We start from the raw sequence: 144,179 nt of genomic DNA on the forward strand, positions 1-144,179 counted from the left end.
CTGGAACGTGTGCCCTGATAGTTTCCTCATTATCGTCTAGATTCATCAAAAGGGCATCGAATAAAAGAAAACGAAACGTGTGCATGTGAGCATGACTTGTGCGCGAGCTTGCGTGTGTGTGTGTGTGTGTGTGTGTGTGCGTAGACGTGGACGACAGAAGTCTTTACAAAGCAATTAGCAGTGAAACAATTAAGGAAAACGAGGAGATGCTTGTTTTCCTTCTGATCTTTACTGTTTAAATCTCCAACTCTTCATCAGCTGCTGCTCAAAGAAGAACGAGCCGATTAGGAACAAACAGCGTTTCAGTCCGATGATGCCGTTTTGATTCATTTTTCTTTCCCTTCTCCTGTTTGTTTCCCTCCTTTATTCGTTCTCTCGCCATCCATCACCGCCTTGCTCTCCAGAAAGACGCCGGTAACGAGGAATTCTCTCGTCTCCTCGACAGCATGGCCAGTTTGCCGTCACGTGACTTAACCTTTCATTTGATCTAATTACATCTCTCTATCTCTTCTTTCCTCTCAGGTGACCTCTCACCTAGCCGTCTATCTCGCCAACAGGAGAGTGGGGGGGCGGGGCCAGACCTCGGTGAGACCGCCCACCTCATACACAAAAGGGAACGTTAGGGTCAACGCGCATGAACAACACCTGTTGCTAATTTATTTAGCTCCGCCTCCTCGCAGTTCCAAAAAGGTTTTCAGAAATAATGACTGACGTCTGAGAGCACAAACAAAGCCATGGAGTTGGAGTGTGTGTGTGTGTGTGTGTGTGATGTGACCGCCCTATAGGAGCCTCCAGGGCTAAGCAAAACCTACTGCCCTCGTTCTTCAAACACACACACACACACACCCCTCAGGGCAGGGCATGAGAGTCCATGTAGAAGGTCTGACAGCCCAACAGCTGCAGGTTAGACAGACACGTGCACACGCACATGCACACACACACACACACACAGAGGACAAACCTTTCTACATGTTTACAGGCAAAGAACTACACACCTGAAATGCAAAATCAAACTCACCCCACACACACAACAAATGTAAACCAAAGACAAAGGACGCGCACGCACACACACACGCACACACACACACACAGATCCAGGTGCAATTAAAGCAATCGTGGATGCAGCACATGATGAGCTCTGTGACCCGGACACGAGATGGGCTGCAGCAGAACACACAGGCGAGGGAGGGGGAGACAGAGGGGAGGGAGGGAGGGGGTCATGTTTGGAACGGTTCACCAAGAAGCAGAACAGAACCCGAGTGAATAGTGATGCACAGAGGAGGAAAAGAAGGAGAGAAATAAATGTACAGAACAGTTATCAAGCAAATGTATAAACCATTAAATATCACCAGACTTCTCCTTTAATGACACACTTCCATCTGTTAAAAAATTCCAGACCAACATTAAAGAAGTGATCAGTATTTTAAAACCCTCCCCCTCTCTCTTTATCCATCCATCCATCCAGAGACTTCCTGTCTTGGGCACAGGAACATCCAGAATCCAGCTTTAAGGGAACTCTTTCCATCTCTTCCCTGCCGAGCCTTCCCTCCGTGACTTCAACCTTCCGGATATTCCCAATCATCTGATTCACTCCGTGGTAAAAACAAATAGTTTGGACAGGATTGGGATCATCTGTAAAAACAAATTATCATGGATCTTTGAACAGACAAGAGGCGGACGTTATTGAGCAAAAGACGGAATGCCGTGGAGCTACGGCCGAAGCGATTGGTGGCAAAGCAAGACAACAAAACAATGGACAGGTCATTTCTAAAGCACGTAATGGCATTACGTTAAAGACGACTTCAACATCTGGTGAACGATGTCGTAAAGCTGGTTTCATGACCAGCGGCTAGCCGGGTTTCCCACGTTGTTGTCGTTGCTGTACAGAGACGCAAAAGGAAACGATGAAAACAACCATGTTGATGCACAGCAAAGAAAAAGGCATCGTTTTAACTAATGTTATCAAGCTTCTTTTAACGCCATTGGGTTCTCTGCATCCACGATGCTTCAACTTTCTACTGGTAGGTTACAAAACAGGTGTTTTTGTCAGTCGTCTAAGAGCAACTTCTCAACAGAATGTTCCGTTAGCGTTCTGCTAATCCAAATACAGCATAAAGACTAGTCGAGGTGCCCCGATGCCCCAGAGAAGAGCTTAGGTCTTGGTGAATCGTCTGTGGACCATCTTCTGGGAGGGAGGTCAAGCAATCTCAGTCCAAAGAGTTGATATTAACCAGGAAGTCATAGAATCAATGGAAATAGCTTCCAGACATCAGGTTTAGTCTATGTGATGGACATTTGGCCTCTGCAAACTGAGGGTTGCACCAAAAATCATCCAGAAGACAATAACTCTATGCAACACAACACCACTGCTGTACCATGGGTTGATACTGGGGTGTTGGGTTGGTGTTTGGACCGGTGTGTGTCGTCCAGAATGCAATTTGAGGTCTTTTTAAATGTAATTGTGTGCCTTGCTCTCCTCTTACTTCTTCTTTTGTTAACTTGAAATCACTACTTTCCCATTTAGGCGATAAAAGAAAATGCAAGAAAAAAAATCTAAATTGAAACGATTTCTTCTTGAATTTGTGTATATATAGGAAGGTGTAAAGTGCGGGGGGGGGGGGGGGGGGTTGCTGTTTGTGTTTATTTAACTGTACGTGATCTGTGATCTGTGAAATATCTTTATTCGTATTCCACATAAAGCGCTTGACTGCATGGTTTCTGTGAATTACAATGTAAACCCAACTGTTGACAAATAAACTCAATTTATTGGATTTTTTTTAAACATTATTAATGACCTCTGCATCAATACATGTGGGTCCAAAAACACGACACATGTTGCAGGTTAGAGAGTTAAATAATTCCACGTTAATCCCGATGGGTTCGATGTTCTTCCTGTTCTGTGGTTTTAATCTCTGCCAAGAACCTGGTGGCCAATTTAAATCCCATTTATGTACAAAAATAGATTGTGCGTCCTTCAGTGCGAATGCGCTGGTCCACTAGGGGGCAGTGAAGAGTCAAATATTTCTAGCGGTATTAAACCATTTACTCCATCTCCTCCATATCTGAAAGTGCTCTGAAAGTGCATTCAAATACAAACAAGATGGATTAATAAATAGGCCTTTAGCCGTAAACAGATCATTACAAAAAGGAAAAATCTTTAAACTGGATTTTCTGACCTCTTGGCAAACAAATGTAGAAGATGTGATCGTTCAAAATCAATACTCCAACACTCGGTATTAACTTGATTGTTTTTTTTCTTTTTCTTATGTCCGACAGGTTGTCAAGTATTAATTTATATTTTGAAGACAATCCGTCAAAGTGTGGACAAACAAACATCGGGAAATATTCTCCGAAACGTGTCAGGGCCCCAATCATCAGAAATCCATCGCTCACATTTTGTCGGTTCCTTTCTCGACCTTAATCAGACCCGTGCTTTCCTGCCTTCGCTCCGCGTGCACAGATGGACGTTTGTGACAAGGAGATAAATGCAATTTAAAGCAGAAAATAAGTGATTGGACCTGATGACAAACACACAATTTGTGGATATTACATTCGGTTAAATAACGTTTACTTTGTGGGAGCCAATGGGACGCAGGGAAGACGGCGACACGGAGCAGATGGCGGGATGATGGGGAGCGCAGGTAGAAAAACGGCTGTGATGTGGTTTTCACCTCTGTTGAATGCAAAGGCGTCGACTGAAGGTAGATTGGTGTCTTTTTGCAGAGACGGCATCTGACCCGTTGGAGCCGGACTGGTACTGATACTGCCGAGTGGGCGACAAGTGCCTCTCTTATAACGGGCTTAAAATGGTGTTGCCCTAAAAACAATCACAGAGTAAATCTAATGGCCTCCTAGAAAGAAATCATTACCATCTGAAGGGTTCATCACCGAGGAAACGTGGACGAGTTACAGAATTTGAATGCCGCTCTGCCCATATTTGTGTTTCCTTTGCACGTATGGAAAAACGTTTTGTGTCACAGGAAAGGTCAGCTGGTTCCCAACAGAAATAAGAATCTTCAGCTGGGAAGGAGGAATTGGTGTCTGCTTCGGATAGACAAAGGTGAGTTGAACCAGGAGAGACGACTGGTCGAAGTAAATACGATTATTTATTGTTTATTCAAATGATAAACGATCTGTCCGACAGTCATTGGTCCAACAGTGTTTGGCTTTTTGACCCAAATAAGGTCAAAGAACTTCTGTCCTGAGCAGCAGCAAGATGTTTATCCCCTTTGGTTCCAGACGTGGTGGTGGCGGCGGCTGATGAACCAGCTGAATCTGGTGAATCTCTAAAGACTGGCTGATGGAAAATAAGTTTCTCTTCCTGCCTGAACTTTTGCTGGAACTCAACTTTGATCAGTTTCCATGAAGTCTGAACTCGGACTGGTGGCGATGGGGACGAGGCTACGAGTTGGATCCAGAGAATGTCACGGCTGGCGCTCTGCACCGTGCGCCACCGTAACACCGTGATGCAACACTTCCTTCTGTCTTCCACCGAGCCCCAGAGGATTAACAAATAGCACTTAACTGCAACAAAACACACCCCACATTAAAGCAAATGGCTTCCTGCGATTGTTGATAGTTTCTCACTGTGGCGTCCCTCTCTGCTGGAGCCGTGATGTTGATTGTGGCTGAAGGGGCCTTCAGATGACTGATAAGCATTGATGAATGAAAATGGAAATGCTTTTCAGCATTTTGCCTTCAAAGCGGAATCAAATGGGGAGGAAGAGGAGGGGCGAGCATAGGAGGGGAGACTATTTGCCTTTTTGCAATTAACAAGATATGTTCTTTTTTTGGTCAGAAAAAAGGAAATGGCTTTTAAGGTCGTAAAGGTCGAGCGCATCGAAGCATGGTGGCTCCGCAATTACTCTTGAGGCAGCGGCCTGATGGGAAGAGGGTTGGGGATCCGTCCCTGTACTGAGGGTCAAATTAATGAGACGGCCGGCTCCCCGTTGAAAAGATCACATGTGATTAGCGTATATCAAACAGACAGAGCTCAAATGATCTCCTCTCTAACTGTGAAGTAGGAGAACGGGATGAGACGCAGATGGGCTGATTAGTTAAAGGCTTTAAATGACAAAGCTTCCACTGAGCACAGCTTGAATGAATGAATTTCAGCGGACAGGTGGGGGTCCTCTCGTTTACACCGCCCTCCACGGCGTAACAGAGGACATATTGGACAATGTTTAACTCGTCTGTAGAGTTTAGTTTTTGCTTCATTGTGTTCGTTAATCAACGTCAATATTAGCGTATCAGCTGGGCGTGGCCAGCGGAGGCAGCAGCGGTTCAAAGGCACGGGGAAGACAGCGCTTAGATCAACAAAGGCCTTCTCGAGCCTCACTCTCAAGTCACGGGGTCATTTAGCTATTTCTGTTCGGTCTGGAATCGGAGGTACAAAGCAGGAACGTCAGCATGAAACAGGAAGGATTATAAATTCATAGCGATGACTATTTTAGCGCCTTGGCGAGATCTATGGCCGTCTGGATCGTTCATGAAGCAGACGAGTTCCTCTCAGCTCAAGTCAGACAAAGTGGGATCATGCCGAGGATGAAAGGAGAGATCTCCTCATATATCTGCTCCGCCTCAGAAGACTATCGAAGGCCACCCAGAACCGCTTCCAACAACCAATCAATATATGGTAAAACAGCCGTGTCGGGCCGTGACACCGACGGATGCAGCGGTGAAGTAGTGCAAGGCATTCCCTGTCACCGCTGGGACATGCTGCGAACCGGATCCCTGCTGGTTTGAATTTTCCCCTGAGTATGAGTTCATCCGTCTTAAAAGGCCTGGTTCGTTCAACGCATCCGATTGGACAACAAGACTCAGCTCTGCCTTGAAAGCGGTCAAAACCCAAAGTGTTCAAAGGTTCAGATGCCCGTCGGGGACGAACACACCAACAATCTGGACTTCCTGTCTGGAGACGGGTGAGAAAAGCTGCAGCAGTCGGTGAAATGATGCTTCAGCACAGGACGCAATCAGCGACCGCTGCAAGGAACGAATCCAGCCGAGATGTTAAAGCATTTGTCTTATTAGAAAGCTGCAGGAGGGTAAGGTGTGTGTTCACACACACACACACACACACTCACACACACACCTTCTCAAGCCTCTTTCCACACCGTAATGATCTTATTGTAGCGCTCCAGAAAGCCTCTGCAATCCCTCCTTCATTTCCATCCTCTCTTCTCCTTGATGAGTAGAACATCCCTTCATCATCAGCTGCACCGTAATGTGCTTCGGTCTCGGGATGGGGGGAGAAAATGGAAGGATAGATTGAAAACAGATTCGCTTACAGGCGAATGTAGGGAATGTAGATAATACACCGGAGTCATCAGAGGCGTGTTTGTTCCAATCAAAGCGATCCATCGGTGATTTGACACGATGCAAATGAGCAGAATCTCCACACCTGCTGCAGGTTCGAGGTTCAGGGAGCTCTCAAATAAAATGGACAAAGTTTAGTTTTACTGCAGTTCAAACACAACACCATCATCCGGCATAAGATGGTGACCACAGACTTTGATGAACATAAAACATCCACGTTAAGCAGGAAGTACAAAGAGATATATTTCTGAACGTTTCTTGTTGTCATGAAATGGTGAAATGTTGTCGAAATACATTTTTAATTGCAGGAACTCGATGATTCATTACAATGTAAATGAGATGACAGAAATAAATACATCTACTTCACCCTAAAGTGTAATCAGTGTCGTGTTCAAGGGCCGCATCTGTTTCCTACGTTGTCTTAAAGGTTGATCACACTGGGTACTGGCCCTTTAAAAAAATGCGCACTGACGCTGACTCTGCCCTGTCGCCTGCTTCAATCAGTTTCACCTGGAATGTGAAGGTAAGGGGGCTGTGCACGCGCCTGACAGTGTCCGCACAACGTTGTGTTTGTGTTTGTTTAATCTCGTGTTTACGTTTAGCTTCAAGGAAAGCCTTGCCAGTTTGAGACGACTTTGGACGAGCTACCTGACGAGGAGCCACGCCCCGCCGGGCGGTTTGATATTCAGCATGAAGGGGCCGGCTGGGGTGCAGCAACGGACGTGAGCCGGTAAGGTTGATCATCCGCGGTCTTCAATCCTCCTTTCATCACCGCAAAACACAGGGAGGACATTTATTCTTGAATTTAACATTTAAAATCCAAAACAAAGACGTGGACTCCGGGGTCAAACATTCCGGCACGGTTTCCGGTTGCTGTTTCTTAAATCGCCCGTCATCCTCGTGCTTGTTTTTGTGTTTTCCTGAGCTTTGATGGCGGGACGGAAGATAAACGTGTGGCTCGCCGTGATTGCGTTTTGGCGTCGGTCGTCGAAAGGCATTTAAAAAACAATGTGATAGGAGATGTCAAGAAGCCACGAGCTTCTGCATGCAGCGAATAAATAAAAGCAACCATCATTAGCATATGTAAAGGTGTGTGTGTGTGTGCGTGGGGGGAAAAGGACATAACTATTGTCCATCATTTGCATACGGCGTGCGCGTGAGGAAGCTGCGCGTCAATGAGTGGAAACTTTCCGTCTTCAGAATCGCCCGTCTGTAATTCCTCCTAGCAGTTAATTCATCATCGGCGCCAAGGCGTCGGGCCTCCGCGGGCGTTTAGCACCAATATTTCAGCTCCCATTACGGCAGCGGAGCCGAGAAGCGAGGCTCCGGTCCGACCTTTGACCTCAACCGAGGGAATGGTGGCCCGACCCCATCCATCAACACGGGGAGAAGAGAGATATTAAGAGGGTAACACTAGTTTGGGGGGAGAGTCAGCTGTCATAATCAGCTGGACGGGAGGCCGGTTGTCACCACCTACCCATCTCTCTGATTGGCCGGTCGGGCCACCTGTCCGTCTCCCTGTCTGATGCCGACTTCATGACATCACGGGAAAGTCACGGCGGTGACGACGCGCAGAAGAACCCCGACGTTTACCCAGACGTCGGTCTGACCACTCTGAACGCGAGCGCCACTTTTAGTTTCCGTTTTTGTCCAGATTTTAAAGGAAACCTTCTGGATTGGTTTCCCGACACTACAAAAAATAAAGGAAGAAATGTAAATTCATCAGCCTTTTGGTGAGATTTTGAGTTCCTGAAAATTTCAAACGGATCCAGAATCCAGGATCTCTTTTGGAATCATCACCGAAATGTAAGCGACTGTTCCTGGAAACATTCCCAACATTTCCGGGAAACTTATTGAGTTACGTTGCTAACAGACAAACCAACGCTGGTGTTTTCATAACCTCCATCACAAACTCGGCAGTACCTGAACGCACCACGACAGAAGGTTCTGTATGGGTGTGGTGTCCTGAGGGACAACAGCAGGTTGACTGTCCTGATTCTGTCTCTTGTGCTTCACGTGGTCACACCTTAGTGATACAGTCAGCGTGCGCACACAGACACACACACACACACATGCATATTGAACACACACGTTATGAGTGGGCGATCACAGCAGGAACACACACCGTCTGAGTTTTCAGGGGGTCCAGCGTGTCTCCTTGAAACCTCCAGTCCAATTCATTTGGTTCCATTAGAGCCTCAGGTGACCCGTCCTGGCGGCGAGGCGGGCGGAGCCGCCGTGGCGTCGGTTTTCATTTGGAGCTGCTGCGATCCAATTTCGACTGCAGGCTGGAGCGGAGCGGTGCGTTTTTATTGGTGTTTAATCAGCTCAGTTGGGACGTTTTATTAGTGCCACGCTTTGTTTCGGAGGACTGTAGGTTATTAGGGGCTCCTAGTCCCAGCGGGGGTCCGGGAGGGGGGGTTCCAGTGGGCCCGGACCAGGATGAAATATTCACAATGTGTCCTGAGTGGCTTCATAAGGAGGAGGAGAGCAGTAAAACTGCCAGAGTTGAGGGTTCGATTCCCCACGCTGAAAATGTCAGGATGCAAATGAGAGTTTTCGTCATGCAGAAGTGTCTCCCGGTGCCGGAGCTCGGATCCCTCCTCGGGAAAACGAACACAAGTGTGTCGGCAATCTTTCAGCGTCCAGGAGGAAGTGATGCAAATCAGGGGAAACAGACATATTTTAGCTTAGCCAATTAGCTTAGCTTGCTAAAGGCTAGCGGGAATGATGCTGCTGTCGATCCTGGAAAACACATCTGTGTTCACACGGACTGAGACCGACCCGGATCTGGATCCAGTTCAAAGTGGGACATCGTCTGATCTGCAGATCCAGACCCAGTCGATCACATGACCTCCTCCAGATCATGTGATCCTCCTCCACAAACCTTCACCAGAAGACTCCTCCTCCTTCGCCGTGACCTCCAACAGGATCGGGGTCTTCATCAGCAGCTCTTCATCCTGCTTTGATATTCCAAGAAGCTTCTATCTGTGATTGTGGAACAGAAGAAGATCAAAAGGTTTTTGTTGCTGCTTCCAAGGTCAAGAGGAAACTATCAGGAAGGGGGTTGCCATTTAACCCCCCCCCCCCCCACACACACACACACAGAGGAAACCTCCTCTTATTTGTGCCCATAAAAAATGTATTTATCAATACAAATATTGATCAATCAGAGCATCAGAGAGGCTGACTTATTCCGGGAGCCTGAACACGGAGCTCACGCGCGCACGCACACACACACACACCTGCTGACGACGTGTTGCGCCTCTGCAACCAAAGCAGGAACATTCAAACTCCTGGAGCGGAATAAATCACGTGTCTCCTTCTTCTTCCGAGGAAGAGGAGGATGAAAGTGACGCTGTTTGTCTCCACGGGTGCATGAACAGAAACCCTCCCGGTTCTGGCTTCTCGCGCGCCGGTCGAAGTTAACGTTTCGGCCACGCGTAAAACGTCCAAACGGGCTCGGCGCTGCCTCAAAGTTTACAACGCAGCTGCGTAAAGAACCGAACAAACAGCGCTCTCTCTCTCTCTCTCTCTCTGATGCGGAGGACAACACACACACGCACACACACACGTTCACGCGCGCACAGACGCAGGCGCTCTCCGACATACCGACACACACTTTGGCGCTGCCGCCGTATCACACCGATGTCAATGCCGAGCCCGTGCTGCTGACCGACCGAGCTACCCCCCCACCACCCCCTCACCGGCAGACACCAGGCGGCCGGCAACCTGATGCCTTCCATGGATGGAGAGCCGGCGGCGGTGGCCGCGTGAGAGGAGAGTCCGAGGGTCCTGCACCGGGAGCGGACGACACAGACCCCCCCCCACCACCACCGGCTTCCATCGGTGAAACAATCACCTCATAGATCCATCGATTATCGGATCTCATTGACTCTTGAGTGGTAGAAAAAGGAGGAGGGAGTCTTTGCGCACCAGACACCGAGACCGTGATCCGGTCCCGCCCGGGGGTGCACGGAGGTTAACTCTGGAGGATCGAACCGGGAAGGGACAACTCACACCCGAATGAAGGCTTACGACCCGCCCGCTCGTGCAGTGCTCATTTACAAATCCATCTAATCGATCGATCCATTGATTTACGACTGTTTGTTTTACGCGCCGGAGACGCGGGGAACATGGACCGGATTTTCTAGAGTTCTTTCCCGCATGTTGTAGAAGAAAAGAAGATTGTTTCTATCGCCGAATCGATCCCTCTGTTGATCCCCATCGGTCCCGGTGATCGGTGACTGCGGTGGAGGAAGGGGAAGCGGGGCTTGTTGAACCAGAATCGTCGGACACGTCCGGGGACCATGATCAGGATTTTCCCGGATTTCAGCGTCCAGGTGACGGCTTCGGCAGGAGGTGGACCCGGCGCTGGAGGCGGTAACGGGATGGTGACCGGACCTCCGGTGGGTCGGGTGCCGGTGCCGGTACCCGGAGCCACGAACGGGACCCCGCAGAGCATACAGGGAATCCCCGCCTACCAGCAAAGGTATGTCGGGACCTGCAGCGCTGCAGGAGATTTCCGTTCAGCGCGTCTGAAGGCTTCGCTGTTAGATTTGTGTCTTTTTAACATTTATTTTATTATTATTCTTTTAGATTGTATCCCCTTTTTTAAAAAGCTCCGATCCTCTCCAGGGAGGAACTTTCCTCCACTAACAGTTGGGCATTTTTAACTCACAACACTTCTTGGTTTGATCTAAATAAAGATGTTTTAGCCATTTTAAATCAAACTTTCTGCCGGAACTGGACGCAGAAGGTTTTTATTTGTGAGGTCTGTTGTAAGTGTTGCAGAAACGGGACGCTGTGATGCCTCGGGAGGATTCCTAAAGCCTGCCGTTTGTTCCAAAAGCAGTTTCATAAAGTTCCTGTGAAAATATAAATATTGTGTGGATTCAGGAAAAGACGGAGCGGAACCTGAGGAATTGGGCTATTGAGTAAACCGGGGAGGGAAACCAGACGCCTGTTTCAATGCGTGGAAAATTCTCTGTGGCTGCAAAGTCTGGAACCTCCGTGGAGCAAGCGCGACATGAATGAGAGCCGTGACGCGGCAACAACCGGGAGGAGGAGAGGGTGTCATTGTTATTTAAAGCAGGGACCCCCCGGACCCCCCGGACCCCCCGGACCCCCGTGCGGGACACAACATCGAAGCGCTGATGCGATCATTTCTCCCGACATGCTTCAGGTCACTGGCCCGAGGCACGTGACCCCACAAATGAAGGTAAACTTCACCTGAACAACGTCTCTGTTCCAAACAGTCCGTTTCATCGGGACAGCTGGGAGCCAATGCGCTTCTCCACTACGCTCCATTATCCACGTCGCCTCCGATTGACTGCTCTCAGTAAGCAGAGCCGGAGGAGGAGGAGGAGGAGGAGGAGGAGGAGGAGCCACCTGGTCCGTCAAGAGGGAGCACCGGCTTCACTCCGGACAAGGTTCCAGATTAAAATCTGGCTCCACGGAAACCAAAACAATATCCCAGGAGAAAAGCCGGGGTTTGATGTCTGCGCGACATTAGCGCGGTTCAACTGGGGGTCAAACCCATGACCTTTCGCGTGTTCGCATTTGGACGCAGCGTCGGATAAATGAGCAAAATCTTGCCTGCCTGTTGGGATCTGTATTTATTCCCAGTGTTCCCAGTGACGTGACCCCCGGCGGACCCCCCGCGGACCCCCGGCGGGCTCACAACGACCGTCAGCCGCGGGTCACCTCCCCCACCGACGCTCCGCCTGTAACTCCGCGTCGGTGAGGAGAGCATGCCTTTGACCTTGACAGGTCATTGGTATAGAGAGGGAGGGGTGGGGGTTCGGTTTCCAGGGCAGCAGCCGGGGGTTGAGCACACAACACACCATCAGGCAGAAGTGAATTATACATTTAGAAAAAAAAGCTGAATTCTATCAACGTGGGGGGGGGGTTCTAGGATAATGATCCGTCCGTGCAGACATCAAAGCCTGCAGGGACGGATCCCATCCACACGGGAGGAAGCCGGCTTTTCCTGCAGAGCCTGAACGCAGCGGCTGGAAAAGTTGGTCTGGGAGACGTTCTGGGTTGATGTGTCTATTATGACACTGAATGTGTGCGTGTGTGCGTGCGTGTGTGTGTGCAGAGTGGATCTTACTGGGCAACAATCCAAATACCCCCACCCCCCCCCCCCCCCATCCCCGTGGGCTGGGTGTTTTATTCATTATTTATTTGGTTTATCTAAGAAAATTGGGCAACAGCCCTGCGGTGTACACAAACACACCTACGCACGCACACGCGCACGCACACACGCGCACACTCCAGCTGCAACTGAGCGGCGTTGCTGCGCCGGGGCTGGAGAAAATACCGGAGATGCGTGCGTGGTGTCCTTTCTTCTGTCAGCAGCCAGAGGAGGAGAGAATGCTGTGACCGGCCGGAGCCGCGCCGCCGCGGGGGGGTTAACGGCAAGCAGGCGCCGCAGCAGCGGCGAGAACGGAAAGATTTTACGCGCCAGTTTCCCACCGGAGGGGATGCAGGAAATTCTTCATTAGTGCCAAACTGAAGCCGTGCGTGCGTGCGTGCGCGGAGAGCGAAAGGGGCGAGAGACGGCGCCCCCCCCCCCGGCATGGCTCTGCTGCTGCAGCCCGGTCGTCACCGTCGCCGCCACTGCCCGTTATTTCCGTGCTCTTGAAGCGGCGACTGCGTTGGACGGAGACAAGCGCGAGACGCACGCACGCACTCACACTCACGCGTTGACACACGCAGACATGGCTTTGTCTTAACACGCCGACCATGACGCATTGCTGTCGGGGCGCAGCGCGCCGCGCCGCGTCCAAATGAATTCAACGAGAGAACAAGCGCGAAGAACAGAAAGTCGGAAACCCAATAATTGTTGCAGGAAGATGGCGCCGACCAAGCCGAGCATCCAGCAGGACCCGACGCGCAGAGAACGGTAACGCACGCACGCACGCACGCACGCCGCGTCGCTCGCTGCATGTTTACAGCCGCACACGCGGGGCCGTTCCGCGTTCCGCGCCGCTTTGCGTTTTATTCTGAGCCTGGAGGAACGCTGTTGCCCTTTCCAGAGGAGAGTCGAGGTGTGCGTGGCCGCTTGCGCGCGTGCGCACTGGTGTGCGTGTGTCGGAGAGGTTTGTTTCTGGGTAACAGGTCGGTTGTTCAGTGCTCAGGGGGAAGCGATCTTTGCTCTGCCTTGCGCGAGCTCGTGCTTCCTACCCGGCGCGTGCGCGTCTGTCATAAATATGAACGTACGCGCGTGCGCGGCGGGAATCCGCGCAATGTGCTGATGCTCCGCGCGAGTAAGGTGTGTGAACGTCGAGGAGAGGAGTGCATCCATCGATGACAAAAGTGTGTGCGTGTGCGTGTGCGTGTGGCCAGCGTTACACCTCAATGCGTGCAGTTTGTGCGTGTCAGAGGAATCAACAGAAAGTTGTGTTTTGGAGGGCGGAGCCGGATTCACCTCGGCCCACCTGTTCGACTTTACCGATTGGTAAAGTGGAATAAAGATTAAAGGTGGAATTCCTGGTTTGGAACGTAACCCGGTGGATTAGACTGGTTGATTTATTCCGGTTGTCCATACAGGACGCGGTAACTTATCACCTGTTGATTTAAAGACGACGTCGTCGTGGATTTCCTTCTTCTCAGTCATTTTTATTCTATTTATTTTAAACCCCTCAACATATTTATTCTCTCCTTTTCTTTGCGTGACTGTTCTCTTCCCCTCTACCTGTTTGAACGACATCACGTCTGCCTGTTTCATCTATTCTGGGTCACGTGACTGCTCTGCGGCGCTTTCAGGGCCATCTCGATCAGCTTCAGAGTGTTTACTGCTGGAAGCGGAGGGGGGCGTGGCTTCAGCATGAACAGGTGATGCTTTTATCTCGCAGCGTCCCGTTCTCTCAGAGAAACGCTTCCTTAAACTCCACATCAGTTCTGGGATTGAATGACGAAGCTTTGTCGTGTTCCTGCAGGACTCCATCCTAAAACGGTGTCCTTCAGGAAGCCCGCTGAGGCAGCCTGCTCCAAAGGATGTCCCATGATGCATTGCACACAGGTGACAGGTGACTGTCAGGAAGTCTGACCTGATGACGAGTGTGAGGCTCGTTATATCTGTTATCACCTCGGCCTTTGTGCTTAATGAAGAGTCGTAAAGTTTCCCAAAGGGAGTTTATTACAACCGGACACATTTGTGTCTCCGAGGGACATTCCTGATTCCTGACTCAGATGAGGCTTCACGTCGCGTCCGCGCAAAAAACAATTTACTTCTTGGCTTATCGAAAGACGAGAGGTCGGTTTCAAAGGAGAAATGGGAACTGAGGATCCACTCCGCTCCGTCGGGCATAAGGCGGGACTTCCTGCTTTTGTCCCGATCCGCTGCGTTTCAGACGATTTGCAAATCTCAGAGGTGTACTTGAATGCACCGTGCTTGTAACTCCATCACGCCCGACAGAACAAAGGTGATTTAATTTTTTATTGTGATTAATTAGGTGTTGCCGGCAGGTTTCTCGTCCCCGCGAGCCGCCGTCCGTAGAAACGAACGGAAAGCTGCGTCTGCCTGGAAGCGACGGAACCCGTCTGAAAAATGATGATTTGTTTAGGCAATAAAGTTTACCATTTATTTTTAGGTAATCCATCTATTAATTTCACTCCATCCATCTCCCAGTCCTCCCAACGCTCAGCTCTCCCACCATTTACTCCCCGCCTACACCCACCCATCCATCTCTCCACCTGCCCCCCCCCCTCCTCCACCCGGCGGTGTGTCTCGTCTCAGCCGCCGTTTGTGGATCTATTTCCGGGGGCATTTCAGAGAGACGATTGTCATCTGGAGTAGACCAAATTAATTTCCAGGTAGAGAGAAGAGGAGGAGGAGGGGGGGGGGGGGGTAGGAGGAAGGAGTGGGAGGAGAACAGACTTCACAGCTGAGTGCTCCTGCTATCAGTACACTACAGTGATGCTGGAGAGGAGGAGCACTGGACAGGAGGGCGAGACAAAGCGGCACGGGAGGAAGAAGGTGGAAATGAGGTGGACAGCGGGAAAAAGAGAGGGGGAGGAGGAATTTTATCCCAACGTTGGGGGTGGAGAGATAAGGAAGGGACAGTGTGTTTTTATTTATGGTGCATTCACAGGTCTGGGATATTTAGGAATAACTTCCTATGGATTTGTAATGAAAGCCGTGTCTTTATTGGTGGCTAAAACAACAACAACTCAAACACACACTTTAACATCCAATTTCAGCAAATGATTACGTTTCAGAAAGTCAGACTAAAATTTCCCACGTTCCTTAAAGGCAACAGTCTCGTAGTAATTTTGTCTCCGACACTGAGTGGAGGAAGCTGTTGGCATTAAAGCACGTTAGAGCATCAGTTCACTTTCATGGTTTGACCTTGAGTTTGCCACATCCTGAAGGTCAAATGTCGAGTTATGAATGTGATAATTTATTCAGCTAAATAATATAAAAAATCTATTTCACCTACATTTTTAACTTTGCAAAATTCTGTTTTTCTTCAAATAATTGGGTTTTTAAATTAAACAAATCATATTCGATCTTTTTCAATCATGACTTGATAATTTCTTTAACAATTTAGATTTTCTTTATTAAATTCTGAATGACTTGCACATAAAACCCGAAACCGCTCTGCTTCATCTGGTTTCAGGTGTCTGACGGTTCGACTGCAGACACCTGACAGGAGGTCAAAATGAGATGGGGGGGGGGAGGGGGGGCTGGCCGGCCAACTTTCAGAAGCAACAGGAAAACCACAAAGTTGGCTTTGTCCACACACACACCCCCCCCTCCTTCCATTCCGACCCCTTTTCCTCCCCAGGGGCAAAACGACACAATAAAGCGTCCCATTAGCCCATTCCGATGAGCGAGAGACAGAAGCGGAGGAGAGAGCTTTGGCAGCTGTTCGGCGGTCCGGTGGTTTTTCTGTGGAGCGTTTGAGCCGGGCCAGATCCCGACGCGTTGTTGGGGAAACGGCGTGAGGCGTTCAAACAGCCGGGATAAAAAGGGCTCCCCATTGTGTTTCTGGAGTTGCGTTTGGAAGTTGGAACGCAGGCCTCGCTGTCCTCTGTGATTTGACCAGATTGGTTTTTGGTCCCGACACAAATGTAAACACAGTTATCAGAGAGAAGGGGGAAAATGAGAAGCAAGAAACGCTCCGAGGAAGTGTATGTCGGACTGGAAATTGCTTTCCTTTGCAAACTGAATTTACATTTGTCTTTGGGAAGGAAATGCATAGAAAATGTCTCCAGCCAGCAATCGAGGCTCGGTGGCGGCGGCGACGGAGGCTCCAATGTTGTTATCAAATAACGATGTGTAAATTTCCTACAGGCCTTGACATGGACTCGGGTTTGATCCCTGATGGGAACGTAAACGGCGCTGCACAAACATGTGAGAGACGTTTTCTTCTAACAACGCCGTTCTTGGCCTCTTTGTGTGCCGGCGGCGTTCCGACATGTTACTCTATGGGAAAGCTTTTTCCCCGTTTTGATTGAAAGCTGTCTGCCGGATGAACGGGAATGCTGAATGATGATGACAGAAGCAGGAGGATGGTGTTGTTGAGGTCGTCTGACCGGAAGCGAATGCGAATCCCATGTTTGTTTGTTCTTTCTTTTTAATCTTTGACTTATTTTAAGAAGAAAGACCTTGCTGCTCCATATTGTAACAATTTGAACACATTTTCTCCTAAAATTTCTGTGTTTATTTGTTGGTTTCTTTCATGCAGTGCTCCTTCGCTCCTTTTCATCCCAGTATATCGCTCTGCTCCTCACATTGCTTCTTCTTCTCTCCCTCTTTCTGTCTCTCCTCCTGTGGATGGAGGAGGATGTAATCACCTCCGGCTTGCTGAATCAGCAGATTCCCACCTTGGGACCAATATCTACCTGTCCTTGAAAACACACACTTACACTACCCTGTTGGATTACAGACACACACACACACGCTGCATCCCTTCACTTCTTTCTCACCTGTAAATGTTCCATTCTCTTCAGGTGTTAAGGGCCAGGTAGGGATGGAGGATGTTGGACAGATGTTGGAGGGATGTTGGAGGGACGCCCGGGGGAATGATGGGAGTTAACAGGAGTTGATGGAAATATGTTCAACATTGGATCAGTGAAAGTCATTTGTGGAGCCTCACTTCAGCGACTGCTCACAAATTGCTTAGCTGATGGCTTCTGTTAGCTTGTTAGCTCAGTTAGCTGGACAGCTAGCCGCCCAGTAGCTAACCCAAGTCTTCCTGGAGCGTCAGGGTTGCTGTTGAGGACTCCGGGCATGATGGGGACCCAACAGGAGAACCATGAAAGCAGGAGGTGGTTAGCATGCGTCCATTACATCACAGAACAAATGTCCTTAAAATCAGAATCTTTATTGGATCTTGGTTCACCGGTGTTAAAATTTAACCTTCAAGCAGTTCTTCTGAAAAAGGATGGAGGAATCGGCTCTCTGGAATCAGCGGAGCCTTCTGATTGGTGGAGGACTTCAGCCTCCAGACGAGCAGCAATTAGCACCTTGTTCTCCTCTTTTGTTGGACATGAATAGCTTTTATTATCTGTCTTTCTGTTCCGTTGTGATTGGAGGAGAGTTGAGCCGGTAAATGTGTTTAGATAATATAAGAAAGGCCTTCACAAAGTGGGGGTCGCGACCCCTCCAGGGGTCAAAAGACCCCCACTCGGAAATTCAGACATAAAGTCCAGAAATAAAAATATACAAACAGCAGCTCCTCTTGGTGTGTGTGTGTGTGTGTGTGTGTGTCTAGCCGCCACGACAGGTGTTTTAACCTGATGATAAGCTCCTCCTTTCGCTGAAGATCACGTTTATTGTTTCGATTTTCTCTTTATATTTCCTTCTCCTCCTTCTCCTCCTCCTCTCTGTCATTACCTCCTCATCTCCTCCTTGCCCGCAGTGTGGTCACCTGTTTTTGCCCCTGTAGGCAAGAAGAAGACCTGCAGGTGAAATGACTATTGATTATTCTCTGTTGGACAGGAGGAGGAGGAGGAGCTTTGGAGAGAGGGAGAAGGAGAAATTATGCATTTGATAAAACACGCCATCCTGCCACCATAAATATTCAATGAAGGACAAAAATAAAAATTCAATCTTTCCACCTGTTGGTGGATTAAACCTACATTTACCGGCTGCTGCAGAAAATAAAACAATCTTCAAAAGGAAGACTTTCTGCATCTTCAGTTTGTAGCTGTGCGTTAAGAGAATAACGTTCCTTATGTTTGTTGTTGTTGATGTTTACAAAGTGTTTTGGTTAATTTTGTCCATTTTCATTCAAAAACGTCTGAAAATGTGTGAATTTCTGTTACCTTCTCTCCTTCCTCCATGCATCCGACTCTCATCCCTTCTGTTCTGCTGCGTCACAAATAGTGTGTGTAATATCAGGCAAGATGGCACGCACGCACACACACGCACACACACGCACACGACATTCCCTCACTGTGTGTGTCAACGGCGACACGCTGAGCGCTACATGGTGACATTTGGGAGAGGACTCGACCTCACGCTGAGAGATGGGCACTTTTCAAAGAGTTGTCTGACACACACACACACACACACAGGGATTACTCAGTGTGGTTGGGCTTGTAATGTCAGCTATTATTCATTTGCCTTTAAAACACATTCGATCAGGTTGAATAGTTTAGGCCTTTACATTTATTTAAATAAATGCCTTAAATAAATGCCTTTACATTTATTTAAATAAATGTAGAGGCGTAAACTATTCAACCTGATCGAATGTGTTTCTTTTAAAACATTTATTTAAATAAATGTACTAAAATGATTCTCAAATCAAAACAAGTTTAGGTTTGTCACATTTATTTAGATTTAAACATTTGCATGTTCCAGCGGGTTTCCACTAAAACCAGAAGGAAATCCTGTGACACCAGACCGACCCTCTGTCCCACGGCCTGTGTTGGGTCTCGAACCGACAACCTGTGTCACCTTCATCGCGGTTGTTGTTGTTGCTCCATCATGATGGATCTGCTGCATAATTGCATCCACACATTGATGCATGTGCTTATTCACCCACTTGACTCCTGCCCTCGACACAGACAAACACACACACATGCGAAGGCAGGCTGTGAATCCTTATTGTGTCTTAGTGACCTTATGTGAGACAACAGGATGCCTCCTCCATCGTCACACCATGAATTCCAATAAAGTTTAATTTTATTCAAACTCAGCGGCGTGGCGTCTTTCGCTTGATTTGTCGCTCCGTCGTGAGATTTGAACTCTGCTGGCTTTGAATAACAACAGAGGTCCTTAAACGAGAGGACGAGGAACAGCCCAGCATCAGGCTTTCGCTTTGTACATTTCACCGGCCTCAAAATAAGACGTAAAAGAATGTCTAGGAATAACATCCACGGTAAAGCTGTGTACGGAACGCACTCGAGGTTAGCTCGTGGCTAAGCTACTTGTCATTAGCTCGGAGAAAACATTTATTCCCTGTTTAGTTTTTAATAAAGAGATAAAAGCAAGACGACACTAAGGCTTTAAGGTCGGGGTAGATTTCTTTGATATGATGAACGCGTTTCTGATCTAGTCATAAAGACGGAGGTAAAGTTTGATCTGAACTCATGAATAAAATGTTTAGTGTTTTTGTTTTGTTCTTTTTAAACAACCCATAGTCCGCACTACTCCCTCCTATTGTGCCAATTGCCGCCATCTCCTCCTCAGAATGTTCTTCATTCCCTGTTTTATACGTGGTACAACCCCCCCCCCCCCCCCCCTGTTTACGCTTTTCTCTGCTTGTCCAAATTAAAGGGAGATTCCATTAATTTTTCAGCGCGGCTTCTCGTCCCGTTGAGGAGAATTTGCATTTCTATCTCGCAGCTTAGCGGACTGAAAACAGAAATGCTGAAATTGTCAATTGGCAAAACTTTTTTCTTCTCTCTGAAAATCAAAGTGCAGTCACACATTTTCATTTCGCCCTCTCACCCCCATCCTCACCCCATCCCGCAGGTACACTTACACGCCCACACGCACATGTTCATCCTTGTATATCTTCCACCTCCCCAGTGAGTGTGTGTGTGTGTGCGTGTGCCCCCTCCAGAGGCCCCGTAGGTGTGTGTGTTGTTGTTAATTGGAGTGTGGGGTCCATGACAGCTATCAGCGGCTCATTCACTGCATTAATGAGAATGATAGCAGCTTTAAAAAGGCTGTTCCACTCTCTGACCAAACTCATTAACACCGGCTCGCGTTTAAATACACCCAGCTCTTCATCTTCTTCTTCCTCTTCTTCCCCTCTCTTTCTCTCTTTCACTCGGTCCATCTCGCTGCTTCCCCTCGTTTTTCCTCGTCTTTATGTTATAACTGTTTTATTACCACCCTCTCCTTGAACCACGTCTCCATCTCTTTCCTGTCTCACCCGTCGCCCCGTCTTTGTTAGCTTTAGCATTTCTTCATTATCCTGTTCATTTATATCCTGTCTTCTGTCCTTGTTCAGTTTATCCCTTATTTTTTATTTTATTTTAATCCCCAGCGATCCTTCTCTAATCCTGTTTATGGCCGATTACTTGGTATTGATCGATTAGATGAGTCCCAGATTTATAGATGACAAAACGACAAGAAACAAGCCAATGAAAATGAAACGGATGGAGGAGGAAGAATAAAAAGATTATAAATAAATTAAACATGAATAACTTTGTTGAACTAATTTTAATTATTTAAAACAAAGGATGGGTAAGAGCTGATGAATTCTGGTCTTACTTTTGAAAAGCACTGAAAACAACCAATCAGAACTCTGCATTCGGAGCCTCGTACAGAAAACGCTGCAGCCCGTCTGTGCGTACAGGCGCGCACACACACACATTGAAAAGGAAACCAGTTTAAACAGAGTGACCTGAACGCCACTGATGGCTTGATGTTGCATTCGAGGATCAAACATGAAAACAGAAAAACGTTTCTAAATGGTCGTTCCTTTCATGTAAAGTTTTTCTTTTCTTTCTGCTCTGGAACTGAGCGGGGTTAAGTGTGTGTGTGTGTGTGTGTGTTTGTACATATGTACAGTTGTCAATATTTGGACAGCTACCATGCAGCTCACAGATGAGGCTAACATCTGCTGCTTGGCAAGACCCGGAGAGACTGACAGTGTTTGTGTGTGTGTGTTTACACCCTGTGTGTGTGTGTGTGTGTGTTATATCTTCTAAAAGACGGATGCAGTGATTCAGGTTTTTCAATTCTAAATTCTCTCTCTTTCATTGTTCTTTAAGGTCTCTCGCCCCTCTTCCGGGAATCTCCCTAAATGCGGAGCATTAGAAAAGTAGGCGCGGTTCTCCTTTCTCCTCCTCCTCTTGTATCGGCTCAGTATTAAATATTAGAATAAACCTCGAATCAAATCAAAGAACAAATGCTGAAGACGGATATCATCTCTGTAAATCTGCTCCTCACATTAATTTAAAGGGGTGCTGCTGCTGAGGAGGAGGAGGAGGAGGAGGAGGCTGGGATGGAAACAGAGATGAGTTTAAGTTGTGTCGCTCGTTTGGACGGGGCCAACCGAGGGGCTTAAGCTCACTTCCTCCTCCCGTCATCCTCCTCTGCACCTCCTCCTCATCTCATCTTCTCCCCAGAGCTGCCACAGATTACGGCGAGGCGTTGACCTCCTCTCCACTTTGCTCTTTGGCTCCATCATGTCCCCCCCCCCCCCCGTCCCAGCCGTGTCGTTGCTGTGGTAATGAACAGTGTCGGTGTCGCTGAGGATGGACTCACGGCACACACACTCCCTTTCGCTGCTCGTCCGGCTGTGATGGATGGTTGAGATTGGTGAAGAGATACTGACGGAGGAGAGAGCTCCTCCATTTCCTCCTCCTCTCCTTCCTTCACGTTTCTTCGGTTTAAGATGTGCGGTGCCAACCCGATCTCGAGCCTCAGTCTGTTCCTGAGGAACAAAAAGGAAAGAGAGGAGCGAAAGGAGGGAGGAGAGGGATGTAAGAACACGCAAGTGATCAGCTCCTTGTGTCCATTTTTCATTCTTAATAACGTGAACCGGCCTCTAGTTTGTCGGATCAATGCTCCTACACACTTCGCCGACTGACATCAAGTCCGTCTTGATTGTGATGGAAGCCCCGACCGCTCGGTACCGGCTCGGCCTGCGGATGAAGACGTTTTGAGGGATGAGCAAAGTGTAATCGTTAAAAAACCTCCATGATTGTTTTAACCACATTTGTTTGATAAAACACTTTTTTTTTTGTTTGCTTCATCCTTCAGACAAAGAAAGAAAGAAACTGGTCGGATGGCTTGAAACGTAAACATTAAGATTGTATTTCAGTATATTTGAAATGAATCCTTCATTCTAATTGGGTGCTTCGTGGTAAAGAGTCAGAGAAATACAACGAGATTTATGTAAAATGTCCTGCTGGGAATGAAATAATTCCAACAAGACAACAATTCCAGAAATCCACGGTTCGAATTGGAAGAAGAAACAGAATGTGGGATGAGAGAGGAGAGAGGGGGATAAATACGGGAGAACGATGAAGCTTTATTGTCTCAGAATTACAATTTAAGAGACGGTGTGTGTTCTGGCATCTGTCACATTGCTCTCTCTCTCTCTCTCCCCCCCTTCCTTCAGGGCTTCATATGGGTCAATGGAATACACACACACACACACACACACACACACACACTCACCCGCCCCCAGTGTGTGAAGGCAGCATGGTAAATTAAATGTAGAGCTATATGTTGCCACCAGATGACAAATGACGTGTGGTAATCGTCTTAGCTCTGATAGCAGCCGTAGCCCCCGGCAACAACGCACACGCGCATGCACACACGCACACGCACACACAGTTTGTTTTGTCTGACCGCACTTGTCCTCTATTGTACGAGCATCCATGAACCCACGTCTGTGTTACCCTTCGTGTGTGTGTTCATATTTGGGTGTTTCTGTGTACTTTGTGTTTCTCTTGTTCCTCGCAGGTCACCCCCCCCATCCCATGATGTTCTGTGTTTGTTTGCTTGAGTTCATGTTTGTGTGTGTGTGTGTGTGTGTGTGTGTGTGTATCATAGCCTGCAGACACAGCAGCAGCAGGAAAACACGCCTCCAGCAGCAGATAAGAGCTTTCTTCAACTTTCCTCCGATAAAGACGACTCCGATTTATTTACATTTAAATAACACTCGTCCTCCCTCACCCTTCTCTGTCTTCTGACGGATGCTGTCCTCTTTACTCATCCTCTGCTTCTCCTCCCTGTTCTCCTGCACCTTTACTTGCATGTGGCCAAAAGACGGAGAGAAATGAGAAACTGAATCACATGAACGGCGTCTAGTTGAGAAAAGAATGAGGTGGAAAGAGAGAGAGAGATGGACGAATGAAGGGAGAGAGGAGAGAAAGTGGATCAATAAATCGACTGAGAAATAAGGGGGGAAGAGAGATTACTCAAGGCGAGAGAGAGAGACGAGTGATAAAACGAGGCAGACGGACGGACAGAGAGAGTCTCTCCGGTGTCAAATGAAGAGATAAGAAACTAAACCTCCCTCCATCTGTCCATCCCTTCATCTCTCTGTTTCGCTTCACAGAGAAAATGGGTGGGAATTCCATTGGGAGACTTTAATCCATCCTTTCTCTCTCTCTGTTAGAGAGCGCCATGGTGATGTGATGTCATGTTCACTGGTTAAACTGGTGAAATGAACTCTACTGGTGAGCAGGACAGAAACGGGTTTGGTCGCCTGGACGATTTAATACCGATGAAAGTCTTCTGACGGGCCGGAATGGGTCATGGTCCTAGAGCAGGAGTTTGCCCTGTTAAAGTCATTCCAAACTGGAGACTGATTGTTGTTGTTGTTTATTACATCTTATGTGATAATTACCGGTAGTAAGACAGAGACCAAAGAGCGTCTCCTCAGCCAAGGCAAGATATATATTGCCATTTGGAGTCTAGACACGGGTGGTGGCGGTGGCGGATGAACCTGATGAATAAATGCCGGTGGTCGGGAGGCGCACAAAACAGGTGGCGATGTAAAAAGGTGTAACTAAACAGACGGCAGCAAGGCGATTGGCCACTGCCTTCGACACGCCCCCTCTCTCCACCTGCTCTCCCTTCTCGTCTCGGCGTCCACCGCTCATCCGGAGGCGTGCGTCAACTGCAGACGTGCTAAAAACAGAAACGCCAACGTGTGAGGGTGAATTGAAAGTGACCTGTTGAAATGGGCTCAGCGGTTTTACTGAAGTGGCAGCGAGACTTTCCATCTCTCAGTGCCTCTGGCATTTCCTCTGGAAGAGACCTGGCTCCGGAGTGTGTGTGTGTGTGTGTGTGTGTGTGTGTGTCGGAGCCGGACACACACCCCCATTCTGTCGTCCCGGTTATAAAGCGGCAGAGAACAGAATAAAGCAGTCTGTGTTATTAATGGTTAAAGTTACTTCTTGGTGTAAATGATGACTAATGGCTCCGGCTGGGGGTGGAGGCGGGGGCGTGGGGAACGCTGCTGAGTCGGCATGCTTTAAAGAGGAAATAACACTGAAATTAAAGTCTTATTTCAACATTGTTACCACGGCAACGTTTGGAGGTCTCACACAGTTCTTCACGCTTTGCTCCGGTCAGGGATCACAGGATATTAGCAAGCCGCCTAGCCTCGCTAGGAGAACCTAGCAAAGCTCGCTTACAAGATGGGACGGGGTGTCTCCGGACAGAATGTCCTCATAAATGTTCCCGTCTTTGGTAACGTGGCGGCGGGAGGGCAACTGAAGACTGTCACAGCACAGTCACCCAAGCTAACCTCCTCCTCTAGCCCCGCCCCCCCGCCGCTGTAGATTAAAAGAACAAAGTAGACGGTCTTCCGAGAGCCAGCCCCCCTCCCAGCGTCCCACACTGAGTGCTGACTCCTGAACGGAGAATTCCCATGCTGTCATGGGAAAAGCTGTCACCGGTCCTCTTTGTGTGTGTGTGTGATCCCCGGGGTGTGTTACTGTGTGTGTTGTGCTTGTCGCCTGGTGATACAGTAGGTGTGAGTGTGTGTTCTGGAGGACGCTCTCTTTGCAGCCTTGGCGGGTTTTTGTCCCAGAGTTCCCTCGTTCTCTGAGCAGAAGTCGTGTCCAATCGTCCGCTGTGATGGACGTTAGCGGCGCCGATGTTTCATTGCGTTTAGTTGGCTTTGGCTCAGGGGAGAACGTCGGGTGATGGCTTTTTTGAAACCCTCCTCTTAGACAGGATGTTTGACTTTATTTGTACTGTAATACATGCTACTGTGTGACTGTACTTGTACTCTAACATTCTATCTAATAAATATATTCATCATCATCATCACATGGAGCCGGACCTTTTCCACCTGTTTTCCGGTATTCTTGTGCCGTTTGGGACGAGGGCCTAATAGGAAAGTTGGCTCGGATGAACGTTGAAAGCAGCAGGTGCATCACGGGAATGATGAAACACTTCTGTTCTCCAGAACCTACGTCCGCCTGGTCCAAATCCTCAACAGCTTTTCAATGGGCTTGAATGTAGCCACGCCCTCTGAATGTTTAGTTAGCCCTTGTTTAGTTTAAATTAAGTCATCTAGCATTTAGACACCCCGGAAGCACATCTAGACAAGAGATCCATTAGAGACCCAACAGTTGACCCATGAGGGGTGAAGTTCTGCTGCGGGTTGTAACGGTTGTTGGGTTCGCAGCCCCGTCTGCCTGGTGTTTTTATCCGTCAGCTGTGTTTACGTCCTGTTTCAGGTTTTCTATCCATGGCAGAACAATATATTTCCTCACCTCAAGGAGAAACGAAATCAATGGACAATTAGGAGGTCCTGGGGAGAAATGAAATTTGTTCTGGCTGTTTAGAAAGCCGGGACAGATCCAGTAAAGGATGACGGTCATTACGGCGTTACTGATTACACGCTGCGGTCCTTGGGTTGTGGACGCGACATAAAACCGGACGTTTGTGAACATCCGACTCGCTGCTGATGTGTTTTACTTCTGTAAATCATCCGTTCAGGTTCTCCATTGGATAATAAGTACCTGATACCTGGTGCTGCTGTTAAGTCCCGCCTCCTCTGTCGTTCCTGAGCAGGTCCGAAAAGGTCATGTGAAATATTGCAAACTGCTGATTGGTCAGTGCGAATCATTACATCATCAGTGCCTGGTGTGAACAGAACATCTGGAGAGAGAGAGGCAGACTAGAGGTGTCACGTTGAAGGGTGTACCATGGCAGTTTCACACGCTGTCGCTATGACAACCAGCTACAATGAAGTGGTACTATCCTCCAGAGGACAACCTGATGCCAAAGATGAGTCGAGTAGGTCCAGTGCCACATAGTGGAAATGCAGTGTTGTGCAAGCATCCATCCACACACACACACACACATGTTGCTGTGATTAGCTTTGGCAGCACAAGGCCATTCAGCGCTCTCAGATATTACTGCTTCTCTTTGATAAACATGAGAGCTCAGACACACCGCTGTCGACACACACACGCACACGCACACACACACACCCAGGCCTTCGGTCAGCGTGCGCTATCTCAGAGTTTGTGAAGCCTAGAGAATATTTGATATGTAGATAAGTCTTAAAAAGGGTGAGATTTGCATATTGAGCTCCTGTTGCAAACGGCTCGCAGTCACATGTGGTCGGTACATTTTTAATCAGTGAGAAGAGAAAAAATTAATTTGTTTTCGGGGGGAGGAGGAGGAGAAGAGACGGCTCTGTACCAATAGCAGTGTTTTTTCAGAACAGCCGCTGACGGGCAGAGAATCAAACGCTCTTAGATTCAAGTTCATGTTCAGGGTTTTCAGTTATTTATTGAATTACATCTCAACTTAAGTTTTGTTACGTCTGAGATCATCAATATGTTCTTTCTTTACGTTTTGTAGCACGCAGTCATTCATCTGGGCCTTAAACCCCTTTACTTTATTGTGAGTGTCTAAACTGATCATTCTAATTCATATAAAACAATGTCTGGTCATTGAAGACAACAATATTTGACTCTAATCCATAATGTAATCAGTAACGTTTTCATTATGTAGCCTTATGATAATTGTATTGATTTAAACGGCTACTCAGAAATGTCTGCCTAGAGGACAAAATTGGAATAGTGTCAAGAAAAAGCTCGTTATCTTGTGATTGTGAGACTTTAACTCTCTTTATGAACACACACTTTTCATAGACTCACTAAAGGGATTTGAACTTCCTTTTTGAGAAGCGACAGATAGAGGGAGATCTTAAAGTGCCTCCGAGTGTTGGCTGTCTTCTCCGATGCCGTAAGGCGAACGCGCCACCTGATGAGTCTGCCCTCGTGTATTTCTGTCTGTGTGAACAAAAGAGCGTGAGCGGCGGTTGAAGCCTCTCTGGTGGTGCAGGATGTCCTAGATTTCGGGACGCCGTCTCTCATCCCGACGTCGAACATGCAACCAACACTTTAGGAAACATTTATTTTTCAGCTGTTTTGACATTTTCCAAGTTTCACAGTTTCGCTTCACCAAAAGTCCCCCGGTGGATCGATGCAGGGCGCAGGTTCTCCAGGGTCTGCCATCATCGCTACAGCCGCGGTTCCGTTCCACAGCTTGGACCACAATTCAAAATCAATGCTTGATGTGCATTTAAATGATGGTAACCATAGCGACAACGTCGGAGAGCTGTTAACCGACCAATCCTTGTCACGCATTTCTCATAGCGACGGACAGTCAGTCATTTTTAAGAGTTGGGCTCCAGTAATAACTGCAGTCAAGTCCCTCAGAAGTACGCACGCACACACACACACACACACACACTCTGCTTCTTCTGCTTGCAGCCGTGACAGAAACTGGGCAGCAGGTTAATAACTACTGCCCATCCTCACAGGGCCCAGGGCCACACACACACACACACACACACACACACACACACACTGAGTCCGAGCCACAGACAGCATGTCCAGGTATTACAAATGATTAAGTGTTCGGTCTCGGTATTGAGTCAGTGTGTGTCAAGGATGTCCAGCTCTGCTCTGTTTGCTGTTAGATGAAGAAACGGACACACAAAATGATTAAGTGTTCGGTCTCGGTATTGAGTCAGTGTGTGTCAAGGATGTCCAGCTCTGCTCTGTTTGCTGTTAGATGAAGAAACGGACACACACACACACACACACACACACTACAACTGACCAGCTAATTCATCTATTGAACACTTTTTAAAACATATGGTCTGAAGCACTGAAAACTTGACCGGATGGCATTTGGGTGGGCTTGGAGGAGGCAAACGCCTTGATTCATGGCTCCATGCAGCGGCTCGTAAAGAAGCGCGGCGCTTTGAGTGAACAGGTGGAATGCCGAGACGACACATCCTCCAGTCGGCGGCGTGCTGAGTTATGACGCACATTAGAAAGAAGGAGAGCGAATAAAGCCGCTACACAACTATACGAGTCAACAGATGCTCCACGCCAGTGCATCACGCAGACGCCGCGGAGGTGGATCAGCTGATTTAGCGACTTTCCAAACAGCTTTTACGTCAAAGGACCAATCAGAATGCGAGGCGTCTCTAACTTCCGGTCCAGCTCGAAGCCTGTGTGTGTGTGTGTGGCCAAAGATAAACGGTTCTTTTTTGATGGTGTAAGTCGTTGATTGAAACGACGAATAAAGGCCGGCTTTCATCCATTGGGCTGTCGGTGACACCGAGGAAAGGAGCCAAGCCCATTGGCCGACAGCCTGAGAACACTTCCTGGGCCAGTAGAGTGCACCCTCTGTCAACCCCTTCACCCCCCTCTCCCTATCTTTTGTTTATTGTGTCTCCATTAATTGCTCTTCCGCTATCACACTTTTTTACTGTCGTCTATCTCTCTCTGAGTTTTTGATTCCTCCTCCTGGACCTCCTGCTGTCTCCCCAATCTGAAGACATTTTGAGCTGATTTTCTTTGAGCTAACTATTGTGCTCCTCTCTCCTCTGCTGACTTCTCCACACTCCTTTCTCCCATCCTCCTACCCCCCCAGCTCCTCCCGCTTTCATCCTCCTTTATTTCTTTTTTCCCACTCCACCAGGAGTGAAAAGTGAAACATCATCTGGTCACGTGTGAGAAAAGCATTCTTCCCTGCAAACTGTTTAAGAGTGAGCCGGAGAACGACGGGAGGAAACGGAGAAGACTTTTAGAGAAGAAAGGAGAGAAGAGGAGAAAATCATTTTGCTATGAAGTAGAAAGAGAGAGGGGCCGTCGCTCGGCTGCCTCAGAGATCGATTGCTTTGCAGAGCTCCTGACAGGTGTAATTGTGAGGGCGTCATCTGTTCTTGTTTGCACAAAATACATTTTCCCTCTCTCTTTTCTTTCATGCTTTTTTTTCCCCTCGAGCAGCGGCTGCAGAGATGTGGTGCGTGGCATCGCCGTCACCGTCGCCTAATCTTCCCGCCATCATCCCATTCTTGCGCTTGCCACCGGACAAATCCCCTGTTATTTGAACAGATGGTCGGAAATCCATTCTGGTGATAAGTTGCCTCTAGTTAGCATTTAGATTACCTGCAAAAATGGAACAATTTACTACTCTGCCTCCCAGCGTAACGTCCTCCTCCTCCCCTCCTCCTTCGCCTCCCTCATTCTCTTCACCAACAACCTGCCACCTTTGGGTGCCCCCCCCCCTCCCCACCCGTCAACTCCCCGTCATCTTTTGTACCGGCTTTAAATCCTTCTGTAAGAAATTCTAACCAACTTTGATGAGTGTATTAAAGAGTAAGTAGAGGGAGGCGAGGTGAAACGGAGGGGTTGGGGAAGGACAGGAGGAGGTGATGGAGAGAGGAAAGGAAGTGAGGGAGGGATGGGGGAAGTGAAGAAGGTTGAAGCAAGGAAAGAGGAAGAGGGGAGGAAGTGGTTGTGGAAGGAAAAGAAAGCCAGAAGGAGGAGAAAAGACCATCAGGAGAACATCTCAGCTGTGAGATCCCCTCTCCTCCTTCACGAATGTTTCTCCTCTCTGCCTCAATCTCCACTACTTTACATGCACTTTCATGTCGACTTGCTCCTCCTCCTCCTCCTCTCTCATATGGATCATTTTGCGTTGATCGATTCGTCTTCAGCGGTGGATTTGAGACAGACTTGTGTAAACACACTCCCAGATCCAGGTGTTGGGCTGAGTATGACAAATGCACATCAGCAGACTTTTCTGTGTGTGTGTGTGTGGGAGGGGCGCATTCCCTCCTCGCTCCTCTTCTTCTCTGGTATAAATTACGTGTCACTCGTCTCCCTGAGCTGTGATGAGCGTCTGATTTGCATAATCCAGTTAGGAGGAGTCAAATGGCGCTGTCTGCTAGCAGATTTGGTATGCTAGCCCTGACACTAGATTCATTAGCATGGACCATTACAGCCTGACACACACACACACGCCCTGCGCGCACACATCTGGCCACATCTAGCCGGGCGTGTGTGTCTGTGTGTGTGTGTGTGTGTGTGTGTTGATTCGATCTTTGCACCCACATATTTATGTATTGATTGAAGTGAAAACGATTAAATTGGCTGAACATGTTTTTCTGTACGTTTCCCACAGAGGACTTGTTGGGATATGTGACTCTGTGTAAGTGTGTGTGTGTGCGTGTGTGTGTGTGTGTGTGTGTGCTAACAGCGTTAGCTTAGCATGAACACAATGTGAACAGCGATTGATCATTGATGAAATAAATCAATAAATTCAGGGCTTTATTTTTCACGATCGCAGCAATCCTCATTAGTCTTTTAGTTGAATCAATAAACAGTAATAAACAACCAATAACAAAGGTCATTGACACATCAACGTGCACTCCATCTAACCGACTAATCGTGCTCAGCTTGGTTGCCAGGGCAACATGACATGATGAACCGTGTGAAGCCCCGGTTGTCGGGATGATAAATAAGGTAAACGTGGCGTCCGGTGGCGAATCAGGATCCATCCCGGCGTCGGGAGTGCCTTTATGAAAAATGACAAGAAATAAAAAGCCATCACCTCTGATGTCACCGGACCGGACACACACTTCCACAGCACACACTCAAACACACACCCTCCAAATCCAAAGGCGGCCATGTGGCGGCTTTATCGTGTTTCCTGTTTCCCACAATCCTTCAGTCTCCCACAACAGGAAATTAAAGGAGCGTGTCGCGGCAGCCGAGCGCCTCCACTTTTTGATTTGTGCGAGCAGCTATCGCTAATGAAAATCAGCGCAGCGCTCCGGACAACGGGGGGGGGGGGGGGGGCTGATAGAGAAGCGACTTGTTCACCACACAACAGCCGGCGTCTCCTAACAAGTGAGCGCTGTAATCGCCCGGCGGCGAGGGAGGGTGGGGAGGGGAGGGGAGGGGAGACAGGCTGGGCGATTTACATCTGATGGATCCATGTTCCGTACAAACCATCAGGTGTAAACACAATCCAGGATGTCAAACAGGAACAGCTTCCTGTAATTTAATTATCCCTTCATTTCTGTTTTCCTGCACTCTTTCCTCCGTCTTCGTTCTCCCACATCGCATCACGACCGTCCTCTTCCGACTGTCCATCTGCTGTCATCGACGTCCTCGTCATTATCTTTCTTCACTCGTTCTTCCATGTTCATTTCTTTTTTCTTCACCCCTCTTTTTTCTTTCTTCACCTCCTTCAGATGCCATGACTGGCCTGATCTCTTTCTCTCCACACTTCTGTTTGTTCTTCATTTCTCCCCATGTCCCGATGTCTCCCCCCCCCCAGCTCCTCTTCCTCTCCTCCTCTTCCTCTCTCCCTCTCATTATTTCTGCCAGTATTTAATGTGCTGCCTTCAGACAAGGTCATGCAGCAATTTGTGTATCCGTCTGTGCGTGTGTGCTGCCTCGCATCCCGGCACTCAGCCAAGAGAGAACGTCTTGATCCTGCACTCAGGACGTGTGTGTGTATGTGTGTGTGTGTGTGTGTGTGTGTGTGAGGCATTTGTTTACTTGTACACAGCATAATATGTGTAATGCTCTAATGGCTGACAGAGGGAGAGGTACAGTGACTTTCACTGTTGTAAATCTTTATATCTGTCCCACTGAGAGGTTGTGTGTGTGTGTGTGTGTGTCAGACTTCATCTACAGCAGATATTCTTGAAGTCACTAGGTGGGTTTTGTTGTCATGGTAACTGCACTTGGACTTTAGCGGGATTTGCTGACGGGATGATGATCCATGTGATGCTGCATCCGAAACGTGGAAGTTAACGAAGTGGACGAGATTTGGAGACAAGTTTCGAACTTGTTGAACTGCTGCGTAGTTCATTCTCGCTCTTATGCTTAGCTAGGTTTTGTAGCTAATGCGTAGACACAGTTTTAAAGTAATCCTCACCCAGACCACTCTGAAACGTTCATAAATGTTCTGCTGTTCTTCAGAAAGTAGAACCAAAGAGGGTTCTACTTCCTGCCGCTCCGCTGGCTCTCTCTCTTTCTTTAATTTAACCAGGATATTTTGCTTTAATGCATTTTTTAAAATGAAGTTGGTGTTAATATTCAAAACTGCAGCTTATCAATGTTTCTCTCTTTGCAAAGAAGCCCATAAATATTAATGTCGATCAGCCACGCTTCCTCGAATCACCAGCGGATTGCCGTCTTCCTGCGTATACGTGTGTGTGTTGGTGTGCGTGTGCGTGTGTACCCGCACACGTGCATCAGTCTGGCTGTAATTTTCTAAGAGTGTGTGAGACGAGAGGCATTTTGTGTTTATAGCTCTATTTCAGGGTGTGTGTGTGAATGACACACACCAAATTCCCCTGCAATAATTCTTTTAAGGAAATAATATTTTGCATATTGTCTGAGGTGCACGCATGCACACACACTTCTAGAGCGCTAACCCCTGCGCCACCGTGCCGCCTTGCACCCTGCAACTATTGAATTAATAATTTATTTTAGCTTGTAGCTGAAGTAGCTATACTCGTTATCTTAAGAGCTCAAACATCTAAATAATCCTACTAATCCAGGAAGCAGGTATTTGACGGTGGAGCATCAGGATCCTAAGAGCTAACATTCCTGTTTGTTCTAACTTTATTAAACATGAAGTCAGATCTTGGCTGCTGTTCTATGTTCTTACCTCCCTCCCTCTGTTGTGTTTCCAACTCCTGCTCAGCTGGAAATGACCTTGACAGTCATCAGATTTTTCTTTACAACTGTATTAGTCCTTCATGTGTAATGAAATTCCCACACATGCTAAAGGTGTGATTAGCATATATATTGTATTGACACAGCAGCAATATGTTCCCTCTCTTTATTTATCTATCTGTCGCTCCCTCTCTACCTACTTTTTGCTTTCATTTTTTCTGGCTCCCTAACCCCTATCATGTCTCCCTCGTCTTCCTCCTTCTGTCGCTCTTTGAAGTTCCGTTGTGCCGTCCGCTGTAATTTTTATCAGCGGAACATTTAGCCGCCACATTGGTTTGATTATTTACAGTACGGGGCAGGAAACAGCTGATCCCGACACATTTTCATTTTGCATTTGTTATTTCTGTTTACTGATGAAGAGTAAACACTTCATCAGTAAACAGAAATCTCAACGATCAATCGATAAGTCAAGCTTTGGAATATATTTGTATTTCTTTTGAAACGCAACCAATTTTGTATTTTTTTCATCATCATACATCAGAATTCTGGAACAACAAAAAAAGAACTAATTTAGAGCTAATCAATAAATCTGCCTGGCAACCGATTAAGTCCGAAAACAAAAGTGATGCTGAGAAGAGAGCAAACTGAAGTTTTTGATGTTGATGAAGCTTCTTCAGGTTTCCTTTCAGGATGGAATCAAGTAAACAAGATTAAATATTTAAAGATAAAAGGTGACGTCCAGAGAAATAGATCTTAAACGTTTGAATTAAAACTCAGTTTATTCATTCACACTGTGTTCATTTTGAATGTTTAATTGCGTTTTATTTTGTTCAGAAGGCAGAACGAGTGTTTCTCTCTCTCTTCCCTTCCCTTCTTTTATTCACCGTGGCCATTAACACTCCTCTGTCTCCTGCCAGCCATTCACATTTCTCTTGGAGATAGAACACACACACGCTAAGTTTCCTTCGGTGACTGAATGCCGGTTTCATTGACTGTCTGTTACCGTGGATGTGAAAGGACGGCAGGATGATTAGAGGAGAGGAGGAGGAGGAGGGAGGGCAGGAGGTGATGAAAAGATGGACACGTGAGAAAGAACAGGTAAGAGGAAAAAAAGTCGCTGAAAAGATGAAGGGATCATTTGCGAAGAGGAGGAGACGAAATGAAAATAGCAAAATTGTGGGAAAGAAAGGAAAGAAAAAGAGAGAAGTTAAGGGGAATTTAAAAGAAATCACTGAGAGGAAAAATGAAAAACCGTGAAGACAAAAAGGAGTGAAATAAAGAAGGGATGGAAAGGAGGAGAGGATGGAAGAATGTAGCGAAGAAGGATGAGAAGAGCTTAACTATGGTAACTTCCCCTCTTTTCTTCCCTTTCTTCTCTTTGTTCACATGAATGGAAAGAGATATAAACATGAGAAGAAGGCAGGAATTCATTCCTTATATGGGCATAGGGTTTTCATCTTGTTATACCAGAATACAGCTTGTAATACTGAGATGCATTATAATGGAGCAATAATAATTTGCATCACTATTAAACTTTTCTTATCGCTTCCTGGAAGACATCTTTCTCTCTCTTCACCATTTCCTGTCATTAAACAGACGCTAAAGATCTAAAGTCATAAAAGTGTTCAGGACTTGAACTTTAATCCGGCTATTGCATCGGAAGAGTTGATTTCCACTGCGTTTCCATTCCATCTTTCCCTCCGCGTCGTGCGCCGCTCCTGTCATCTCTCTCCGCCTCCTCTTCTCCTCGTCGCAAATCAGATATGACAGGAAATATTGTCCTTGTAATGGAGACTCGGGCCGCTCAGCGTCTCGGAAACACCGAGGCACAGCTAAATACACAGATATACATCAACACAAAATGAGCTTGGAGACGGATTGTAGCCGTCGAGCTTCAAACCGGCTCGCGTTGAATCATTCTACTCTCCATCTCGTCCCGCCTGTCGTCTCCGTGACAACATTATATCAGCTAAAATGTCTCCTGTTGTTGTTGTTGTTGTTACCAGTTCGGTAAAACGGTCGCCGTCTCTCAGACGGGGGAGCACTTTAAATATCTAAGCTTAATTAATCAAATAAGAGAAAACAATATCGATGCTAAAAGTCTTTTAATGACATGAAGACGGTTAAACGAGCTTGTTTAAAGAATAAAGCATCTAAGATTGCAACATTCTAGTCCGCAGGCCCCTTTTGGGTTTTTGAATTCTATTTAGGGCTTTGCTTATTTTTAATATCCTGACCTTCTAAAGTCGTTGAAACTTTTGCTATTCACTTAGCAAGAAGACAAGGACATAAATTCAAACCATTTAAGTCAACACGTGGTTAAAATGCAATCAATCCATTTTTAAACTCTAAAACTAGCATTAAGATGTTTTACGTTGACTTGCTTGCCGATGATTGTTTCATATTATTTGACATCATCTGCTTCCTTCGGCTGCCGTCTGACAGTTCAGCATCGAACCAAAGGAGGCGCGCTTGTTTTGTGACATTTGTAGTCGAGGTAATTTCCATCTCGCTCCACGTCTCTGTGGATTTGTGTGCTTTCAAACTATCTCTATCCCGCCAACATCGTCGTTTCAAAAGTCGCTCCACAAAGGAAAGTCACCCCTGTCTCTTTTCTCCCAAAAATAGCAGACTCTGCGACTGCCTTTGTGTCTTTTAGCCACGTTTTGCTTTTGCCCTTCAACTCGCACTTCAATCCTGCAGTCAGATGTCGGCCTCCTCCGTGTTCGCCCGACAAACTTCAGTCCAACATTTATTCTCTCTTCAACAAGTTGACATCTGTGTGGAGACGAGGTTTTTCACTTCTCCTTGAAGGATCAGGAAATGGGGAGAAGGGGAATCGGGAAGAGATGAAAAGATGGGAAAACAGAGTTGGCAAGATTTTATTATTATGAAGTTCCTCGTCTTCGGAATCAGCGGGCGGGGATGGAAAAGAGAGACTGAGGGACAGGAAAGGTAAGAGGTTGAAACACAACAATAACTTATATTACATTTGCATAACGGCCGGGGTCTCGCCCAATCAGAGTGCTGGGCGACCGCCTCTGATTGGCTGGCATGTGAAGGGCACAGCGACCGCAGGCGACACCCCAATGAATTATTAACGAGGAGAATCACTCTATCTATCATTTTAAACACACACTCTCCCAGATAACTGTATTAACACAGATATGAAAGGAGACGGACAGAAAGAGGAAAGACAAATCTGTCCTCCTTTATCAGCGGCGCTTTAAATGAGCAGCACTGAACTGGGTGGTTTCACATTAAGCCCACGATTTTATCAGCCCGGAGTCTCTTTAGTGTATTTAAATGGGCTCTTAGCAAGGTTAAAGCAGCTGCTGTTTGTCGCCGTGGCAACACGCCGCATCCTACCCGGAAGAGATGCACGCTGAGACTTCAGGCCCGGATGAACTCCGGTCTGCAGCGAGATCACTGCAGTTCGAGCAGTATCATCAGCAGATTGGATAATGTTGTGTGTGCGTGTGTGCGTGTGTGTGTGTGTGTGTGTGCGCGTGTGTGTCTGCTGGTAAAAGCAGCTCTATTCTCCATCCTCTCTGTTTTCATCCTGACACTCTGTGAATGTCAAAGAGCTGCATGCAGCCAGGCCTGTCAGTCAAGGTGTGTGCATGTGCGTGTGTGTCTGTGTGTTGTGGTGTCGTGGGGGGTGTATTGTGAGTTTCCAGCGGATCTGTGTGAACAGTGATGTGTGACAGAGAGAGAGAGAGATTTGGGGCTCAGAGAGTCGGAGATAGACAGAAATAAGAGATGGAGGTTAGCAGACAGCGCTGTGATCTCTGTCTGACTGCTGGATCTACTGAGCTCTCCTGTCCATCTTTCTTTCCATCCTCATCTGCTTCTTCTTTTCCATCCAGTACGGCTAAAATCTAATAGCATTAGTCATGCTACAGCCTCGTGGAAGAGGCCACGTGTCGGCACGGCGTCCAATCATTTCTTTATTTTGTTGCATTGGGTGATTATTTGAAACTTGAATTTCATGAAATAAGAATGTAGCCTCAAAGCTAGCAGCGCTATCACAGCTTCCGTTCAACCCGCCCCCCCACCAAGAAACAAACAAACAAACAAAACATTTGTGCAGCCTGTACAGGCTAATGGAAGCTAATTTAAACTCCAGTCAACGCTTCCGACAGAAGGAGACGAGACGAACTGGAGGTTTTGTCCTGCTGTTGTTTGCTGCCATGCAGTGTGTGTGTGTGTGTGTGTGTGTGTGTGTGTGAGCGAGAGACTGTGCCACCAGCAGCAGGGATTCAAGCCAATCTCGTTTTACCTCTGAGTGTCTGCTTGAAACACACACACACACTTGTTTACTCCATCCTGCTGAGATGTCTAGCGATACAGAGGTGAGAGAAAATAGAGATTCTCTTGTTTTCTCTCACCTCCTGCCGCTCTCCCTCTCTCCTTCTGTCTTTCGCCACCTGTTTTCATTGAATAGAGGAAAAATCTTAAAGCAGGCTGATATGTAATTTTTTTCCAAACATGCATTCAAAAATTACGTCTTTGATCTGAGATGTAAAGAAAATTAAATGTGTTAAAGTACAAAGAAAATGAGTGAAAAATCACCTCCTCATACGGGTTTCATTTCTCCCTCTCCGCTCCTCTCCTCACCAGAATAACCTTTTGCCCACACACGAGGGGCGCTTGTTTCCGTTATCTCTCAGGTGACATGCCTCCTCGGGCTGTTGAAGCATCTGACGCGACCTCTTGAACATCAAACGCACCCCTTCTCTCACTGTAAAACCGATATGAAGCGACGAGGAGCTAAAACGTCTGAATATCTTTGCTGACGTCAAAGCTTTGACCCGATTGGACGTGGAGGAGGAGGCTCTGCCCCTTTCCTCCTTCTGCTGTAACGATGGAGTCAGGAGCTAAAGCGAACATCCCTCCTGACCGCTGCCCGTCCGGTCCGACGGGACAGACCAATAGAATCTGTCCTTTATTTCCAGATGTCCATGAAACACGAACACAATCGTACACTGCAGACGAGGTCAACAAGTAGAGAGCAGAGGGGTGGGGTGGAAGCTAAAAGGGACGCGGCCAAGAGAGGAAATGTGTTGTGTGTGTGTGTGTGTGTGATGCACTTCATGCATTCATGGTTAGATTTATTGTGCCAGAGTGTGTGCGCAAAAATTGGTGTGCATGTGTGTGTGTGTGTGCGTGTGTGTCTTACTGTATAGAGTGCTCCACCTGTAAATGTCAGGCAGCGTTCCTGACAGCCAGGAAATCAGCCCTAAATCAGGCTGCTAGCTTAGCTAAAGGGGTGATTAATAAACATGTCATCTGTGTGTGTGTGTGTGTGTGTCACAATCTGAAGATCTTATTTCCTTCACTACAAAAAGTCACGGATAGAGACGGCCACGGAGAAAGGTGTCAAAAGTGAGGATTTACAGGATGTAGCACCTTTACAAAATAAGAGCCCGATATCCGTGAGTTCTCAAACGTTGACCTTTTCACCTTTGTCCTCTACGTTCTCTCCGTCCTTGCGTTCACCGTGGGGCTCTTCTTCTTCTTCGTCCTCCTTCCGTCCTGGCTGCAGAAGATGCTGCTTTTTGTTGTTAAAATAAAGCGAAGCGCTGAAGCTTCGCCCTTCATCACACTTAGCGCCGCGACCGTGCCGCTCTCTAATGGAACTTCATCCATTTCCAATGACAGATCCCATTACTGCTGCATGCACCGCTCTGCAGTGCAAGTGTTGCATGCGCTGGATTTATTCTCATTTGGTGATAAAGTGTGCAAACTAAGCCGAGGCCACGTTTTCTCCTCGCGCCGGGCCTGATGATTAACTCCAGGAGGCGCAGTGCCGGAGGTTCAGGAGAGAATGTAAAAAACATCAACGCTTGGAGATCCTAGTCTTCTGGTTCCGGACTCACGCAGGACGTCCTGCAGCATCGCCCGTGCTCGTCAGCATTAATCAATTATTTCACACGCGGTCGTCTGCTTGTGAAGTTTATCGTCTAACTTTACCCATTAATTACGGCGAGCGGGTTTAAAACGTTGTTTGGGAGATAAATGAAGTAGTTTGGCTTGTAAAACATTTGATGAATGTTGTTTTGCTTTTTTAAAGATAAAACTCACTAATTGTTTGTTAAATTGATAATGCGTGTTTTTTTGTTTTGTTTGCAGATGGATGAGGTTCTTTCCTGAGTTGAGAAAGACTCTGATAAAAACATTAGAAATAGACGATTACTTTTGGAAACGCCGGCGTGCGTTCTCAGCCTCCGGGACCGTCTGGCATCTGAAAACACTCCGTCGCCTCGTTACGTCGGTTAATCCCAGAACATGAGATATCCACCTTTATTTAAAACCTCCGCATCCCAATAAAACGTATCCAAAATATCGGAGTCCTTCTATTCCGATCGGGTCGGCGCTGAGATCCGACAAACACACTGGAGGGATTTATTTCACCAGTAAAACCTTCTCTGGCTTTACTGGTGCACTGGAGCAAGAATAACGGACTGAACCAAAACACCCTGAACGACTGGGGCCAAGGTGTGTGTGTGTGTGTGTGTGTGTGTGTGTACCGGTACTCCAGGGTGTGGAATTGACCCTGGCCTGAAAGTGTTTGAACATTCTCATAACAATCGGAGGGGTTACAGCAGGTAAACAGGGGTGTGCGTGTGTGCGTGTGTGTGTGTGGTGTCCATTCTGCTCGCTAAACTGACGCATTTTCAATCACATAGTTTATTCTAGGGAAAAGGGCTGGGCTACGATGGGCCAAGCCAGGATTAGTTTTTCACTTTGTGAGTGTGTGTGTGTGTACAAGTGCGTGTGTGTGTGTGTTTGTGTGTATTGTAAGACAATGCCCTGGTTGCCAATTTGTAATATATAGTCGGGCTTGAAAAATGGCCCAGATCTCCCCTTCGCTGTGTGCAATTTACCTCTGCTGCCGCCCAGCAACACCACCGCCTCCCTCCACTGCCATTTTGTACTGATGGAGTGGTGGTTGTATGTGTGTGTGTGTGTGGGTGTGTGCGCGCTTGTTTACTTGCATCTCAGTGTTCATTTACCCATGAGTCTATATGTGTGTGTTTGTGTGCCGGCGTGTTCAAGCAGGCAACTATGTTTACACTCAGGTTATTGATGTTATTGTGCACGTGTGTGTGTGTGTGTGTGTTCTCTACATTTGTACCGCTCATCTAATAAGCGTTTCGTTGGTTTTTATTTGTGCGGCCACTTTCCTCAATGACGGCGGGACAGCTGAACGAATCAATGTGGAACCGATGGATGGAGAAAGAGAAAAGAGAGGGGTGGAACCAGGGATGAGGAAAACAAAGAGGGGAGAGGATGTAAAAAAAGGGGGGTGGTATGGTTTGTGAAGAGAGAGATGGACCAAGAATGGAAGGCAAAGATTCACACATTTAGATGTTTAGAGTGTTTTTTAAACTTCTATTCTTTTAAGATGAAGTAGTTTCTAAAGTAATTTCAGTAAAGTTAAGAAGTCAGATTAAACGTTTTCCATTCATGGATTATCTGCAGGCTCTAATTGGACTGGAGAAGTATTTATAAGTCTGTCCAGTAAACTCTCTGGGTGTAATTTAAACCCCCCCGGTGAGTTTGTTTTATTGACTCGGCCCAAACACATTTCAAACTCATAAATATGTTGAACGCTTTACTTTTTGAAGTATTTCAGTAGCAATGTTTTAAACTGTGTAGTTTTGTTTGCGTCATCGGCCGCGTTGCTTCGAGGCGTGTGATGTCACCTGTTGTAAAGCACTTCCAGTGACCCCCGTGGGGCGATAGAGCACACTCACCGTTCACACTAAATATCCCATTAATATGATAAAAGCCATTAATTCATGATTTAAGTCACGACAACTTCCTGTTTCAAGGCGAGATGACGAATCTGTCTGGTGTGTGTAAAAAGACTTTGCCTGACAGCAAGCAAGAGAACATGTAGCTGAGAGAGGCTAGTGTGTTAGCTACATGTATGTTGCAGCTTTTAAACACGTCGGACTAAAGACGTCTGGACGCAGCTTAAAAGTCCTTGACAGCTGCTTTCCCTGCAGAACCTGGAGGAGTGAACACTTAAACTCTGATAATGTCCCGCCTTTCTTGCGCAGACTGAAAGCTGCTGTGATCATTTCCGTGTTGAGCCAGCCCCCCCCCCCCCCCCGTCTTTGGAACCTGCTTAAACCTCATTATGTAATCAGTCAAATCCACAGACCTCGCCGAGCACAAGCCCGCCTTTCTTCTCGCAGATGGCTGCTTTCTTCTCATTCTGTCAGCCTCCTCCGTCGGCATCGCCGTGGCGCCGAGTCATGCATCAGGAGATCAAATCTAAAAGTAATGCAATCTGTGGACTTGCGCCGACGTGGTTTAATTTGAAAACCAACCTGTCTGCCTTCGTCTGCGGCTTTAAAACTAAAATAAGTTATGCCGGCGGCGCCCTCGCTTCACCCTCTGACAAGAACAATAGCTGCCGGCTTGCCTCAGAAATCTGTGTTTTACAATAATACTCGTCCGCAAAGCAAGACCGACAATGTCAACGGTTTTATGGAGCGCCGCACAGTGCAGCTAATGTTCAAGCCGGCATCGCTTCGCTGCCTCTCCCTCGCTCTCCGCTACCCGCCTCTACCTCTCATCCTTTTTCTGCTTCCTATTTCCCCCCCTCCTTGCGTCTTTTATTCCACGCCGCTCTGCCCTTCTCCATATGAAAAATCCATTCCGGCATGGGCTTTGACAGCCTGTCTTTGGTGGGTGTGTAAAATTCCAATTATTCACTTTGCACGGCCCGTCACTTTGGACCTGCTTTGGATTTTGGATTTGACTCTGTGTCGTGTCCGAGTCCAAGTCGGGGGCATTCTGATAGCGTCTCTGCAGAGCGTTAAACTTAATTCTACATTATATCATATGGGAGGTTAAGAGGTCACATATTGAGGTCCTGTCAGAGATCTGATTGGTCGATGGCCTCAGAGTAGAAAAAAAAATAAACTTCTGTTCAGACCAAAGACTTTAAAACGGCGTAAACATATTTATGTCTGCACACAGTCATAGCCAGTGTCTTTGGAAGTTTTAGGAACTGGAATATAAAGTTAAAGGGTTGTTGTTGGGGAGCGTTCCAGTCCAGGATGGAGGCTCCTGATTTAGGTTTCATACTTTCATACAATTTTACCTCATTCATAAATTCTTATTTCTTGGTCCACTGACTTAAAGATGCCCAACTGTTCTTCATTTCCTGCGTGACGGTGTTAACAACAAATTGTTTTTTTGCTTTTAACTTCCTCTGCTTTTCTTCCTTTTATCCATCCATCCATAATTTTTCTCTTCCACTGCTTCCTCCTTTCTTCTTCTCCTGCTCGATGTCCTGTCGCTGCTGTTAAAGAACCTCTTCACGTTTTTTTGTGTGTTTCACAGTGACCCCTACTGGGAGCGGCCAGCTAATGCAGGTAGCTGCTCCACATCCCGGCCCAAGACCCTTCACCTGGCCGGCCAGCAGCATACCTCGTCACCATGGTAACGTTTGTCTGTGCTCCTGGTAGCACTAGCAGTAGAACGTAGTCGTAGCGGTGTGTGTCCTTGTGTGTGTTGTGATGATTATGAGTTGTGCGATTGGTTCGCTAACCCGTTTCTATTGGTGACTGTTGGAGGTGTTGGTGGGACCGATCCTGTTCTGGTCCGGAGTCAGACCTTTGCTTCTACTTGTGGAGACAAGATGACTGTTATTGATCGGAAGGATGGCTGAGATTAGTTACATAATAATGAACTAATAGTTAACTAATAATTGTCATCAGATATTCTCCAAACAAAGACAAAACCTTGTTTTAAATATTTAGGTTTGAGGTTTATGAACATTTTCAACTGAGAGCGTTGTAATTGGTCAATAATAAATTAATCCACAAAAATTAAACTTGCCTAATAGTTATGCTGTGTGTGTGTGTGTGTCTAAAAGTTGAAATTGAGATAAATGGTGGGCTGATCACAGAGGTCCCTGATATACACTCCACCTGTCTACTTTGCTTACAGGTGTGTGTGTGTGTGAAATAGAGAGAGCGAGAACCTGTAAAGGCTTGTGTGTCTAATCACGATGTGCAGGTGTGTATTTACAAGCACATCTCTGCCAGAGCAGAATTACCTGTGATCCTTTTTTGTGTGTTTGCTGCTGCGTGCGTGTGTGTGTGTGTAAGCAGAGTGGTTGTGAACTAAAAGAGACAGATGTACCATGGAGAGCTCGCCCACTGCAGCCCGCTAACTTTCCCTATCACTACCACACACACACACACACACACACCAGGGAGCTGCTGTTATTCAAATAGCATCTGAGCTGCTGAAGCAGTCGGTGTGTGTGTGTGTGTGTGTGTGTGTGTGTTAGCGTCAGCAGTGTGTTATTCGTCACTTTGGAGGTTATCCGACCCCGGATCCCGAGGTAGACCCAGACACACCCCAGTGGGATTGCATCCCATGTGGTTTGGAATGCCTCCCAGCAGGATGAGCTGGAAAGTGTTGCTGATGAAATCTGGAATATCTGATCCTCAAAGATAACGGATGGACGGATGGATTCATCGATGGATGGCCTTGGGATTGGAAATGAAAATGATGCAAGCGAGAGCCGCCTCCTCCGTGGGTTGCCAGGACGATGGATGGATGGATGATGGATGGATGGATGGATGGATGGCACTAATACAAAGACCCGTTGCTACACCACCTTTGTTAAAACAAGTGATATTGTTCATACGTGTCGGAACTTTCACCTGACTCTGCCCGCCCCCGACAGCTACCCAGGTTGCCACGGCAACCCCCCGGCAGAGGAGGGATGGTTTGGCGCACCGGTAGACAGAGAGTAAAGAGAGGTAAACATGATCCATGTGAGAATTTATGATGGAGGCAGATAGACGCTCCTTCAGAGGCGACACCTCCTCGAACACATAAATCCTTCTCCACCTTCTCAAGGTTCTCTTCCCTGTCCATCGCTCCTCTTCCTCCTTTATGATTTACCCTCATTCCTTCTCCTCTCTGTCTTTTCCATCCCTTCCCCTTGGCTCATTCTTCTTTTCTTTCTCCCTCCTTGCCTCCCATCCCTCCTCTTTTCCTCAGCCCTCCTTTGTTCATCCTTTCCTCAATGAAAACTAGATTCTTGTCATCCCCAGCTTCTCTCCATCTTTTGTTTCGGGGAGAAGCGCCGATCTCTCCGTCAGATGGATGGATGCTCCTTCGTGGTAAACTGGTAATATTTATATATATATATATCTTTCCAGTCTGAAACGTTCCATCTCTTCCCACTGTGTTGCCATCCTCTTCGACTGCTCCTACAAACTTCTGTCAGACGTCACATTTTGTCCCCGCTGGGCTTCCGTAGTGCCAGGAGAAAGAGACTCCAGCACATCCAGACGGACGTTTAAACTTTGCCTGGCCTTTATTTGGATGACAACAAACGGCGAAGCATGCCAGCGAACGCCACTCCATCACTTCTCCCTGCAAATCCCTCGCGTCCTGTCACGTGATCTGGGCGATGACATGTGACGAACCTGACGACGACGACGTGTGACGTGGCGCGGCTCCTGAACAGCTCTGGGGGAAACCGTTGAAGACGCCATCCTTTCCAGTTTTTGACAGGCGCTAGCTCCTTCCTCCTCTGTCTCGCTGATAACAACTCCCACCTGTCCTTATCTATTTGTCCTTGTAACTGCAAATCCCTCACCTCATTGGACGCCTACCCACCTGTGGCGCCCGCAAGGAATCGCTCACATCTAGAGCAGACGAACAAACACACATCCTGATGCTTATTTTAGCCGATTCTCTGGGATTTGTTTACCCTGAGCTTTGACTTTCACCACGTCTTCGCCTGCGCCACCGCTCGCGGTTGCCAGCGGCGCTTTTTCGGCATCACCCAGTCGGCTGCTGCAAGCAGATTCCCCCCCGGAGGAGGAACGCTGGAGAGACGCCGGGAACATGAAGCAGGGCTGCTCTTTTGCTGCGTTTTGATGCCTGTCGACGTGTTTAGGCTGTTCTAACGGGAGAGCGTGGAGCTTCCTGTGTTCTCTGCAACACACTGTTGGTTTTACGCTCATAAAAGTGAGATGGGATGAAACCTCGCAGGACGCTCACGTCCTCGGCTTTTAGGCGAATTCTGCAGCAGGAGATCTGCTTGAAATCATCTCGACTTGTTGAACGTGATTCTCCGGCTTGAAGCTATTTACCAAAACAAATTTCAGCCGCACAAAAGCTAAAAGTCTGCATCGTCTGGAACGTGCATGGATTTATTTCTCTACATTATTGCTCTTTATTTCTTCAGAGGCTTTGCTGTCATTAAAAGTACCCTGAACTCCACCACCACCCGTCCAATCAGCAGGGGATCGGTTATGTTCTGGTTCTGGGCTCAGACGTTTCTACAACAGGCGTGAGTGTGTGTGTGTGTGTGTGCGTGTGTGTGTGTGTTGATCCTGCTGGACTTTGTAGAGGTTTGATTGACGGCCGGCGGCCGTTATTCATGAGCGTCTTTGCTTCACATTTCAGACATAATTGATAAACACACACGCCTGTAAGGATAGTGTGAAATATTCATATCTATCACTGACACACACACACACACACACACACACGTGGTAGTAAAAACCACAGATGATAGATGAAACATAGATCGAGAGAAGGAGAAGTGATTAAGTCGGATTAATATATACTGTAGCTGTTACGAAAATATTTTTCATCTGCTCAATTAACAGCTTCATCTAAAAAGTTTAAACAAGCGCCGAATCGTCTCGTTTAATCTAAACTGTACCAGAAATTCATTTATATTAGATAGACTAAAGTTGTAGCTCAAAAGATCACACACACGTGTGTGCGCTGCATGAATAAACATGACTTCCTGTTCTCATCCGCTCCTGCTATGGTCTATTATGGGATGTATGAGGACAGCACCTGGCAGGTTTGGGACGCGGCCTGGAGCTTAAGAGTTGACACAAAGGTTACTTGGGAACACCTGAGGTCAGAAGTGAACTCCTAAAAACGGGACTGTGTGCTCCGGTCCATCTGTTTGGTGACATGCACAAACACACTCCATTAACGAACCCTGGCGATTAGCTCGGTAACCTTGTGTTAGCGCCGCCTTTGATTTCCATTCCAGCCGCCCTTGATTCACAAATCGTTCCCGATTTGAAGCCGAACTCTAACTTTTAATTGGATTCTGATTCCGTCGGCTTGGCACAGTCGGCTGTCAGAGACTTCTGGGAGCTGAGTCGGCTGCAGCGCTGCCTGGACTTCTGCTCTCATTAATCATGCACTTGGTGTATTTATTTACTGATTTACTTCTATTTATTTTTGTTTGGGGGGGTGTAATGTAGGCGGGTCCTCTCTTACTCTGATGTTTCTTTTGATAAGTGAGAAGCAGCTGACAATCGCTAACCACAGGTCAGGAGTGAACTTTCACGCTGATCACTCGGCATTAAGCTTAAGTGGAAACACATCCGTAATTGTCTACGTTAAAACTTATCCGACGATCTTCCATTAGCCTTTTGTGCTCCATCCCGGCGTAACCCCCGGCAACCCATTTCAGTCCGGTGTTGGAGCTCCTCCGTTTGCCGTTATTCCCCCTCACTCCGGCGTATCAGGGCTCGCAGCGCTCTCCGCTCAGACGCCCCCATGCAGCCATTGTGAGTGAAAAGCTAAAAGCTTGAAGCTAATTACAACAACAAAAGCAGAAGAAGTGTTTATGCTAATCCTCCTCAAGTTCAACGTCTCCGCCTTCCTCATTCAAGTCTTTCTTTTTTCAGACCTCCCTCTGTTTGCCTTCCGTTTATCATTTTTAGTTGCCCCCCCCACACACTTAATTCTTAATTCTTCTTGTAGATGCCCACTTCCCTTCTTTACCCTCCTTCTATAGGCACCCCATGTTCTTCTGAATACCCTTTCCTTCCTTCTTTCTTGGCTTCCTTCCTTCCTTCCTTTCCTGCATCCTTCCTTATGTCCTTGCGTCCTTCCTTCCTTCCTTCTGTAACATCAAAAACAGGAGGCGGAGGCAGAACGGCTGCAGAGGAGACGAGGGGGTGCAGCAAGCTGCATTATCATCAATTATTCATTTCCTGTTTCTTTGTACAAAAACATCACCTGGCGGAGAAGACAGAAAAAGGAGAGACGACACACTGGGACGAGTCCTGCTTGCAGTAACGGAGCACCTGTACACACTGGCCATGAAGACACACACACACAATCAGTTTAAAAGTAAACAAATTATTCCAAAGCCTGCCGAAAAGTTAACGTCACTGTGGCAACAGTTTATGAAAGTTTGTTTTTGTTTTCATGCAGAATGGTGTGTGTGCATTTATGTAGCAGGTGTAGGAAAGAGGTCTGTGATTGTGTGTGTGTGGGGGAGGGGGGGGGGGGGGTCTTGTAGGCCAAAGGTGTGTTGTTCTGACTCTGTTGAATCTTGAATCTTGAATCTTGAATTAGCGCTGCAGAGCTCGGCGGCCTGTGGAGAGGTTACACTGCGAGTTGTTTCCTGCCAAAACACCTCTTGCTTCTCATTCACACACACACACACACACACCTCCAGACCATAAACACCTGAGGCACGCACACACACGCAGACACACACTCTGAGGCATCACTCCGTCAGGTCCTGACACCGGACCGGCCCACCATGCTGCAGTCTTGTTAGCGAGCCGCGGGTCTGCTCCTCTCGGTGTGCGTTTGTGTTTCTGTTAGCGTCGCTCCGCAGAGGAGGTGCTGTTTGTCCGTCAGTGGAAAAGTTATCGATGGATTCGGCTCAAATGTACCAGAGAGGTAGAGGATGGTCTAAGGATCCTTCCATCGGTTTCTGGTGCCGATCCAGATTGTCGTCTGGTTGGACAAATGTAACATGTTGACATCACCGAAGGTTCTGGAACACACCAGAGTTTGATATTCTGGATCAGAAACTCGCTGTTGTGAGACACATTTCCATGACGACTGTTTTAGCTGTACTTATTATTGGCTAAAAGAGCAGTGTGATTGTAAAAGCGGTTGGATTTTTTTTACATATCAGGAGAATGAAATAAAAGAGGGACGAAAGTAAGAAGGTGAAGAAAGAAAAATGGACCAATGGAGGGAAGAAAAGAGGGGAGGACAAATATAAACAGAACGCAGGGTCATGAGAGGAGAGATGGACAGACAGGAAGAGAAGAGTTAGAAAAGAAAGGGAGGAGAGGAAGACAGCAAAACAATTTAGAAAGGGGGGATTAGGAATGGAGAAGGGAAGAGAGGAGAGGGAGGGATGGGGAGGATGATGCGGGTTGTCAGGGGAGGAAGACTCATTCACTGTCTGCTGGCTGTGAGCCAGGGAGGAGGAGGAGGAGAGGAAGACTTGTGTCTTTGTTTGAAGGTTATTGGAGGACAGGGAGGGAAAGAACACAGTGAGGGAGGAGGTGGTGTGAAAAAAAGATAGAGATGGGAGGTGAGAAAGAGGAGAAGGAGGAAGGATATTAGAGAAATAAAGAGTGTCAAGTAATTTTGTGTCTCCAACGTGGAAGCAGCTTTTAAACTGCTGTGTGTGTGTGTAGGTGTGTGTGTGCTCCTGCCAACTCTTTAATGAGGGACCGCTGCTAATTTCAGAGCTAATACTGAACTGTTCCACTCCACTGAACCCAGAGAGGAGGAGGAGGTGGGGAATGGAGAGAAAAGGAGAGGGAGTAAGGCCAAAGGAGGAGATGGAGAGTGTGCTGGAGGGAGGCGAGGGGAGAATGCAACAGAGAGAAGGAGTGATGAGAAGAGGATATGAAGTTTACACACATAGGAGCAGGAAAGGAGAAGGGGGAGAAACGGGAGACAGGCGGGAAAGAGAGAGAGAGAGAGAGAGAGAGAGAAAGAGAGAGAGAGAGGAAAAGACCAAAATTAACTTTGCAGTGCGTTTGTCTCCTTCTTTTCTTGCATCCCTCTTTCATCATCCCTCCTCCCCCCCAGCAATATCTGCTCCTCCATCTTCATCTTTATATTTAGTTAAATTATTTTCAACCAACCTCCAAGAGTCAGATGACATCACAGCAGTGACATCATCAGCGTTTCCTCCCTGAACCGTTTTTCTCTTTAAACTGGATGATAAAGTCTCAGCTTTAACGTCTGACACGATTTATCATTTTTAAACATGTTTAGATTTCAATGTGCTTTTCTGTGTTTATTAACCATCTACAGCCAGTCCATTGCCATGGCGCCCTGTGATTCGTTACCCTCCGTCAGGTCTCCGTGTCACTAACTGATGTTATAATTCTCCTTTAATAATTAATGCTCTTTACTGGTATCCATTCAAGTCACATAATTACAGCATAACGTCGGCGATTACATTCGTCTCTTTAATTGTTCTCGTTTCCTTCTGAAGGAGACGACGGCTGTTGATTTAAAAATATCTCAAACCCAAAAGAATGTCATTATGTATTTAAAATCAGTAAACATAAACACTTATTAATAAATTAATAAAACTGAATTACGTTTTAAAAGCCAGCGCTGAAAAAAAAAACTGGACCGGTTCTGAAACTCTTCACCTCTAATCCCCCCAAAGCCAGAACCAGATCGCTGCACCCGGGCTTTAGTAAACACATACAGACTTCTATCGTCCTGCTAGCACAAAGCGATAGTCTCTCTCTCTCACTCTCTCTCTCATAATTCCTGGGATTTATTTCATCAAATGACCGGGTTATTTCTTCCTTTACGATCAATACGAGACTGGAGATTAAATCATTAACACTCGTTTTTTCCCTCCCTCCCTCTATTTTCTCTCTGCCCCGATAACTTGACCTCTGTTCCCATTATTTTTTTGTCTCATTTCACTCCATCTCCTCCGTCACTCCTCTTTCTTTTCACGTCTTTCTTTCAGGTCAGCTCCTTCTTATCCTCTGCTCTATTCTCTCTATTCTCCTCTCCTCCTTTTCACTCACTCCTCCTCTCCGCCACTATTATTTCAACCCTCCAGCTCTTTCTTTCTTTTATTCCTCCTATTCTTTCTCTCCATAGGCAGATTGGTTTTGGCATTCAGTCCTCTGATCAGTGAACGCACACTCGTAGTAAACCGCGGTGTCATCGCCATAGCGATGTCAGGAGGCGGGGCTTAATCCAAAGTGACACTTGTTCTCTGCCTTCCTTTTGCATCGCCATGAAAGCAATTACCCTCCTCCTGAAGGGCCTTGTGTGTGTGTGTGTATGTTGATGGGGTGGGACCTCTGCTGCGGGTCACCTGATTGGCTGAATAGAGATTTGGGATAGAGTGAGAATAGGTAGAACATCTGAAGTGACAGTGCTTCTTTATTCTCCTCTCTACCTCGTCCTGTTCATCATTGTGAAAGGCTCTTTCATATATTTATATACTGCAACCTTTCATATCTCTCTTTTCCGTCTCAATAACTAACCAGATTCCCGTTTGCGCAGCGTTTTGGTTTAATTTGTATGTTGTCACTCGTTCCCACGTCAAACTCCACGGATTGTAACATTTCCGTGGCCGATGGCTATCGCCGGTCGGGACGTCGCACCTCCCCAGATCCCGCTGTCGGCCACCGTGCAGCGTTTTATCTCCCGCCTTCATATTGCTCGCTGAGTGTCTCTCTTTCGCAGCTCCTCTTGTATTCATTGGACGGGACAGATTCACGTGTTCCAGGAATTGGCTCCTATGGCGGATGGAGAACGGAGGCGGAGCCAGCAGAAGCTGCTAAAGCGTCGCAGTTGGTGCTCTGAGCGGACGCCAAGTACATCAGTTGTGATGACGGCAGCCAAAATGGATGAAAACCTGTTTCCAATACAAAGCCAGCGGCCCCAAATTGGATAAAATGAAGGCCCAATCAGAAGTCTGCTCCATCTTTAGCCCCACCCCTTATCTTCCAGTGCCTCAGGACACCGAGCATCAGCTGCTTCCAATCTGATCTCAGACTAAATCCTGGACCATCACATGACCGATGGTCAGTTTGACCTCCGCTTGACCTGGAAGTTGAACCGTGACCTTCCCCACATGGCCCCGCCCACATGCCCTAAAGACGTTGGTCACAAAGAGAAACACGCATATATTTTCCTTTAAGCTGACAAGCTCTTTAAAAAGCCATCGACCCACCTCGCTGAACTTTATGACATCACACACACACACACACACACACACACACACACACACACACACACACACGCCTTCCCTGCTGTGACAAGCTCTTTAAAACACCATCAAATCAGCGAGCAGAACTTTACAACACGGTTAAATTTCATGTTTATAAGACTCAAGCACTGACACACACACACACACACACACCGATCACGAGTGTTGCATTTACCTACTCAGGCGGTACATGATAAATATGTCTGTTTGAGTCAAGGTCAAACACTCCTCACACGCACACACACACACACACACACACACACACACACAGACAGACATATTTGTTGTCCATGAGCTTGATGCTTTCTGAATTTGCGGAACAAATAAATTCTGTCTGCTTCTCATCACACTGTCATATGAGTAAACGTCTTTATTTGTAAATGAGGCAACGTCATGTTTACCACAAAATACTTTTTTGTTTTGTTTTTATAAATGCTAAAAGTTGACTAGCGATGAAGGCTGGCATCCCAACCTTCCTCATTTCCGATTGGAGAGGTCACTCGGGAAGATGCTTGGAATTCCGACTCAGTATGCAGCATAAAGAACAGACAGTGAACGCATCTCGGACTGAAGAAGTTCTGGTTCAGGTGCTGTCTAAATAAACTATTGGATCGATCCTGAATGAGCGGATGATTCCTGTTCATTCCGGATTCATCCTGGACAGTTTATTTCATCCTTCTCATCTGTGTGTGTGTGTGGTTGCAGAAAATCACCTCATAGACCTGTCAGACGACGCGCAGGTGAAAGTCACCGGTAATAGCGCGAGGGCAGCCGGGTGAGATTTATAATCATCAAATATAAAACCATAAGGGCGGCCAGCGGAGCGTGTTCCTCCTTCAAGGCCCAACACTCCCATTTAATTAGATAAAGTAACCAAATTCAAAGTCCCATCATAGCTGGAAATAACAGTGAAAAAGCCTGATCTGGAAATGTAAAAAAAACAAAACATTCCCAACCCCTCGTCCTCTTTGGATCCGCTCCAAAGACGGATGTGAGGGTCTTATTCTGCAGTATTACCAGCTGCAGCGGAGCGGAGAGGAGGACCGTCCCACAGGAGGGAGGAACCTTCCACGCTCTGGCGCCGGCTCAGCGTTGTGGAACCCGAGGCTGAGTTCTTCCGGGGTGGATTTCATTGGACGGGATCTGATTGGCATGCGGAGTCGCTTCCCACCTCTCAATCACGGACTGATCCGGCATCAGAGCCGCTTCATGAGGAGGAGAGCCCGTCTCTGATGCGGTTCCTGAAGACCTTTGATGGACCTGCTCCTCGGGGAGAACCGGCTCTCAGCTCTGTGGTGATGTTGAGGGGGTCTTCATCTTCTACAGACTTAGGAGGTGATTTGTGGTCCTCCTCATCGCCGCTGCAGGCGGAGTCAGGCGGCGACAAGCCAATCAGGTGGCCTCCATGGTCATCACTGTCCAAGGAGCAGGAAGGAGCAAACAGGACTCAGAGAACATCAGAGCTATCAGAATACTCCTCAGAGTAGGAGACTGGCTTGTCCATGAGTCGAGGGGACTGATGGGGAGGTCCTCTCCTCTCCTCTCCTCTCTTCTTCTCTCCTCTCCTCTCCTCTCCTCTCCTCTCCTCTCCACTTAATGTTTGCTCTTCCGGTTAAATAAATGATAAACTGTATGAAAATGATATTCTTCACCAGACGACAGCCATTTTTCATGTCTAGCACTAAACAACAGCAGCTCCTCCTCCTCCTCCTCCTCCTCCAAAGTGTTTGCTATCTTTCCATCTCATCACACTCCTTTTCTTTACACCTCCTCTCCTCCTTTATCCCTCAAACACTTTTTCTCTCTTACGTTTTTTTCTCCTGCAAAAATTAATCACCTGTCTTAATGCGTGCGTGTGTGTGTGTGCGTGTGCCTGTGACCGGCAGGAAGCCCTCCGAGGTTTTTAGCAGCTGATTTATTGCCGAGTTAATTCATAACGGCGTCCGATGATGATGAGAGGCCGAGGGAAAGTATGGTCGTCAATGTTGTTGAAGGGTGAAAGAGAGAGAGAATAAACAGAGCAGCTCTTTGATATAAAGTAATGAGATGAAAGTGATGGAGAAGATGGAGGGGGAGAGGAGGGGCAGACGGATTGGTCAGGACTTGAGGTAATATGGCGATGGAGTGGGGAACGGTTGACGTTAAGGAAGCTGTCGCTAACACGATCATGTGACGTCCAAAGGTGGACTAAAGTTATTGTGTGAATATATATATCAGCTCTAGCCAGCACCCCGGCCAGAACCTCTGGACTGGACCTGCTCCAGACCGGACAGAGGGATGTGGAGCACAGATTAAAACAGGTGTCATAATAAATCAGCATCATGTTCTAAAAGTAGAAGGGCATTCAGCCGGGTTCGGACCTCCCCCAGGGCCCGACGGCCCCTTTTAGTTAAATTAAACCCCGATCCAGACCCAGCTCAATAATTCTTGGGCCCAGTCTAAGGTCTGACGGGTCCGTCTCGGTGCGGCAGCACACGAAACTGATTTAAAAAAAGTCCACTCGAGCCTTACATTGTGTGTTTCTTTGCCCTGTGTTCAGGCTGCAGGCTCTGAGGAAGGAGAAGTCGCGGGACGCGGCCCGATCGCGGCGGGGAAAAGAGAACTTTGAGTTTTACGAGCTGGCCAAGATGCTGCCGCTGCCAGGCGCCATAACCAGCCAGCTGGACAAGGCCTCCATCATCCGACTCACCATCAGCTACCTGAAGATGAGGGACTTCGCCAACCAGGGGGACCCGCCGTGGAACCTGCGGATGGAGGGACCTCCGCCCAACACCTCCGTCAAAGGTAGGACACACACGGACGGGGCTGGAGGTCAGGGGTCAGACAGGAACCATCTAACCAATCCTAAAGCATCTCGTTAGATCACGCGTCAACCTCTTCCCGGTTTTATTTGTTGCTCTGTTTCATAAAAATGTAACAAAACTTTAACCAAACAAACGTAACAAAATTTGGTCCGACTGCCAGTGAAGGCATCGTTTCTTCTTTGTATTGTGTCATTGCTACCAAGTTGAACAAACTTTAACAACTTCTCTGAATTCTTCTTCTTCTTCCAATGCACCCCACCCCATTCACCTGGGCATGGGTTAGACGCCCTTGTTTGTCCCCCCCGTGTGGAGGTTAATTATTCTGACTGATCCTGGTATTAATAATGACTTTACAGCTTTAGCTTTAGCCTTGTAGCTTCAACCGGACCTTTTGAATCAGGACAAATAGCCGTGTGTTTGGATGAACGGCGCTGCATTGACTGTCTGGTCCTTTTGTTTAAACGACTATCAAACAACATGTAAACACAGACACACACACACACACGCACGCAAACACACACACACACACACACACACACACACACACACACACACAGATGACTAGCTTCTGCGCTAAGTGATTTCCTGTGAAAGGAACATTAAGCTTTGATGAATTTCTGCCTGGAGTACCGGAGTGTACACAGCACTTGTGAATCTAAGTGAATTTGCCTTTGAAATAGGCCCTTTGTGCGACGCACTTAGCGGAGGAGAGGAGCGCTCGCTTTTAAAAAGGCCGTTTTGGCTTGTAGGAATGACCCCAAGATGAAAGCAAATTGGTGGGAATTTGTATCGGCGTGTGATGAAGTGTTGGCGTGTCTGCAGAACCGCGGCGTGCACGAGAGCAGGAGCACCGTTCAGTAGGTGCGGATGTGTGTGTGTGCGTGCGCCCACCTGACTGCAGATGGCATCATTGCCGGCGGTGCTTTGAAGAGTAGCCTGCATTTTAATGAACACAACTGTAATGTACATATGTGCGTGTGATCTCGCGTCAGCGTGGAGCTGGCGCCGTTAGTTTAGCGTTTAGCATCTGGTGCAGACCAAACACGGAGCTCAAAGGGGGCCGGCCATCGTTGCCATGACAGCCTTAGTTATAAGGTGATAATACGTTTACAGCTTGTTCCCAGGATCTCAAAGGAGCCGATAAATCGATTGCTGCTGCTTTAAGCATCACACAGAATGAGGTCACATGATTTGGTCCGAAACCGAGGGATCCGACAGAAGGAATGTTCTGTAAACAAACAAAAATAAACAGGCTTGTTCAGCTGGGATGGAGGCTAAAAACACACTCCGGTGTGTGTGTGCGTGTGTGTGTGTGTGTGTGGCTGCTCTGCATCGGTCAGTGAGTGAAGACGGTTTGTGTGTGGGGTTCTCTTTTTGTTATTCATTGTTCTAAAATCTAAATTTTTGTTACAATTCTTAAGGAAATCAAAATAACAAAGAAATCAGATAATTTTTTTAATTGTTCTCATTGTTGTCACATAACTGATGAATAATAGCTCATAATCTAAAAAATGACATCATAACCTATATGAAAACCATAAAGGTGATGGTGTCATAGTTCTATGATAAAATAACAGCAGGGAGGGGAAGCGCTCCTCTCTCAGAGGAGCTTTCTGAGACGAACCTTTTTGACCTTCCTCCTCTTTCTCCCTCCTTACCTTGGCCCATTTAGTGTTAGTTATCCCTTCCCTTCATCTTCCTCCCTCGTCTTCATACGCCGCTCCTTTCATTCCTCCATGTTCACCTCTTTTTCCTCCTCTGCCTTTCTTCTCTTCCTCCTCACTGGCTCTCCTTCCTCCCGCATCTTTCCTTTTGTCTCCTCTCTTTTCACCTCCTGGTCATGCTCCCCATATCTTCTTTGCCTCCTTTCCCTCTATCTCTCTATCTATTCTTTCACCTCTCTTTGTTTCCCTCTTCCACCCATCCCCTCTGCTCCTCCTCCTCCTCCTCCATTGACCTTTGCAGTAATTGACCCATCAGTTGCTCTTCTACAGTTTAGTGTTGCAGGTTTTGACTTCCTGTCAGAGAGTCTCCACATCTGCTGCCGAACGCCACACAAACAACCATGACCTTTGGAGCAACCTGACACCATGTGTGTGTGTGTGTTTGTGTGTGTGTGTGTGTGTGTGTGCGCGTTAGAGGACTGACCGCTCACTATTGCAGAGTGAAACTGAAACTTGTTTGTGTTTATGTGTGAATTTACGGCAGGCTGTTGCTTGTGTGTGTGTTCACAAGTGTGTGTACAACAGAGTTACAGCCTGTGTGTGTCAGTCTGACAGTCTGGTGTGTGTGTGTGTGTGTGTGTGTGAGACCTCCTCCGACACCTGGCCATTCATTATGCATGCAGAGAGCAGCAGACACCAAAATGTCACACTTCATGAGCTGGTCTACAATCAACACACAAACACACACACACACACACACACACCATTCATATTTTGCTGCTTTACATTCTGTATAAATTTCTCCTCTCTCTGTTATTAAAATATAAATTATGGCATCTTTTTATAAGATGCACCAAAACTATTTATGACCCATATAGGAGCTCATAAACCAGGATGTGTGTGTGCATATGTGTGTGTGGAGGGGGGGTTACTGTGTGGGCGCTGGCGTGGATGCTCTTCATCTTCTTGTATGATTTCTTTAAAAATAAATTCAGCTTTTCAGATATTTGACAACAGAAAGCATCATCCATGCATCTGATGCTATGTTAACTTCCTGGTTGATTTTGATTGGACGGCACTGTACTTGTTGTTTTTAGCAGCGGAAGCTTCTGTCTTCGTTACTGAGCGTGCATTTCTTTGATCAGCCAATGGGTTAGCAAGTTGCTATCTTGATGCTAAGATCTAAGATTTCAGGAAGAAATTGGCATTCAAATACAAGAATACACTTTTTTAAACCGAGCAGTTACTTACATCCATCCATCGTACCGTAGCATCAGCCGACTGCTCTCGCGCTAACAAGTGTGTGTTCCCACCCGTTTAGCATTACACACAGCTCGACTGCTCCTTTACACAAAATCAACCTCCTGCGTAGCGAGATGTAAGTGCTGAGAGAGGAGGCAACGGGAGAGAGGAGTGGAAAAATGAGACAGATAATTAGAGAGACAGAGGGAGAGGGAGATGGGGGAGAGCGGTGGGAATCTGGTCTCGTTATGATCCATCTCGTCTCTTTGTACCAGCTGACGTTTTTATGATGCGGCCTGCTGGCTGGGCTAATGGCTTCCTCCATTATACTGAGGGAACACAGTGACCCCGACACCCGGATAAACACTAAGCTCACATCAAGCCCCTCCCGGACCCGGCCCGCAGCCTGGCTGTGATTCAGTGCCGCCGCCGCAACTGACCGAGCAGGACTTGTTTTCAAAGGCTGATTGAGAGGAGGTGAAGAGAGGAGCGGAGGTCCAAAACCCACGGCGGACATTTTTACTGCAGGCTGGTGAATCTTTTTCGTCCATGTTGACACGTGTTTAAATTTCTGCCTACGAGAGTCCAACGAAATCAAAACAATGGAAGAAAACCTTTATGAATGCAAGGCAGCACCGCGGGATCATGGGAGTCGTTGTGTTTGCTGCTGAACACCCGGCGCCAAATCTGACGTTCAGGGAGGAGATATCGCTTGGAATTTTCTCTATGGTTGCACAGTCATAAATCTGAGGAGAGCGGGTCGGACAAAAGATCAGCCAGAGAGACCGGGAGGTAGAGGCGCACAAATGAAACGCATAATTTGTGGAACAAAATCCAGATTTCTCTGGTTTTATTCCATTTAGGATAATAATGGTTCACTCGTTTTCCGTACTTGAAGGTGTGCTGATCCGTTTCTGTTGAGGGATGGAAGCTAACACCCATCAGGTGTTACCCATCAGCACGTCGTCCCCGTCTGACAGCAACAACCACAAGCCTCAGCCCCGTCTACCACGTGGCTGATGTCATGCACACATTAGCATTTCCTTCCCAAAACCCATCCATCCATCTCCCGCCACAGATCCCGTCTTAAAGCTAACGGAGTCGGGCGGGGGGAAGACGTATTAATGAACTTGTCAAACGCCGCTTTGTCTACCTCGTTGTAGGACCCCCGCTGCGCTACTGTCGGCCTCCGGCTAGGCCCCGCTCGGCTGCGCCGTCCGCCAGCTAGCGGCGCTCGCGGTGCGATGCTCACGCTTAATAAACGGAGAGCAATTTGGCCAGCTGTGAGAGTGAGATGTTTTGATTCCCCCGTCAGAGTGTAAAGAAAAATGGAATGACAGAGGGAGAGGGAAACAGCAGTAATTATAAAACTAATTACCAAATGCTGATGATGCCCCATAGGCTTTGCATAACTAAATTCAGACGAGGAAATTGCTTTCGGGCTGCAGACGGGGCTGCCGGGCATTTTGTGCATCCTCCCTCTCCACATGTTGTCACACACCGGTACACTAAAGAGGAAAAAATAATCACCATGGAGACACTCAAACACCTTTTCTTCCTCATTTTTGTTCTGTGTTTTTCTGGCAAACGCTGAACACCTCCGGGATTTGTTGCTGCGACGGAAAATATAGTTGCTTGTCTGTGTTTACCCCTGAAAGACACGACAATTAACCAGAACAAGAGAGCCCGAGCCCGCGACGCTCTCCCAGGATTCGCTTATGAAATTACTTGTTTTTGTCTCGCTGAGTGTCGACACGGATTCGTACAAGTTCCGATTTTCCTGGAGGACAGTTAATAGATGCGGCTCCTCGGCGGTCGAGGAGGTTTGCACATCCTTCCTGTTTCGGATCATTAAAGAAATGCAGGTGACGTTACCCCCAACCAAGGGGAAACGTCACCCTGAGGAAGGCTTGTTTGTGCCGTACTCTTCCTCCTCGGCTGCATGTCGTGCGGTGGGCCAGTGAGCTAGACTTTTAATGAAGAGAGGGAGCGAGGTTTCCAACAATGGCGCTTTAAAAAGTTCTTTAGGGATCGTTTCATGGAGGTTATGTCCAACGCACCTCACCTCCGGACATCCCTACAGGAAGGCGGATGGAAAAGTAGCCTTGGCAAAGAAGCAAATTCTGAGATGTGTTCAAGTTTACAAGATTTAAACAGAGTTTTACGGCTCTTTAAAGCACCTCTGGGTTTTTTCAAAAGTACTTTGTGGATGTTTTGGGGAGTCTCAGGATCCTTTTATGGGTTTCTAAGGCAACATCTATGACTAAAGCCTGTCATTCCGTTTCCAGGAACCCCCTCACCCGTTGTATCTCTCCGTATTAATCACAGCGGGACTTCTGTGAAGGACACTTACCCATTAGAGCCGATGTCCTTACTAACCCAGTTATGCATCTAATGTCCTTTTCTAATCTGTTTATCCAGCCCCCCCCCCCCTCCCTTCCAGACCAACGGGACGTTATTGGCTTTGCTACTGTACACGCCGCGGCCCTCAGCAGTCCATCGTGCATTCTTATATTCAGAAAGGCAATCTTTGACACTGAATTAAAACTGACATGGAAAGTGTGTGTTGAACAAAGTCAAGTATTTCCAATCAGGTGTAATTGGCTTGTCCCAGCCGGCGGTGATGGATGCTGGTAATTAGTTAAGCTGCCTCAGTTTGTCTCAGAGACTCGGTTTTTTTACCTGCTGACCGTGAATCAAAATGTCCAGGCAAACGGGAATAGGGATATTTTCAAGGCGCTACAACAGCGAATGCCCATGTACAAGATGCCTTATATATTCAGGGATTTAATTCTAGAACACATCGAAGGGACGTTTTAGTTCCTTAAAAGACTGGAAAAGTCACATGTAAGGCAAAGAGAAAATAACGTGGAATCTTAATGTGTGCCCGGATATCGGACTGATGGATTGTCCTGAATCGTGCAGAGGAATATTAAGGAAATGAACTGCAAACAATCTGTCTGAATGTTTCATTCATTCGGGAGTCGACCGGCGCCGCAAAACAGATTCCTGGTTGCCAGATGAATTTAATCGGCCAACTGAGCGACTCTATTTGGGACTTCAGCTTTTTATGTATGAACGCAATTAATATTCAGCCGAAAGGATGGAGCCGGGAGAGGAGGAGGAGGCCGCCAGCGGAGTCAACGCTTGGAGACCATGTTGAGTACGGGGAAGACTGGGCGGCGCTGCGTTGCCATACCCAACGATAGTCCAATCAGAGCTCCTGATGGCGGCGAATCATTGAAGGGTCCTGCTCAGCACCATTATTACCTTGTTTACTAACACGCACCACACACACACACACCAATTTAGAATGTAACGGGGGAGAATTGGAGGACACTCAGAAAGAGCGAGAGATGAATGAATCAGAAAGACGGCTCGAGAGAGATGGCGAATCCCATCAGCTGGAGACGAGGCGCGAGGGAGGCGGGGCTTGTGTTTGCTGGGCCGTGAAGCATTCAGCTGCGCCACCATTTGAACGCTCCGTTAGCAGCTGAGCTATTTTTTCAATAACACCCATAACTGCTCCCTGAATCCCCCTTCCCCATCCTGCCATCCGTCTCTATCTCCGTCCCTCTTATCTCCACCCTTCATCTCCGTCTCCATTGCCACGCTTCTGCTCCTCTATCCCTCGTTTCTGCTCGTCCGTCACTATTTTCCATCGTTCCGCTTCCGTCTGTCCCTCGCCGCGAGGATCTTAATGAGACTAAACAGGATTCTTTTTGTCCGTGTCTTTGGGTGTTGTCGGATAAACTGTTTTAGTTTTTCACATTTCGTAGGCTAATCTCACTCAGGTAGATTCCAATCTGCACACCTGGAACAGTCACAGGTGACGTAAGACGTTACCTTTTCTGATTTGCCCCTCCCTCTCTACTACCCATACCTTTTTTTTTTACTTCTTCACCTGTAATTTCCTTTCTCTTCGCCCTTGTCGTCTCCCATCCCTCCTCCTCACCCATTTCCCCTTCCTGACTTCCTCGGCTCGTCTCTCCTGCTTCCCTTTGTAGTCCAACCAAAGACAATCTGCTGTTCGTCTAATTGCAGCAGCGACGCTGAAACATCTCGTTTTACAAAGCAAAGATAAAAAGAAACTGGTTGCTTTGAGGGTAAAAACAGAGAGAGTTCATTTTGAAGCCATCTGTCCCTCAGGACGCTGATTAATGTGTCGCCGGCTGCCCGCCAATCAGACCGTTTGATCTGCACACAAATTGTTTTCATGTTTTTAAGTTGGGGACAAAAACACGAAATAAATGGGCTTTGATGGTCCCGTCGATCAGAATAACTTTTTTTTGTAATCGTGTGTTTAGACTTTAGAAATATTTCTACACTGGATTGTGGAGGGGCGGGGCTTCATGCTTCACACTCTAGCGCCCCCTCTAGAAGACCCCTGAGCATTAGAGTCCAGTCAAACTGTAAGTGGAGATGAAATAGATCATTTCTGTGTTTTGTCTCGGTGTTGCATCAGTCAGAATCATCACAACTGACACACGCACACACATACACACACACACACACATTCATTAATAGCCTCTTTCATTTTTTTCCTTCCACTCAAATAAGCTCATTCAAAGTGATCGCATTAGCAATGACAGCTTTACGCGTGTGTGTGTGTGTGTGCTTGCAGGATGTGATGTTATTAAATTATATCAACATCAAGGCTGTTTGAAGTTTAACTTCCCTTTTTGTTCTCTCTCATCCACACACACGCACAGTGATTGTGAGTTTGTGTGTGTGTGTGACTTTATTGCCGAGTTATCGAACCTCGACATCAGTGTGTGTGTTTCCTATCAGCGCTGCGTCTCGGTTTGGGGATGAGAACCATACATCATAGTTCTACTGTACCGATAGCTTATCTCACACGCACACACACACACACACACACAGGTAATATTCTTATTGTGAATTACTTTTATTTCTGTTAACACCAGACCAGGTTTGCGCACACTAAACATGCATACACGCTACATTTATGTTATGTTGTGTTGCTTTGCAGACAGGAGGTATCGACCTTATATGGATGTAGTAATGAAGCGCAGACCTGTGGTCTCAGCCAATAGGAATCCACGGCCAAAACAAAGTAACATTCCCCACTTCCTTGATTTCCCGGTAACCACTAGCCGTGAGTGCGCACGTGAGTGGATAAACGTGTTAGTTCCTGGTTAGCATTAGGGTTTGAAAACACTGCTGACTGCTTTTCCCATAATGCATCTCTGCTTTTTATACTGAGATGATGAAAAAAATTATCATCTAATTCCATTTAATATTTTAATAAAAACAGACACATTCCTTAAATTTCATTTCCTACATGCCTCCTGCTGCTCAGCAGAATTCATCACGGCTACTTGCCCACGGTGCCGGTATCACAAAGCTAAATGCTAATGCGGAAAAACGCGGCCTCTCCAGGAATCTGGCAGCAGATTGTAGGAAAGCCGGAATCGAAGTTCACCTGTGATGTCTGGATCACAACCTGCGTTTGGAGCGGCGGCACTTTCATCTTCATCGTCTTCGTGTCTCTGAGCCAAAATGAGGAAGAAAGAAGGTGGGAGGATCTTTTTAGATTGTGTGGATCTGAAGTGGAAAGGTTACCTGTCCACTTAAGGTGGGGGTGGGGGTCGGAGAGGTGATCGTGCGATTGATCTTTGCATCTAAACTTTCAAAATAAGAGTTACTACCTAGTTACTTCACTGAGCTGGACTCAAACCAGGCAGGAACAGCCTGACCTCCTCAGACTCTTTCCTCCTGAAGGAGAATCACACGATGACGATGATGATGATGATGATGGTGGAGGTGGAGGTGGAGGTTTCACCTCCGAGGTAGAACCGAACATCTTCATCATTTCTTTTATCCGTCCGATTGTGATTTTGACCTTCTCTCTTTTCCTTCTTCCCGGGAAAGAAGCCAACTCTAAAACGACTCCTCGTCCCTCCTCTTCCTCTCTCCAATACCTCCGTCGCTCCAGATTTCTCTGTTTCTTATCTTATACATCTCTGCACCTTTTTATTCTCTAAATCTATTCATCTTTTCCTCAGCCGCTCCTTCCAGCTCTCCTTTTTTCCCTTCCGTCTCATCCTGTTTTAATCTCTCTAATTTCTTTCCTTCAGTCTTGTAATCCTCTCATCACTGGCTTCTTACGTCGTTATCTTTCTCACGTCCTCTCTTCCTCTTTTCATCCCTCCTTCCTCATCTTCTAACAGTCCTTCATTTTCTTCCTCTCCCTCATATATCCATCTTTCTGTCCTCCTCTCATTTCTCCACCATTCTTTGTCATTTCATCCTACCCCTTCAATCTCCCTTCCTTCCTCCCCATCTCTTTCCTTCCTTATATTTGTCTTTGTTGCTCCACGCCTCCCTCAGCTCTCCTTTTTGTCTTCCCCCTTTTCCTTTTATTCCCTTCTTTCTTTTTCCCTCCACAGTTGACCCCAGTTTCCCCATCCTTCCTTTCTGGTCTTCATTCTCCTGCTCCTCTTCCATTTCTGCCCTTTCTACATTCTCTCCTACCTGCACCTCCTTCGCTGTGTCCCTCCTCCCTCCTCCCTCCTCCCTCCCCCATCCCTCCTCTTCCTCAGACCGGAGCAGTAAAAGCCGCTCTGGCAGTCAATCCGATTCCCTATAAATGTTGTGACATTGAGACGTCTGGAACTATTTTCAGCTTCGGTTTATACTTCCTGGAACCGGATGAAATCATCGGACGCCGGCAGCCAAAACTTCCCGTGTCCTGCCAGAAATATTTATATCTTTGATTTCATCCGACGGATGTACAGCAGTTTGGAAAAGTGCAGTAAATAATATTCCACTGCTACTGTGAAGGGTTTCCTTGGTGACAGGCGTTGCCTTCATGCCGTATGAGTCGTGTTACTAACATTACCGTGACGATAGCCAACAACGGCGCGTTAGCTGTGCAGGAAGTAGCCTAACCGTGTGACCGTAGTAGTGACCGTGGGTTCCTGGAGAACCCCCCAGAGAATGTCCTGATGGGACAGCGTCGGACTCAAAGTGTCTGGACACACCTCGGCCTCTAAATCAGTGCTGAAGGTTGAATCGGACCCCCGGCGTCTTTGCTGTTGCTCCAAGTCCACATTTAAAAGGAGACGTCTCCGATTCGGACGGCTCGTAATGAATTAATATCCCCTTCCTCCTCTTCTTCGCTCTGTGTTCTTTTTTTTTCGTGTTCCTGATTTTCTTGCTCTTCCTTTAGCTTTTCTTCTTCCATCCCTCTCTCCTCTTATCACTGGTGGCATTCAGACATTTCCCAACCGGCAAGTAACGTTCATCTCTTCAACTTAATTACCATAAATGGGAATCAGCTGAGGACATAAAGATGGGACGAGGGACGGGGGGAGGATATGAAATCAGAAGGATGGGGGAGAATATCAAATCAGAGTTTGATCCTTCTGAGGATGAAAATATCTTGTAGAAAGTCACGGAATATGATTTTTCTTTCCTCACACATGCCAGTTCCCCTGTGCTCATCCCTCTCCCTCCTTCCTCTTCCTCTCTTTTCTTACTTCATCAATCCTTTCCCTTGCATCACCCATCTCTCTCTTGTCAGACAGTCGGTCAGACTTCATTAATTTTTACTGCCGAGGTAGTTTCCTCTGTGGACAGAGATCCGGGATGGCTTCCGACAGTTGCCAGCTTGTAATAAGAGGTGAAACCAGGTGAGGAGATTACTGCCGTTCTCTTGAGAAGTGGCGCAATTTCACTTCAATTACACGCAGATTTGCAATCAAATGTTGTGTCAGGAACGCATCAGGAGTCGGAGCGATTGCTCTCAAACGTTTGTGACTCATTGGGAAATTTGTTCCGGTCCACGTCAATATTGTAGAAGGAGAAAGACTAGATAGGGGGAAGTGGTCGAAAGGACTGCGATGAGGCAACGTGAGCAACGGAGCTGGAGTGGGTGTCAGGATGGCTGATGGGCGTGTACGACCTTTGACTTTCACATTGTGCTAATTAGAACACATTTAGTAAACAACAAAGTACCGACAACACAAAATAATCAAACCAATCGTGCCGATCCAGCGCAAATACTAATCCAGAAATGTTCTGTCCTCGACATATTTCACCATTTCATAAAAAAAAAAAAAAATCATTGTAAACAAACAAACAGGAAACAGGAAATGATCCAACGCAGCCGACGCTGTCGACAGTATTCAAGACATTACATTAAAAGGGACGCTGAAATAATATCTCCTGTCCCTCACACACACTCAGCCACACACACACACACACACACACACCCTCTGAGCCCTGTTATTATGTGTGGTGACAGTGTGACAGAGAATAATGGAGACACGTGGCCTCGTTCACCTCAGTGTCGGTTAAATTAATGACGAGCAGCTTCACACTAAAGTCCTACCGCCGACGCTGAGCATGTTACGGCCCAGACAAATTAACGGAGGATTAAGACCGGGGCGAGCGCTGGGCCGGCCGCGCCCGTCTCCCGCCGGCGCTCCATACTGTATCCGATTGAAACGCATTTAGCGTTTCAGCTAATGCTCTGTATTGAAACCTGTGAAACTCCATCCATCCATCCTTCATCCATCCATCCTTCCATCCTTCCGTCCTTCCATCCATCCTTCATCCTTCCTTCCATCCTTCCATCCACCCATCCTTCCACCCAGCCACCTCCAGGAGAAGTGTGATGAACATTAAAGGATATTTTCAGGTTAGGTCCGATGTCAATTCGTTTCTACCGGGTGGGTTTAGAAAGAAAGGATGTGAAGGATGATGAGAAGGAGTGTGTGTGTGTGTGTGTGTCTGCCACGTTCCCACATATTATACTGGTCAGCTGTTCCCAGTGCGAGTATTCAGGGGCTTGTTCAGTTCACCACTGAGCTTCAGGGCCCCCACCTAATTACTGTGTGTGTGTGTGTGTGTGTGGTACAGTAGGCTGGATCCTAATTACTGTCTGCTCCTTGTATTCCCTCAGCTCCAATATCTTCCTGCCTCACTGAACCCCGTTCAGTGTGTGTGTGTGTGTGTGGACACACCGCCATCCTTTTATTTTGTGTCCTTTGACTTCCTGGCGACTCGTGTTGAGTTTGAATCCAATGATGCAACAACTGCAGCGCGTGAGACCAGGTATCTGAATGACCGTTTCCCATAGCAACCGGTGGCGCTGCAATCAAAGGTCCTCCTCCACGTTGTTTGTTTGTTTATGATGAACGGCGTCATCCCGTTGTCCCGTCAGTGAGTCGTCAATCTTGTTTTATAGACAACTAAAAAGATGATCGATAAATCTGTGATGACAATAGAAGAGACGACCAATAGGAAACCTGCCGACCGGCGGTTTCCTTCATTCCTCACTGTCCGGATTGGAGCTGCAGGTATTTGTCCTCCGGTGAGGTCGCTGTCGCCGCCATCGATTTCTAAATGGAGAGACGGAACGGATTTAGAGGAACCATGAAACCGTGAAAAACAGGTGACAGACCTTCTTGTCCAGTTAGAGGAACCGCCGTGAACTCGTTCCCTCCGTGACGTTCCCACGGACGGATCCGATTCTGATCAGGAGGCGTCACTGCAGGTCTGGAGGATTTAGACTCGTGCTGTTTTGTTGTGTTTGTGAGTAAACAGCAAACACGTTGACGCCACAGTACCGACAACACAAAAGTTAAAGTGGCACTGGAATGAACCGGCGACATGACCCCACCTCCTACCTGAAGTCAGCTGAGATAGGCTCCGCCCTCTCCATCCTCTTTGATTACTTCAAACACAAAAACAGCACTCATACGAACATACAAACAAATACACAAACGGAGCGATGAGCATTCCTGGTTTAACGCTACAAAGACTTTCGCTGCGTCTTCTTCTGTGTTCAAACGACCGTTTCCTGTTTCCTGTCTCTGGCTTCAGGCCGCGGCGCCGTAAAAGTTGAGGCCTTGCTGAAGGAGGTCAAACAGTGGAATAAAGCAGGATCAGCGGAGCGACTCTGCCGGAGTTAATTGGCCCAAGAAATCTCATTTGGGACGGAAGGAGTCTCCTTTACGGCGACCGTCTCTCATTTACGTAACACGCTGTAAACTTTGTTAGGTGTAACAGAGAGAGCTGCAGCGCCGCTTCCCTCGCCATTCCGTTTAATACCGGGACCACCGTTCATCGCTAGATGCCAGCGATGCCTTCAGACACAAGGAAGGATGCTAATAAGGCTAATAAAAGAGCACAGAATCAGAATCAGAATACTTTAACTCATTCAGTACCAGCCGTTGGCGCTGTCAGACGCTGAGTACCGATGTACCAAAAGATAAAAATAATGCGATGATAGTGAGAGACGAAGGGAAGCAAAATAAATAAGGTGGTGGGGCATCTTTGCCCTCAGACTTGCCTGCCAGGTTTAACACTTCCTTTCATCTCTGTATGTTGCTTGGTTTCAGAGACGTGTGTTTGTTTATTGGTACGGTGGACAGATGATCAATATACTAATGACTTTCATTTCCACCATGTAAAATTAAGAGATATTTCTCTTACTTTTTATGACAATGATGCCGATTGACAGAGAATTTCCTTTTTAAAGGTTTTAGAAATATTCATTTTTATTTTCTACATTATCTTTTTGCTGTAAAGACTCAACCATTTTCTGACTGTTCATGTTTCTAACTTTATAAAATATGTTAGATTTTATTACTTCTGCTAATAACATTGAAATATTCTGCTCATCATTTTTAAAATGTCACCGTCTTATATAACATTGTCATTTGTGATGTGGCTGAAATTCTTAAATATAACAAAGATGTCTGTAGTTTTTCCATAACATGACCTTTTAATAAATTAGTGCTAATCTGTGTTAGCATTATTCTATGCTATGCTAACTTGTCGCTCTGTTCTGTAGAGCTGACCTCACTGCTTCCTCTTGTCTTGTGCCATGTGTGTTCGTCACGCTAGGCTGTATAAACGTGTGTGTGTGTGTATGTGTGTGTGTGTGATGAATGATAGCTTTGCTTGTATCAATGTGTCTGAGTCTCACTGGTCTTTTTCTGTCCTGTCCTGTGCTTTCTCCCTCCTTGTGTGTGTGTGTGTGTGTGTGTGTGTGTTTAGCTATTGGGGCCCAACGAAGGAGGAGTCCCAACGCCATCGCCTCAGATATCTTCGAGCCTCATCTGGGCAGCCACATATTACAGGTAGGAACGCCACACACACAGTCACACACATTCTACCTGAGCTTGAAAATGTCCTACAATGGCCACCATACAGGAGACATTTCTCTTTACCTCAGTTCCAACCTTCTCTTTCCTACAAACCTCAGCAAAAATCTCTCATTTGTTCTCAGAATGAGGATTTTACTCCTTTGTGTTCCCTGCATTATCCCCTAAAAAGCTTTTTTTAAGACTGAATAATTGCTCCTAATGTACCTTTACATTATTACAGTGATGATTCCTCATCGTTCATCCTCAGAATTCTCACCACAGCAGCTTCAATTATTCCTCAACATCCAGCTGCTGCTGCAGCGAGGCTAAATTATTAAATGGAATTACGAAAGTATGATAATGACTGGGTTATCGCTGCTCGCTCCCCTGGGTGTGTGTGCGTGTGCGTGTGTCTTGTACTGTTAATCCCTAACATGCTCCACTCCTTATCTGTTTAACATACAGCCAAAGGCTGAGCTTTTAACATCACAACCCGGCTGACGAGATACCACATCTGATAACGGCCGTTAATCTGTGTGTGTTTGCACTTTTTTTAAAGTGGTGCATTCATTGTCATTTTTAGTTTTTGCTTCTTTTACACCAGATTATTATGTCGAGGCTTGATTTGGTCAAAATCTGCACTTTTGTAATCTGGGTCTGCGTAATCCTTTCATCATTTTCATTGGATCCTCAGAGAAAATTTTCTCACAGAGAGGATGCTAATGCTAACGGTGACGTTGACCACCTGCAGCTTTAAATAAGATTTTTAAAAATCCTGATTTCTTTACACTTTAAATTAGCTAATCCCACCCGTGTCGCAGCTCGGAGGCTAATCCTCATGCTAGGTGTATTGAATGTTGTACTAACAGGTGTCTCATGGTGGTGCAGCTGTGTCTCACAGGAGTTTAGCCTGTTTCACCAGGACGAACGAATGACAAGCTGAGCTGCGCTGACATCATGATGACGCCTAGAGGGCGCCGTTCCCGACCCACCCTTGTTTGTCTTTTATTCGTCCTGCTTTAATCCTGCAGACAGTCGAAGCAGACAGCGAGCGTGTCGCCGTGACGACCGACTCTGCTCTTCTGTTGCCTTGCACATCATGTTGTCATGTGTGAGTGTTAACATGAGATTGGAACAAGCAGGAGCAGCCGAGCATCGCCACCGCGCCGGGCCGGTGTGTGTGTGTGTTAGCGCAGTGTCCTGATCCTGCAGTCCGACATCCCATAATACCTTGTTATCATCCCTGGAGAGTCGCTATGACAACTATATGAGGCAGATCTGACAGGCTGTTAGATTGGAAGTGACAAAAACAATGCAGGCCTCCACTCACCTGGATGTCAGGTGTGTGTGTGTGTGTGTGTGTGTGTGCGAGCGTGCATGTGTGTGTGAATAGTTGTGACAACTGAAGTAAAAATGTAAATATTACCTTAATAAACTAAATCTGTTTTTACTGACAAGCGCCGTAGTAAACACAATGCATTGATGATGATATTTCAAAATAAAAGCCTGCTGTTAGTTTTCCTATAAAAAGTATGAAATGTAAGCAGGAATTTAACTCGCGATCCACTGGAAGAGAAATTAACAGGCTGCTTGAAATCTTTACTTTTTTACATCTTAATCAAGGTGGCAGTTTTTGAGAGAAGAATCACGTCTAATACTCTAATAATAGTGGAACTAAAATGTCATTTCTGTGCTCAGACAATCAAACAGTTTGAATTTGTTTTTCTGTACCTGTCATTTCCGTGCGTGCGTCACTCGGAGTGTGTTTTCACGCCGTTGTGTGTTTGTTTGTGTCTCTGCAGCCTTTTCATTGGAGCAGGAAGGCCGACGTGTTGGTGGCAAATTGGCCTCATTAATCTCCCGCTTAATTGATTGTGAGAAGTTTGAGGATGACATTTTAAGAAAGCGTGGCAGACGGGGCGCAGCTTGATTGATTTGGCTAAACCGCCGCGCTAATGAATGCCAGCCAGTCACTTAGGTGGGGGAGACCAGACACTAATTTCAGACAGATTAGGCCAGAGAGGTTGATAACGTTTAATGAAGAGAGAGAGAGAGAGGGAGTCGTTAAACGGATGTAGAGCTTCATGTGTGCGCTGCTGTCAGTTCGTGTGTTTGTGTGTTAGTGAGAGTAAATGAGTCATGTTTGTGTATTTATTCATTTATTACACGTCAGAGGAAATACTTGTGGGATGAGCCTTGCATTGCATGCTAATGCACTAAAATGACACAAATAAATCACTAATTGATCCTCTGTCTCTTTAGGGTTAGCTAAAAAATGCTAATTCAGCTTAAAGCTAGATTCTTACCTTCAGGAAGTTTGACCAAACAGTCGAGTCGTTTCTGCTCAAGCCTATGAAACCGACCAATCACGGCCTCCCCCCAGGGGACGGCCATGCGGCTGTCAGCCACCAACCTGCCCGTGTTACGCTGATGCTTGTAAATGATCCCATTTTCTTTAATTCATCCATTAAAGTGATTAATAGGTGGACCTCCGGCTCAATCGTAGCATGCATAGCGTGTTAACACAACAGCTGCAGTAAATCAGCCACAGAGCGGATGCACGTTCCTAGGTACGTCGCTGCAATGCTAACGGTTTAGTCTGCCGGTCGGAAGTTTCGTCCCGCATGAGAACAGATCAATCGACTTTATCAATCGAGGTTTAGCAAAGCAGGAAGTGAAGCTCGGTAGTCGCTGATTAAGTGAAAGCGTTGCGCTGCTTTTGGACTTTGTGGGGCAGATTGGTGTCGGGCGAGACCATGTGGTGTTTGAAGACACCGCGGACAGACGGACACTAATTAAACAAAGACAGGGGGGTGTAATGAAGCACACCGTGTGTGAGTGTGTGTGCGTGTGTGCGTGTGTGTTCAAACTGAGGGAACGGTTAGAGAGTGATTGATAGGGAGACACACACCATTTGTTTTATCCAAGTCAGGAAGTCAACCTTTGAAAAGACACAAAGAAGAAGAAAGCGTATGTGTGTGTGTGTGTGTGTGTGTGTGTGTGTGACTAACAGGAGAACAGAACAGGTTGTGACTGGATTAAAATGTTCACATTTATTATCATATGTTGTATTATGGAGATGATTTAATCTAATAACTAATTTATGCAAATTTAACTTTGATTAAATCATCTTATTTTAGTTTTAGTTCTGAGACAAAAGACACGAAACATCCTGTTGGAGTGGGCGACACGATAAACGATAACGAGAGTTAGAAGGAACACGGTCATCCCGTCGGAGTCCTTCACCTGCCGCCGTGAACCGGGCGTGTCACTAAAGCAGATATGAGTCACTGTGGCGAGGGGAAATTAAAGACGACAGTGATGCTGCGTGCAAATGACACCACTTCCTGTCAGCCCGTCAATCAAGCTGTCAACCAGGTAAAGGCGTGGACGTGGAGACACAACGGGATGAAAGGATGACAGGAAGGATCTGCTGCTGCTACCTTGAGTACCTTCTGAAGCAGGAAGTGCCGATTTAGCGACCAATCAGATAATCTGCCGTGTTTTAATTTCTATTTCCGTCAGTAGCACAAAAGTTTTTGTCGTTATTGTGTATTTAAACTTGAATTTAATCATCTAAACATAAAGGTTAAATGAATATCTTCTCCTATTGGTCGAGCCGCCTATTGGCCATTAGGCCCGCCCCAACGGCGCGTGCAGGGTGCGACCAGAGTGTCAACCGGAGTGACACGGATGAAGGGAAACAGACAAGGTTGTTGCGGTGTATTGTTAAGACCTGCTTATTGAAACGCGAACACGCTAACCCATACGCTTACGCCGAGCCGGTCTCGCCAGCCTGCATGCAGCGATGACTCCAGAGGCTCGGCGTGACCCAGACTAAAGGTCACAGCGGTGAGCGGCGAGCCCCGCATCCTGATCAGACTTCCTGTGAGGTCCTGCAGGTTCATTAGCCGGGTGAGAGAGAGAAGGACGCACGAGGTCCGTACCGAAAAACAAAGCGCCTCCAGTGCGAAGGAGGGAAAAACAAGGGATGGAAGAAAAAGACGAGCATCTGATTATTTATGCAGTCAAAGGCCGAGGCTTGTCTGCTTCTGTAATTGTTTGATTTTAGAGGAGGGACAGGCTCTTTAAACAAACACGCTCTTATGCTAATGGCGGCGCCACGGCGCCCCCACTGACAGCATCTGTTGGGAGGGTGGAATGGAGGATTATGGGAGTTATTTTTTGGGCGGGGTGGGGGTTGGCTGAAGTTGAATATCATTTGGATAATTAAAAATGACAGGAAATGGTCTACACTCTCACACACACACACACACACACACACACAAAATCGCTTTGTCTTGAGAGGGGGGGGGGGGGGGCAAGAGTGGGGGTTAGTCCTGATTGCTGTCAATCAAGTGGTCCGGTGGGAGGACAGCGGAGGCAGGAGCATCGCCATGAACTCTGACCCCTCCCTGTCTGCCATGATGCTGGTATGTGTGTCTGCGCGCGCGTGTCTGTGTGTGTGTGTGTGTGTGTGTGTGTGTGTGTGTGTGTGTGCGTTAACAACCTTGAGGGACAGACAGAATTTCAACATGTTCAGAGTGAGAGAGAGAAAATGGGAGGATGGATGTGTGCATGTGTGTGTGTGTGTGTGTGTGTGTGTGTTACTAACGCTGAGCTTAACAGAGAGGGGTGAGATGTAAAACCTTCTCTACTCTCCAGACACAGGATAGAAAGAATCCTCACCCCCTGCACACATTAATCAGCACACACACACACACACACACACTGGAATAATTTCATTAGAAGGATGTGAGCACGTGGATTAATGGTTTCGCTGTCACGGAGACAACGGCTTATTTTCTCTTTTTGTCTCTCCCTGAGATGCTTTTATTTTGTTGTCTTCTCTCCAGATCCTTTCTCCTCCTCTTTCTGCTCCTTTCTCCTCCTCTTTCTGTTCCTTTCTCCTCCTCTGCTTCACCACTTTCAACAACAACCATTTGTTTGCAGCCAATCAGAGGAGAATGTTAAAGGAACGTGCATGTTTATGATGAGCTGCTACATTTTCTGTGTTTTGTTTACGTTTCGGAAGAGCCCTAAATACGTCCACAGCGCCCCCCCAACCACTTCTGGTGGTACTGCTTCAATTGGTTCATCTAGTTTCCTTTCCTAAAAACATTCCAAAATATGTGCAAAGCAAACGCAGGGGACGAAGGCTCCGCCTATGTCCGTGCACGTTAATGTATCTTTCATGCTTTTTATGAATGTGTTTTTCAGATGTTTTTGAAGCAGTACTTCCTTGATGGAAACATGCTAGTGATGCTAGCTGTGGCATGACTTGAAGCTAAAGTTCATTGACTAAAACAGCTGACAAACCTCAAAATCAGGTCATTGATCAGTTCTTTGTTGCAGCATTTCATCTTTTGTGTGTTTTATCTACGGTGTCTTTTTGTTTCCGTGTTTTTTGTGTGTGTTTTGATACACGGTGTCTTTTTGTCTCCGTTTCGCGTCTCATTATGCCGTGTTGTGTGGAGACATAAAACCTCAAGTCCACAGAGAACGCCGGTCTGATGTCAAACACGTGTGTTAGTTTCACATTAACAAGTCGGCTGAGGTGTGTTTGTGGCAAACACATTTATTAGTGTGTATGTGTGTGTGTTTTGCTGGCATGTCTCCGTCACCCTGCATAATCACTACAATCCAACAGAGAAATCTGCTCTAATCAAAGGGGAAACGCCTCCATGATTTCGGCTGGAATTTGCCCCCCTCCCTGTATTCTCTCATCCTATCATTCTCTCTCATTTTGCCTCTCTAATTTTTGTGTGTGCGTGCATGTGTGTGTGTGTGTGTTTGTATGACTCAGTCAGGGTGGCAGCAGCAGCTGGCAAGGACAGTCCCCAGAGGGATTGTGGGTAAGGAGGGGAAGGTTATGGCATTCCTCCCATCACCAATCTGTTGCCTGCAAGTGTGTGTGTGTGTGTGTGTTTGGTGCCCGTGATTTGGTTTAGTTTGTCGGGGGAGCCAATAAAACCCCCTAACGTTATTCAAAGCGACGCCTCCTTGTCTGATAGGCTGAGGAGAAAAGATGGAGGCTTTAGAGGATCAGTCGCTTCCCGTTGGTGGATCCCTCCGTGCAGAAACAAACCGGGAAGTAAAATAAAATTAGGCAACAGGGGGGCCTCGGAAAATCAGCGGCAAAGCTAACAATGTTGTTGTGGCTGCTTTTGTTGTGTTCTGTGTCCAAATATCAATTATCTGAAGAAAATACTTTAATTTGTTGAAATATAGGAATAAATGTGCCAAATAAATATTTCTAAATAGGGTATCACTAAATAAATAAAGCCAGCTTTATCTTCATCATATATTTATGTAGTATATATTCAAGTATATTGACATGGTGTCACATAATGAAATATTAGTAATTAATGAATTAGAACTTTGTCTGTGATAAAAACACTGCAGAGTGAATGTCTTTATATTTTGACGTTGAGCCTCGGCGGCATCTTAAACGTCTGCGGCTGCTGGGCCGGCTGCTGGAGGCGTTCGTTTTCCACTCCAGTACGTGCCTCAGCACCAAATCAGCCGGTTAGAAAGCGCAGCGACACGCAGCCTGTGTGCGACCGTCTTATTTTGATGTCACGCCTTCTCGTATTCCGGCCCTGCTGTGTTGTGTCTTTGTGCGTTGGAACACGCTGGCGTCCGTGACCTTTCTGCTGCAGCAAACTCTGTTTTCAGTCGAAGAAATGAACCAAAGCAAATAAAAGTAACATCCAAACAGCGGGACGAAAATACATTTGGACAAGAGATGGAGATTTATTTGATTGGATTGGAGAAGAGAGAGAGAGAGGAAACCTAAAGGGATGAAGACGGGGAACAAGAGGTAAAGAATCATCTTAATGAGATTTAGAAAAAGGAAATCGTTCTCAGCCTGGGAGCCCTTTATCTTCAGCAAAATATACAGAGGAGTCATTAATGTGGAGGAAACAGCCAGAGCCGCTGTTTCCACTGCTGCTTTATGGATTCATTCTGGAGCAAACAGGGAGAAAAACACCAAAATGTCAATATGAGTTCATTTCTTCAACGGGAAATGAGATCCAGATAGAGGAGAGGGAGACAGAGGGTGAGGAACGCTGACTAAATGTTTCTCGGAGGAGGCTGATTGGTTGGAACGTCGTTACTTTAATTTAAAGAACTGTGGATTCTCCATGGGGCGGGGCGGCGAGGAGGTAGAGAGGGGGTTTCCCCCCCTAGAGACCGGGATGCTGGCATGGATATCAGTCTTGGTTGAGGACGTAGTTAGCTTAGTGTAGCATCAAACTATCAGCAGGATAGAAGCTAGCACCCCTGAAGCTGGACACAAACATGAAGGCGACTGTTTGTCTCCCCGTTGGAACGTCTGCTTCTCTGTCCTGTGTTTAATTTCATTTCCTGAAACGTTGCAGAGCAGACGCCGCCGAGGTCAGGTCACGTCACGGGTCGGTCCGTTTGTCCGTTGACCGTCTCCCGGAAACAAATATTGCGCCTCCAACATTCAGAGTGTGTCTGATTGTCGTTGCTGAAAAGCCGAAGCTCTCCTTTGTCCGCCCGTCACTCCCCATTGTCGTTTCTCTCTTTCCCGCCGACCTGCTCTCCTCTTTCCATGGCTCCTCCCTCCATCCGACAGCGGTTGATAGCGACACACGAAGGCGTTCGCTCTAAATGAAGATAAATGCCATCCATCACTTTGGAATCATTATCCCGCTCTCTCTCTCCCGCTCGCTCTCGCCCCGGCTCTTGCCCTCCACCCTCTGTTCTCTCCATCCTCATCTCTTTGTTCAGATGGAGAGTGGGATGAATCCTCGTGGGCCTGGAAATCCGATCCGATACTTTTAACTTCAGCATTTTGACCTAATCTGTATTTCCTCTCCACCCTTTGGTGTCGAGCATCGTCACATCGGGATTCCAAATTATTCAGGATCAAAACAGTAACATGAATAAGGTTAATATCAAACTGCTAAATTAGACTAATAAAACCACGACAAAAAGCTTCTTAAGTTGATGAAGTTCACTCCAGATCCATCAGTCGCTGATCACCTGAGCTGCTTGTTGCTTTTTCTCATGGATTATTTGAAGTTTCAAATTCTACATCAAATGTTTCTCTTTTGATGCTTCTTGTCTGCAATTGAATTAAAGTTAAGCATCAACAAAATAGTATTTTAAAGTATTTTAAAGAATTAAACCCCCCCCCCCCCCCCAACATGGAGAATACAAAGAGGGTGACATTAGACCACACTAAAACCGATCAGCACCAGAATCAGGATCACAAATCACATCACGGAACCGTGAAGCCCTCGTGATTATTTACTTGCGTATTGCGAATGATGAATCGTGATTGCATCGGCTTCATCGCCGCTCCCTCCGCATGCGCCGCCGCCGCAAAAACATTTCCACCAGCACAAATGAACAAATCCGCGGCTGAATGTTAATGTTCGCACAAGAACTGCAGGGATAATTGATTAAATGAACATTGTAATTATATTTTCTCTTCCTAATATTGAAGATGCTATCCCAGTATATTTTATCATTAAGTTAATCAGGAACTAAGTCGACATTAAAGGGAATGAGGAAGCGGGTGTGTGTGTGTGTGTGTGTGTGTGTATAATATATATATATGCATGAGGTTTCAGGGATGTGTGTCTGGCCTGTAATAATGATGCAGTTCTGCTGGCCAATGAGGATCAAACAGCGAGAAGAGGACGATGCTTTCCCACCTGCTGCTTTCGGAAGTATTTCCCAACTTCTAAAATCACCCCAAAAGAATCCCTCCTGATATTTGTGAACGCTTTATATACAGGGAAAAGACGTTTATGTGAAATACAGCTCAAGAATTATACGAAAGATAGATTGAGAGTTCAGATTTATTGTCAATAGGACAGCACGGACTCATGATTTTAATGATAATTATAAAATAAATGGCTATAACACGATGAAACGTTTTATAACACAGTAAGGATCATACAGCAGCGACCCAGCAGTCTCTGTGGCAGATCAATAGGACGTTCAGAACTTCCCTGGAACTAATCAGCCAAGTAAAGCCGGAAAACATTCCGTCACAGCCACAGTTTGCGTCGAATGTTCAAATCATGCATCGGAAAACTGCAGCAGCGACAATCTGATAGGAATATTCTCTATCTGTGGGGAACAGCTGTTCCTCTATGACACACACACACACCTTCAGAGAATTAAAGTGATATTGTGCTCTGAGCAGTAACTGGAAGAGTGGAATTATCACTTCAGAGATGTGTGTGTGTGTGTGTGTGTGTGTGTGTGTGGGTGGGTCACCTGTTCGCTCGTCGATTGTTGCTTTTGATTAAAAACAAGGAGCATCGACATCATGGCGTCTTTAATATCCCTCTGATGCTGTTCTCTCTCTCTCTCTCTCTCTCTCTTGCTCTCAAACTGACTATTTAATCCCAGATAAGAACCTGTGTCAGTCCCTCTGGGATCTCCGTTCCCGTTGCCGTTGTGCGTCTTTTAAAGTGGGAGGGACCGTGTCACTGTTGGTGCAGGTGGCCGATGAACCTGACGATCCTGCTGAACCAGAAAGTTGGTAAACCTTTGCAGCAACAAGATGATTGGCTGACGATCGAAGCTTGTTGCTGTGCTATTGGATAGGCCTGATCGGATTACATAAGAAGGCCCCGCCTCTAAATCTGATCTTTAATTATCTAACTGATCAAAAACGAGGGATGTGTTAATGCAGCGTGAAGCAGAGGGTGCATCCCTCGCTCCCTCTCCTCTCATCCGCTGCCCCCCCCCGCTCTCTCCAGTATTGACATACGTTGACCTTTGTGAACCCTCCTCATCCTCCTTTCTCCCCGTCACACTCGTCAGCTCTGCTCTCTCTCTCCCTCCTTCCCTCCTCTTCCCTTCTTCCTTTATTGACATGTCGACCTCTCTGGACCTTCCTCATCCTCCCACCTCCATCGCTCTCCTCTTTTCTACATCGATGTGCTGGCATCTCAGATTGCTCTTCCTCCTGTGGCCACTTCCCTACTCCTCCTCCTCCTGACTATTGATTGGATCATCGGGATAGTTCTATCACCAATCAGCATGAGCTTGACCTTTTGGACTTGGCAATGATAGCAAGATGTAGAGTGTGTGTGTGTGTGTGTGTGTGTTGACCTTTGTGGGCAGAATGTCAGCCTGGCTCTTGATGCTGCTTGTCAGCGCATTCATTCGACAGGAAGTAGTCAGCTCTCCAACAGGAAGTTCAAAATCTACTTTCAAACAGTAATCACATTAACCCGTGATACAAACAGACACCTTCTTAAAGGAACAGTACTCCTATAAATGATGTCACAGCCATGACAAAACAAGGAGATACGCCGTGTAACATAAACAAGAGGGATTTATTCAAATCAACATCCGAGAATCTGCAGCTCCAGTCGTTCCAGTTGTTGTTAATGTGTGAACTGGGAGCAGACTGGAAAATAATGCATTTTCCATTGATTCCTTTTTAATCTGTTTCTCTTCTCCCATCTCTCTTTGCTATGATTTTCTTATCAGCCCCCCCCAAAATATTTTTTTATCTATTTTGTACCATACACTTACTCCCCCCCCCCCCCACACACACTATGTGTTTTTCCATTTGTCATTAAGAGGCAGCCTGCTAGACAGTAACATTTAAACCGGCTGCGCCAAATGGTTAAAAGATGTCTGTGTGTGTGTGTGTGTTTGTGTGAGGGCCGATCGATGCAGTAATCTACAGGAGGTGGGAAGCAGATAGGGAGCGAGCCATTCAGCAGCTCTCACTAATCAATTGCAATTCTTTCTTTGACTGTATGAACGCCTAGATTGAGACATCTGTGGGTGTGTAGGTGTGTGTGTGTGTGTGTGTGTGTGTGCCTGCTGCAGACAGAGAAACGCCATTTATGTATTTTTATTCTTTCTACGTTCCATTAAGCGTACACTCAGGTTTGTTTGTCCTGCGTGAACCGTTTCTCCTGCAGGGGGCGCTGCAGGAAAGGTCGCCGCTTAGCATCCGTCGCTTCGGTTTCAGCAGCTTTCAGTTATGATGTAGTTAATAGAACAAAACATTTTGTTATGACACACACACACACACACACAGAACACATCAAGACAATCTGTTCATACACACACAAAATAAAATAAATAAATGTCCAATCAAAATTGCAATTACCTGCAGAATTTGTGAAGGGTAAACAAATCTGTGGCTTGCTCTCCCCCCCACCTCCACACACAGAGCGACACAGAGAGCTGTGTTAGCATTCTAGTTAGCATGCTGAAATGAATACAGTTAGATCCAAAGCAATTTCCTTTTATTTATCTTAGCAGCCGCGCATAAATAAAGGCAAGGGCATCTCGGCAATTAGCATAATTACTATGAGGCGGTCAGACCCTCTGTGATTTCATAAAGACACACACACACACACACACCACCGCAGGCTCTGTGTTTGTATATCTGTCGTTGTGTTTTAGAGAAGAGAGGAGAAAGACAATGACTCTGTGTGTGTGGTTTGAGTGCTGCCCTTGGTCTGTCTGCCTCTCGCTCACACACACACACACACACACACACAGTGGAAGAGACCACGGTGTCTCTTTGGCCATTAATATGCAAATACGGTGAAAAACAACAAGGAGGATGGAATACAATATCCCACCTGGCGGGCGGAGGTCAGCCTGTACTGGATCTACTGGGACTGGTTTCCTGCCTCCGTCCGTTTCGACCCGTGTGCTGTGTTTGCCTACGCTGAGAATGGACCAATCAGAGACAGACGTTTAACTTGTCTTTCTTCCCAACATCAGTTAGCTTTAGCTTCAAGCTAAGATGGCCTTAAGCTTATCGGTGTTTCTGTTATTCCTGCAGGAAATGCCATTTAACAAGTCGAGACAATAGTTTTCATTGCGTTACACTGACTTTTGAGCATCACACAACCTTTGACCTTTGGAGACCTCGCTGACCTTGAACAGAATTCCCGCTGTAAACCGACAGGAAGCGTGCAGCAGAAACGGCGCGTTACGACCCCAGCCGTTAGCGTTTGTCTGTGAGCATGTGTGAATTATGTTGTACCGTGTTGTCGTGTTTTTCGGAGCGAGTCAGCGCTCTGTTTCCAGCACCACCTTGGCCCGGTGACAGTCTCTGCCTCCTGACGGACAGCTGGTCCTCCCGCAGCCGCCTTGCATCAGCTGAGGAGCGTCAACGCCTCTGCACTCGCCAGTGATTTTGCTTGATATGAGACTGTGATTGTGTTGAGAAAGCTTGTGTGAGTGTTAGTATTGAGTGTGTGACACGTATCGCCGTATTGGAGCGGCGACGGGAACAATCGGAGGCCTGTTTAACCTCCGGGAGGCAACGAGGGATTTCACAAAGTAGTCAGCAAGGTTATGTTTGTTTACAGCACATCAGTGTGTGTGTTTACATCAGTGTCAGCATGTTCACACACACACACACACACACACACACCAGTTTCCACCTTTCAACTCGCATTCCGATTCTAATTAATCCATTTTAATCCTTTTGAAACGAACGGATTTGCATTCCGTCACCTGGACCTCAATCAGACGAGATGATAAAACTGTAAAAACTAAAATACACCCCGAGTCTATCGCCGCATCTCGCCATTGTTCACGGTCGTGTTGTTGCTGCGAAAGGCCGAGAAGTTGAACCACGACATTTAGCGGGTTCGTTCGGCACCTGCATCCAGTGAGGGTCTGGAGAAACATCCAGAAAATAAGAATGTTAATAAAGGTTAAGATTCAAATGTTCCCAGATGTGTAGGATACCACTGGGCGGCAACCGCAATCTGATTGGTCGGCTCAAGCAACGCAGCATTTTAGTAAATTCTTTCAAAAGAAGGAAAACATTTTTATTAATGAGACACATGCCATTCTCTGAGGTATTTCAAGGTGATTCAAGGGGCGCTGCTCAAATAAAATAAAACAGGCATTCATGTTAAAGACAGAGGTGAACATTCCGGTTCTGTATGGCGTGTCGGCTACGCTATCCGCCCAACGCGACGACTCACCCCCGCTGATATTTACTCCGTTGCCAACTGTTACCAGGTCTGCATTTATCGCCATGGGATACAGACCCCGCCCACCTTGTTTTGATGGTTCAGACAGGTTTTAAAATACAAGGACAGATTTATACACAGACTTATCAATGTCAATTACAGCATAGATCAAATGATTTAAGTGTCATCTGAGGATGTCCAATGAGAAGGGGGGCACACACGCACACACACACACACGCACACACACACACACACACACACACACACACACACAGGATGAGGATCTGTGCTAATTAGTTACCTAGCATGGACAGACTTTGATGAGGCTCACTAACCATTAACATCTCATTAGCATCTTGTTATTAGAAGGATAGACTTAACGGATATGGACACACACACACACATCAGGATCGAGGTTAAAGGTCAAACGTAACAAACATTTTGCATTTCTTATCCTGACACACAAACACAGTACATTGTGTTATTTATCACATTAACAACAAACACATGTTATTTGACTGATAGGAGAGCGTTTCACTCACTGCTCCTTCTATTCTTGATGGATACAGCCCGCACGCACACACACATGCACACACACACACACGCACACACACACACACACACACGCACACACAGCCTCAAACAGAGAGAGATCTAGTAGTATATCGGCAGCAACAGTAGGGAACCACATTTAATTAACCCTCCTGACCTCAAAAGTATTAAGGCCTTTGTGTGTGTGTCCGTATGTGCATGTGCATGGGCATGTGTGGGTGTGTACGTGTGTGAGAGAGAGGATAAGAGTCACATAAAGACAACATTAGACACATTCAGACCGGTATGTGTGTGTGTGTGTGTGTGTGTGGAGTTTCAGAGCGCCCCCTTCTTTACTGTTTGATGATGTAATCAATAAACTCTGATCTGTCCCTGAACCTTATACTTTCTCTTAAGTTTCTCTGTGGTGAAAATAAAATGATTTTCTTCTTCTTCTGTTTTTCAGTCTCTGGACGGGTTTGTATTTGCACTAAACAAGGAGGGACGCTTCCTCTACATCTCTGAGACCGTCTCCATCTACCTGGGCCTGTCACAGGTAGGATATACACCTGTCTGTCTCTCTGTCTGTCTGTCTGTCATGTCATCATGCAAAAAATACAAAGGAAGCTTCTCACAGTTTCGTTGCAGCATTTTGGCTTCCATCTTTACTTTTATTTCTCTCTCTCTCTCTCTCGCTCTCTCTCTATCCCGTCATTACCAAAGACAATTCCCAACAAATTAAGGCTCATTTCAAATCTCATCAGCTCGTCAGACGGTTGTTGATTTGTGCACAAAGCGTCAATGCATATTTTATTGCTGTGTGTGTGTGTGCGTGTGTGTGTGCGTGTGTGTCAGGGACACTTCATTGTACTCTGTTAGCTCAGTAACAAGTTCTGCCTCTCAATTGGTTCTCTCTCCACCAGGAGACAGACGTCCATCCTGAAGGTCGTCGCATCGACCTTGGAGGCGCTAATAAGTCCCTATTGACAAGTTGTGTGTGTGTGCGCGCGTGACGCTGAATTAAAAGGGACTGACACGTTTCCTTGTTTACCTCAGCAGCATGCCAACCAGCTCAGATTGATATGTTAAAGAATCCCACCGAACCTGAATGCACCACATCAGAGCAGCTAGCCTGTTACTGATGACATCATTTGTGTTCTTCATAAACCAGCACAACGGAAAAAAAAGACTTCATTTTCAGAGTCTCTTCTGGAAATGCTACCGTGTCAGTGTCTCGATGGATCCATAGAAGTCGCCCCCCCCCCCCCCCTCTCTCTCTCTCTCCCTCGCTCCATCACTTTAACGCTAACTCTTCTCAGCATACAGGAAGCGCTTAGATACGGGCGCGAGGGAACGAGGCTGGCCCATCCCACATTCCTCACAGATCCCCCTCTTTCTCTCACTTTTCCTCTGTCCCTGCATCACTCTATCTCACTTTCCCCCACTTACCCCCTTCTGTTGAGTAATTCCCCCCACCTAGATTGATTGATGATTTCTATCAAATAATTGATTAATTGTCAAATTGGGTCCCCTAAGCTTTTCCGACAGCGTCGCCGAGCTGGTTATCTTGTTCTCACGGCTTTTATCAGCTGTTGAAGAAGTAGCATGCCGATTAGGAAAAAAGAGAGTGAAAGAGAGGGAGAGGGAGAGAGAGGGAGAGAGGGAGCTTGTCTTTGCCTTCCACGATTCCAGCCCGGTAATCCTACGTGTGTCCACACAGTTTGTCAACCTTCATCCTCTTAATTGCTCTTCTTCCTCCTCTTCTCCTTTAATCGCTGGCATTCCTTCACTTTGCCATATTTGTTTTTATAGAAGGAAAATATATCGCTAATTATTTTTTTCATTGAATGACATCGCAGGAACAATGTCTGAGCAGCGGGGAGGTGTGTGGGGGGGGGGGGGTTGACGAGGTTCTGAGTCTGCTCGCACGCTGGGACAGTCTTCAGGCAGCAGATTTATGAGTAAAGACGATTTGTCGATTGAACTCCTGTCAGAGGGAAGATGGACGCGGCCGGCCAATCAAAAAGGCCATTAGTCGAGGCATTAACAAAGAGTTAAGCACGGCTGATGACTAAAGTCCAACTCGCCTTCCGGTTCTTTTTCATCTTAATTCTCAGCCCTAAAAAGTTGACGAAGTGCAGCTGAGACCTTCGTCGTAACCTTACCGGCACGACGTTGGATAAAATGCTTCACGGATATCAAGGCGTGTTTCTGCTCACCAGGCGGGGTTCACCCCGGACAGGTCGCCAGGTCGTCAAAGTAGTGTGTGTGTGTGTGTGTTTAGGCTACATTTGAATGTTTTTTGTGTATGTTTATGAGATCAAGCATCGTTTGCAGCTGCCTTCTTCGTGATCTAATTGAGATGTGTGTGTGTGTGTGTGTGTGTGCGTGCGTGCATGCGTGCGAGTGGCAGATGGCTTTGTGTCCTCTGCCTGATGGTCCAGAGGAAAATAATAACTGTGTCCGTCCCGGCCAGGCCCAAATTAGTCTGCTGGATTCTCGCCCGTTACGCCCAAATATAGTCGTCAGCCAGCTCCACTTCATGCCAAACCAGCATATGCAATGGAATGCGACAACACGCACACACACACACATGCGGCTTCTTATAATCGATCCAAAATAATTCTATGATTTTAATTGATTGTGTGTCCTGTTAAAAACAAGATGAAGGGATGAGGGACAGAAGGGTAGAAAGAATGAAAGGGGAAATGAGGAGATGGAGAAAAGAGGACTCCTTCAGAGGATGAGGAGGAAAGGAGCAGGGAAACATGAAGAAAGAGGGATGGAGAACATTTCAAAGGAAGAATTTAAACATGGTTTAAGCAGAATGAGCAAAGAGGCGTTTGGAAGGTTGCTGTTGTTGTCAAAGATGTAGCGATGGACGGATGATGGAGGACGAGTGAATAAGGGATTGAGAAACTAAACAAAAGAAAGGCAAAGTACGAATGTGATGGAGAGATAGGAAAGAAAGAGAATGAGGAGACGGATGGAATGAGACACATGAAGGTGTGGATGGAGGGAAGAAGTCACCATGTTTCTCATTTTTAATCGTTCCACTTTTGTTTTTCATCTCAACAAAAGATGTGTGTGTGTGTGTGTGTGTGAGCGTGTGTGTGTGTGTGCGTGTGCGTGCTCACTCCTTCTCGTATTCCTGTCGACCGGTGTGAAAGGAGGCGTATTAGCATGCTGACAGGAAGCTGCAGGAGGTTATCTGGACCTCAGAGAGCTTCCTTTGCCTTTTGTTCTGACTGATCACCGCGGCGACGCACCGGAGGCTGATGGGACGTGGCGCCGGGCTCCGGGTCAGCCTCACAGGGGAAACGCACAATAGATATGGACGCTAAGACATGAAACTCCCTCAAATAGGAAACACAAGTCCAGTGTTTCTGATTCCGGAAGCTCTTGGACTTCCTGAATTTGTCCTCGTGACTCTGCTGCTTTGATTTTGTTTCCGTTTTTGGACATTAGAAGCCAAAGATCAGGGGCGGAGTCTCCCGGCTGTTTTAAATATTTGTTTATTACTGTTACACATCAGAGCCAATCGTTGCGTGAAAGACTTCTTCCTCTGTCTGTCTTGTTGGCGCGTGCATCCATCCATATGCATGCGTCGGCGTGTGCGTCCGTGTGCGCGGTGTCTACACGCGGGCCTCGTGGACGGCGGCCATTGAAATGGATGAAGCCGCTCGGTGAGCAGCAGCGGAGTCAGAGGTGAAGCATGGCGAGGATTTAAAGTCAGATGAGACGCTTCATGCATTACAGACAGACAGCAGGAGGTGAAGTAGGCCCTGTTGAAGGACACACACTCACACACACACACACTCAGCTGGTTATTTAGCTTCGGCTCATCCTTCTTTTCATGCATAAGAGGCGTGACCGCTGTCGGAAGGTGAAGCAAGGTTTCGACCCGCCCGCTGCTCATCCCGTTCAACCCGGCGCCATTAAAAACACTCCAACGTGTTGAGATTCAGGTGGCCGCTTCGCGTTCTTGTGCATTTCAGAGGGACCGAAGGTGCGGCGGGTAACGACGACCTTCACAAGGACGCCCCACCTGAAGCCCTTTCAACACTCCTCTCAAAGAACAAATGAAAACAGTGTCGAACTAAACGATCAGAGGCCGTTTTAAATCCAACAAATATGCTTCCTGTTTCCTGTCCTGATGCCCAAACACACCGACACACACCTGCAGTAATCAGTGATGCTCGGGACTACTTTCAGTGGCGTATTAATCTGTGCATCTGTGCCCTTTGTGGAGCGAGATTGTGTTGATCAATGGAGGAAGATAAATCAGGAATTAACTCACAAATAATACTGTTTTCACTCTGCTCTCCTCTCCTCTCCTCTCCTCTGCGCTCCTCTCCTCTCCTCTCCTCTCCGCTCCTCTCCTCTCCTCTCCTCTCCTCTCCTCTCCTCTCCTCTCCTCTCCTCTCCTCTCCTCTCCTCTCCTCTCCTCTCCTCTCCTCTCCGCTCCTCTCCTCTCCTCTCCTCTCCTCTCCTCTCCTCTCCTCTCCTCTCCTCTCCTCTCCTCTCCTCTCCTCTCCTCTCCGCTCCTCTCCTCTCCTCTCCTCTCCTCTCCTCCTCCTCCTCCTCGGGTTTAGATTTACAGCTGGCCATTACTTGGATGCGGTGGAAGCTGTAAAGAGATCAGCGGCACAGTCGGAAAACAAAATTGATGCTTGTTTTATTGAGTGAGAGTACAGTCTGTGTGTGTGTGTGTGTGTGTGTGTGTGTGGAGACGTGTCTTTATTCCAGCTGGGATCAGAGGAGTCGTTTTTTTAATGGAGGGGTCTTTGTTGATGCTAATGCGCCCCCTCCCCCCCATCATGAATACACAATACAAGGATGTTACGACTTTTTTCCAACTGATCGGAATGTAATCAAGCAATGATTGGCTGATTAGATCAATAAGAGATTACAGAGGTCGGTTCAAAAGTAAAGGGTTAGGAGTGAAAAAGAGAATTTATTTATAATTTCTGTTATAATAATAATAATAATTCTTTAATTTAAAATGACAGGACATAAAAAGATGTCAAAAGAGTCGATGCAAACCTGAGCAGGCAGGAGGTGTGGAAAGGAGGCGAGGTAATGCATCCTAAGAATGAAAATTAAGATCGTTACATGCAAATAAACACATCCATGATCAATCATCTTTATTGACAAGCCCCAAATTGATTGACACTTGCCTTTCGGGCGGCGCCGGCCGATCGATGTGTTTTCCCATCGATCAGCCGGCGAGAGTCACCGATGACACGCGGAGTGAAACTGACCTTCCGACGGCCGGCGCTCCTTTCCTCACCTGACATCTGAATAAATCTGTGAAGTTAAATCCGTTACCGAAGTTTGTGGAAATTCCAGAGTGTCCTTGAAGACATTATTCTGAGAGTCTTTGAGGATGTTTGATCTGAGTGATTCTCACTCTCTTTGTGTATACTGTATATATATTGTTTCTTAAGAGAGAGAATTTAGTTTTTGTTTCTGATTTTGATTATGTTATGATGTGTGCCTTAAGCCGTGGGCCTTCACACGATTTTATTATGTTTGCATAATGCAGTGGCGGGCGGTCAGGGCCTGCAAGGCCTTCTCTGCTTGCCTAACATAACCAGAAATCAAGAATACATGATCATATTTATGATAAAATCAATTTAATTTTATGTATATATATATATATTCTTCACATTCATGTCATATTATATTCCAGTGATGTATTTTTAGGTGAGAGTTTTTATCCAATCAGCTAGCTTGTGTTGCCAGGCGGATTTCAATGCACCAGTGGCAAATACTATCCTTCCAAGACCTTCAGAATCAGCGCTGCTTGCCGTCTGTGTTGTGTAAGTGAACGGGCTCGTAGAGTTGAGTTGATAGACAGTTGCGATAGCCAAACAGATCACGAGTTGGTGAAACAGGTCCTTCCTGCTTGTCTCAGGTTACAAGTCAATAACGCGTCCTGTGATTGGCTCTTAGAGTTGATAGACAGTTGCAATCAGATCACGAGTTGGTGAAAGTAAGGCCTTCCTGCCTGTGATTGGATACTCCGTGTGAGAGGGCAGCGCTATGCATATTGCGTCATCAGCTAATGCACACCGGTACAGACGGACCTTTACAGAGAAGCTAGCTCTCGTGAGCCGACGTCGTTCAACTCCGGAGCTAGCTAACCTGTCCCAGGTGGGGAAAGGATTGGTACGCCACTTCCAGGCTTCAAACTTTTGGCTTACAGCTTCCGAGAGTCGCTGCAAATTGTTCTGCTGGGAATGCCTTTTGTTTGCAAGGGATTGATTTAATGTTTGGAGCAACACTGGATTTAGGAACATTAAGAAAGGAGAATGGATTTTGTTTTCAAATAACTGTTTTGGGGGACAGCCGTCTTGGTGAGTACCAACATTTTATTTATTTAACATGATAACGAAATAAAATCACAGATATACTGTAAATGCAATGTGTGTAAATAATGTGGCGCGCCGGTGCAGCTGTGTGATTGTAGTGGAAGTACACAACGAGACAAATGTGGCCGTTTTGTTGCGGTCTTTCTTATATTAAACTGCAAGTTTGCAATTTAAAGCTTGCCTATATTCTTGGTGGACTTTTGGACAAATAATGTTAAATTCCCTTTTATTTATAACTTTGATAGTACCACGTATAGTGATAAGTTTTAATTGCTGATGCAGTTTATTGATTTTTAAATGCTCCAGAAAAAATATCCCGTGTTGTACACGATTGAGGTGATGCAACACCCAGTAGTGCGTAAGTGTGTGTTTGTACATTATTTCTAAAGCCGTGGTGTCATAAATGATGGTATTATGAGGGGTATTTATTCAAGTCGGACTAAGTAGGACTTCACTGAAGGCCTAGGTGTAAAATGCACCGCCCGCCACTGGCATAATGATAATAAAGTATCTTGAATCTTGAATCTTGAATCTTTTCCCAGGCGTTATTGGAGTGTGAATGAGTGTGGGAGGTTTTCAGAGGGCTTGATCCATCACCATGGGGACGGCGTAGATCCAGTTAGGAGGGGAACGAGCTGCTTGGAGGAGGTCTGTGCTCTCCATGTCTTTCTCTAGTATTATTTTTACACGACATTGCGTTATTGGAAATTCTTTCTCTAATTTATCTTTAAACAAGCTTCGATGCACACATCAAATCTGAGACCTTTAACACCACACATTCCATATTCTCACTCGCTAATGACACAGGCGCTAATTTCCTAACGCCTCCTGTCATTCCCAACACAAGCACACACACACACACACACACACATACACACATACACACACACCTACACACACACACGCGCACACTCACAGAATGATTAATTCACATCTTCTATCTCTCTCATACAAATACACTCAGTTTCTCTGTTTCACAACAAACTTTCCTAAATTATACACACACACCTCCACTCTAATGACGCATGGGATAATTTCCTAATGCCCCCTCTGTCACACACACACACAGACACACACTTGCATAGTTTATGTTTAGAGTGAGTGATATCCCGGCTATTATGGACCCTTTATTTACACTGGCTTTACAAATGAGCCCTAATTACTGGGTCTTAATGATGCGGTCGGGCGAGGGACGGGCGAGGAAGCGCTGCAGAGATATAACAGGGGAGCGGGGGGGGGGTTGCTTGGAGGGTTTTTTGTAAATGTCAAGAGCAGAGAGTTGATGGCCTCATCAATCCTTTATCCCCGCAAAACACCTGGAGGAGGAGAGACGGGGGAGAGAAGGGGCGAAATTAGTCAGGTAGGGGAGGATGAGGGTGAAAGTAAGCAAAGGGGGATCAGCCAAAGAATGGAGGGAGGCACGATGAGGGGGAGGAGAAGGTTTTGGACCTTGAAGCGTCCGGAGGAGACGCTATAAAGAACACAGCTGAGTCCCACAGAGGGTGGAGGCGACAGGGCCGTTCACGCTCTGCATTCAAGGTGGATGTTGGCGGAGTCTTCTGACCCAATGAGATGGACACAAATCTGGTGGAAGACGACAGGAAAAGGAGAGGTGATGCTCTTCAGTGTTTTGACCCCTCCCAACCCCATCCACCGCCCCTCCTCTGTTTCTTCCTCTCTTCCATCTCTCTCTCTCATTACTTTTCCATTTCCCTCCCCTTTCCTCTCACCATTTCTGCCACTGTCTCCCTCTCTTCCTTGTTTCTTGGCGTCCCTCCCCCCGTCCCTCCCCCGTCAGTGTAATATGGGATAAAGACATTGGGATCGCGCGTGGCCGACTGGTAATGGTGGCATCCCACTTAAATCCACTCATTTAAGTGCAAATCGGTGTCATTCCGGAGCTGGAGAGCAGATGCTAGGCCATGTCAGCATAACTCCATGTCACCACTGGCTAGTGTGTGTGTGTGTGTGTGTGTGTGCGTGTGTGCGTGTGTGTGTGTGTGTGTGTTCACTGAATGCATCAGACACAGTTTAAAATATAAAAAGAAGGGATGGACGGATCAAGGTGAGCGATCGAGGCAATTTAGCGGGGCTTTACGTAAAACATTAAAAACATGAAAAAGGGAGTTTTGAAATTTGATTAAAATGTTCAAATGCAACGAGAAAAGAGATGCAGGAGTCCAATAAAGGTGTAAATGCACAGCTTTTAATTTAAAGTGTGACCTTCTTCCATTTTCTGGAGGTCTTTAATCCGGCGTCGAGAAAATAAATAAAAGAACAAACAGGAATCTGATTTGTTTCTCCTCAATAAAAACCACAACTTTTCAAACGGGCCCTGAACGCATCACCGGGATGTGTGCAGCATTGTACTGTCGATGATTCCTGATAAACACTGGTGTGTCTGTACGCTTAATATCTTTATACATTCCCACCCGTCATTCCGTCTCTCAACGCTCTGTCTGCCGTCGGAACTGACACGGCACACGCCTCTGGTTGAGCGTCCTTTTTTGTTCCCTGTCAGCACCCGTAGAGCTGTACTTTAACAGTAATGGGACGGTGGGGACAATGAGCAGATGGGGCATAAAACAAATGCAGTGCAGATCGGGGACCCCAGTGTAGGTTTGTGTCTGTCTGTCATTTGATATCTCGGGGGTAAATTATGGGATGTCATGGTGGAGAGGCTATTATGTATGTTTCCCAGAACTTATAGAAACAGATGCAGTGTCTCTGTTTGTGCCTTCACTCATCTGGTGTCAGTAAAACGATGTCTGGGCAAGCCTGTAGTGAGACGGGGCGTCCCCCAAGGTTCAATCCTTGATCCCCTTTAGTTTAACCATGCATCAGTTAAATTAGACACTTAATTAAAATCCTATAAAATGAAAACAGGTTGTTGTATTTATTACAGAAGTGAGCTGAAGATGAGGAAGAGGAGAAGCGTTTCCAAAGTAAGGAGTGGAGATTCAGGCGACTTTAACACTCAGATCTGAGCCTGGATGACATTCTGGCAAAAAATTATGGCGTTATAGCCGCTTGAACACTTAGTGGGGGGGGCAAAGAAAGGATTTACATTGGGAGGGGGGCGGCGGGGGGTTTGCTCACCTCCACACCAGTCAGAATCTGACTCCCACAATTAAACTCTTCACCGAGATGCGAGACTCTGTCACTTTAATGTTGTTTGAGTGTATTTATGCTGATTTACAGGACTCCAAAGATGCTGCAGACACACACGCACACACACACACACACACACACACACACACACTCTGCAGGCTCATCTGTATCAGTAATAACCTCTTCGCCGCCCGATCCAGAGGAAATCAGCTGGAATGAGAAATTGAAAACAAACAGTGGTTTCAGATAGTGAAGCTTCTCCATCGGCGGCGTCTCCCTCTGTTTGAAGCCCACAGATTGTTCCCAGATCGTATCCAGATACACAATACAGCTCGTGTTCCCTAAGTCCCTGTCTAATAGACAACTCATACATAATCAGGCGCTGCCAAACGGCGGCGGTGAAGGCGAAGGCGACCGCTCCCAGTTGTTTTGCAGATATTGAGACGGCGCTATCGCCATGTTGAGACTGCATCATGCAAAAACTTTTCTCACTGTGCGGCATCGTAAATATGTCAAGTACGAACTCATACAAAGGCCTCGGAGCTTGCAGATGGGCTGCAGGAGGCCAAGGTCTTTGGGCTTAAGGGCTGGAGGCGGCGTCTACCTGGGCGTGAATGAAAGCAGTATCTGCAGATCTGCGTCTCGGGCCGGCAGCGTTCCTCTCTGATTTCAAAGGTGGCTTTGATTGACGGCTGGAGGCCGCAAGGGGACCCCGCCCCCTACCGTGCATGAAAGGATGACCATGTTCCAAAGTCAGATCTGTTGGATACAAGTCATTTCATGTTTGTTGTGCAGAGTGAATGTTCTCCACACGTCTGCGTGGGTTCTCTCCGGGTTCTCCAGGCTCCTCCCACCACCAGAAACACGCAGTAGAGGTGAAGCGGGCGTGAACCTGAGTGTGATTTGTTGTGTCTCTATATGTAGTCCTGTAATTAACTGTCGGGGGTGAGCCCCGCCTCTCGTCCAAATCCAGCTGGGATAGGCTCCACCCCTCCCGTGACCCTGAAGAGGACAGGCATGCCGTTCCAGAACGTTAATGAAAGATCACATGTGTGTCACATGTTAATTACATACACTAATATGTAGATGAAGAACTGGCACAGGAAGTGAAGTCCATTCTACTTCCTGTGAATTCCATGTGTTCACATGTGAAAAGAAAGAACAAAGAAACATATCCAGATGGAATTTAGGATTAGTAAAAGAAAAGACGGAGGTAGAGAAAAGGATGCAAGGAAAAGAGAGGAAGCAGAAACATTGTTTTTCTTGTCAAGGTCACGGCGGCTGAACGAGGAGATCCTCTGGGAACACCGCTGTGTGTGTGTGCGTGTCCTTTGTCTCTGGGAGTGTTTGCATTTTAAGCCTTGTAGCGGCTCACAACGGGCCACCGCAACGCATTTCAATTGCTGCTCCATTAATTGCCCCGTAGACACACACACACACACGCACACACACACACACACACACACAAGCTGCTGTCCGCTGAGAACTGTATCAACACGTGAGCAGCAGACAAACACGCACACGCTCCCGTTTATAGAAACTTAGACAAAAAATAAAAGGCTGAGCTGTAGACACACACACACGCGCACACACACACACACACACAGTCTGCTGCAGTTTGAAAGTTGTCAGTTTTGTGTTTTTTAATCAGCGTGTCTGATGTTGAATTAATATTGATTGCTCTGCAGTCCATTACCACAACTCGTTCTTCCCTACGGCCTTCTTCTGTCTTCTTCTTCTTCTACTCCTCCATCTGTGCATCCTTGTCTGCACACTCCTTTCTTCTTCTTTGATTTCACCCAACAGATATCACAGTAGATTCACTGGAAACATTCAGTCTTGTGCCCGGATGACATCCACCGAGGATCGAATCAAAAGCGCCTCACAAACGTCGGAGTGTCCCTGAACACAACACAAAATGACCGAAAAGTTGAGTGAATTTTTGAGAATTAGGTGAGAATGAATTTGGTTTTGTTAATCCGTTATTCCGGGCTGATGTCATTCCCCTTTCCAGCAGATATACTGGGAATCATTACGTTCTCTGTATTAAAATGGCTGCAGGGAAAAAAGAATGGTGGATATTTATAATAAATATACTTTTATTATGGCTGCAGGCTTGTATATTAGTGTTTCGTGGCGAGGATCCCACACTCCTCTTTTCCACTCTTCGCCCTTCAAAGCCTCCCATACAAAAACCTAACGGGAAAAGACGGCTGATGTTTCCCGCCGGGCGAGCCGCGACACAAAATGCCCGTGAGGCTGCAATGTGATTGATCACAAAAAGCACTGAGTGATAATTTTTTAACTTCCCGTTTTATCGCAGGCTATTCTCATGTTAATTACTCCTACACTGGAGGCTAGCCCAGTGTGTCTGCGCTGCATCCGCCTCATTATTGGGACAACAACGGGATACTGGATTAAAGTCAGGCATCACACGCCATCCAGAGTCCACCATCGCCCACTCGCCTACTTGATCTGCATGCCCTGCATTTGAAACCAGATCAAGATTGGAAAACATCCATCCGTCCATTTTTATCCCTGCAGTGCCAGCAGGACTCGGGCATTCAAAAGGTTTCCCAGCTCCTCCTGAGTGATCCCGGGGCATTCCCAGGCCAGATGAGATATTGAAAGCTTCGAGTCCCGCCACGCATTAGCATTAGCATTAGCATTAGCATTAGCATTAGCAAACAGTCTTAGATGTCATTACAATTGTCAGAAAACAGATGAACGTATACGATGTGTGTGTGTGTGTGTGTTGCTTAAGTAATTTTCTCTGCTTGATAGGCTAGACGGGATTTAGCCCTGAGCAGTTACACACACACTCACACTCACACACACACACACACACACACCACCTGAAGCGCTGCATGATTTATTAACACCCTAAACAAATTAAATCTCCTTAATAAAAAGAATAAGCGGCGGTGGACGTATTAGCACGAGGAACACGATAAAGACGCTCCTCCATTGTGTTCTTATCACGCTCCCATAATGCACTGGGAGGAGGGGTATTGGCGCCGGCATTTGGACATTCCGACACCGGGCTTATCGGCGTCTGGGGTCCTTGCTCTAAACATTCAAAGGCCGCCATTGTTGCGAGGCTGGAGGAGAACAGTGGAGAGATTTGTAGGTTCTTAGAGGACTCAGTGGATTTTGTGAATTAGAGAGCGAGATGGAAAATAAACGGCTGAAAGAGAAAGAAAAGGAGGAAGAGGACGGGGAACAGATAAAGACAGAAAGAGAGTGTGAGTGTGTGTTTTCCTGTCGCCATTGAAGACGCATCATCCAATCAATGGAAAGGTAGTATCACCTTTAAACCAATCAGGAGGCAGAGCAGATTACTGAACAATCTTGATTGACACTGTGTGATTATAAATTGCAGCGCTACTTGTTGATACACAAACACACACACTCGAGGTGCATTCAGGTGCACTGATGCAAGTAGGACATCTGATTGTTTTGACCTGTCAGAAGGAAATGGTTGCCAGCGTGCCGGCCGCCCTCTCCTGGGTGTCGTAACGACACGTCTAAACACGGACGATGAATTCAAGCGTTCAAAACAAACCAAATTAACGATGCAGGTGATGCATTAGTTCATCTCTCATATCGGCTCGCCTCTCGCTGCGCGTCGCTCACACACGATGGGAATGCTTTCAGTGCTCTGTTTTGTTTTGCCTAATAAATCACCATCTATCAGGCCTGGCTGACACACACACACACACACACACAGTATGGAAACACTTCATAATAGACTGTTCATTTTTCATCCTCTGAGCTGTTGACAAGGAAAGTGTTCAGTGTGTGTGTGTGTGTGTGTGTTTACTGGCATAAGTGATTCGTCCCTATTCATCTGACTGATAACACACTGGTGCTGTCAGCTGGAGTCCACCTCAACACACACACACGCACACACGCACACACTAGCTACTCATGTGAGACACTGCTGTATTAACAACCTGCTCTTTGGTGTAGCTGTTTTAACAGGAAGTTGTTGGTTCTGATTCTGAATTCAAACATTTGTCCATTTCAAACGATGCGTTCACGGACGGACGCGTGCATCCAAGCATTTATACATTTATAGCGACGTCATAATCAAGAAGCCAGCGAAGACTCATAATATTTCAGGGAGACAGTTCACCATTCAGAGAGGAAATGAAGTGCTGAATTCTGTCGTTTCTCCTTCCTCCTTTTCAGGGAGTTCAGAGAACCATGAATAATTAACAGAGGAGCCATTATGCACTATCAAACTTAGAATATTACCCCACTTAGCTCATGTTTAATACTGTAATTAATTCTGAACCTTGTGAGCCAACATCAATTTATTTGATTAGTGCTTTGCAAAGTCACATGTTTTTCATTTTATTCATTGTTTTAAGATGCATGTGTGTTTATGTGTGTTTGTCTGCGTGGATTTTTAATGTTTCCACGTTAATTAAAATGTGATCCATTGAGTGAAAAGCGGATTAATGGGAATTCAATGCTTCATGTCTTTTATTTTCACGTGTGCACAAAGTTAATTTAACATTAGAGCAGAAAAATGGAGGCTTGTTAGCTTCCTTTGTGACCTGGAACAGTCTGGATGAAAATGGGCAAACAAACATTTAACCAAACTGAAATATGCAGAAGACAGTTATAAGAGCAGCTATATGAACAAACTCAGTGTGTGTGTGTGTGTGTGTGTGTGCGTGTGTGTGTGTTGACATGGTTATCACCGTCATTCTTATTGTCTTTTGTCTCTTGATGTCCTTGCCTCGGAGGACGAGTGGCGCGATACATTCTCCGTTTTTGTTGTGTTTAATAAGTTTTATCTGAAAACACAAAACTCATCCTGAAGCTGATGAGAGTGAGTTGAGTTTCTACGCGAAGGTCATTTCTGGTGTCGTTAGCGCGTTCTTCAAAGGCACAATGACTTTGACTCCTTTAGGAATCATATCAGGTTTTTGATATTTTTTGTTAAAGACATTTCACATCCTTTCCCTTTGTCCTGGAAGTCGTCTCATTCCGGCGTCTGCCGTCTGCAGAAGACAAAAGATTTCAAAACATTATAATTCTATTAAACGACTTGGCCAACCTCCCTGCGGATGACTGGAAGGATAACGTGATGTATCACAGTCGTGGTTGCCAAGTTCTCTGTGCTGATTAAAAACCTCTGGTTATTGTTTCCATGGAAAGCCGTGTTCCGACAGAGGAACGTCATTCTTCATTGAATCAGTGTTGATTTCCTGTCCAATCAGATATCAGGTGTTCTCATCAGATGGTCACATCCACCCCAACACTTTTGTTAGCATATCTTGAAGCTGTAGCTGTAGCATCTTGAAGCTTTATTCACTCTGCTGTAAGTCTTCCCTCCAGCATGATCAGTCTCAGCCGGGTCATCAGCCGCCGCCACCACCGAAGCACCAAGATCAGCTTTTATCTATAAGCCATAAACACACGTAAACAACCATCATTTCTTACCGCTGACTCAATCTTCTAGGGCGTGGAATGTGCGTCTTTAGTCTCACAGAAAGTTTTGTCTTAATTAGACTGTATATCGGAGCGGTATATTCGACAACGGTAATGAGTTATTTCTCCATATTACTTTGAAACTGTTGTTGTGGTAAATGTCTAAAGGTTTAATTCCATCTCTGTGTAATTAGCTCCAACAGTGACTTTATGTAAAATAGTTGCACCAAGTTTTAATTGATTAGAAGGCAGCGTGTTATTTTAAGGAAGAATAATGTAGATCCAATTAGCACTGTAACATGTAAACATAAACTCCCATGGTGCGTGTGTGTGTGTGTGTGTGTGTGTGTGTGTTTGATTCAGTGCTCATTCTCATTTCTTAATCATCACTTTCTGCTTCAGATGAGACTTTATGAGGGGACTAAATTGCCTTAAAGGGATTTCTTATTAAACGGATTACACCCATGTAATCCCCTTAGTCCCAGTGGACCCCCAAAAACTTGAACACACACACACACACACACACACACACAAAGTCATAGAGTACATAACCAGATTAGCATGTGGAAATAAATGTGTGCAATGTTTCTGACACGCTACAAATGAAAACACGCAGGATAATGACTGAGAACATCTGTCACATGACTCCGTTGAAAATATGTGTGTGTGTATGACACAAAAAGTGTTGGGTGCGCGTTTATAACCTTGAATCCGTGTGCGCGTGTGTGTGCAGTGTGTATGTGCGTGAATGTAGCGTAACGCCAAGGGTTTGGCGGTGTTCCCTCGCCTCATCCCCAATTAACAAAAACAAATCCGCCTCTATCTCCACTAATGAGAGTCTTTAAGGTGAAGGGACTCCGTATTTATTTAAAAAGAAGAAGAATATTTATGCCATTTCCATAAGAAAGGAACACCGCAGCTGATTCGCTGAGGGATGGATTAGGAGGAGTGGGAAGAGAATAAGATGGATTGTGGAAGACAAGAAGGAAAGAAAGGGGGAATAATGTAAAGAGAAGCGAGGCGGAAAGTGAAGGGAAGAAGGAAAAGGAGGATAGATAAATGGGCAGAGGATGAAGTGAATTTAGAGGAGGCGGAAGAATATTACTTAAAAGATGAAGTAAAAGAAAAGAGGATGAGAAAGTAGTAAAAGAGACAGAGGACAATGATGAAAGGCTTCCTGAGAAAAGAAAAAGAAAGGTTGAGAGATAAAGAAGGCAAAGAAATAGAGAGGAGATTAAAAGAGGAAACTACAGACGAGTTCAGATTTAAATGACATCCAACCACTGGTTGGAGAGAACCGATGAAGAGGAGGAGGATTAGAGAAATGAAAGGTGCATCTTCCTTTCTGCAGGTGGAGGTGACCGGCAGCAGTGCGTTTGATTACATCCACCCTGGCGACCATGTGGAGACGGCAGAACAGCTCGGCATGAAGCTTCCGCCGGGACGAGGGATGTCTCTGTCCCAGGGAGCCATCAACGAAGACGGGGCGTCCTCAGCTTCATCGTCTTCACACTCCGAGACACCCGAACCAGGTAGGAAATGAGGGAAGGGGGACGGACGACTGTTTTGTTTGTTTCCTCACAAAGCAGCCGACATTTAGCTTAGCATGAAGGCTGGAAATATTACGAACTTTAGCGTTTCTCTTTGTTCCAGTCTTCATGCTAAGCTAAGCTAAGCTATCGCATGCACAGAGAGTTCTATCTGTGCAGGAACACTTCTGGAATAAGCTGCACCGAGCTCAAAAACGAGCAGAACCACAGGTAGAACTACCGGTCCTTCCTGTCGCACCCTCTCGGTCTTCCCGCCCTTGTTTCCAAATATCCCAGCATTCCCTGCTGCAACTTCTAATCAGTATTGCATCATGCATCATCGCCGTTCACCGGGAAAGGACACATTCCTCATTTGGATTCTTTGCATTGCATTCTTCTATCCTTTCATCCCTCCATCCGCTGCACCACATGTTCAAGATTTTTCCTGCCATTGTTTTTACCATACTCGCTCTCTCTCTCTCTCGCTCATGTGTGATGATAATTTAAGTATTAGGAGAAAATCCATTTATAAATTAAACAAAATGACTTGATAACCATCAAGTCCCTTAGTTCATCAGCCTGTTCAAACAAGGAGGGGAAGATTGGCTTTGCAGCGACCGGGGTCTTCGGAGACGGAACGGTAATTAGATCTGCTGCAGATTTATTCTGGGCTGATTGGTGCTGGTGACGGTTGAAGGAGGAGGGCTTTATATTAATTGGACTTCCACGTTTGACGTTGTTGTTCCTTTTCCCCCCTCCGCTTTCTGCAAACCCTTTGCGCCAAAATGGAAGCGACGTGAGGATGTGCTGCGTATCGCGGTCGTCAATGCCAGTTTGTCTGGAGTGGGAGGTGGAAAACAGAGAAGATCTAGAAGGATGGGTGTCTCCTGATCATGATGATGTCTCCCAAAGATATAAACACACGGAGGAGAAAGATTGTAACAGGGGTTTATTTGAGATTAACCAGAGAGGAGAGGGCGAGGACAAAGGTGTTTGCGTCCCCCATCTTAATTTGTCTAGAGAGGGAGATTGAAAGAAGAAGAAAGACAGGCGGGGGATGTAGGGACGTGTTTCAATGTGCATGAGTGCTTAGCAATGTTAATTTGTCAGAAGGAAAAAGGAGAGACAAGGGACGCAGGAAGCAGTGGTTTCAGATGAACATGTATGAATGTGAATGGCCGATCCCCGGAGAGAGAGGGAGAACGGAGGAGTGCGATTCATGGATGTGCTTTTTAATGCTAATTTGGGTGGTAGAGCGTTGGAATGAAAAGGAGATGGAAGAAAGGATGAGCGGGAGGAATTTCATATGAGTGTTTCCCAGGAGGATCTGGGGCATTTGTCTGGTGTAACAGGCAAGTTCATCTCCCCCCACAGATATGTTGAACTATTTTAATTGGATGATCAGGATAAAGGGATACTGGAGGAGCAGCAGGGATTGTTTTCTGAGACTAACACCTTTAATCCTTAAGTTTTCTCTTCCTGTTTGCCCATAAAGACCAGAAAATCTATAAAAAACATACAGATGCGTGAAGTGAGGGAAAACCTCTCCATAATTACGTCCGCCGAGGCGGGGGTTGTGTGTACTTTTCTAGTTAATAAGTTGTATCTGTTATCGTTGAGGCGGAGGGCAGGTACCACAGCTGGCCACGATGGGGTGCTGTGATATTTCGGATTCACTTTTATGAAGCTGTCGTGTTGTCTCTTTTACGTCTGGGAAAGTTGTTTGGAATTCTGTTTAGTTAACTGCTATCTCTGTGGTCTCACCACCGAACACAACAAAAATAAAGATTGTCGTAATTGTTTTTTATCTATACTTGCTTTCTTTACATTGAATTCTCTCCTCCGGACAGGAAGTAATTCATCTCAGCGGTCTACATCATTAATTCTCACTGCAGTCGATACCCGGCTAACGCTACGCCTGCTAATGCCAAGCGAGCCTTTCCATTTTTATACATTGTCGTTTCCTACTCTTATTTTTCATTCTCCTCCACTTGCTCATTGAGGTGTCTTTGTTTCATTTGTCCTTCGCCTGCATTGCTCCATTCATCACCTCCCTCCTCCTCCTCCTCCTCCATTCACTAGGGAGGCGCCGATCGATCGACTTTGTTTCCCTGAGAAGTTTTGTACTCCGGATGCCAGTTTGCTATTTATGCTAATGTTTAATTTTATAGCTGCTTTGTTTATTTTATTTTTTAGAGAACCCTATTTGGACCCCAAAAATGATCTGCCTTTTCACTCCAAAAATGTTATTGTTTTGAAGTGACCTCCATCCTTTGGATGAAGCTGCTGCTGCAGGTAGCATGCTAACAATCATAGCTGTTAAGTTGCTTCTACTTAGTCATCCAGCATCAATAGAATGTCCTCTTCGACCCCGCCCATCAGGGACATCACACAGGCTAAAGCAAGCACCCAGTTGCTCCTTTTCTGCCTGGCTTTCATCAGATTGAGCCGGGCCTTCCTCCGGTTAGCAGCCGGGGCTTACATCACATGCGCTGTCGTATTATATCAGACAACGGACCCGGTCCCTTTTAATTAAAGTCACGCCCGTGAAGCATTAAAGCTGGAGTTAAAAAACGGGATGACCTTGGAAAGAGAGCGATCGCCCTTTGAAGCGCCGCTGCTTTCAACACTAAAAGAGAGTCATCTTTACAAGCACTTGACGCAATTTGACTAATATGAGTCCGACTGAGACCGGGACGGTCCGTCAGTGAGCTGATGACGAGAGGCCATCATCAATCGTGCTTATTGAATCTGAACTTCAGCATCGCAATTCAGGACGGCCATTACCGTATTTGCCTTTGAGTAACATGCCGGCTGATTCCGCACCAAACCACAAAAGTTTGCGGCTTATTGAGAATTTATTTTCATTTTCTCTCATCACAGTTACATCCGGAATGTGGAAGTCTTGTTGGAAGTAGCAGAAATTCTTCCCTCCTGCTGGAAAACACCCTAAGTTCTCTGCTATTAGCCTTTAGCAGTCTAATCGTCCCCTTATTTCAACATCATAACTCTTTGATTATTGTTGCTAATTATGCGATTAGCACAATGGAGCTGAATAATTCGTCATAATCGCTCACATTTATCATAATTACCCAAGTTTACCGTCACCTACGATTAATGTCACACCAGGCAGCCGCTGGCGGAGGCTGCTGCCCAAGGACGAATCGCGTGTGTGTGTGTGTGTGTGTGTGAAACGTGTTTGTATTTGCATAAGAAATGTCACTTGGACTCTAGGACAGAAGGCAAAGGTCAAATTTTACAGGGCACACACATCTTTGGTTCTTGACCCTCCAGGCTTCTTTTTTCTCTTTGATCATCCATTCATCATGTTATTGATCGCCTCCATCGGTTTCTTCACAGCTTCACGGTTCTGTCTGAAGACCGGTTTCCTCGTCGTTAGCTGACAAACTTCTCACTTGGCGGTTCTTCACAACTTGTCGCTATGTGAGCGGCTGGCATTCCTTCTCCGTGATGCCTTCAGGAACAGTATAGGAAGGTCCAGCTGAGTGTTTTCTGGAACATAAAGCAGTTCAGTCCTTTTATTTTCCAGAAGTACAAAATGATTTAAGTCTAGTAAATCCTCAAAACTCTGAACTCGCAGGGAGAATTAGTCACAATAAATTTAGCAAAAGTGCTCAAATTAATTAAATCAGTGTCATACTATTTTTTTATCTTCTTTTAAGAAAAGCAATAAAACCACTTAAGGCAAACAAAGACTTTTCAAAGGCGTAGGATTACTGCCGAACCAGAATTATCCGTTTGGTTAAGTTTTATTAAACTGCCGCCCGCCCTCTGCTGCTCTAAATGGAAGCCTCACATTCCGTAATAGCCAATCAAACGCTCTTATTTTTAGCGTTTTCTAATTAGGCTCCTTAACGAGAACGGGCCTGTTTACAATGGAGCCAGGGCTGCTCAGATAACAGCAACCAGAGGACTGGGCGGCTCCGGACAGCGAATAAAGCGCTCCTCTGTGCTATCTCTCCGTCACAGCGATGATAAAACGGAAACTTCTCAAGGTCCAAGACTTAACTTTAAATTTGTGTAGTGTGTGTCTGTGTGTGTGTGTGCACGTGCATGCGTGTTTGTACTCAATTAAACAAAGTTTAAAGAGAAGGACAGTGTGTTCAATGCAAAGAAAAGGTGAGTGTGTCTTTGAGGTGTAAAATGACAAATTGTAAGCGGCAGGAAGTCTGGAACAAAGAAAGAAGGGATGACAAAGACGAAAGGAGGAAGAAAGGCATTTCATGTCTTTTATAAAAGGAGGAGGAGATAAGGAGGTGGAGTGATTTAAACAATGAGACAAAGGAAGCAACGTGAAATAGAGTAAATTGAGAGTCACACATTTAGCAAAGTATGAAGTACTTTATTTTGAAGGGCGCCTATTTCCTTCTCTTGAAGGTGTGATGATGATGATGAATATATTTATTAGATAGAATGTTAGGGTACAAGTACAGTCACACAGTAGCATGTATTACAGTACAAGTACAGTCACACAGTAGCATGTATTACAGTACAAGTACAGTCACACGGTAGCATGTATTACAGTATAAATACAGTCAAACATCCTGTCTAAGAGGAGCATTTCAAAAAAGCCATTGCGGTCTTGTTTCCGTTGAAAGTCCTTAGTACATAAATCATCGACATTTAACAATACAAATAAATATAAAACCAATATTAAATTACTCAATTGATGCAAAATACCAAAAAAAAGAAAAAATATTTACACCACACATGCAAAATAACAATAAATTTAAAATAAATTACATCACAGATGCAAGATAAATGTGCATCTCAGAATTGGTTTCTTAATTTTCCTAATTTCAATTTCATTATTTTTTGCATTCTACGGTGTCATGCAAGAAGAAAATAAAATGTTTGATAGAAGACGATCAGACGATCTTCTCCTCCTCCTCCTTCTTCTTCTTCTACTACTACTCCCTTTCATTCTTCCTTCCTCTATCACTTCCTCTGTCCCCGTCTCGGGGGGGGGGGGGTAATTTACCTTTCTTACTTTTTACACTCTCTCTCTCTCTCCCTCACACACACACACACACACATTTTCCTCTGTACTCTGAAACTTGTCAAACTACATAAATGTTACTGTAAATTTCTCCTTGTCTTCTGTTTCCTCTTCATCTCCATCGTCTTCCTCATACTTCCTGTTCTATCCTTCCACCCGCCACTTCGTTCTGTTCCTCCACTTCTCTTCTTCTTCACGTCCTCTATCTTCCCACTTTTCCCCTTCCTCTTCTTTTCACCTACCCTCCTCTTCCTCACCACCCTATCCGACAGATCTTTTCTTATCCTCCTTTTCTCCTCTTTTTTCTTTCCCACATCCTCCAAATCATCACTTTGTCATTCCTCTCCTCTTCCCACTCACCCCTTTCTCCCTCCTCTTCCAGTCCCAAACTTCTCCCGCACCTCTTTGTCCTCCTCCGCTTTCATCCTTCTAATCTTCCTTTATCCTTCTCCTCCTCTCCTGCTGTGTCTCCTTTACTCTTCTCCTTCCAGTCTCCCTCCCCCCTCCCCCCACTGCCCACCTGTCCCTCCTCTTCCTCCTCCAGCTTCAGTAAACTGAAAAATTATCACTTGGGCTTTACTCCATGACACAATTTGTCAAATGCTGTCTGATAGGAAACACTTTCTTTTCATAAGGGAAGTCTCGCCTCCTCTTCCATCTCCTCCCCCTCACTCCCCCCTTCCTCCTCCCCCCACCTCCTGTACGGTAGCAATTCAATTATAGCTGTGGAGGCGATAGTGAGCCGAGGAGGCAGGAATATGACAGGACAGTTACAGAGTGTTTACACAATTAAACCTTCATTGACAATAAACTCTGTTTTTGATGAATACGTGTGTGTGTGTGCAAGCCTCAGCACATTCGTCATGCTTGCCTCTCTCCTTCCTCCTCTCTGATATCCCGCAGCTCCTTCTGCTGTTGCTCCCTGCATAAGAGGAGGAGGCAGGAGGAAGAGGAGGAAAAGCCAAAGCGAAGGAGGGAGATTAGATTGGAAAAACCAGTGGAGAGAGGAGAGAAACGGAGAAACGATGTGTAGCTGGAAGTCACGGTGCAGGTTTAGTGTGTGTTTAGCTTAGCTTAGCATAAAAACAGGAAGCAGCTAGCTTGACTCGGTCTGTTGTTTTAAGTTTTAGGAGTTACACACTTCTTGCCACAGTGCAGTTGACAGGTTTGATCCCATCAAGTCTTTTCAGAGCAAACTTGGCAACCTGCGGGGAAGATTCTGGATGCTTCGTTAGTTCAACAGGAAGTAGCTTGAAAACATCACCTGTCAGATCAATCTGCCTGCATTCATGACCTGGAAATGGCTCTGAGAAGTTTGACGATTGTCAATGAGATGGATTTTTCTATTAGCCCCGCCCATCGAGTCAAACATGGCTTCCGGAGGTCGTGACGACCTTGCCATCACTCGCCTCGTCTCAAGCTTCATGTTATCAGTCGGACTCTCTGAACCAGGCGACGCTATTAGACTCTCTGACAATAATGGGCCGTCCCGCCGAGAATTTACATGCACACACACACACACACACACACACACACACACACAGAGCATTCTGGGTATTGTCCAAAGATCACATGTCTAGGTGAGTTGTTCTTTTTAATTAATAATTTGTCCTTCAAACGGGGGGAAGTTTCGGTGCCGTAGATAATTGGGTCCCAGAGCCGGCCCGGCGCCGGCAGCCACCTGCTACCTTTGTAGTGCTAATCTTTGTCTTGTAGGAGCGCCATCCCCAAAGACGCGGCGGCGATGAAGGCTGAACGAGCTGAATGAGAAAACACCTCTGAATCCCCACATCAGCCTCCTCCTCCCCCACCCCACCTCCTCCTCCTCCACCCCACCTCCTCCTCCTCCATCTTCCTCTTCTCTACTTCTTTGGTCGTGTCCAAGTTCTTTGCTGTCCTCCTCCCTCCTTCTTTCATATCCTCCGGTTTTTCTCCCCATCCCACTGATCTTCTACTCCTCCACTTGCTCCTAAAGCTCATCTTCCGCTCATTGCTCGTCATCTTCTCTTCTTTTGTAAACTTTTGTTGATGATGTTTATTTCCTGATTCTCTTCCTCTCACTTGTCTTTTTCTCCGCCCTTCTTCTTCCTCCCATTTATTCTCTCTCAAACTACAGCATCCACCGGAGATGTGTGTGTGTGTGTGTGCGCGTGCCGATGAGTCCCAGCTAACCTCCAACAACAAAAACAAGATTTATTCAAATGTCTAAAACAACATTTTAAAATTTCATTAACAAACATGAACCAAAAATATGAAAGTTAATTCAATTCCGTCCCTATGAATGTAATTCTTTCGTGGTTTATATCAGCTCCTTCCTGTCCTTTTGGAACACTGGGATGAGCGGGCCGCTGTGTGTTTCTGTGCTTCCCAGTGGAGTCCAGCAGTCCCAGTCTCCTGTCGCCTGACAACACTCTGGAACGATCCTTCTTCATCAGGATGAAGTCGACACTCACAAAAAGAGGCGTCCACATCAAGTCCTCAGGATACAAGGTGAGACCACCGGACAGTCCAGCAGCCGTCGTTGTCACGGCAATGGTTTCAAACCTTAAAGGTTTGCTGCTTCTGCATTTAACAAACGCCACTAGTCAGAAGATAAAATGGTTGTCACGGAAACGGTGTCATTTATCCGGTTGTTGTGTCCACATTGAAACAATTGTCACTCCAGATGTTTCACATTAAAATAGGAAGTGGAGAAATTAAAAGCCCCAAGAAGGAATAAAAGTGATCCATAAAACTTGCCTTGATGAAACAATATTCCTGATACCATCAGTTCTTAGTGGATTGAACGACGGACGCTGATGAATTAGTGCTGTTTTTATTCAACTGAAATGGGAAGGAATGTTACATTTTTAATTGGGCCCGGATAAAGGACCAGATTCCCAGTTACGGCGATGGAAAACCGTCTCCAGCGGAAACCTCTTCAAATGAAAACGGAATGTTTCTCACCTTCACGTTAAATCTGTAACAGGAAATACTTTAAACATTCAATTATTTACATCTAAACATCTGTGTGTGCGTGCGTGTGCGTGTGTGTGTGTGATCATGTTCCACCTGGCAGACTAAGATCAGATGCAAATCACAGCAGAGACGGAGACACACATAAATATTCATTCACACGTATGCATATATTACTAAATACATTTACACACACATCAGTGTGACACACACCCACACACACACAGACACACATCAAACAGTCAGTCGTTTTAAGGCCTTTGTGCTGCAGGTGGAGGAAAGCTGATTCACCCTCCAGACATCTCTCCTCCTCCTCCTCCTCACCATGTTCTTACGACTCCAGGAGGCGATGAAGCAAAGCTCAGCATGTCGTAATAAAACGGTTTCTGGACCCAAGAGTAAATCTGTGTCCTGATGACGTAGAAATCTGCTTCAGATAATGATCATGACAACAGACGCTGACCCTGAGCCACTGTCTTTCCTTCTGTTGGCCCCTCCCCCGCCGTCTGTCTGTTCGACCTGGTCAGGTGATCCACATCACGGGGTGTCTCCGCCTCCGGATGGCTTTGACGCACAGCCGCTCGGTGCCCAATCAGATCATGGGGATGGTGGTGGCGGCCCACGCCCTGCCGCCGCCCACCATCAACGAGGTTCGCATTGACTGCCAGATGTTCGTCACCCGAGTCAACATGGACCTGAAGATCATCTACTGCGAGAACAGGTAGAGCACGTGGACCGGACCGCGGGATTCTGAGCCCAGGATGTTTGCAGGTGTGGAACAGAAAACCGCTTCCTGCTTCCTACCTGCCGGTGAGGGAAGCCACCTCCCTTTCGTCATGGCGCCCTACTCAGAAAGTCCGGCCCAATCCCTCCCGGTTTAACAGTGAAATATGTTTCTGATGGATCCGGCTGCTCCTTTCTGTCCAGATAAAGCTGATAGCATCGGGATCTCTCTCTGAAGCCAACTGGAGAGATTCCTATCAGGCCAAGGGGAGGGAACGGAAAAAAGAAACCTCCATGTTTTATTATAAAAAGTAATAGCAGACAGATTGCTTTTTTTGAGGGTGCAAAAAGGACACAATGCGAGGCAGATGATGATATTCAACGCGGAGTGACAGAACGCGAACAGACAAGCGTCACTCCCATTACAGCCCCATTTTCAGGATGAGTTTTTTTCCGGGGAACAGAGTGTGCCGTTATCTGCCTGCCAGACATTAGTCTCCCCCCCACCCGTCCTCCGTCACAATGATACCTTGGAAATTGTTCTGTCTATCCTGTGGCGAATTTGCTCAAATTAAACCTCTTAAAGGCAATGTGTGTTACTTGTACAATAGACAGATTGGCTCCGCTCGCTGTCGTCGGGTTATTAGTTTTTCTTCTTCTTCACAGAATCGGTCTTTTTAATCGTCGAGTACTGGAATGGAGAAGATGGGTTTATGTGTTTTAAAGTTTCCCAATTTTCCACTTCCAGGCAGTTCGGTGTCACGCAAATACGAACACGGGAACACGTGCGCGTCGTCGGGACGATGAGCCGTCGATGCTTGGAGGCGTCTGTTGGAACCTTTGCTTTTTATTTGGGAAAAAAAGGCAGGAGGGAAATTGCTTTTGTTTTTTTAAGTAAGAAAACATAAATATATATATTTATGTACCATTTTTTCCTGACAATCTCAAGAAATTAGCTAAAATGTTGGACAAAAGCCCCAAATATCATCCCTTACAACTTTATTTTGGGATTGTTTTGGGTTTGCGGGTTGCACAAATAAATTGCACAAAACCCATCAAAATTATTAAAGTTTTCGTGAAAATTTTAATTAAATTGTACTTTAAAGTGGATCCAGATGAAGAAGCTCTTTCGTGTCTTCTACGTCCAGGTAAAACAGGTGCATCTGCAAAGGTGCCGACAGATTTGAATGAAAAGGTTTCCCTTTGGGATCAGGTGATTTTATTTTGAAAAGCCAGTGGAACAGGAAACGCCAGCTGTTCTGGAGCAGCTGTCTGAGATTGGCCAGCTTTGGCTCGCTGTCTTTCACCTGTTGGTCTTACTTCTATTCGTGTCTTTCAGAATCAGCGACTACATGGACCTGACCCCGGTGGACCTCGTGGGGAAGAGGTGCTACCAGTTCATCCACGCCGAAGACGTGGAAGGAATCAGGCAGTGCCACCTGGACCGTGAGTACTGCCCGACCTCGACTCCCACCGTCTTGGGAACAGGCCAATAAGACGATTGCGTCAACGAGCTTGTTCTTTTTCGCTATTAAGTGTTGGGATTCAAACATCCATTCATTTTTTGGACCGCGGGTGTTGCTGGGGAGGCGGGGAACACCCTGGACAAGCCGCCAGCTCATCACAGGCCCGCCCACAGACAGACAAACACCTACAGACAATATAGCATAGCCACTTCACCTAAGTCTGCTTCAGGACAGCGATAATTAAGAGACCGCTGACAGTCATTCTGATGAAATGATTATTCCGTTGCTTCTCCTCGGTGGTCTTTGTATCCTCGTGAGGAAGTGTGATGCGCTCTTCATCACCGGGGAGGCGTTCAGAGCCGTACAGCCGGTGGCGGTGGCGTGTCGGCGGTAGGGAAGGCGTTCAGGCTGAACGCCAAATAATAACAGCCACACGGCGAGGATGGCGTCTGGTGGGGGTGTGACCTCGGACCGGCGTGGAGCACCGTCTGCTGCATTAAGATACAGCAGGTTGACTTCTGTCTGTCTTGAGGTGTCGCTCCGACCTCTTTCAACAAAATAAAATCACACAATATAATTACGAAAATGTGGAATGATCCCAAACAGACCTGAGACCGATTTGATAAGATAAAGGATGAATGTCCTTCTCTTAACGTCAGCTTTTTGGTTGGCTGACTGGCGACGTGTCGCCAGCAGATCTGGACCCAGCAATCATCATCAAAGGTCGCTAACGATGTGCTGAATGTTCCAACGTGCTGATCTCGTTGTGCAACAACCGAAACATGTCACGCGCCTCATCGGGGACGAGTCAAAGCGAGAACCGCCCGGAAACTTTTTCAATTACCTTCTCGGAAACTTCCCCGAGCTGAGTGGCAATCAGGAAGTGACTCTACGTCGGCCCGGTGGGGTCAGACGGAACAAGGATGGGGGGGGGGGGGAGGTTAAAATGTGTAAAACACAAAAAAGGAAGTGAAATATGGAGCGAGATTATTCCTCTCCGTCTGCTGCGAGGAGGGAAGGTCAGGGAGGCGAGCCGGCAGCCGGCGGTTTAAATGACTTGGTTTTAGTCGAGCAGAGTCTAATACGGCACCTTCTATCACCTCGGCTGCTCGTTTTATTCTTCCCCTTTCAAAATTAATTTCCCCTCTGAAAGAGGGGTTTTCATCAATGAATGGCTACGGGGTGAAGCCGGCGCTCCGTGTCTGTTCTCTCGCCGCGCTCCCCGTCAAATGGACCGCAGTTAGATTGTTCTGAAACCCGCCTTTCTTCGGGGCGGTTTAATTTGCTGGCTTTATGAACCTGCCACTGATTGCGGAGACGCTGATTTCAGAGTGGACGTCTGATGGCTCCCACTGTCTCAGTGTGCGCGGGGGGACCTGTCTGACCGTGCGGTTTGGACACATTAGCTGATTCAATTCAGTTCATCTTTATTTCTACAACAGCAGATCTTAACAGGAAGTTATCCCAATACACTTTGGAGGTGTAGCAGGGAAAGACAGAACCCAAGCTGATCCACAACAGCAAGCACTTTGGAGACAGAGACTTTAACAGGCTGAAACCTTGAACAGAACCTAAGACTCATAGTGGACAACAATCGTGCACAGCAACAAAGCTTTCTAGATCAGTCCTCACTTCCCCACGTTTCAGTCCTTTGTCCGTCCTCCAGATGAGGCAGGAAGAATAAGTCCTGGGAGAATCGCTAACTTTTATAGAATGATTGCACCAATCTAAGAACACTAAGCGATGGACAGCAACGGCTTCAGAGTTTGCATCATGATAGATTGTGTCCAGGGTGTTGAGACTTGAGACAGTGCATGCCTGGACAGGACAGCCTCACCGGCCAGCAGAGATGTAAAGCTGGTCCTAACAAGTCTTTTTCTGGTCTTGAAGCAAAGGAAAGGCTTGATGTCATCTTTATTTTTCAGCTGCTACTAAATGTGAGGCATGAAAGAAAAATAATAATCAAGTCTAATATCTAATTGTATCTCTGGACGGTGAAAGATGCCCCCAAAAACAAACCTGGACTTTTCAGTTCCCAGTTCCGCGCTCTTTGCAGAACAGCAGCCGCTCGTCCTCATTTCTTTCGCTCTTTTTTTTTTGTGGGATTTATTTCCTCGTCTGCTCTCAGTTCTCCGGCTGCTTCAGGACTCGGATAGTTCGGGGATCGATCAAGGTGCATTTTAGAGAGATAGCCTGTTCTCTCAACAGGGATCTAAATTTTAAAAGGCTTCTTTTTAAATGGAGGACGAGGCGTGATCCCTCCCTGTGAAAAGGCGTCACTCCCTAAGTCTCCATCATTACCTGCTGACAGCCGGTCTTAACTCGGGTCAGATCTCAAAGTCAATCTGTCCTCATTTCCACTCTGAGCAGAGAAAAAAGGGAGGGAGAAAGAGAGGATGAACCCTTTTCACAAAGAAAGGGGATGTGGCAAAGTGATTTGTAGGCAGGGAAAGAAGGAGAAAACGGAAATAGTTGGCACAAAGGCTGAAGAGAGGGAGATTCTTTTCTCAAAGAAAGGAAGATGAATAGGAACGAGTGGTTTGCAGACTGAGAAAAGAAACGACGAAGGACAAAATGCTAATATTCTCAAGGAGGGCTGGGGGGGGGGGGGGGGGAAGATTGTTCATGTGTTTCATAGGAAATAAAAGAAAGAAGCACAAAGGATGAGAAAAAGTAAAAATGAACGTACCTGTGTTTTCACAAAAAAGAGATGGATATTTAGAGATGGAGAGAAAAGAGGAAGGCATTGTTTCACAGAAGGGAAGAAGGCAATCGTATGTCTCCGGAGGACAGACAGGATGGAGAAGAGAGATGTGGGCTCTTTACTCTAAGAAAGAAAGGGAGACGTCCTGTAGGAGAATGGAGAGACAACGGGAAAGAGGGCAGGATAGAATCGATGGAGGGACGACAAAATGCTACCCGGCAAACCGAGGAGACGGGGTTACAGTTACATACTGACGGGTGACAGAACAAACCGCTGCTGGTTAGCATCACAACATTAAAATAATGACGCAGGCGTTAATCATTGACGCAACAGTTACTGTGGCAACAAGAACCTGGTTACAGCAGAATCTACTGTAACCAGGTTCTTGTTGCCACAGTAGATGGAAGAAAACTGCCTTGGAACAGGCAGAAACCTCCAGCAGATCCCGACCCAATCTTGGATCCACAATCATGCGTTCTTATATCGTCATTATTTCTTATCACACACCAGATCTAGAATAACCCAAACCCACTGCTCAATAAAGTTTAATTAAAGTCTGTTTTTGAGCCAGGCAAACAAACAAACAAACAAACTCACGCTGGCAACAAAATAACCTCCTCAAAAAAGGAGAGGAGACATTCACAAACACAGGCAAAAGAGACATCAAGAGAAAGTAAAGCGACCCACAGAAAAGAGGAAAAAGAGGAATGTATTAGAGAGAGAGAGAGAGAGAGAGAGCAGCACAGAAGTGAAAGCTCGGTGGATTTGAGCCTGCAGGCGTTTTAGCAGAGCTCGTCTCTCCGGACGAACTCTGCCTTTAATGAATCCACGCAAACACTGAGAGCCATTTTTATCCATCTGCAGACAAAACACACACACACACACACACACCTGGGAAGCTCCACACACAGGTGTGAAGATGCTTTAAAAAAACACATGGCAGAAAAACATCATTTCCTGCATCTGTCTCACAAGCGTTTCATCACCGCCTTGACCTTTCGGATTCTGCAGGAAGAGCTCAAGTCTTCTCGTGAACGTCAGCAGAGATGCCCTCACCCTGTAATCAGGAAATATTCCACCTCTTCCCCGCAAGCCGCATACCTTCCGAATTCCATTCTGATAATAAAATGTCATTTTTAAGATGAACGGGGGGGGGGGGGGACTTTGAGATGTGTCTGCTCCAGGAACGCACCCCGGGAAGATCCGGAGATCTGTTGTGAGCATATTAAGATAACAGATAAGAATGAGAAGCAGATTAAGGCACAACCCTTAAGTTTTTAGTCTGTCTGGCGGTGTTGGCGTTTAAAATGGCGAGGGGGGAGTGACAGGAAGTGAACTTCATATCATTGCATGTCTACACCTGCAGCATCCCTTATTGCGCTCATTGGCCTGAGATGTTTGTTTCCAGATCAGATTAGCAAAGGTTGAAGTACATTAGTGACCAGATTAACTTACTTCCTGTTGTGAAGAGAAACGCCCACGATCAGAAGTCTGAGATCTAGAAGAAATAAAAAACTAAAGGGAAACATACAGTCGGAAAAGTGAGAGAGAAGCACCAACAGAAGGACGACAGGGAAAGTGTGACATTGGCTGAAAGAGTAAAGAGAGAGAGAATGATGGAGGGAGAAAAAAGTGGTGGAGAGGCCTTAAAAGGGAATAGAACTCCTTTAATCTGTTGGTCTCTCTCCTGCAGCCTCGGGCAAGCCTCCAGCTGTCTCTCTCTCTCTCTCTCTCTCTCTCTCTGGGTCTCTTCCTCTCCTCTCCTTCATTAGCCGGCGATCAGAGAGTGAGTGATTTAATAGAGGAGTAATAGAAGGGGGTTAACATATAAACCGCACCTGCAAGACGGACAGAAAGACGGACGGAGTGAGAGAAGGAGAGGTTTATCCTAAAGCGAGAGAGGCCAGCTGATTGGACCGTTGTGGAGGTGTTTTTTAGCCCCGACACCAACCACCAATCAGAATCAGCCGGGAGGTCAATATCCGTATTGATCCCATCACCCTGTGCTTATTGTTTAACGGTGAACGACATCCTGGTGAGCAGTGAACGCCAGCCGACAGCATCGTTTCACAAGTGTGTGTGTGTGTGTGTGTGTGTGTGTGTGCGTGTGCGTGTGCGTGTGTGTGTGTGTGCCTTCATTGTGTTGTTATTTACTCTGCCGTACAAACAAAGCAAGGTCACATTCAAGGTGACGTGATCTCACCATCTCTGCCTTAACATGCAAACAAGTTATTTTCCCCTCCATCTCTCCCTCCCTCTCGCTCTCTCGCTCTCTCGCTCTCTCTCTCTCTCTCTCTCTCTCTCTCTCTCTGCATAGGCAAATAGAGAACAAATGAGTGCCGGCTGCCCGACCAAAGTCAATTACAGCAGCCCCGGGGATGTCGTCTTAAACAATGCTCTTGGTTTCTAATAGTTTTTAATTACTGGCCTTCTTTTTATATAAATCACCCTCCACTTTCTCTCTCTTTCTTCTCTGTCGTGGAGAAACCTATTTGTGTCTGTAATTAAATGGAGGAGAGGGATATGAATTTAGTGGCCTCGCTTCTCTTCTCTTCTCCGACTGTCTCTGTTTGAGCAGCTCCTGATTAATGCCAATACATATTGCTTGAGATAACCATTTAGTGGTTAATTTAGCCAAATTTATTGCCTGTGCGCCGTCGCGGGGCGGAGCAGGGCGAGGGGGGATCCTGCCTCCCAAGGCCGCTTCGACGTGTTGCAGAAACACAGCGCCGTCTGGTGGCGAGTAGGAGGTACGGCAGTTCTGTCAGGTAGTAAAAAAAACAAAGAAAAACACTTCTAAAAGGTACAATACCAAAGTATTTAGAGTAAGCTTATGATTAATTATGTCCAACAAAAATTAGTAACATACAATTATATTGCTGGTGTGCAGCGTTGCCTCTTTTGATATAAGTTTACGTGAAAAAGGAGGGATTGGAAGAAACGACTAGTTTCCGTGCTGAGGTCAGCGCATCCCTGTTTGATCTCAGCTAATGACAGGAAGCTAACATCCGTTCTGCTTCTTCTGATCACTTTCATTCCACTAAAACACGACAGGTTATTTTAGTATCGAGAATCAACACACACACACACACACACACACACACTTGGAGGCTGGCGGTGTGTGTTGGTCTGATTAATGACGGCGGCAGCAGAGCAGCTCTCAGCCAGCTGTCACATGACATCTGATGACTGCCTCTCTTTCTCTCGTCCACCGTCTCTCCCAGTCCCTCACTCTCTGTGGAACTCTTCTCCCCTTCATCCCTCGTTCCCCTCTCGTCCGACGGACAAGCTGCTCCCACAGTACGATGTGCAATCAAACAAAAACAGCAAGCCTCCACCGCTCCCTTTCTTATCTCCTGCTCTCCCTCCCCCCCCCCCCCTCTCCCTCTCAGTGATAAATAAGGGTCAGTGTGTGACAAAGTACTACCGGTGGATCCAGAAGAACAGCGGCTACATGTGGATCCAGTCCTGTGCCACCATCGCCATCAATGTCAAGAACGCCAACGAGAAGAACATCATCTGGGTCAACTACATCCTCAGGTCAGAGGTCGCCCAGTCACCATGGCAACAACGTTTAGATCTTCTCAAATGCAAACTTTATCTCTTATGGATCGAGATATATACGAAGAAGTCAGATAGAAGTACAAAAGGAAGGAACATAAATACGTTTGTAAAATTGCTTCAGGTTTAATTTCCCAAATTGCTTTTATCTGATTTGCTGTTAGGAACAAAAAACAAAAATACATCAATAAATATTTGGCTCTCCAGTGAAGGAATTCCGTCTGTGTTGTTTTCGCAGTAATCCGGAGTATAAAGACGTCCCCATCGACATCGCCCAGCTGCCCAACCTTCCTGAGAAAACCACCGAGTCCTCTGAATCCTCCGAGTCAGAGTCCGAGTCAAAAGAAAACTCCGGTAGGTCGGAAAGAAAGTCAGATGGATTCAAATGCAATTAAAGGAAATAGGAAAAACATAATTAAATGCATACTATCATATAATAATATAAATAAACAGTTCCTGTAAAGCCTTAAGACAAACGCCCCTTCAAGTGTAACCAGGATAATAACCAGCAGAAAGACGGCCAGCTCGGATCGGAGGAGCCGGAGATATTTTATCATCCGTTGCCAGTGTGCCATCTGTGCCAGGCTGGATGTGATGAACGCCAACAGCTGCAGGGCGCCGAGCGTTCGCTGGCATCGCTGCAAACTGCCACCAAGTGACATAAAGCATGGAATAACTCAACAGAGCGCTGCAAAGAGCTCCAAAACTCATAGAAATCCTCAAAACAAACACAACATTCTGCAAAAGATGTACTTACAGCACGCGACGCACCACAGAACGCTGCAGGACCGTCCGTAGAGGTGCAGCGATGTGGGTTGGGCCGGCATTTACATCTGGGCAAGGATCCTGGGGGGTCCATAGAAAGAAAGAAAGAACCGCATCGCAACATTTCAAGCAACAAATTCTTAAGACGACAGTTCAGGCTCTTCCAGTGTCCACCTTGAGCAGAATATTATTGGGTCCTGCCGCCTGCGTTGGGATGAGGCGAGCCGGTGCCAGCTGTTATTCCTGCTGGACGAGAATAATTCTGGCACGCCGTCAGATTCAAGCGGATTCCAGACCCGGCAGGAGGCGTCCTGCTTCGGCCAGGACCCAACGGGCCCGAGGTGCTGAGCTACCTGGCCTTTGGCCTTTGTTCTGTCAGCGTGTCATTTACACTGAGCCAATGGCAATAAAACCGGTATAGCATAGTGTGGCGATAAATTTAATTTGAGTTAAATGTGGATACGTTTCAGCAATAAACCAGCAAAAGTCCTTAAATCCTGACGTTTCCTCTCAGGCCATGTAAAAATACATTTCCCACAATGCAACTTGAAAACGTATCAGACCTGTGTTTCCAGTTTAGGCCCCGAAGCTTGTTTTTAGAAGTCAAAAATAATAAGTAAATGTTGATCTTTATTTTTATGTTTTTATTTAACCAAAGAGACAAAACAAAAATGTATTCCAATTTAGAATGTTTAGTGTTATTTTTGTTCCAAAAAGAGAATAAATCTGTTTTGCTTGGCGACAACATTTAATGGAGAGATGAGGTTTCCCCCAGATAAAGGAATTGAGCTGACATTTCTGTTACCCCGAGGGAGTCGCAGTGTTGCCAGCTGGGCAGCCGGTGGCCTCAGTGCGTGTGTGTGTGTGTGTGTGTGTGTGTGTGTAAGCTGGACTCACTGAACACACGTCAGTGCATCAGCGACACAACACGTGTAAATCCTGTGTGGAAAAACACATTTTCATCAGCCTTGGATTCGCTGCATGATGATTTATACGTTCATGAATAACCCGATCGACCGGGTCGGAAGGATTTGTTTAAATGCTCATTTTTGTTTAGGGCAATTTGAACTTTTAATGAAGGACACTGTTTTAAGAAATGTCATCTAAAAATCTCCCCAATCCATACCTTGATTTTTAAACATAACTTTTCTATCAACAGACAATGAGAATGCCAAGACCAACAGAAAGCTGGACCACCAATCAGAACACAGCGAGGACCCGGAGGCAAACAGCAAGCATCACCAGCAGCCCGGCCAATCACATTGCTCCTCTGAACAGGAAATGAAGCGCCAGGAAGAAGGAGAGAGTTCGAGCAACCCCGAGAGCCAGGAGAGCGACGACAGTATGGAGCCTTCGGATGGAGAGGTGGAAGAACAGGAAGAGTCGACAGGGGGAGGAGGAGGAGGAGGAGGAGGAGGAAGGTTGGGGAGGTTAGTAGGTCTGGGAGGGTTAGAGGGTCTGGGCGCCATCGGGGGACTGGGTAATCTGGGCAGGCTTCATATCAAAGTAGAGCACTATGGAGAGGGTGAAGATGTGCAGTTGCACAATGCACAAACTTCTTCATCAGAGGAGGACGAGGAAGAAGAAGGGGAGGAAGAGGAGGAGGAGGAGGAAGACAATGGAGACGTGCAAGAATGCAACAGCAGAAATGGCGAAGGTAAACTGCAGAAGAGGCGGAAGAGGAGGAAAGTGCAGAAATGGGATGGGTCCCGAAGTAGGAGGCTCCGCCTCTCCTCAACTCCGCCCAGCCCGGTTGCCATTGGAGATGCTCCATCTCTAGTTGACCACACCCAGCCCACGTCAACCAACTCCTCCCACCTCCTCACTTCTTCCGGCTCCCCAAACAGCACCTCCTCGGTTTTGAAAATCAAGACGGAGATTGCCGAGCCGATCAACTTCGACAACGACAGCAGTATCTGGAACTACCCCCCCAACAGGGAGATCTCCAGGAACGAGTCCCCGTACAGCATGACCTCCAAGCCGGCCGCTCCGGGGAGCCACGAGGCCTTCCCCTCTCCCCAGGGGGGCTCCCTCCCTGAGTCTGTCCTCACCCCTCCAGGAACAGAAGGAGGATCCGGAGGGAGGAAGCCTCCATACAATGGAAGCTCCGCCCCATCCTCCACTTCCAATGCTGTGAGTTTAGCCCCTCCCTCCAGCGCCTCCTCCGCTGACCCCCTGTCGCCTCCTCTCTCCGCCTCCCCACGGGACAAGCAACAAGGCACTCCAACCACCTCTTCCTCCTCCTCCTCAACCTCTTCCTCGTCGCTGCTGTACTCCGGCGACCTGGAGGCGCTGCAGCGCCTGCAGGCCGGGAACGTGGTGCTCCCATTGGTCCACCGGGTCGCAGGGACTCTGGCGTCCGCCACCACAACGGCTCCTCGGGTCTACACAACCGGGACCATCAGGTACGCGCCAGCAGACGTCACGCTGGCGATGGCGCAAGGCAACCTCCTCCCCAATGCTGCCATGAACTTTGTGGACGGCTCTGGGTTTGGCCTGGACCCGAAGACGCCCATGGAGATGCTCTACCACCACGTCCACAGGCTCAACATGACGGCCGCCGCTGCCGCCGCCGGACCATTTGTCGGCTCCCCAGCCGCCACGGGCACAAACGGTGCCCTGGGGGGGCAGATGCCAACCGCCGCCAACGTTTTCACCACTGCAGAGGGACTTTTCTCCACCCTTCCATTTCCGGTGTACAGCAACGGGATCCACGCCACGCAGACGACTCTGGAACGGAAGGAGGATTAACGCGAGGCGTTTCACGACCGCATTACTGTGTCTCCGGAATCAGCAACTGTGTCCCAGTAGAAGAGTAGTCATCGGTAAAAGAGAAACCGGTGACTTCCTTGTCTTTTAGCAGCGCAGCACTGTGTTTCTGAGGGGAGCGGACAGCAGATGTATTCTTGCACTTTGAATCTGAGCAGCTGAGCTTGTGTGATAGACATGGACGACCCTCAGACATGTCCCTCTGTTCCATCTTTTCCTCTATCTTCCCAATTCTCCTTTCTTTGTTCCCATTTCTTGCCATTAGCAACAATTTTCTCTCAAACCAATGAACAAAAAACTTTATTGTGAAGAATTCCATTTTTTTTTTGCCTACAGAGAATTCACGTTGCCTGTGGACTCCGCCGGAGCGCGACGACGATGGCCTTTATGATTTGACTTGTTTCCGTTGCGTCTTTATGGCGATTCTGATTGTGTGTATTTGAAGGAGGATGGCACAGGGAAACTAGGCGACGCTCCTCCGTGATGTGGTCAAGGCTTCAAAGAACGTTTTTAAACTGAAAAGAGGGAGCGCCCTTTTGCTCCATAAAGGTCTCAGAGGTAATAATCTTTTGGGAAAAAAAGGGTTTTGAGGACGTTTCTCCATTGAGAGAATAGTTTAGATAATTAGTCTTGTTTTTACTTTCCTAGCTCAGATTTAATTTACAAGTCAAGCATTAAAAAGAAGAAAAGCAATTTCAGCCGGGTAACGACCTGTGAATTATCGAATGTTACTACTTCCTCTTTTGTCCCAGGACTTTACCTACAGGTCTCGCACCAAACATAACCTCCCCATCCTAATCACGCCGCTGACCACCCACATTCCGTCCTGCTGATCGACAGACTCATGGTGCTCCTGTTACACTACCGCCCGCCCGGTAACGCCGACTCAGCTGGCTGACGTCGGCGCCGTAAACTAACCCACCAATCGCATTTTGTTTGGTTGAATAATGAGAAGTTTGTTCTTCTCATCTGACCTTCAGGAAAGTCAGAAACACTGGAAGACCCCGACACACCCCCATGTTTCCTACGCGCCCCTCCTTCTGCCCTCACATTGATTGGGCCGCGACGGACTGCCCCGAATGGCAACATGGTTTAATTCTAGGCGACTTGTTTTTGTTTTTAATATTTTTTAACTGAAGGACTTTTAATTCTCAGTGAGACTGAGGCTAATACGCTCGTGTCACTAACTTGAAAAATGAATGTTGACAAATCTCGACCGGCTCCTGTTAGATCACCGTTTCATTGATTTCCTATTGCTACGGCTTTACTTCGTCCTCCTCTTCTTCCTCCTAAACCAGAAACGCCTCCACAAAAACCACAATCCACTCTCTTCCATCTCACTGCTGGGCCCTATAATAAAAGAAACGCACATATCAACAAGGAGATTGTAATAAATACATGCATTTTCAATCAGTTTATCAAACAATCAATCCAATGTCTACAGAAATATATCGATGTCCTATTTGGAGCCATTTCTATACGGTGTTGTCTGTCGTTGTTCTCGTTCTCGATTCTTGCCTCCCAAGCTTACGTTGCCAAAAATTCTAATCTCACGAGTTTGGTGTTTTCAAACACTGTGATTCTTGTTTATTTGTTTTTTGTTATTTTCTACCTGCTCTTTCGGGAAAAAGAGAAACAAAAAAAGATGAGAACACGTAATAATGAAAACAGTAAGAAGAGACGTCCACCTTTCTCGTCTCTGGCGTCCCGCCACCCTGTGATGAAGCCGTAACGGCGTGTTTCCCATGTGTTTCGTGTCCCTGGCTGTCCAAGTCTTTCATAGCGACTTCTCTGTGTGTGTTGACTATATGCAGTATATACTGAGCTACCGTAGCTGTTTTTGTCCTTTGTCTTCTCTGTGCTCGCTCTAGTGTGGGGGAGGGACGTGGGTGGGGTTTAGATCGGACTGGGGCGGGGTCCAGATGATTGACATTCCGAAACTGACGCCCCTCTTCCTGTCTTGCCCCGCCTCTTTCTCCGTCACCCTCTTTCTGCAGTCTTAGTGAAACCAGTGGAGGTTTGTGGAATTTTCGTGTTCGGTGGCCTTTGCAAAAAAACAAAAGGAAAAAACGCGTTTGCTGAGTCCACCTTTCGTTTCCGTTGCTTCCTTTTTGTCTTTGTAAAACCTCTTTTTTTGTTCGGTTCCCGAACCCTTCTCTCTCTTTCTCTCTGCTATTGCTTTTCGCTGTTGTGTAGTCTTATACAAACCTCTTTATCTTGCTGTCCTTTCTCTCAGAGATTAAAAAAAAAAGATTCTTTAACTAGCTCAAAGGTTTAAGGAGCCATGTTTTTTGCCACTAAGGAATTCTGGGAATTGCAGTTTCCAGCTCAAAGAATCGAACAGCTGCTAAATATTTTCATGATGTAGAATTAAATTGCAGTAAAGTGGGGGAGCCTAACGGAGCATTTTAGATGTAGTGCTGAAAAAACCACAAAAGCCAGTTGTGAAACATTTCCCAGAGTCCCTTGGGGCTACTTGTGTGCATTGGGTGTATTTCATTGGTTCCCACCAAACTTGTTGACTTCCTGCGCAAACTTCTCCCACGGGACAAACAAAGATACACAAGTGGATCAGAGGGGGAGACAAAAATCACAGCATTATTTCAGGACATGTAATAAAAAATGGTTTTAAAGATTTCTAAAGAAATTAAAAGAAGAAAAAAACATTTCGCACTATAAATCTATTTTTATAGGTGTTTTGGAAAATTGAACTGCATGTTTAGTAAGTTTGTCCGATACATTTCACGTGATTGATCCCTCGTTTACTTGTTTTGTTTTAATGTTTTTCCGTACGGTTGTTTTTGTGGGGTTTTTTTTTAAGCGACGGAGGCCTGATGGAAGAATAGAGTCTGAATCGTCAAGGCCCCCCAGGCCTCTGATGCCCCCGTCATATCAGGAAAACCAATCTGTAGCATCCGTGCTTTCCAGGATCAATGTATTGTTATGTCAGCTAACACGTTAGCCAACAAAGAAAACAATAAGTTCTGAAACTGAAGAATTTCTTTTTTTTTTCAATAAGAGGAATGTCATTTGTCGGTGGGTTGAATGTTAAATTCAGCCATTCATGGAGCATTTTGTTTCCACGCTCCTCTGAATTTGAGCATTTTCTACTTTTGGTGGTTTTGCGTGAAAGTTCGGGGTTCGGGCACAACAAGTGGCAGGGCCCCCCTGGTTTGTTTAAAAAAAAAAAAAGGAGGCGGGGACGTGGGACACAACTCAGACAAAACCAGGAAATACACCCACATGTAACAAAAACAGCCAGTCTAAGCTGTTTCAATGTTCTTTCTGTGTTTTATGTCGAAAAATGAAAATGTTGCTGTTGATTTTAAAATCGTAAAAACCTTAAATCACAGCTGCTGTCAAAACTGCATAGTGTTTAAGAATTACAAATTGAGAACTCACTTCATTTACCTGTGACAAAACTGTGTCTGTGTTTTTAACTATTTCTTGTACAATTATACAGATTCTTTTATGAGGAACTTGGTGCCAAGTAGCTGAAATACGGGAGAGAGGGATTCTCTTATTATCAATGTGAACAGTGTTATAAAATTCTAAATACAAACAAATTAAAATATTAAAAAAGAGAAAACTATGGTACATTTCTATTTGTTTTTTTCTTTCTCCTTGCAGAAGAGGGAAAACGCACGACTAACTGATGCTAACTTTGAGTGCCTGGCTTTGTTTTTTATTATTATTAATGTTATTTTAGTCTTTTTCAGTTCATTTACAACGAATAATGCTGCAAAGTAAAACATGTACATACTTCATTTCTCTAGCAGCGGTTTCTTTATTTGACTGGGTGCTCATCCGTCCAGAGGAACGTCTCGCCACACGGTTGTCTTTCTGTAACCCGGCTTTGACCATCTTACAGGTGCCATATTCAGAATAAACGTTTCTCTCGAATTTGCTAGCAGGTTGCATCATTTCTTCTGTCTGACACATTCAACCATCTCGCCGCCGCATCCCTCTAACCTTCCCTGTCATTTTCCCCTTCCTTCTTGATAGATGGATGGATGGATAGACCAAAGAGAAAAGAAGTGAGGAAAAAAGAGAAGAGAAGAACCAGCGAGATTAAGGTATGTTTCACGACCGATTAAATATTACTACATGCTAGGATGCTAATAGTTCCGTCAAGATACCTTTAGCTACAATTCACATTCAATGTTGAAGTGCGTCGCTCTCGTTCCACATCGTGGTCAACATTCAGTGCAAATTAACGAAACTCTAGAATTAAAACCCAGGAATGATCTAAAAGGCGACGGAACCGACGATTTGGCCCGATGAGTCCAGAACTGCATCCACCTCGTCCTCCATCTCCTGCATCCATGCATCCTCATCTCTGCCACTTTTATTACCTCAGTCTCCCTCACATTCTCGACTGGATCACGCCTCCTCCTCCTCCATGCAGTAATAAGAGCAGAGGGGTCACCCGGTTGACCCTCTGAGGCCGAGCAGCCAACTTTAAATATTTCACACTATTTTAAATGAGTGCACATGAATCATAGATCACAGGCGGCGCCGGTGTGGATGTGAGGAGGTGCTCAAACCTGGAGCTCCTTCTAATAACCTCTGGCTGTCCATCTCGGCGAGGAGGTCTGATGTGGAATTTAGATCCGACAGCGTCCGTCCACGGCGGCGTAACGAGCGGCCTTTCATCATCCCTCATGATGGATGGATGATGAAAGAAAGCGGTGGAGGATTAGCGCGCTCACGGAGGCTGATCCGCCTGATTCCAGTAATGCAGCACAAATATGTGGACAACTTGATGAAGAAGCATTTTTGGCATTGGAGTCTTGATGTGACGTTTGCGTTCTGGAGGAAAACGGAGTTCTGCCATGCTCCTGTAAGAGGTGTGGCTGTCTTCAAACCATCAACCCTGTGACTCACATGATTCTTTAGAGAATCTGCATCAGAGGAGAACTCCGTTTGGAGACGGAGACTTTGTGGTTGTTTTCATCCTGCATCATCAGATCTAAACAAGCACAGCGCAAACAGACAAACATCAGGGTGAACTGATCCGGGCGGTCTTTGATACATTCAGGGGTTTATTTGATCCTCAGCAATTTAATTCACGTCAAGTGAAATGTTTTGGACGATTATTGAGGATTGTTTGTGGATAATCCTGATTGATCTTTTGTCCTTTGTCTGTTTGTAGCAGGATTACACAGGAAGGAGAAGAAGAAGACGTTACACTGCAGTATACGTTGGGATTTTGTAAACCATTTTAATCCGGTTTGCACTGTAATTCATTATCTGATAATTACAAATCTGGGGTTTGTGCTCGACTGGGTATCTGAACAGTTTTGTCAGAGTTCACTTTTATTTAGTTTCATTAATATTTATTCCAGTTAATATCACAGAATCGTGTCTCCAGCCACAGAAAACATTCCTGAGGAGTTTTCACCACAGTGGAGCTACAGAGACATCTAGTGGACGGACTCTCAAACTACAGCTCAAATGATTTTATGACTTATCTTACTAAAGCATGTCATCAAGATCAAAATATCATGAATTTTAAAGTCACACACTTTGGGATTCTTACAATAAAATCAAAGATATCAGCTCATTCAAGGAAATTAATCAAAACTCATCCTTGACCAGGAAAACATTAGTTAAGTTCCTCCAGTTATTTGGAGCATTGGAACTGGTTCAAGATTTCTACTGAATTATTTTTCTCTCTCATAGTTTTTTTTTTTCTTCCAGAAAATTTCTTCACAAACTGAGAGTTAATCTGCTCCGAAGCAGGGCCAGCGAGCTCCAGGCTAAAGGCGGGCGTTGTGCCACGATGGTGCCCAAGTTCTCTTAGCCTGGGGCGAGCAGGTCCCCGGAGTCCAGGAGGTTCTGAGAAGGCTTTTAGCCCTGGGCTAAGAGCAGCTGCTGCATCTGAAATCTCCCGCTGTGAAGGACGCAGCGAGCGCTGGAGCTCAACATGCTTTTATGTTAAAGAACAGGAGCTTCCTGCTCATGTGGCGTTTCATCAGAGCTCGCCTCTGATCGCCAAAGATGAACTGATTTAAAATGCAAGAGCACAATCCTGCACCCAAGGCAGCTCGGTTTCCATGTGACGCTCACTTTGTTCAACCCCCCCCCCCCCTTCCTTTTCTAAGAACGATCTGTAACGGAGCTGCACCTGCTGCCTTCTCCTGGTGGGAGGACAGCAGGAACAGCTCTTCACTCACCTCCCCGATGGACACCTCCATGCATCAGGTTCCTGTGCGCAGAGCTGCAGCGGCACAGCGAGGAGCCACGCACGCGCTGCCGGTACCGATACAGGTGCTGAGCACACCGGGAGTTTCCTCGCAACCGGGGCATCCCAGAGGGAGCTGGCAGACCGATCGGGGCCGGGCCGAGCCGAGCCAGCCGTGTGGGACGGGATCCTCCGCGCGTCCGCCCGGCAGATCCCCGGTAGATCTGTCACATTCCCACAATGCAGCTGAACGGGCCGACATTAACGCGCAGTTTGCAGCGACAGCCGGTAATCCTGAGGTCATCGGAGCATCAAGATATTCATTCATTCACGTTAGTCCCGTGTTGCGCACGCGCGCCCCCAAACACTATCCCGTGTTCACAGCATCACTACTAGTCAGTGGAACCTTAAGGTTAGTGACTTGCTGGTTAAAATACAGCTTCAGGTCTTCCTAACGAGCCCCTGATTGTCTCTGTGTGCAAAGAACTCGCGTTGATATCCCCGTGCGTAAAGATGTCTCAGTCAGCCTCACGCGCTTCCTGCTTTTACCGGAGACAGCGAAACAAACCGTTTATCTTTGCGCGCCTCCAACTCTCATTCGGTGAAGTTTATCTTATTTCCTGGTTTACTCGACCTTTTGATTACATTTTCTGATCTGGTCATTTACATATTGTTTGCGCGTGTAAATAGGGGCGTGGACTGGGCGGGGTTGGCTACTCCAATATGCGCGCCCGATTCCACGTTGATTGGGATGTATGAAGGAAATTTGCTTGGATTCATTTCATGCCTGCGCAGTTTCATCCATCTGGATGTACTTGTGCGTGCCACGTTTCAGCAGGAAATCCACGCAAGTCTTGATCCACGAGGCCCCAGATCGCATTTCCTTCCAGAAGACACGCCCAGTGCACTGATAATAGTGTGCGTTATAGCGATTGCAGTATTTACAGCACGTTCCCTTTACTCAGGTTCAGATGACGAAACGAGGAAACACCACCATCTAGTGCATTAATGTGGTAATGACAGAAAACATTTGTCACTTATCTTGTACTTAAGATCTCAATGGAAGCATGATTCCAAAGATAAATGCTTTGGCTGGGGTCACTTCTCGGTCCCAAACGGCTTTAAACTCCTCAGAAGAACCTGCTGCAACCGCGGTGCCGAGAATGAAGCAACATCTACACCAGTTCCTTTAATAACCATTCAAATAAACCTATTCAGTAAATATTACCGACAGTAAAGACAGTATTTAAGGCATCAAATTGTATGCGTCTCTGGCAACTCCATACGATGTTTTTATCTTTCATGACTATTCCATGATGTATTGTCCAATGCTGACATTTATTACAGTTTGTTTACTTTGAAGCTCCTACAAAAATGGTGAAAGTTGAAAATGGCTGAACAGAATTTAGTCGCCGCTTTGATCCTGTCCAGAATGATTTAGTCCCATCGCCACCGGCTCCTTATCCTGCGTGGAACTCTGACAACGGCGGTTTGAAATAAAAATGAAAGATCTCACACTCACACAACACACAATCATTCAAATAATTAATCTATTTTTACAACAGTGTGGTGTAGTTGAATTAAGATTAAAAACAAATCGAAAACAAGCACCTCCTCTGGTCATCACCTCCAAGCCAGACATTGTTCCCGATCCAAATGATTTCAATGAAGGAGAAACAGTTCCGGGGAAAAAACATCCTCCAACATAACCTCGAGATTAGAATAATGTTCGGAGCTTCGACCTTTGATACCAACTCCGCTTTGAAAAAGAACAGAGACGTTCTGCCTCGACCCAGTTGGGAGAACCCCCCCCCCCTCCCCCCCTTCAAGCCGAGGAGATGGCGAGCACACAGGGTCGGCAGACGTGTGGACGGCGGGATGTGAAGCCAGAGACCAGCGGAGCCAGGGGGGGTCTGGACAGATCATTGAGCCATTTCAAAATAGTGCAGAATAGCCATGATGTGCTGCGGCATGAAGACGTAGCCGGTGTAAATAGCCATCCCAGCCACGGAGATCAGCAGGGAGTCTGAGGAGGCGTTAAGGAGGAACTTCTGAGGGAGCAGACACATTCTTGGTACATCTATGTCACTAACACGATTCTGTTTGCTATTAAAATCCGGATTTCACTGCTTCAGACTTGGTTTTATTTTCCCATGACCGCAGCGACAATAAATTTAATGCATATCGACTTCCCTCCGTTTCATTTCCACGAGTTGTACCTTTGAGAATTTATCAGACATTCCGTTTATGAAGGATTATTCGTGCATTTTTAAGGTATCATCGAAATAAGACATCATTCAAACATGTAAATCATGTTTGTCTTAGCATCTATAGTATTTCAAAAGTGATGAGCGCTCATCGGGAAAACTCGCAGCGGTGTCCCCGACGGGACACAAAGTGATGGTGACACCAGCCGTAGGAAGAGTGTACATCCCAAAATAATCCCAAAGAGTGTAAACATTAACAGCAATCAGATCATCTTCTTTCATTTAAAACGCAAAAAGAGGTGACGTAACTCGGCTATAAACTAGCATATGTTAGCCACTTGATCGAATCCTGAAGCGGCTTGTTAGGTTAGCCTTGACGCCGCCCAAGCCCCGATCTCATGATAAACTGTTATATTTCTTTTAAATCTACATTATTGTTCTGAGCACCTTCGTCATCAGTAAATACAAACATAATCTTTGTTTTAACAAACACGCTTCAGACGAGCACAGCAGCGGCTAGCTGCTGAATTTTCTCGTGTTTAACAATTCTCCACGTAGAGCTACACACACCTATACGTAACAAATTTTGACATTATGCTCTAATAAAACAGATAATGTTCATCAATTCGGCACGTATTTAAAACTACAAATGATTAATTATCAGAAATTACATCTTTATACATATCTGGCTTACAATTAGCATATCCATTAGCTCGCTTGTTGACCGGATATTTCGCATAAAGGATACTAAACACGGTCCTCTCCCAGGGCTCCAGCATGTAGAGCGCCGTCACGAGAAGATACTGGTAGTAAATCCAGGATAACTGCTTCCAACAGTCACCCAGGGCCATCTTTGCAACTTCTCAAGAAGACACTTATTTCTTCTTCCTCACTGCTTTCCTTGTTTCCTCTCTGCGTGATACTTCGTCGGGCGTTTCCTGGTAGCGCGCGACGTTCGAGCATAAGATGCTCCTTTACAGCCAATCACAACACGCGTTTGAGTTTACGCTTCTGACGTAATCCGGAAGTTCCAAGGTTATTTCTTATTAAATTATTGTATAAATGTACTCAAAATAAGTGGAATATTATTCGAAACAGATACGATATACATATGGGCGGATTATCTCATCTAACATATTGAATAATTAACATAAATTAATGGGGGGTGAGACACAAGTTTTGTAATTTAATGGATTTCCTAAGGTTTTATTTTATTTTTAAACCATTAAATGTAGTGAATGGTTGACAATGCTGAAACTTCTGAGTAAAGTCAGAAACAAATGAGGGACACCTGATTACTATTTACTGAGAATATAGTTAAATATCACATCCTATTAGATTAAAAAAAGGAAAATGATCAAGTTGCTGCTGAAAAAGCACTGAGTTTATTTGCTGCTATAAATTATTCCGCCCACCACTTACTCTGGTAACAGGTTAAAAAGTAAAGTAACCCTCAACAGTTTACTTGAAATCTCTCTATTTAGCATTCATAGGAGTAAATAAGCACTGAATTTAACCTGCATATAAAGCAAGGTGTCCAAGTATAGAGGCCATTTATAAAAGCTAAACAATGGATTTAGAAGGAAGTATCAACCCAGAATATTTAACAAAAATGAAAGAGTATAAGAAGTGTGGCGACAAAAGGCCTCCATATTCCTTCTCAGGCCTCAGAACTGAAAATATTGTGCAGCTCTGTCCCATCCGATATACAAGCAGCATCAGCAGCAAATCCCATTAAAAAAAACATTACGCCTTTCTGACGCTCCAACGCTATTCACTCAAGTGAATCAACGTGGATGATCGATGAACTCAGGACAGTCTTACACTTTCCTTTCCCTCCTTCCGGATGCTAGCTGTGAGGCGAAGCACCCGAGGCGAGCTTGCTCCTCTCCTCAGCAGTGGCTGGCCAGGATGTTAAAGAAGTGGTAAACCTCGTCTTTATCAAACACGGCCACCTCGGTGGAGCACTCCGAGCACCGGACGGGACGGTAAACTTCATCTGCATCCATCCCGGCCGGCGCCGTACGCGGGGCCTCGTCCAGAGGCGTCTCCGTTTTCTGTCCCCTCCTCCTCTTCCTGTTCCTCTGCTTCCTCTCCTCCTGGGTTTTGTACCGTAACACCTCATCTCTCTCCACCGTGCAGTTCATGACAAACATGGCTCGATACTGCGTCCGATACTTGTCATGCCTGATTGGATACAACGAAAGATAAGCCGTCTCGGTGAACATGTCGGATTAAGAGAAGTAATCTTCTTCTCTGACAAAGATTGATTCATTTCAGGCTTAGAAGGATCCTTTCATTTTTTGAACACATGTTTAGATGATAAAATAAAAATAAACACAATCCACGTTTTCCAAAGTGATGTCTTAAATCATGATGGTTGGTCAAACCAATCCACCCAAACTCAAAGATAATACGTTTCTACTGAAGTCTCACCTTTGACAGTCCAGACAGAGCGTCGTCATGCAGGCAGGACAGTTTAGGATGGCATCACTTTTGGGTAAATCGTGCGACTGACGAGGCCGTGACTGAGACGATGCTACGCTTCGTTTCCTGCAGCTATACCTGCAGAGGATGATAAGATGATAAAAAGAGAGCAGGGAGGGGGGAAAAGGCGAAAGACATTTTAAATGTGTGTGTTTCTTACAGCCTCCTCCTGTTATCCACCCAAGCTTGGTCCCTGTCGTCCTCGTTTGGGTCATACAGCAGCTCATCATTGGTTGGAATGGTCCGCTGTCTCCGCTTCCGGTCGGTGGAGTTACCTGCAGAAGAAGAACATGATCAGGATTAATTTCTTTCACTGATCATCATAAACACAAAGTAAAGGCGTAATCATTCACACTGTTCAATTGATGCGACAGTGGATCTTTGAGATTGACCTGGTTTGTCTTCCTCCTCCGAGTCGGAGTCGAAGTACACTTCATCATACATCTGGGAGTTTGGAAAAACAGGACCAGTGCCAGCATCTGCTCCAGGGCTTTCTGACGTTTCTACAACAGGAAAAAGCAAACAGACACCAGGCAGGTATTGTGAGGGATTAACCCTGGTTTTAAAAAAAAGATGGACATGTCTGGTTGGACTAACCTGCTAGCGTTGGCCCCCAGGTTCCCTCCATGCTCTTAATCGTGGAGCTGAGCTCTGCCTCCATCTCCTTCTCGAACTCATCCCCGCTGGAAGACTCGCTCTCCCCCGTTAGGTATTCTCTGATCAGCTTCTTCTTCTGCTCCGGGGTCCCGTTCAGCAGCACGTCCAATTCATCTTCAGAACTAAAACAGTGAGAGACAATATAGTGCTGCTTCAAGAAACAAATCACACAACGCTGTGTGGGAACATCTTTCAAGATGGTTTCTCATTTTAATGACAGAGCCACAAACTGAGGAACCAAAAGTAGCAATTGTAAATAATTCAATTTAGCCTAAATGGCTGTTACAATTTCAAGTTTGAAAATATGATTTCTGGCCTTTAAAGAAAAATAAATTGCTACTTTCCAGTCACTATTCTCAATGCAACTGCAGACTTAAACATAAGTTTTAAAGCGTGAAACTACCATTACCTCCTGCTAAATATCACTGTACACATTCTTTTTGCTGCTTTTGTTCTCTCCGCACCTCTTATTTATTACTTCCTTGCGAATAAAATCTTAAATTGAAAACAAACGGATAATAGTGCAGCTTTTAATATGTTGATTAAACGCATTTTAATGCGTAAAAGTTGCAAGCCTAGCGGTGTTGGTGTGTTTACATATTAGCATGCTGCTAGCTAACTCGTTTGCTGGTTCATTAAAAAGCTACGCAGCTTTTAAAACAAAACGTGATGAAGACCTCCCACCTGCTGACAGCTCGCTCTTCATCACTCGGCTCGTCGATCTCGTACGAGTCGAATTCCTCCGCTTTTGTCAATTTGTTCATTTCGATTATTTCATATCACGAGGCGCTAGCTAATTAGCAACAAGCGCCAGCTTCCTCCGCGTCTTCTTCTGTGGTGTCATTAAAGGGAAGCGGGTAAACATATGGTGGAATCACTATCCCCATCTATCGGTGGAGGGGCGAACGACGCCAACACTAATCACATCATTAAATCTTTAAACGTTTATATTTCTATGAAGATATTTGCATAAATATACTATTCTGCTTTCTATCTTTCAACAAATCAGTTTAAAATAAAATTGTATTTGCTGATGGTCCATATATCACGCTAATAAAATACTATTTTATCCATACATTTAATTTTATATTTTATACATTACTTCCATAACTGTCTTAAAAATGTCTTCAGTCACACTGAATATCGAACAAGATAACAGAAGTAATGCTTTATAAAGCTTCTGTAAAGCTGTTACAGTGAAGTACCACTAGGTGACGCCAACAGATCGACTATCTCTGACATCCGGCCACACCTGAGTGTCAGGGGAGCTGAATGTCCACTTGAAAGCCAAGTCCAATTAATATGTATAATATATATTTATGTACATATTTATGTAATTATCCTATGAAAAAAACCCACAAGTTAAACAATGGATGGATGCAGATTCCAGTTTGTCTCCACCTGCGTGAACATGATGTTTCTTCCTCTTGCAGAATGCAGGTTAGGTGTTTTTCCAGGCTGCACCTTGAAAGCTTTGAATTAAAGCGGTGTGTCTTTAAATGTGTGCGCTCTGCTCGGCCGTGTTTGCGTGTTTACTTCCTCCTCTGTTTTTGTTTCACTGTGTGTTGCTGGTTGTATACCTTCTTCTGGGAGTTTGTCCTTCCGTGTTTCTTTCTGTTGGCGTCACCGAGTGTCAGAGCGTGTGTTTGCGTGTTTGTTTGCGTGTTTGCGTGTGCAGCCACCGGGTGACATTTTCCATTCCAGGTGTGACATCTTGGTTCCATCTCAGCCTCTTCCCCGACACACACCAACAACTCCTTTCTGATTTTCTCTTTGCACCCCCTGTGACACACACACATACACACAGCAGAGACAGACCACCTCTGTCTCAGCTCTGCTGCTCGACAAGCTAATTTAGTCAATTACACACAGGTGTGATGCTAATTTCCCCGAACTGGCAGCCAGCTCCTGGAGGAGGTAAAAATAACGAAATTACACCCATCTGTCCTCCTGCCAGCAGGCGGGCTCTCCCAGTGGGTATCTGCTCCTCCGCCATCACAAAACACACACCGGAGGGAAAAAACACACACTGCTGATAATGGCGAGGAGGACAATGGATCATGTGTGTGTTGGTGTGGAGGTATCCACGCTGCAGCCACCGCTTCTTTCTGCCACTCTTTGTTTGAGGCTTTCAATGGATTTTCAGCGATACGCAGCAATTTCCCCACAGAGAAGAAAAAGCAGACTTTTTGTGGAGGGGTAATTATGTGAAGCTGTTTTCTGAGGCAGCGGGGTTGGACGTGTCGCCGGTAGATGTTGTGAGCATGTGAGAGTAGGAGAATTTTTCAGACCTCAAACAGAGTCCTTCAGATGGCGAAGGAAGGCATCGTTGGAACGGCTGCAGCATCATGCGTGTGCATGAAGTTTCCTTTAATAGACAGATGCATGCTGTAAACTCACACACCCTCACTTAAAGCTAACAGTGTTAGCATGTATCTGTCCAAAGAAAGGCTAACGGACAAGAAGAGGTGGAACCGGATTAGATTTTGGAGGTCAAAGGTCACCGGGACCTTCTAAAACCCATTTTCAGTCACTACTTTGAGATACGGAATCTAATCCTGACAAACATCGACACAAACGTGATGACATTTTACTTCCCCCCCAAAAAGCCAAAGGTCAAACGCGCCACGTCGATGTAATCTCCTGCAAAACTACTTTTCTGGCCATTAGTCAATTTCATAACTTGGGATCAGAGGGGTCGACGCCGACCAAATTTCACAAGACGACACCTTGTGAATTGGTGGGATGCATGGACAATCCGAGCCGGTGGGAAGGCTTGGGTTGACGACACACGAGATGAATCCGCTACAGAATTTGAGGCTTCTTTATTTTGAACGCAGACGGAGTTCCATGAATACATCACGTCACTTTTCAATAAGGATTTGTTCCAGAAATAAAATGTCACAACTCCTACATCCTGCTCCGCTCGGTAAAAAACAGTCTGAGCGTCATTATCCCGGTGATCTCCGGGTCGTCTGCGCGTCACCCATCTGGACCCGGGCAATCTAAATATGATTGGAGAGGATTTCAGCACCGAGGCTTCTGCGATCCTGTGGACACATGTCTCTGAGGTTTTCCCACCCTGCCAAGAAAAATAAATTGGTCCTCGCACATAACCTCCTTATTTACATTCCCGCCATCACGCCGTCCCCGTTTCCTACGGAGCATGTGTGAGATTAAATGTTAGATTATTCTAAATTCTCACATAGATGTGCCTGTCAGTCAGTCTGTCACGCAGCAGCGTGATGAGGCGCCCCGCTGAGACTCGACACGCCAACAAATGAGGGTTCAGACTCACGGCGGAGGTAGGATATGACAGTTAGCGCACCTCACACAGCGGAGCAAACGCAATCTATACTTACAAGCATCTACTGATTGAATACGTGCAAGAAAATAGACATGGATGCAAACATATTAGCTGCATTGGTAAATGAGCCTTGTCCTCGCTGATCTGATGTCATATACATGCCAGGCCAGCAGAGGGCGGTGTATACCATATCAAGATCAACGCCACAGGATGGGGTCAACGGTGAAATCTACATTGGAGAATAAATCTGCAAAAGCTGACAGTCTGACGTTTTTGTTGTTTGTTCACCGACGTGAATAAGATGAGTCGCGTTTTGCCCGTTTACACCGCGACGGCACGGTGGCGTTTTAAAATGCTCTGGACCCCTAAAATAAAAATAAAAACAACTTTTAAATTCTAGGATTGCTCTCAGATTTAATTATTTGCAGCGTGTTTGCTAACAGGTTCAGTTTTTATGCTACTGCTGTAGTCACTTCTGAATGCAGTGCCCCAGGTGGACGGAAAGCGTCACTGCAGGCTGGAATAATCGACCTGGGGTTTACCTGCAGCAACTTTTTGTCCTTCACTCACAAATGAGTGTTTTCATTTCTTCATCGCTGCTTGTCCACCTCACTGAAGTCTTCTCAGTCCATAAATGCATTGATAATCACGTGATCAATAAATGATAAGCCACAGAAAAAGGTCTTCATCGTTCAGACCATTCTGTCTTTCATGTTCCCTTTCAGCCGCCTTCTATTGATCCTTTCATCGCTTCACTTCTTCCAAACCAACCAATCGCTGTGCCCGGATTAGCATGTGACCGGGAGGCGGGACAGAGGAGAGGCAAGGAACGAACAACCGAAAGAAAAGGAGGCGACGAGGGAGACAAAAGTCCAGCTGTGAGATGAACGTGAGGAAGAATGGAACGGATCTCATCCGTTTCTTTAGATGGGGGGCTTCCACAACGCAGGCGGGGTCATTACCATGTAAATCACCCACGGAGGCGTGCGTGCATTCAGCGGCGTGTTGCACAAACACAAACACCGGTACCGGTACACGCCGCCTCTGATTGGCTGCTGCTCGGCGAAGCTGGCTCCAGCCTGCTATTTGGATGAAGTTGGTTATTTATTGGGAGATGAAATTAAGTTAATTGCTTATTGATATTTTAATTAAGTCTCTTTCTCGGCGGGTGTTTGAGTGACTTTTTGGAGTATTTATTGGTATTTGAATGAAGTTTTATTTGGTTGTAGACTCAGTGGGAGAGCAGCTGAAAGGCCATACACACAGCAGGTGGCCCAAACACACACACACACACACACACACCTACACACCTACACACACACTTATGTGTCATAATAACACATATTTTCTATCTATCTAATGATCTGGTAGAAAATGAACAGATGAATCCAGAAACTTCCAAACAAATGCGGAGAAAACGGAGGAACTTTTAAATATTTAAAATAACTTTTAAACAATTTAATAATAATACAAAATCTCTTTTACACTTAGTGTCAAATTTATGGACACTAATTGAAACTAAACTAAAAACAGTCGCTTTAAATGCTGCTGATCAATTAATGTCTGAATTCTGAATTCACACACACGGTACAAAAAGAAAGGACGATAATAATGAGATGTTGGTGCTGGTTTGATGGGCTGCCGACACCTCAAGGCCACAAGACAATGTTCTCACAGTTCCTGACCTGTGTGCGTGTGCGTGTGTGTGCGTGTGCAAGCCCCCGGGTTGGTGTACATAAAGGCATAAAGGAGATTGTCGTTTTGTAAAGACATTTGATTGACACCTCAATCCAATTAAAGAGAGAGAGGCCTTTTGTGTGTGTGTGTGTGTGTTGTGTGTGTGTGTGTGTGTGAGTGTGTGTGTGTCATAAATGGAATAATGTCTCAGCAGGACAGAAAACACATTAAGTTTCCTTTGGTGCCATGATGTAAAGCTTTGAGTATATTTTGTCTTATTCAAGCTCTGCATTGATGACATCACAACAAGCCATCCCATAATGCACTGCATTAACACACAAACACGGCATTTCCCGTGTTTGTCATCAGGTCAGCGACAGCTCACTCAGGCAGAAACACACACACACACACACACACAGGCCAAGTCCAGACCAGCCATGATTGTTAAACGTGTGCAGACATGTTAACGTAGTAAAGACGATCAGGTGAGATTATTTATCAGCTATTGATCAATCATTAATGCCTTTGAAGCTAATTTAGCAGCGCTGCAGGAGTTCCTCTTTTCTCCCCACTGCACCGTGTCCTCCCCCCTGACTCCCTCCTGCTCTCCATTTCCTCCTTCCTCCTCTCTTCAACCCCCCCGGCTGTTTGAGAGTGTTTTCATCGATATCAAGGCCTCGCTATCAAATGTGACTGCTACTACTCTAATTCACCCCGAGAACACACACACTCGAATGAGCATCCATATCCACACGCAAACGCACATTCTTGCTTTAAAGCACATAAAACACACACACACACACACACACAGACACACACACAGTATTTAGTCCTTCGTGCCACAGGCGGTGAATTTAATATTGATTCCATGAAGTAGTTTTAGTGTAACATGTCACAGGACGTTAACGTCAGAGCACTGAGCCGGACACAGAGGACAGCGGCTGGCACGCAACACCATGGGAGGGGTTAATGGGGGAGGAGTTAGCTGGAGGCGGGACGGGGAGAGGAAAAGGAGGAAGGAAATATGGGTGGAGAAACAGTAGTGAATGGGGAGATAAGCATGGATAAGGAGCAGGAAGAGGAAGAACATGGGAGGAGATGGGAGGAGATGGGAGGAGAGGGAATGGGAGGTAGGAAAGAGGGAGGGGGAGGAGGAAGACAATGAGGAAAGTCTGAAGAGATACAGGAAGACAAATAAGGAGGCACAGGACAGACAGAAAGCATCTTTTTAATGAAACTAAATTGCTGAGATTATTCAACGTTCACCTGAACGTTGCTCTCCGCCTGCTTTCCAGTCACGCATGTTTAAGTTCTTTCATTTAGTCCGTCAGTCTGCACAGAAAACACTCATTTTAAAGCTGGTTTCTGGATCAACCCTTCAAATATCTGCAGCGTCATTCCCACAGCTGCCGATTATCCGACAGAGGAATCACTAAAATGCCTTTTTGGCGCCGGTGAAATGATTCCACGGCGAACACAGCGAGCGTTCTCCATAATTCACTTTTCACACCGCTAAATGTCTCGCGTTTCAACCCTGTTTGACATCTGAAACGTTCCCGACAATGACGGACATTTTTTACACCTCAAACTTGAGTCCCACAATGGCGCCGCCACTCCTCCTTAATAACGATTAATTGTCAGCTAAACTCGGCGGCGCCGATCTTTCGGGGGAGCTGCAGGTGCTAACAGCCGAAGCTAATTGGGGTTGGCAGCCAATTAGAGGCGGGAGAAGACTGACAGCATTAACTCTCATGAGGTTCATAAACCTGGCAGACCTGCTGAGTCACAGTTTGAGGCGCTCATCTGCAAATACGTGGAGGCGCAGCGAGGAGGCGAACATCCTGGGAGCGCACAGCTTCAGATCCGTCAGGTGTTCCGGCGTTCCTCCTGATTCTTCAAACCTCTTTTATGACTGATTCTCTGCACGTCTCTATCTTTCCTTCATTCTGCTTCCTGTTTGTCAGACATTTTGACCCCAGAGCTGACCCCCAGCATCCTGATGTCACCAAAGATCCTCCCATCGCAACTGCTACCCCGCCCTCACCCTGGGCAGTTGCTAAGCGACACAGTCCCCGTATAATCCATTTATCCTCTACATGCAAATATGTGGACAATTAACCACTTCTGCTTGCATAATAGATTTGAGAAGGTGGGGGGGGGGGGGGGTATTTAACTCCCAGTTCATCTCATCCTGGTGAGAGAGAGAGAGAGAGAGAGAGAGAGAGAGAGAGAGAATAATTTCCACTCTCACTGCAATCATCACAGCTTCAATACTTTAATTCCTTTTTTGTATTTGTTCACTTGTCATAGAGAGGAGGAAGAGGATGAGGAGGAGGGGAGGAGCAGGGCTACACATCACCTTGACTCTAACACACACACACACACACACAGAAACCGTGTAATTACTACCCTGCACGGTGCTCAGCCTCCGCTCAGCAGCTATTGATGTGCAGATGAAGATGGCCGCCGCGAGTTTTTGCGCTGAAAGAAAACCGTGTTTTGGTTGGGCTCTGTCAACCGAACAGCTGGATTGCCATTTTTCACTCAAATTAGATTTCAGCTGAAGCACCGGCGCTGGGGGGAATTAAACTGCACAACAAGCAGCAGAAGGAGAGAGCAACCACTTTCTCTCTTTCTCTCTTTTCATGCTCTCCCTAATTTGCTAGCAAAGAGGGTTCAGAGCAGGGCAAGTGGAGCTCCATCCCTTCATCGCTCCATCCCTCCATCCCTGTTTGACTCGTCTTTTGTGTCTTTTGCCGAGTCTGACGCTTCCTCTGTTCAAACAGGAATCACTGAATCTCTGCCGGCAGGAAACTTTCACGTTTAAAAATATCCACGCTCCATTATTCCCCCGTTAAAAAGGTTTTAATAGGCGCCATTCATCAATAGGTTTAGAACAAGTGCAGATGGGCGCGCCAGGAGCAACGTTCATATCCAGTTCTGAAATGCTGCACGTGTGGAACCAGGAATAAATAAATAAAAGCAGAGCTGCTGCTTTTGTGGGCGGAGTTTACTTAGGAGCAGACATCCAATCAGATCACATGGATTAAGAATTGCGTTCACATCCGTTTACATCTGATGTCAGATTAAGGAGTCTGATCCAGATTAAGGTAGAGGTTATACATAATTGGATACAAGATTATGTTGATCTGGTTCTTTTTAAAGAAAGGATTGTTTGTGTTTAAACAAAGAAAACGGAGCAGAAACTTACATTTGCATTTATTTATCTACTGTAATTCTTCTTCTGAAATGTTATTATGCAGTTGTTCCATGACATTCTATTCTATTCTGGTTATAACATTAAATTACTGTTTAGTTAAATAGTTCTTCAGCTGTACAGCGCACCCTGTTTTATACCTGTGTGTGTGTGTGTGTGTGTGCGTGCGTGCGTGTGTGCTTCCTCTACAGCAGCCTGTAGATGGCAGCAGAGAACAGTGAATGACTCACAGAGGGACAGGAGGTGTCACCGTGTACTTCACAAAATAAAAACAATGTATTAGAAATCAAGAAGAAAATAATTAAAATGTATTTGTCTATTTTGTTGTGAGTCTGGCTTTACCTTCCTCTGGTTGATGTTGTGTTTACGGTCAGTGGGAAACACTGGCGCTGTAAGGAGCAATACTTTAATACAGCTAAAGCGACGAACGGCACGAGCTGCTGCTGCTGTCACTGTGTTTGTAGTTCAGCCATCCAATTATTACACAGCACTAACACACACACACCTACACACACACAAACACACACACACACACACACACACACACACACACACAGCTATTATCATCTCTCTTTATGTGACGGCAGTGAACAACAAGAATTATACACCTTAATTAACTACCCAACATGTCAGTATCTTTATAAAAAGTACTGACACACATGCACGCGCACGCAAACACGCTCATACACACACACACACACACACTGTAAGGCTGACTGACGGAAACCTATTACCGTATTGGCCCGAATATAACACGACCCCGGATATAATACGACCCCCTCTTTTTCAAGACTCAAGCTTGAGAAAATACTTTTTGAACACCAATTTCAATTTTTATACAGAAAATAATTACAGTACATCTGAAACAAATGATTATAACAATAAATTCGAGAGAAAAAGCATGTTATTTTGCCACATTCAAATCATGCAAAAACTGTCTCACATCTTAATATCTGAACATTTAAATATGTGAACTAAAGCGCAATCACATTTGTAAATGAATGGCTTCTGGTTTTTAAAATGTAAATAAACCAATCTACTGTGATAAAACAACAAAATTGCAATAACTGCATGAACCATCAAAGTGAAGTCTAACTGGGGAGATCGTTGTTCTCCAGCGCCTCCGGGGTTAACTTCCAGACCACGCTGGGGATGAAGGCTGAAGCGCAGCAACACAAGATGGACGCCGGCCAGACGTGCTGAATCACTGAAGCTGCTTTATTTTACTTGCGCTGTTAAACAAAACTCCGTTTCCTCCTATTGCTCGCATATCTCTGTCTCCTAGTTGCGCTCTCTCTCTTTCTCTCTCACACACTCGCTTGCTCCGGCGGGACACACCCCAGCTGGACATGCGCAAACACACACACACACACACACATCCACACAGACACATCTCACAACATATGAATAAGGAAAAACATTGCAATAAAATAATGATCGGCGTTTGCTTTAGCCTGGGTAGTTCAGTTCACCATTCGTTGTAACGATATCTGGCGCCATCTAGCGTTCAGAATGGGTATAACGTCTAGACCCCGAATATAACACGACCCGACTTTTTCAGCCTAATTTCAATGCAAAAAACATCGTGTTATATTCGGGCCAATACGGTATCTGTAATCTTTACTAATTGCAGGAGCGGAGACAGAGACAGCTACAAGGAGGTGAAGTACAGGTTTAGCAGGGAGCTGAAGAACGCTAAATCAGTATATTCACGCAGACTCCAGCAGCAGTTCTCTGCCAATGACCCTGCAGCAGTTTGGAGGGGCCTGAGGACCATTACCAACTACAAGCCCAAAGCCCCCCGAGCTCTGAACGACCTGCCACTTGCCCAGCGTTTAAACATGCACTACTGCCGCTTTGACCAACCAGCCCCCCACACCCCTCCAGTCACCCCCTCCTCCACCCACAACATCGAGGGCAAACCGCCAAATGCCTCCTTAGACTCTTCCCCCACCCCCACTGTCCTCTGCATCCAGGAGCAGGATGTGCACAGACAGTTCACAAAGCTGAACCCCCGTAAAGCTGCGGGGCCGGACAATGTTTCCCCCCCCCCACCCTGAAACATTGTGCCAGTGAGCTGACTCCAGTCTTCACAGACATCTTTAACACCTCCCTGTAGTCCTGTCGTGTTCCAGCCTGCTTCATGTCCTCCACCATTGTTCCTGTCCCCAAGAAGCCAAGGATCACAGGACTTAATGACTACAGACCGATAGCGCTGACATCTGTAGTCATGAAGTCTTTTGAGCGCCTGGTTCTCCACCATCTGAAGACCCTCACCGCCCCCCTCCTGGACTCACCGCCCCCCTCCTGGACCCGCTGCAGTTCGCCTACCGAGCCAACAGGTCTGTAGACGACGCAGTCAATCTGGCCCTCCACTTCATCCTGCAGCATCTGGACTCCCCAGGAACCTACGCCAGGATCCTGTTTGTGGACTTCAGCTCTGCGTTCAACACCATCCTCCCGGGACTGCTCCAGGACAAGCTGCTCCAGCTCGACGTGCCCGACTCCCTCTGCTGGTGGATCACCGACTTCCTGACGGAGCGGAGGCAGCATGTGCGGCTGGGGTCTACGGTCTCGGACACCCTGACTATCAGCACCGGATCCCCCCAGGGCTGTGTACTTTCCCCCTGGCTCTTCTCCCTGTACACCAACTGCTGCACCTCCGGCCATCAGTCCGTCAAACTGATTAAGTTTGCGGACGACACCACCCTCATCGGGCTCATCTCGGACGGTGATGAGTCGGCCTACAGGAGGGAGGTGGACCGGCTGGTGTCCTGGTGTAGCAGCAACAACCTGGAGCTGAACAGCCAGAAAACAGTGGAGATGATTGTCGACTTCAGGAAAGTCACAGCCCCCCCTCGCCCTCACATACTCCCCTACCCCCATCTCCATCGTGGACTCTTTCCGCTTCCTGGGCACCACCATCACCCGGGACCTCAAGTGGGAGCCGACCATCAGCTCCCTCATCAAGAAGGCTCAGCAGAGGATGTACTTCCTGCGGCAGCTGAGGAAACTCAAGCTGCCAACCCAGATGTTGGTGCAGTTCTACACCTCCATCGTGGAGTGCGTCCTCACCTCCTCCATCACCGTGTGGTACGCTGGCGCCACCACCAGGGACAGACACAGAGTGCAGCGCATTGTACGTGCTGCGGAGAAGGTGATCGGCTGCAAGCTGCCATCGCTCCAGGACCTGTATGTCTCCAGGACTCGGAGGCGTGCAGGTCGGATCACAGCCGACCCCTCCCACCCTGGACATGGACTCTTTGACCCTCTCTCCTCAGGCAGGAGGCTACGGTCCATCCGGACCAGAACCTCCCGCCACAAGAACAGCTTCTTTCCCTCAGCCGTAAGACTAATGAACACTTAATAATTCTGTCCCGGACTCCTGAATACAACTTGCACTTTTCCATTTGCACTGCGTGATGACGATAGTTTACTGCTGCTAGTACACATCTGTGTAACCACTCCGGCTGCTGTTGATGTCTGTACCTGTATGGTCTTTGTATTTTGTCCTTAATGTTAGATGTAGCACAACTTCACCGAGCAACGTTCCTAGTCTGTGAACCCTCACTGACAATGGCAATAAACCACTTCTGATTCTGATTCTGATTAGATTAATAATGAATTTTATCGATAAAATCTGATGTGAATATTTGTAGAGTCACAACAGATTAAATCAAACTGATAAACAGCTGAAGGACATCTCACACACTTCCAAACTGAACGGATTTGTTGGGAGGTAGAACACAACATTCAGCAGTGCTTTCAGAACCGCCAGGTCCAAAAGGCAGAACGTGAAATCCGGATCGAACCTTCTTGTCTTTAGTTTGATAGAAATTGGTGCTTTCTCTCCGCATCGAACTGAAACATGCTCTTCCTGGTTTTCGGAACCGTTTACAGGAAGTCACAGCAGGACGGCAAACGACAGAAGAAGAAGAACTAACAGATGAGGAAGTCCTTGTAGACTATGTCAACGGGACATACAGAGGTCACAGAAAATGTGAGTGGGGGTCGTCGACTTACAATCCACGCGACTGTCTGAATAAATCGATGACCCTAAGTATAACAAAAACCCAAAGCACGTTGAGGCACCAAAGGGTTTCCTTCCACCGATCTTGGGGCAGAAACAGACGAGGACTCGGCTAGGACTAGGCTAGGACTCTCCTGAACTGGGAATAACGACAAACCAAAGTCAAAATCAAATCAGGCAAAGGATCCGTCACAAGTTCTCTGTTGTGTGTTTTTCTCATGGTAGGAACTAAACATGGCCCCCCCATCACGCCTCACTTCTACACACCAGTAGTCTAGATAGATGAACAGTAAAAGTCCCCCATCTCCCGCCGTTGTCTCCAGTGGCTCCTAGCCCATCTGTCTCCTCTCCGCAGGGACAAGAAGCAGGAGGATGGAGGTAAATTAACAAGTTGCCACATGTTTCCAGAATGTGAGGCCAAGGTGGTTCCGTCGCTTTTAATTATACCTGGGCGAGAGAGCAATCCCGTGCCGCTCCTCCCGGGCAACCACCAAGGATCTCCATGCAGGAGCTGCTGCACCGCTGTAACACTGGATCTCCCGGGACGGGTTTGGCGGCCCAAGGTCATTGTCTGCAGTGGAACAGTCCAGGTGGATGGTTTTCTTCTTATTGGGGATGGGTTGATCCAGAAGAGACGAGCTCACCACGTGCTATTATTGTTTATCTCTGCCTTGTGGTGCTTCATCAAATTGTCTCTCATGCTAACAAGTCCCCGGCTCATCCTTCCATTCTTCCTCGCAGCCTCCCTCCATTTCATCCCGGCTCCTCGGACTCACTTTCCCATCCCTCCTCGCTCCAGCGTAATTGGCCTCGATGTGTTTTTCTAGTCGTATGCTACATTAATTATCCAGGCAATCAGATTGGGGACAATATGGCTTTATTTGTTCCGGCGGGAGAGCAGCTTGTTTGTGTGTGTGTGTGTGTGTGTGTGTGTGCAGGCAGGCAGGTGATATTCACGCGTATGTTTTAATACAGCTGAACACTCTTACGGCTCATTATAAGATCTAACACGGCTGCGTAGCCGGATGCGAACCCGCTGGGAGCCGCTGCAAACACGGGGCAGCTGAAGATACAAACCAAACACACAAGTCAAAAACACAATCAGAGCGATTCGGTTTAATCCACGATGCCTTGAAATCCCCGTTCTCTGATTAAACGCTTTCACATGGTGGCCAGAAATATGTGGACAGCTAAACATCATGGCCGTGTGTGAAAGCACAAGGTGTGATGCTACTTCATTAGCGTGCCGCTTTGAAGCAACCGTTGTTTTGTTTTCCCCGACACTCCGCCATCATGGCTTCACTGGAGCGGGTGATGCATGCAAATTAGAATAGAATAGAAATGAATAGAACTGTATTGGGTTAGGGTTAGTCCAGGGGTGGGCAAACTTTTTGACTCGTGGGCCACAATAGGTTCTAAAATTTGACAGAGGGGCCGGACCGAGAACAGATGAATGGAGTATTTGTGTGAGCTAATATAAATGACACATGACAGCTATTGCATTAAAGGATTTGGCCTTTTACAGGTAGCATTACAGAGAAAAGGTCAAATGAATGAGGTTTAATTATAATACTTTTTTTTTTTTTTTAATGATACATTAAATGGACAAGTTTGGCGGGCCGGATTAAAAAGACCAACGGGCCGCATATGGCCCCCGGGCCTGGGTTTGCCCATGCCTGGGTTAGTCGGTACCGTGGGGCGGACCTGCTGCTCCTGCACGACGGTGGCCACTAGGGGGCGGTGTCACTTCTTCCCTTGGAAGAAATGATGCCGCTGTTTTTATTTAGCGGACAGTTTTTGGGGGACGATTATTCAACTCATGTTGTACACACACACACACACACACACTCCAAAAGCTGTGCTAATGAAGCCGAGTTGCAGCTCACACTGTTCTTGAGCCTGTCAATCAAGTCCCGACTGTGGGCCACTTCCACACCTCCCCACACACACGCACACATGTACACGAGAGTACATGCAACACACACAGACACACGCGCACACAGCTGTACCTTCCTTTTAATGATTTCATTGAAAAGCCTTCTATCTGACAGCAGGAGAATGAAAGAAAGCGAGGGAGCGTGTTTGAGATATAAAATACAAACATGAACAAATAGACAAGAATAAGAGGATAGAAAGAGAATAAATGATTTTTTTGCCAGTAAAATATATTTGCATTCTTTAATTTCCTCTCTGGGGGCGGCTCGGTGGCGCGGTGGTGAGCACTGTTGCCTCACAGCGAGATGGTCGCAGGTTTGTCTCCGGCTTGTGGCCATTCTGTGAGGAGTTTGCATGTTCTCCCCGTGTCTGCGTGGGTTCTCTCCGGGTTCTCCGGCTTCCTCCCACCACCAAAAACATGCAGCCTAGGCTGATTGGTGACACTAAATTGTCCGTAGGTGTGAGTGCGTG

General features: G+C 46.4%; 3 protein-coding genes and 1 long non-coding RNA gene across 4 annotated transcripts in view; 2 read left to right on the forward strand and 2 right to left on the reverse strand.

Moving 5' to 3' along the window:
• The window catches only part of akap6 (A kinase (PRKA) anchor protein 6), a 63,720-nt gene extending 62,210 nt beyond the window's left edge, over positions 1-1,510 (forward strand). The window contains exons 21-22 of the mRNA XM_068751811.1: positions 539-624; positions 1,466-1,510. Of these exons, the coding sequence (XP_068607912.1) occupies positions 539-624; positions 1,466-1,510 (131 nt within the window). The remainder of the gene's footprint in view (positions 1-538; positions 625-1,465) is intronic.
• A 9,115-nt stretch (positions 1,511-10,625) lies between these two features.
• LOC137907442 (neuronal PAS domain-containing protein 3) lies at positions 10,626-117,986 on the forward strand. Its single transcript, XM_068751779.1, has 14 exons — positions 10,626-10,807; positions 42,580-42,678; positions 53,796-54,040; positions 68,001-68,083; positions 82,046-82,135; positions 97,864-98,044; positions 105,433-105,551; positions 106,544-106,737; positions 108,079-108,185; positions 114,302-114,449; positions 114,709-114,824; positions 116,395-116,665; positions 116,729-117,034; positions 117,083-117,986. Exons 1-14 carry the CDS (start codon positions 10,626-10,628, stop codon positions 117,984-117,986), a joined length of 3,045 nt encoding a protein of 1,014 aa, XP_068607880.1.
• Positions 117,987-125,367: 7,381 nt separating this feature from the next.
• Positions 125,368-127,287, reverse strand: LOC137907898 (uncharacterized). The gene is made up of 2 exons (XR_011105939.1): positions 127,147-127,287; positions 125,368-126,217 (listed from the first exon to the last, which is right to left on the reverse strand). It is a non-coding gene; the product is annotated as an uncharacterized lncRNA (long non-coding RNA).
• Positions 127,288-127,660: 373 nt separating this feature from the next.
• Positions 127,661-130,319, reverse strand: eapp (e2f-associated phosphoprotein). The gene is made up of 6 exons (XM_068752192.1): positions 130,227-130,319; positions 129,483-129,664; positions 129,278-129,388; positions 129,046-129,160; positions 128,835-128,963; positions 127,661-128,585 (listed from the first exon to the last, which is right to left on the reverse strand). Exons 1-6 carry the CDS (start codon positions 130,304-130,306, stop codon positions 128,291-128,293), a joined length of 912 nt encoding a protein of 303 aa, XP_068608293.1. The 5' UTR covers positions 130,307-130,319; the 3' UTR covers positions 127,661-128,290.
• Positions 130,320-144,179: the final 13,860 nt, after the last annotated feature.

The sequence above is a fragment of the Brachionichthys hirsutus genome, chromosome 18, assembly GCF_040956055.1.
Source record: "Brachionichthys hirsutus isolate HB-005 chromosome 18, CSIRO-AGI_Bhir_v1, whole genome shotgun sequence".
In the NCBI taxonomy this organism is placed as follows: Eukaryota; Metazoa; Chordata; class Actinopteri; order Lophiiformes; family Brachionichthyidae; genus Brachionichthys; species Brachionichthys hirsutus.

Excerpts from the sequence above, each read along its gene's own strand:
- LOC137907442 (XM_068751779.1), top strand. The coding sequence starts at position 10,626 with ATGATCAGGATTTTCCCGGATTTCAGCGTCCAGGTGACGGCTTCGGCA. Across the intron at positions 42,679-53,795 it reads CAGCATACCTCGTCACCATG|GCTGCAGGCTCTGAGGAAGG; the intron begins GTAACGTTTGTC and ends CCCTGTGTTCAG. Across the intron at positions 106,738-108,078 it reads ATCATCTACTGCGAGAACAG|AATCAGCGACTACATGGACC; the intron begins GTAGAGCACGTG and ends CGTGTCTTTCAG.
- eapp (XM_068752192.1), bottom strand. The coding sequence starts at position 130,306 with ATGAACAAATTGACAAAAGCGGAGGAATTCGACTCGTACGAGATCGAC. Across the intron at positions 129,665-130,226 it reads GAAGAGCGAGCTGTCAGCAG|TTCTGAAGATGAATTGGACG; the intron begins GTGGGAGGTCTT and ends TCACTGTTTTAG. Across the intron at positions 128,586-128,834 it reads CTCTGTCTGGACTGTCAAAG|GCATGACAAGTATCGGACGC; the intron begins GTGAGACTTCAG and ends GTATCCAATCAG.